Source organism: Hypomesus nipponensis, chromosome 3, assembly GCF_054491055.1.
Source record: "Hypomesus nipponensis isolate SF chromosome 3, ASM5449105v1, whole genome shotgun sequence".
Taxonomy (NCBI): domain Eukaryota; kingdom Metazoa; phylum Chordata; class Actinopteri; order Osmeriformes; family Osmeridae; genus Hypomesus; species Hypomesus nipponensis.
This window is the reverse complement of record NC_140363.1, coordinates 13921706-14063075: the sequence shown is the minus strand read 5'-3', so window position 1 is coordinate 14063075 and position 141370 is coordinate 13921706. Positions and strand designations below refer to the sequence as shown.

At 45.8% G+C, this 141370-nt stretch overlaps 9 protein-coding genes across 18 annotated transcripts; 3 read left to right on the top strand and 6 right to left on the bottom strand.

Annotated features, from left to right (window-relative positions):
• Nucleotides 1-790: 790 nt before the first annotated feature.
• Nucleotides 791-4432, bottom strand: dlk1 (delta like non-canonical Notch ligand 1). Its single transcript, XM_084683396.1, has 6 exons — nucleotides 4378-4432; nucleotides 4082-4145; nucleotides 3572-3702; nucleotides 2606-2747; nucleotides 1456-1679; nucleotides 791-1371 (listed from the first exon to the last, which is right to left on the bottom strand). Exons 1-6 carry the CDS (start codon nucleotides 4430-4432, stop codon nucleotides 791-793), a joined length of 1197 nt encoding a protein of 398 aa, XP_084539522.1.
• A 15957-nt stretch (nucleotides 4433-20389) lies between these two features.
• begain (brain-enriched guanylate kinase-associated) lies at nucleotides 20390-43264 on the top strand. Of its 2 annotated transcripts, XM_084683383.1 has the most exons (8): nucleotides 20390-22075; nucleotides 24621-24649; nucleotides 32754-32915; nucleotides 33440-33506; nucleotides 38625-38732; nucleotides 39993-40076; nucleotides 41535-41815; nucleotides 41998-43264. In XM_084683383.1, exons 1-8 carry the CDS (start codon nucleotides 20390-20392, stop codon nucleotides 43262-43264), a joined length of 3684 nt encoding a protein of 1227 aa, XP_084539509.1. The 2 variants fall into 2 exon arrangements, with proteins under 2 accessions (XP_084539509.1, XP_084539510.1); XM_084683384.1 differs by lacking the exons at nucleotides 20390-22075; nucleotides 24621-24649 and adding an exon at nucleotides 32038-32108.
• Nucleotides 43265-43856: 592 nt separating this feature from the next.
• On the bottom strand, nucleotides 43857-55481 carry wdr25 (WD repeat domain 25). Of its 3 annotated transcripts, none has more exons than XM_084677652.1 (8): nucleotides 55364-55481; nucleotides 54228-54951; nucleotides 53880-53994; nucleotides 50760-50907; nucleotides 47373-47503; nucleotides 47029-47199; nucleotides 46582-46722; nucleotides 43857-45711 (listed from the first exon to the last, which is right to left on the bottom strand). In XM_084677652.1, exons 2-8 carry the CDS (start codon nucleotides 54944-54946, stop codon nucleotides 45490-45492), a joined length of 1647 nt encoding a protein of 548 aa, XP_084533778.1. In that variant the 5' UTR covers nucleotides 54947-54951; nucleotides 55364-55481; the 3' UTR covers nucleotides 43857-45489. The 3 variants fall into 3 exon arrangements, with proteins under 3 accessions (XP_084533778.1, XP_084533772.1, XP_084533785.1); XM_084677646.1 differs by having other exon boundaries at nucleotides 55151-55465; XM_084677659.1 differs by lacking the exon at nucleotides 46582-46722 and having other exon boundaries at nucleotides 55151-55469.
• Nucleotides 55482-55526: 45 nt separating this feature from the next.
• wars1 (tryptophanyl-tRNA synthetase 1) lies at nucleotides 55527-60281 on the top strand. 2 transcript variants are annotated; one of them, XM_084677677.1, is made up of 12 exons: nucleotides 55585-55603; nucleotides 55691-55786; nucleotides 56082-56213; nucleotides 56358-56565; nucleotides 56654-56762; nucleotides 56909-57028; nucleotides 57199-57381; nucleotides 57607-57707; nucleotides 58071-58183; nucleotides 58473-58646; nucleotides 58829-58969; nucleotides 59696-60281. In XM_084677677.1, the coding sequence occupies exons 3-12, from the start codon at nucleotides 56100-56102 to the stop codon at nucleotides 59852-59854; spliced, it is 1422 nt and encodes a 473-aa protein (XP_084533803.1). In that variant the 5' UTR covers nucleotides 55585-55603; nucleotides 55691-55786; nucleotides 56082-56099; the 3' UTR covers nucleotides 59855-60281. The 2 variants fall into 2 exon arrangements, with proteins under 2 accessions (XP_084533796.1, XP_084533803.1); XM_084677670.1 differs by lacking the exon at nucleotides 55691-55786 and having other exon boundaries at nucleotides 55527-55603.
• slc25a47b (solute carrier family 25 member 47b) lies at nucleotides 60211-63021 on the bottom strand. The gene is made up of 6 exons (XM_084677687.1): nucleotides 62674-63021; nucleotides 62518-62561; nucleotides 62340-62411; nucleotides 62077-62259; nucleotides 61650-61911; nucleotides 60211-61533 (listed from the first exon to the last, which is right to left on the bottom strand). Exons 1-6 carry the CDS (start codon nucleotides 62708-62710, stop codon nucleotides 61289-61291), a joined length of 843 nt encoding a protein of 280 aa, XP_084533813.1. The 5' UTR covers nucleotides 62711-63021; the 3' UTR covers nucleotides 60211-61288.
• Nucleotides 63022-63700: 679 nt separating this feature from the next.
• Nucleotides 63701-70021, top strand: slc25a29l (solute carrier family 25 member 29-like). Of its 6 annotated transcripts, none has more exons than XM_084677603.1 (6): nucleotides 63701-64094; nucleotides 65396-65439; nucleotides 66288-66331; nucleotides 66602-66685; nucleotides 66882-66940; nucleotides 68030-70021. In XM_084677603.1, exon 6 carries the CDS (start codon nucleotides 68030-68032, stop codon nucleotides 68792-68794), a length of 765 nt encoding a protein of 254 aa, XP_084533729.1. In that variant the 5' UTR covers nucleotides 63701-64094; nucleotides 65396-65439; nucleotides 66288-66331; nucleotides 66602-66685; nucleotides 66882-66940; the 3' UTR covers nucleotides 68795-70021. The 6 variants fall into 6 exon arrangements, with proteins under 6 accessions (XP_084533729.1, XP_084533738.1, XP_084533710.1 ...); XM_084677612.1 differs by having other exon boundaries at nucleotides 66809-66940; XM_084677594.1 differs by lacking the exon at nucleotides 66882-66940 and having other exon boundaries at nucleotides 63703-64094.
• A 593-nt stretch (nucleotides 70022-70614) lies between these two features.
• Nucleotides 70615-80218, bottom strand: e2f2 (E2F transcription factor 2). The gene is made up of 7 exons (XM_084677574.1): nucleotides 79410-80218; nucleotides 74227-74326; nucleotides 73858-74077; nucleotides 73540-73701; nucleotides 73269-73383; nucleotides 72941-73148; nucleotides 70615-72773 (listed from the first exon to the last, which is right to left on the bottom strand). The coding sequence occupies exons 1-7, from the start codon at nucleotides 79671-79673 to the stop codon at nucleotides 72472-72474; spliced, it is 1371 nt and encodes a 456-aa protein (XP_084533700.1). The 5' UTR covers nucleotides 79674-80218; the 3' UTR covers nucleotides 70615-72471.
• A 3108-nt stretch (nucleotides 80219-83326) lies between these two features.
• id3 (inhibitor of DNA binding 3) lies at nucleotides 83327-85293 on the bottom strand. The gene is made up of 3 exons (XM_084677561.1): nucleotides 84869-85293; nucleotides 84537-84618; nucleotides 83327-84048 (listed from the first exon to the last, which is right to left on the bottom strand). Exons 1-2 carry the CDS (start codon nucleotides 85163-85165, stop codon nucleotides 84565-84567), a joined length of 351 nt encoding a protein of 116 aa, XP_084533687.1. The 5' UTR covers nucleotides 85166-85293; the 3' UTR covers nucleotides 83327-84048; nucleotides 84537-84564.
• Nucleotides 85294-105916: 20623 nt separating this feature from the next.
• msrab (methionine sulfoxide reductase Ab) lies at nucleotides 105917-130392 on the bottom strand. The gene is made up of 6 exons (XM_084677548.1): nucleotides 130218-130392; nucleotides 125876-125944; nucleotides 125577-125696; nucleotides 122642-122746; nucleotides 113296-113402; nucleotides 105917-107047 (listed from the first exon to the last, which is right to left on the bottom strand). The coding sequence occupies exons 1-6, from the start codon at nucleotides 130390-130392 to the stop codon at nucleotides 106871-106873; spliced, it is 753 nt and encodes a 250-aa protein (XP_084533674.1). The 3' UTR covers nucleotides 105917-106870.
• Between the last annotated feature and the right edge of the window lie 10978 nt (nucleotides 130393-141370).

Here is a 141370-nt window from a genome sequence, read left to right as displayed (position 1 = left end):
GCCACACACATCCCAGAGAGAAGTGTTTGACCTCAAACATCCCATAATATCGCATGTGTCCTCAAACACATCCCATACAGTGGGACCGTTCTCAAAAATACAACAAGTCAAGAGGACTGCAGGAATCAGATAAAACACGTCTCTAAAGGAGAAAATGACAGTTAAATTAGAATCTGAATTACATTCCCAAAAGGGTAAATTATGAATGAAATGCAAAAATACAGTACAAAGTACAGTTAAAGCTTCAGCCCCGAAGGCTAAAGGATATCAAAGACAAACGAAGAACAAGAATAGATTCAAGACAAAGAATGTAGCTGCACTAACAGTACATCACACCACCCAACAACACTAACATCGTAATTAAGTTAACATCTCAAATAAAACAATACTGTCATGACTGAATACAGGCTTGATGAAATCCTGAAGCTCCACGTGTTTTGACGTTCATATATTCACCTCCAGTTCACCTTCAGAACCAGACAGGACCCTCCAACCTTCCAAGGGAACATTCTAGAGTCTAGTTTCCACAAAGGGCACAGTCCACAAAAATGCAGTATATCAGAATTCCATACACACTGTTGTGGAGTTTGGTGAAGTATTTCTAAATATATCACTGTAGCCATTCACCCTTTTCGAACCGTATCATCACTGAATACGTTTTAGTCTTTACATTCAAACACAGAGTCACACAGTGCTACTGCACTATTTAATTAATTCCAGGGCCACAATCTTCTGTCATTCAAAACACATTCAGGAGAAAAAGTGAAAAGGGAACCAGAGGGTCCAGGAGTCAAATGGAAGTGTAGTGTCTTCCAAAGCTGGTGAGTTTGATCTTCTCTGGCAGGATGATGTTGACCGAGTGTCCGCCCTCATCCCCCTCCCTCCCCACCTCCCTCAGCAGCTGCTCCCTCTGGTGGTGCACCAGCTGGCTGTAGCGAGCGTTGGCCAGCCACGCCTCGCAGCGGCCAAAGAACACGATGCCCGTGGTCCCCAGGATGACCAGGCAGGTGAGGAGACCCAGCAGGCCGAAGCAGAGCAGTTGTCCCTGGTTCACCAGGCCCCCTGAGCCCTGCACCCTCTCCCTCAGGGTGATCTTCAGCAGGTCCCTCTCCGGGGGACGCAGTAGCTTGTGGAAAGCATGGGCAGGGAGAGAGTAGTGCTGTGGGGGAAGAGGGAGGCCCTGGCCGTGACCCTGGGAATCTAAGGCTTGTCCGCCTGGCCTCTTAGCTTTCTTGGCCTTGTGCTGGTGGGTACATGTGGCTCCTGAGAACCCCGGTAGACAAACACAGTGGATGGTTCCGTCTGTGAGAGGTACGCAGCTGGCACCGTGAGCACAAGGCTGGCTGGCACAGGCAGAGACAGCTTCTGTGGCGGATGAGGATGTGGAGGAGCGTGAAGAGGAGGAAGAGGGCGGCGAGGAAGAAGAGGAAGGAAAGGAGGGGGAGGCGTCTGTGGAATTGCAGGTTGGTCCAGTAAATCCAGCAGTGCAAAAGCATCTGAATGTTTGGTTGTGGTTGTCTGTTATGCAGCTCCCTCCGTGGAGACAAGGGCTGGACTGGCAGCTGTCAGTGACACCCATCTCACAGAAGTCTCCGGAGAACCCAGTGGTACAGAGACAGGAGGGGGTGGCTGCCCAGCCCTCTGAGTCCCTACAAGAGCCTCCGTTCTGACAAGGAGAACTAAAGGACAGGGAGAAGCAGAGAGGGGAGGAGAGAGGAAGGAGGAGAGGCAAAAGAAGGGATAAAAAAGGAGAGAGAGAGTGAGACAGAGAGAAAAAAAGAAGGGAGAAAGAAGAAAGGGCGAGGACTGCTGCCTGCAATGATTTGTGACGCAAGAGAACATTCACAGTAGACCTTCACTGGAAAGGCTTTCATTGTGATACTCTCATTTGCATGGATGGGATGAACTGTATTCATAAAATGCAATAGTAAAACCAGTGATTCAGTAATAATTTTACCATCACAGTACTCACCATGAGAGAATTATAATTATTCGTCTGATCAATCGCGTTGTTATTAGGTAGAGATAAGGTTGTGACTGAAAGCTTAGGAGAGAACAGCCAATCATTTATTCCAGGGATTTATTCTAGCACCTCTCCCTGCTATCTTTCTTATAAACATATCTGCAAATTCACACCACGTTTCTGGAAGCTCGTTCTAACGCTGATTAATAGAACTTACACCGAGCTCCATGCTCAACAGAGATGGTGATTAAAAATTCCCAGAGGTCCACGGGCAGCTATCGCCGATGCTATAACAATCTAATTACAGGATTTAAATAGAACTGAAACAAAGATAGCATATTGAGCCAGGTGACTCAGTGGCCAGTGACAGAAAATAATTGGATTTCAGGTGGGACTTTCAGAGTCAATACCCCAGTGAGCCTAACAAAGTTCAACACAGCCAGGCTCAAAGGGGTCTGGCAGGTTAAGCCAGCCTTTCACTCCCTGGTGAACCATCAGCACAGGTTTGAAGGACAGGAGAGAGATTCCTGCACGGCCTCAGCATGTCTGTAATCTTGGTAAATGAGGCTTGACTCCAGGAGACTCCAGCCTAAACCTAATAAGAAAATTCTAATGAAAACATCAAATACTATAGGTCCTTACCTGTCAGTCAGACACAGGCTCTTTCTCAAGTGACAGTTGTCCCCTGCGTAGCCTGGTGGACACGCACATAAGTAACCCCCTTCTCCTGTCTCTATGCAAGTGGAATTACCAGAGCAGGGCTGGGACAAACACAGGTTGGTGTCTGAAAAATGCCGGTGAGGTTTTTATGATTAGTACTGTACCCAGATATGGTGCATGCAAACACACCGCACGCATACATACACTCAGGCAGACCTAAAGACATGCACGCACACACTCAAATGCAGACACACAGCATTTTATCACCCTGTCCGAGGTTAAATAAACAAACCGTCTACCTTTCTATCATAGACTTGTATTCATCCTCACACTCAGCCTCCTCAATAATGGTACTTTAAAATGAAAGATACTGTAGTTTGACAGGCTGAGTTTCGGAGGGAAAAGCTTTATCTTTCCTCCTTCCAAGATCCTTCCCTGTCTCTCTAATTTTTTCACTTGGCTTGAGATATAAAAGTAATATATATGCAGCATTAAAGATCAAAAAGTATCTCTGTGAGTCTAGTAACTGTAGCCTGAGAAAATTCCCCGGGCCAGCAGACTAACATTTAGAGGACACATCTTAATCTGACATTACAAGCAACCGACACATGTATAAATATACATGTAGAGGAACATCATCTATATTTAAGTGTACATATATTTAAGCATAAATATACTCTGTATATAATATACTGTATGAGAGAAAGGCTTTCAGTGACAGCTACACACATGGCCCCACAAACAAATTGTGTCCATATATATAGCTACGGCATAAGTAGCACAAATATACTGTATATACTGCTTAAACAGTTCATGTGCAAATCCTTAATAGTGATTTAGGTCTTCAAATTATTTTTGTTTTCAGCAACCTCTCAGCTTGTAAGCATCCTCTCTCACACAACACAGCATTTCCCCTCAAGCCCTAGAGGTCATTCAGAAGGAACTTACTCTGGTCACACAGGCTTCCTACCCAGCCATCCTCACACACACACTGCCAGGCATGCTGGCAGGAGCCATGCAAGCAGCCGGGGAAGGGAACACACTGGTTGCAGATGGCACCTTGCCAGCCTGGATGGCACCTGAAAACAACACAAAGGAGCCATGGCTGATCTTGAGCTGGACCGCTCCGCTGGGAACCCATGGTACAGGTGTCAGGGCCTAGATTATCCTCGATTTTAAAATTAAGTTAGGATTTCAGACATAATCAATCGGTTGGGAAGCATGAGATTGAGAATGTGTGATGTCTATTCCTGTATCTCCAAACCTTGACAGAAGAGTGTTATTCAAATTACATAAATGTGACAATAAAATTAAATGAAAGGTTTCAGTATTTCATTGGATGGAAATATACCTTCAATGTTGAGTTACAAATTACAAACTAACCCAGCAGAGCGTTAAAAACTAGGCTAGGCACAGGATCAACTGTATGAACATCAAGATGAATGACAGTCTTTGTACCTGCATTCCCCTGGTTTTTCACAGTACCCGTTCTCTAGGTTGCACCCTGCACTGCATTCAAAACCTTTTAACATGACAGAAACAAAAAACGAACAAAAAAAGAAGGAACATCAACATTGTTTTTAAAATGTCAAATCCATTACTATGTGCTAATTAGCCAATATTAGCAGAAGCCTCAAGGGGATAATGTTTAAAATGTTAATGTTTAATTTTAGGCGAAATGTTCCAATAACTACATATTTCACTAATTATAAAGTCAACGAATACATACATCCCCCCGTTCCTTGTTAGCCTACCTTTGGCGATTCCAACAGTCACGCACAGAAATAAGCACCACGTCGACAGGCACATCCTAATTTCCAGATAAAACCGTATTTTCTGCAAAATGGTAAAAATTTGTGGAGTCGTTAGTCTATTTTTGTCAGCAATCAATGGATTATTTTATAGCTACTGCGCTCAGTGTGTCCGGTCCATAGTCTCGAAGAACAGGTTGACGTTTTTCAAAAGTTGATGCAGGTATACCCTACCATGTTTGCACTGCTGCAGGTACCATAATTATGCCTGGATTCAACATCGCACCTGAAACCAATGTCCGCTTCTATAAGAATGCGCTCTTCTGAGTCGTGCACTCATAAAGCATGTAGGCTAACCGTTACGCACAGCACAGACACAAAAGGAAAATTGGTATGGCAAAACTCCAGGTTTCCATGGATAAAGAAATAACTTTGGGAAAATAAACAATAATTAGCGCCTTACCTATGTTGCGTCGTTGTTTCGCTTTTCGCCGAGGTAGGTCATTCTGCGTTTGTGAAAGAATTTCCACGTGGTACCACAGAATTTATTGAACAAACACATTGGAAGCTTTTTCGGTGAGGAGATCATTTATTGTGTGTGTGTGAAGAGACTGCATCGTCGTGGTCCCCGTGCAACGCTCCTCCCACCTTATTTAGGGAGAGGAGCTGTCCAGCGGTCTGACCCCCTGAAACACAAGGAGAAAATAGCCGGGCACAACCATGCGCACCTCTTATGTAAAGGGAATGTTTCCCACAAGGAAAGGTCACTCTGGCTTACACATTCACTGGAATCATTCCTATACCCTGTGTTCATAATCATTGTATGTAATGCAATGCAGACAGAGCCCCAAAACATTGTCAATTCAGTCTAATTCATTTGTTTAATTATTTCAGTAACCTGTATTAAAAATATTGTTGATAAATTTGCATTTGATATATGCATATATATTTTCCTTTGTTATTCTACTTGTGTTTTCATCTGTTCCCTGCCAGCTACTGCAGTTTTATTTCCATGTCTGGCCAATGCTGTAGTGTGGCACTGTCTAACGGCCTAATTACACCTCTGTTTCCATTGGCAGACATTCCAGGACATAGGGAGAAGATTATCAAGGGACATCTTTAGCCTTTTTTTTTTTGCACAGAAAGCACATATGGTAAGCACAACTGGCTGGCCTGACTGGGGACTGTCACACAGCACAATAGCTCTGGCTCATCCATCCTGACTTTGGTGCTGAGGGTGTCCATACTGTAGTCAATCAGTCACCACACACATTCAATATATAAACCAGTATTGATATATACAGATTTCATTACTAGTCAGATGAATGTATGTACGCAAATCATGTTGGTATATTTCACAGACATCTGGCAATAACATATAGTTTATTACTACCTCTATGGTTCTATGGTCTCATGAGGGTTTAAATTATTTCTAAACTGATCTAAAACTGTCTAATATTCTGGATCCATATGTTCCTACGATTAATGACCAGGGAGCATCCAGCAATTACTGTCTGCCATGCTGCACACAAAACAATAAACGAACGAGCCACTGGTGGCACAATACACAGAGAGATAAGAGGAGAGGGCAGGAGAAGATGAGGGGAGGGCAGAAAGGGAGAGGACAGGGAGGGGGAAGAGAGGGGAGGGCAGAAAGGGAGAGCACAGGGAGGGGAGGGCAGAAAGGGAGAGGACAGGGAGGGGGAAGAGAGGGGAGGGCAGAAAGGGAGAGCACAGGGAGGGGAGGGCAGAAAGGGAGAGGACAGGGAGGGGAGGGCAGAAAGGGAGAGGACAGGGAGGGGGAAGAGAGGGGAGGGGAAGGGAGAAGATATGGAGGGGGAAGAGAGGGGAGGGGAAGGGAGAGGAAAGGGATGGGGAAGACAGGGGAGGGGAAGGGAGGGGAAATGAGAGGAGAGGGGACAAGGGGACCGAAGTAGAGGCGGGTGAAAATGAATTGGACAATCTCCTGATCTGGTCAGCCTTCTGAAGGGTCTAGGAATCCATGTAAGCATGCTGTAGTGAGCTTCCCATCACATCTGACTGAAGATAACTGCAACATCATTCTCCGTAATACATGTGTGGCCGGCAGTTCCACACCAACCAAGCTTAAGTTGTTAACATTAGACTGCTAGTAGCTCCTGTTCCTGTTGTTGGTGTATTGTGTGTGTGTGTGTGTGTGTGTGTGTGTGTAAACAGCATTACCTACTCAAAAGCTATAGGATGCCTCATCACCAGAACTTAGTTCCAAACCTCAATTTTCTAAGTGTACTGCTGGCTCCTTGTGTTGAGACCAATACTGTCAATGGGTAGTCCCTTTATTAAAGTGGGGGGGAACTTCTATTGATTTCTCCAGTGGTTTCTTACCTGAGCACTTTCATTCCCTGTCCTTGGGGGCCCTCTATGTAATGTAATGTTAAAGGGTCTTTCTTTTGATGAAAGAGAGGTTCTGCCTCTTCAAAGGGATTGATGGTAGAATTGTGACTGTGGATTGATGTACAGAGAGAGAGAGCGAGAGAGAGAGAAAGAAAAAGAGAGAGAGATACAAAGGATGGAGGAAAAGGAGAGAGTGAAGTGTGGGGACCGACCGAGACAAAGGTAGAGCGAGTGGGGGAGAGAGGATGGGAAAGAAAGAGGCAAGAGTTAGGCAGATAGAGAGACAGAGAGAGAGGTTAAGAAAATAAGAAAGAGAGAGTAATAGAGAAATGGAGAATGTGTGTTAGAGAAAAAAGTGAGAAAGATAGAGAAAGTGTTTGTAAGAAAGAACACGCAGGTGACAGTAAGATAGAGAATTCTCTCATGACAATATGACAGTTGAAGGTAAAATCCCCTCCCTAATTTATGACAATTATGGGTGCAGATCTCTAGAGCATCATATTATCTTATTTATATTCTTCGTAAGAGAGGTCAGATACAGGCCAGGCTGGTTCCCCGCCTGGGAGTGGAAAATGGAGCCAGGAGGAAGGCAGGAGACGGAAAATAAATTCATACAGACTGTAGATTCAATTTTATATTCATTCAGACTGAACTGTTCATCAGTGTAAATATTCACAAAGCTAAAGAACTTTATAATTTGTTCATTTCTCAGGGGAAGGTTACATCAGAATCAGGAATGAATTTAGACACAATTTGGTCAAATTGTAATTGAAATTGAAATTAATAAATAACAAAATAGTGGCAAATTATGGTGAGGAAAAAAAAAAACGCTTTGATTTTATTTGATCTCATGACTTGAACTTTCTACAAGACGTAGTGATATATCTGATGAATTCTTCAGAGAGTCATTTTACCATCTGTGTCTTAGCAGACATATGCCACTGCTGTAATGAACTGTTGAGCTGTTAAATTTAACAATGATTAAGTAGATAACGACCCCCCTGGGGTATGTTGGGTAAGACCTGATGTGTGTAACACACTTCATTACCCTGTGGATAACATGGTCCACATCCACCCCAAACCAGACACGACAAGCCTAACACCCTGTCGACTCATCACTAACTAAATCTACTGTTTATCTGGGGTCAAGCAGCAGTCCAAGGCAAACATCCACCCCAAGGACTGATAGTTACTGGCAGAAGATACCGTTTCCAATTCCAACCAATCTCTGATTACATCTCAGGCTCTCTGTCATAGCAGTTAAAGAGAAGGGTGTGGTTGAAATACTGAATATATGGAGTGAAACTGTTAATATTCCTATATCCCCAACTAGTTATGTGCTAAATAGAATGACAGAAAGCTGTATATAAGGTTATAACACTAATATACTGACTCATAGGCTCTCCACTGGGAGACCAGGGAGGAAGTGTTTACTTAATGACAGCCATAGGCTACTATCCACTCTCCTGACACACACAATCTCTCATCCATACAAATAAACTATTCATAAAGTGCCATGATCATTACATTGGCATCTCTGCTCTTTTTCATTGACTATTTTTCTCACTTTGGAAAATAAACAGATTAGAATAATCATGAACATGTTCCTACTGGAGCATCAGTTAGAGCAGAAAGTTCTCTTCACTGCTGCCTGCAATCTGACGTGCTCCAGTTTAAGGGTGACAAGCTCATTGGTTTAAAAGGGGGGAACAGGATTTTCAAAATAAAACGCCTACCAAGGGACTCAACACAACAGCAAAGTGTGAAGAGACAGAAAGTCAAACTTTCAGCCACACATTACTATATGGACCACCTCAGACAGAGCTTCGCTCCTCCACCCAGGGGCACACTTAAGGAGAAATCAGAGTGCTCTCACAGTCTCACAGCCGTGAGATTAAACCCAAACACATAGTGTTGGCTAAGAGCCGGCCCCCTTGGAGTCCAGTAAACAGCAGTGATAGGCATGTAGGCCACATCAAACCTCTGACAGTCTGGCCCATTCATCATTCTGTCTGTGAACGGGGAAAAAAATAATATTGCAAAAAGAATACAAAAGCTCCCTGAGGACTGTGGTGGAGCTGGAAGAGACATGAAAAAAAAACGAACATGTTCTTCTGTCCTGCCATAAGGGAGGCAGAGCAGAGCAGGAGGATCTGTCTCCTACTGACGGGGGGCGGAGGGTGTATTTTGTCTGTGTTTGCCAAGGGGCAGGTAGTCATGTAGCCCAGGGGTGTACAGTATGTTGCGCTGGCAAAGCTTCAGTCGTTTCCAGAGCTGCCTCTCAATCTGTTGTGAAACTGTCTGCTTTTTCCCAGGAAGTCTGCAGAGCAGGAGAGAAGGCAGGCCCTGCTCACCGTCTGTTCTACATAAGAGAATTAGAACACAGATCTATCTAGATCTATCTAGATCTTTTGACTTGTAGGTGATGTAACATTTTAGGTTTTGGAGGCAGTAAACCCCAAAAAGTATTATTAGAATAGATGATTTAAGTCTCTATGTATGTTTGCTTGCCAAATGTTGCTTCTTCAGTCTCTAGCCAAACTCTTCTCTCAAGGTTGTCCAGATGTCCTAATTTGCATCAATTCAGAGTTAACCCCACAGAATGGTGCACTGATGTCACATGACTGGGGTGTGAAGATGCAAACATAGCCTCTGAGCAGCGAGGCAGCACTACACCAGAGATCCCAGTTCAACATATCCTTTTAGCATCCATCTTATTTTAAGCTGTTCGTCTGACACAAAGAAGCGTGTCATTTAAATTCAGCCTTATACCCCTAATAGAAATGGATGGCATTCAAGGGCTCTCTAGAAAGGTTAAGTGAGCAAGCCAGTGGGATCCATCGATTGGTTGTCTGTCAGTAGGCAGCTATCCTCTCTGTTTCAAGGTTAAGTCAGCTCATTGACATGGGGAGTCTGATGGACAATCGCATCACTAAACCGAGGCTCAGCTTTGGCAGGGGAAGGAACATGTTTTGAATTAAGGCGGAGGTAACAACTCGGCCCATCCAAGACCTCTACCTTCCTCTCCCGACCGATCTAGTTAATTGCCTCTTGGGAGAGACAAATGTTTCCCTTGAGTAGTTTCATTCATCATTGGTGCAAGACGGACATTGACATTCAACGTTTTGAAGGAGCAGGGCCGCCTCCACATAGAATAGGATTTGTGGTTTTGTTCAATCAGATTTGATTCACTCTATTAGTTTTCCTTACTGGGCTGAAGTCGAAAAAGTCTCTATGGTTGTGGGAAAAATGAGCCCCAAACCTTTAATGGCACCCAACTGAAAATCCACCAGAAACTAAGGATAGTCCAGCATTATAAATGAAAGCCAATCAAAGCTGAGTATTGGTTTGATAATGTAATTTGCTTGGTGTGTTCTCTGGGCCTAGATCTCCAACCAATAAGACAGTTGGAAGTATCTCCCCTTGCACAGCACAAAGATATGTTTTAGCGCTTTGAGTGCAAGAAAGGTGCATTACAGATCAAACTTATTATTATTATTAATAATAATTCATCATCATATTAGATGCACAGAGACAAAGAGAGAATGAGAAACAACCTAAATAGCTACTTGCCGCGTTATGAAATTATAATATAACTCTGTGACTGTAGCAATTTGTTTTTAAGTTTTTCTCTAGTCATTCCTAATAAGCGTGTGTGTGCATATCTGTCTAATATGGTTCAAATTCATTGACCTCTTAACCAAAACTGCCACAAAGAGATTATAGTCTAAAATAAGAATCACCTGCTCAAGCTGCAGAAGTAAAATAACTGAAAATGCTCTGGGTATTTCTCCTTTTGAAAAGAAAAGGTATGAACCTGTTATTAGGATCAAAACAAAGAAAACATGTATGACAGGATAAAAGTTACAGAAGTTATGAAAGGAAAAATATGTACGAAAAACGTTTTGTCCCCAGTAAACATGTTGTGTTTGCTAATGAGGGCCTCTGAGAGTTGTTTAGAAACACAGACAGCTCAGTGCCAGTGGAATGTCAATTTCTAATTTAGTAGTGGCCCGCTACTTTCCAGCAAATTATGTTCCAGAGATTGTGTTCCAGCCAATCCGCCAGCCTTCAGCGAGGCAGGTTTTCCTCCTTGGCTTATTTTTGTGAAACCAACTGCCAATCAAACTCGAGCTTCAGGAGAGTATGGAAGTTCAGACAAGAATCAAGGGGTGCTGTTTCTCAAATTTGAATTCATTTTATAATGTCACCTCTTGCATCTTTAATTAACACTTCTGCTGGATGGTAATGAAATGATCTCAAGACAAAGATAGCTCTCCATAGACTTAATGTAGTGAGTTTACAGTGTACCTCCCAAAAACACACACAAACACACACAACACACACACTCACTTCCTGCTGAGGTTGTTGCTGAAGGGCACTCTCAAATCCAATAGAGATAGAGAGTTTACATACAACCTGCTGACAGGTGCTGGCACTAGAGTAAACAAGTATAAGAGCAGACACAAGTATTCACTAAACAAAACACCGCTCTCACTCTCGTCTGGAATCATCAGGGGTGTTTTGATTCACAAGCTGAATTTACAAACAAAATCACATTTAAAATGCATTTAAACAGGGACTCTCCTTCAAGGATGCTTGTAAATGAAAGATTAGGCTCAGTCTCTGTCTAGGAAACCAAATACATGCTTTGTTTAAATTATTGAGAGCCAATGAATTCAGAGTGTTGTAATGGTTAGTTCTATTGGACTCCTTTGCCTTAACAGTGATGTGACCATTTTGTCTGAGTCCTGTTGAATGTGAGTTCATGAAGATTGATGGTCCATCTGATTTTTAGTCCTGTGCATAGCACACATACCTTCACACACACACACACACCTGGAAATCACCATGGGGTTGGAGGGAAAGAAAGAGAGAGAGAGAAGCAAAGGCACCACATACAGAATAAATAAAAACACACCAAACATTTCAATTATTCGTCTTGCAGCCACGTCTCAATCTTAATTTTCAGGAGCATACCGTTTATGGAGTAGAAACAAATTAAATATCAATACAAAACCGCAACGACAAAACAGTCCATTTAGGATTATGAGATATAACGACTTGAGAAACTAAAACAACTCGAGCATGTTGGCTGTGTGTGCAGATTCCATCACATTTTTGGTCTCTGTTCTCTGTTTGTTATCTGACAATGGTAATGAGCATTTGGTGCAAAGAATGAGGTCATCAACAGAAACGACCTCTGAAATAAACATACCATATCAGAGGGGTTTTCATGTAATTGGACCTCAAACATAAGCATCCTACGGGGACAGTACGAAGGAAAGGTAAATGGCAGATAATATTCTCTCTATATGTCTACAGACTGAGTGTTACAGTAATCCGTTATTTCTTTGCCGTGAATGCCTCAAGGTTTGATGCTAAAGCTCAGCATCTTCCCAGTGAAAGAAGGATTTGCACCAAGTATATCTGGTTTGTTGCCCATTTAATGGAAAATGTGTGTGCTTTTTTCATGTGTGTGTGTGTGTGTGTGTGTGTGTGTGTATCAGTGTGTATTCCATGTCTAGACATTCATGTACCACATTAGGAGATAATGTATTATCAATTTAAGGAGATTTTTGTCTCAGCTTCATCATTCAAAGCTGTGCTGCACCTCTCTCTGAAACCATCTATTTCTGGCTTCCATACAGAGAGGGTGGGGACAGAGCTGTCTTCTATACATCTCTCCTCTGCCTTCCACTTCTGGGGGAAGGGGATGTACTGAGGGTCTTAGTGTGTGACTGTGTTCATTTGTGTGTGACTGTGTCTGTGTGTGTGTGTGTGTGACTGTGTTCATTTGTGTGTGACCGTGTGTGTGTGTGTGTGTGTGTGTGACTGTGTTCATTTGTGTGTGACTGTGTCTGTGTGTGAGCCTGAGGCTGACATGTTGTTCACTGTCACAGAAGCGCAGATGATCCTCCCATCATCCCATCATCTCATCAACTCTAAAAGCTGAAAAGGAAATCCAAGTAGTACAGAGTGTAGAGGCACAGTGTGACCCTCTCCATGTTTACCCCCCCCCCCCTCTCTCTCTCTCTCTCTCTCTCTCTCTCTCTCTCTCTCTCTCTCTCTCTCTCTCTCTCTCTCTCTCTCTCTCTGTTCCTCTCTTCCTCCTTTCCCTCCCTGTTTCTGTCTTTCTCTCTCCCAATCTCTCTCCCAACATTTCTCTCTGTCGCCTCTTTCTGTTACTCTCTGTTTCTATGTATATCCCTTTCTCTCTCTCTCCACCCTTCTCTCTGATTCTTTATATCTTTTTCTCTCTCTTTCCATCTTCCCTTCATGACAAAGATGCATTTTTTATCAGACTATCCATACATCTCTGAAGAAGTCAATAACAGAAAATCAAGGAAAAAAATAAAGAATTAGGGAAGAGAGAGTGAACAGGAGAGAGCGAGGTGATGGAGGGGAATGTAAATCACAGACACAGATTTGAGAAAGAGTGGTTCCATGGAAAGTTTTCTAGCAGCTTTTTGAATGTGTAACCTCAAACCCAATAAATGATCACTCCTCATAACTGTGGTTTGAGAATAGAATCTCTGAGTTTCTGTGGTCTGTATCATACAGCAACCTCTCCAACTACAGTCATCTGACAGCATTCCGTTCCAGTCCGTTAAGGCACCTAATTCACAGGACTCCTCCAGAATGTATAGCACATAATCTCTCATTTAGAATTTTTGGACACAAAAATTCTGATTCTAGAAGCAGACATCAATTCCAAATTAATGAGTGCTAAAGGACTAGACGTAGGACTACCATGCATCATGCATCAAGCATCCTTGGTTAATCCCTGACATGGCAAGATGGCCTTGCGATAGCGGAGGCACGAAATGTGATTAATAATTTTTGGTTTTTCATATTCATAATTATAAAACTTGATTGACACATAATGTAATTGCTGTAAGATGGCTGTAGGGAAGGCTTTCACATGGCTGTGGTGGACGGAACGTGCAAGGCCTCTTCATGATTCTAGTTATTTGTGATTCAGGTAATTGCGTAAACTGTCAATCTGGTGCCCTATTAGGAAAGGACATCTTGTCAAGCTAATGGTGTTAAAACCTACTTTTATGCTTCATCATCATCCTGTGTAAACCTAAAGAATCGAAAGCCTCTAAAACTTTCCCCCATGTTGCACCACTGGGCTTATCAGTGTAAGAAAAATTGCACAATATTATGTCATTATGCCATCATTCTGGGGGATGATTTTGTTGCAGTTCAATACTGTGTCATAAATTCCATTTAATTGTAAATATATTAATGACAGCCTATTGTACCCACCTTCAACCCCAGTTCCACCTTCCACCTCACCTTCCCTCAGGGTGAGAGACGCAGACGCCTTGGCACCTGCAAAGATCTCAAGGTAGCCATGACAACAGAGTTACCTGGTATCTCAGAGTTAGTCAGACCAAAAATAATCACCCACATCTCATACTGCACTGCTCTGTGGAACCAGAAATCCCAATCACACCCATCCTCATCCTCCAGCTGTCTACAGTCAGTCAGTGTAAAAAACAATCGCCCAGAGGAGTGTCGTGACCAGTGTGGGAGACTGGAAAACAAAGAGGTGGTTTCTTATTAGGCAGAGACACTGCGGAAAATGAAAAGCTTGATTATACTTCCTCTTCTCCACGCTGTAAATCCACCAGAATAATGCAGAGCGGCGTTCTGGTGTCATGGGTAATCTTCAGTCCAGAGTGTGCAATTACAAGAAATGTCAGGAAATACAAAAAAAGGATTATTGGAAAGTCACGCCTCCTCGCAGCATTAGCGATTTACATTATCAGCCCAACCTTCTGATGCGAGCTGTTCATTAGACAGCTAAACACTGGGAGCCAAGCAGGGCTCCGTAACACCTCTAGACTGAGGTCAGAAGGAGGATGGAATCTAGTAGAGCTGAAGTTAAATGCAGGCTAATGTCCTAGACGAGGCTGGGGGAGGGTGTGGAGAGGTTGGGGTGAGGGTGAAGGATGGGGTGGAAAGGTGAGGGGTGAGGCAGAGAGAGGCCTGGAGATGAGGGTGCAGGCTTCTGGAGGAGGCTGGGGTGGGCCTAAGGGATGAGACTAGCAGGAGATAAGAGGAGAAGTTGAGGTTTTAGCCAGTCTTAGCCAAACAGTAAAGAAGACAGTCTTTCCATTTCCTGTCAGTCCCTTGTGTTTGACCAACACTTGATGTTAGATATCAAGATATTGAGATAGAAAATGTTAGATATGTTAAACAGTTTTGTCCCCAAGAAGAAATCAGTTATTAACGACCGATAACAGATAAGAGTGTTGCTGCAGCTTTTACATGTAAGTAAACCTCTCTTTGTTGCAAACGTGTTTCCAAGCAACCTGCTCATCTCTCTTTCAGGTCGGCATTAGTAACAGGCTAGACTTGAACAAAGAAGTAGATCCTCTCATAACCATAACGGAGGGGAGAACATGTACAATAAAGTAATATAATAGACTTTTATCAGATCAGTTATAATTCACAGAAAGTAAGAATTGTGAATCAATAGTTTGTTGCCACTGTACATTGTACAATTTTCAGTGTACTTTCTTTTCACAAAGTGGATCATTTATCATTATTTTTTTCCTTTATAGTCAAATAATCTTTTAACATTATTTTCTAATAGTCAAATTCAATCACTGTCACAATCATTTAGCCCAGAGAAGTAGTACTGTGTGCAAACAACCACATCATCTGCTTCGATTTGACAATTTTGACAATCTATTTGGTTTATTTGGCTTCAGTCAAAAAGGATTCTAAGTGTCAACTCTAAGGAGGACATCTGTTGTAAAGAGAGAGAAAATGTGTCTTCATATCTATTGTGTGAATCCAAAGAGCAGACGCCTCCAAGGTAGTTTGAACAGCTGCCAAAGACCAGGCAGGGACATCTTTTTTCACTCCAAGCCTTCTGTCATTAACTGAATGTCTCCAAGCACCATGTTTCCATTTAAAAACTACAACGTTCTACCTGTCGGAGCCACTGCCGCCCTTTCAGCAAAATCCACCCATCCACTCAAGCGGTAAAAACATGGGTGGATAGGGTGGACTGAAAGGGGTGTGAATGGAGCACTCTGCATCTATTTTACTGTAGCAGACTGTATAATATCATGTGATTAATATTATCACCATCTGGTCCTGTTTGATGACCACAGTGGGTGCTTCCATTCATATTCAAACAGCGGATGAGTCAGATGACCCTTTGGCAAGCTGCCTGGCCTTCTAGGGCTTGAATGATGGTGCTCCCTGCACACACCATTTTATAGATGCTGTTAGGTTGCATTGTGCTTGCTTGATGTGAATCAGGTGTGACTACCTCCAGACCAACTAGCAGACGGACGTGGGCATAGTTGGATGCCACAAAACTCTAATGGTCTGGCACTCTTTCAGCAACAGCCCACAGAGGAAGAGTCAAACTGTTCCTGTGCCACCCACCACCCACCCACCCACCCACCCACCCACCACCCACCACCCACCCACCCACCCACACACCCACACATATCTGCACGCACGCTAGACTCTTGAATGAGCCATAAGTGTGTGTGCTTCATACTTCATGCCCTGTGTATCTACTGTCCTGTGTATTTATTATTTGCACTTATCTCACACTGTTGTGTATTTCTCTCTTACACAATGTAGTATTCGATATGTTCTGTGTTGCACCATGGCCCTGAAGAAACGCAGTTTCGTTCCAATGTATATGGCAAAATAGAGGAAAGACAATAAAATCTCACTTGACACTGGTGTGTGTGTGTGTGTGAGTTCAATAATTTAAAAAGTTGAGGAATTTAGTTTAATTAATTACTTTCATTTACAATCAATTTTTCACATAATCATATGTTATGAATAATTTATTGTTTCATTTAGACAAGCATGGCAATTAAAAACAGGGTGGCTTTTCTTACAATAACTTGAAACCCATGCACTGCAACACAGTGCAGTACAGAAAAATTAGTCAACTGGTTAAATTGCTTCTCTGTGTGTGAATGCTTGTATTGTAAAACACATCTATTACAACGATACAGGAACCTCAGATAAAGTCTGCAGTCTAATATTGTGTAGTTCACTACAATAGTTGTACTACTTCTGTAATACTTTTGCAGTACAGAAGCAAGAATCAACTGGTTAAGAATGAAAAAAACGCATTTGATAAATAAGTTATTTTCTGTGCCAAGCCGTACTTTGTGTGTGGGTTTCTGTCCGTTGGCCCAACAGTCAGTCATCCGGTTGGCCGTCCGGCTGGTCATGAGCAATAATTGTGCCCTCAGAGGCAACATGCCATCCTCATACATATGCAGACTCCCTGGTCTCCATAGCAACATGTGGTGGATTTACCCAGGTTTATGTGAGCAAACATGGGCAACGGCTCGAGTCTCAGTCCATCCTGTGGAACTTGAGTGGGGCTGCTTGGGCTAAGCCTGGCTGCGCACCAGGGTAGAGGTCAATTCAAGCTCTATAGCCTCACCAAGCTAAGTTGTCGATTCATGCAGTGATTTTTTCAAACAAGCCTGCTTCCACTGCATATTTGATGACTACATCTGTTTACTGTGTACTGGCACGCATACACACACGTGCGCACACACACACACACACACACACACACACATGCACACACAGACAGAATGCCTGCGTTGATGAAACATGTTGATTATCCTCTGTAAAGGAGCCATGTTGATCATGTAGATGGTTAATGAATACTATTCCCACCTCAGAGGTCCCTACGGGTATCCAACCGGGCACCCAACAGGGTAATTGCAGGGTATAAATAGACTACATGACACTGCGTCACAACACATCTTGTATAGGCGTTCCTCTGCGGGTGCGTGCGTGTGCATGCGTGTGCGCGTGCATGTGCATGCGTGTGCTTGTGTGTGTGTGCTTGTGTGTGTGTGCTTGTGTGCGTGTGCATGCCTGCGTGTGTGTGTGCTTGTGTGTGTGTGTGCTTGTGTGCGTGTGTGTGCATGCATGCGTGTGCGTGTGTGTGTGCATGCATGCATGTGTGTGTGTGTGTGAGTGGGTGGGTGAAATGCAGGGATCACACCACCTGCTAAGTGACAAGAAGGACACCCGGAGTGGGGATCTGCTTCCTTGTGTTGTTTGTGTCAGGATGGACTGCCAGTGAAACAGGCTGCAGGGACAAATGGCTCGGAGCTGGTAATGGATCTCATTAGGTTCACGGCTGTGCAGAGTGGGACCACTAGAGGTCCCTGTTGCATACATTAAAACATCTCATTTGGCGACTGTACAGTATATTATAAGCCTGGATGAGACGGAGCGAGAGAGAGAGAGAGAGAGAGAGAGAGAGAGAGAGAGAGAGAGAGAGAGAGAGAGAGAGAGAGAGAGAGTGAGAGAGAGAGAGAGAGTACTGTCACAAAGCAAGCAAAAGGATGCAACATTTCAGTTAGGAACGTATGAAGGGATTTAGATCTTTGTAACCACCTGTAATCCACAATTTTACTGACTCTACCTGCCTGTCATACTCCTACTATCATCTTCAACAGCAGGTCTCTCACATGCCTGGTGTTGGCTTGCATCACGATTCAGTACATGGTCTAAGAACTCCACTAATATGATCTGCTGTTCAGAATTCAGTAGCTTCTCTTCTTTCTTGAAATGAACATGATGCTGTTTCTTTGACCTATAAAGAGGCTGGACATGAAAGGGTACACAGTAGTTGGGTCATCATCACAGGGTTGGTAAAGACTATCTGACCTATCAGGTACTATATTTTAAACAACATTTTTCACTATATCTTTTCATTCTCTCTCCCTCTCTTTTCCTCTCTCCACTCCCCTCTCTTTCTCTCTCTCAGTTTGATCCAAAGCCTTCTCCATATCCTCCTGTTGCCATGGCGACATCAATGTTGACACCCAGGAATTGAGAACACGGCAGCGAGTCTCAACACTCGTTAATAACAGGCGAAAACAAAACAACACAAGTGGTTTGTTTAATGGAGAGCTGAGATTAGACTATTGTTTTGAGACTGATTGTGATAGATTTTGTATTCTTGAAGCTGTGTGCAGCCACAGTGGGGTACAGCAGGCTATATATTGTAGCAGTTGGTGGGCTGATAGTATTGTGTACATGTCTTGGTAATGAGTCAAGCAGCAATGCCTGCCTATACTAACGCATCACTGCTGTTGGTACTTTGTACTTGTCACTGGAACATTCCCAACAGGCACTAGTCTGTCTCGGGAACAGAAAAAAAAACAGCAGGGCAGGTCTGAGAGAGGAAAGGCTGAAGGGAAATGGGAGGTTTGGGGAGGTAGAGTAACTCAGGGAGGGACTCTGGGGCTGGAGGGAGGGGTGTTCAGGGAAGGAATAGGGAGCTGGACGGCTCTTGGGCGGGGGGGTGGGTGCAGGGGGGGACTGAGCAGGGGGAAGCTGGATAGTGGTGATGGGCAGGAGGTGTTTTGGATCAAACTGTCAGGTCATACTCCTGTCTGGATATGTTCATGTATATTCCCCTCATCCATGGATCTCTGTTCTGAGAGGCTGCAGGGAGTAGATATCCTGCAGACAGGAGCCCCTTGTGAAGGTGTGCAGTGCTGTGGAACACAGTGTGATGACCCCAGCTACTGTAGGATGAGACATAACCAGCTCAGCAGATATTTAGTAGCTCAGTCTGAACACCTGGATTCTAAACCTGAAGCTCAGTTTACAAGAAGTAGATTGGACAAAACTGAACATTTTGGGCTCTGGTCCAGCTTTCCCAACCTTAACTTGACCCTTGATTGTATCTAAAAAGGAGTCATGTGCCTGTTTGTCTGCTTCCAATAACCTGACTGAATCACAGAGCTTTTTTCTTCATCTCAACATGGTAACCCTTTTTTCCCACATCATATTGCTGGGTAAGCATCCCCTATCTGCCACAAAAGAGACTGGATTTCATCCTGTGTTTCAAAAGTATGTTTTTTGGGGGTGGGCTAAAGTTTGAATGTTAATGTTCCTTTTTTTGTGTCCAGCCACTCTAAGGCAGGAACTAACACATCAACATAGAGACATTGATTAATGGCACTCAGACTGATTCCTGTTGACCATTCTAGATTTCACGTGGTATCCATGATCAATCTCTCTCCACCGCAACGAACCGCTGACCTGGAAAACTGTTGAGCTCCACTGCATGGTAAACCCATATCAATACACGTATTAAAGACCAAAATAGCACGCAGAGCGTCCCACTTGATGATCTATAACATCCTTGTGCTGTATGACAGAATGGATCATGTTTGGAGAGTTAGTCGGTCCACGATGAAATGAGGTCTGGTTCACATCCACACACGACAGTCGGTCCCTCCAGCTTCTCCCTACCACTATGTTCGGAGGGGAGGGGGTAGGGGGGAGGGAGGGAGGGAGGGAGGGAGGGAGAGGGGAGGGGGGGTGTTAACTGTGTCAGGCAGATGTTGGTGGAGCAATGCATCGTGGGAGGCCAGTGGATGTGGGACACAGGGACGGATAGACAGATGCTCAGTGGGACAGAAAGCCGTTAGAAAATCGGTGACCCTCGGATCCCATGGTTCAGTTGTACGAGTCCCTGTCCGGCAGAGGGCTGATGACTCCCCAGACCAGGATGCAGAACGGCGCAGCAAAGCTGGGGAGGGGAGAAGGAGGCAGGGGGAAACGGGGTGGAGAAGGAGAAGAAGGAGGAAGAAGAGGTGTGATGACCAACGGAATGGTGTCCATTCCACGGAAACCCAGCAGGCCCAAGACCCCCTCAACCCGCCAGGAGAGGAATTCCTGCTCCTCCACTGTTTCCTGCCCCGTGTTCTCCGTCAGCTACAGCGACCAGGATGATGACCCACCACCCCGCTGTCCCTCCAGCCTCTCCTCCCCCACTCTCCAGGGCTCCCTTGCCAACTTCCACTCTCCAAAGGGCTCCATCCCCAGCCTCCAGGGATCAACAAACAGCCTCCACTCGTCCAACTCGAGCTCCAAGGGGTCCATATCGAGCCTCAACTCATCTGCATCCAGAACTAAAGTCTACCTTCCGAACTTCTTTGGCTCTCTCTCCAGCCTTCAAGGATCCTTACCCAGCCTAATGGGCTCGATCTCTGGATTGAAACATTCACTGGGCAACAGCGACAGAGACGGAATGAACCCCAGTCCCGTTCGTAACCTGCGCTCCCCCAGCCCCATCCTTCGTAGCACCAGCCCCGGCTTCCGCAGCCCCACCCCCAGCCCCAGCCTGCAGGGCTCCAGCTCCAGCCTGCGCAGTGGCAGCTCCAGTGAGGATGACAGTTGGGACACCAACAGCTGGAGCTCGGGTGCCACCTGCCTCCTGCGTTCCTCCATCAAGCAGCACAGCCAGGAGGTGTTCTTGGCCCGGGCCGGTTCTGGGCCTCGGCTCGATGACCTGACCTCCGCAAGTGACTCCGAGAACATCTACCAGAACCTGGATCTCTCCGCCCTGGGAGATGACCCCGACCCCTGGATTGACAGCCGTGATGAGGAAGTTCCAGAACGGCCCACTGTGAAAAAAGAGATCCCTCAGAAACCACCCAGATGGAACTCACCTCAGAGCCAACCGAACAGTCACAACCGAAAAGAGCCAGGACAGAAACATACAGCCCAGTCCAGCCACAACCGGAAGGAGTCCCCTCAAAACCAGACAGCACAGCCCAACCAGAGCAGCATATCGGCCCCTTCAGCCCAGCGGGTACAAAGGCTGGAGAACCGCCTCAAGTTCTCCCAGTTCCTGGATGAGGTGGCATGTAGTGTGTTGGGGACTGGAGGTGACCCACCCTTCAGTCCCCTCCCTCCCAAGGAGCCAGCAGGCCCACCAATCATACCTCCGCCTCCAGCCTCCTGGTGCGACACAGACATTGGAGGCTACTCTGCGCTCCAGACCATCAACGACCATGACCCTGAAGACTTCCACAAACGGAATTGGTGTTTTCCCAGCTGCAAGGTGCTGGTACCTGGGGAAGACCTAGGCAGGGTGCTGCTACATGGGAAAGGAGGCCTGAAGAAGCTGCTCATGTTTGGAGAAGACCCAAAGAGAGAGTTGCAACCTGGAAAAGGAGGATTGCGGAGGGTCAGGGAGGAGAACTTTTATTCTGAGCCATCAGGGAAGGCTTACCTGGAGACAGACATAGACATTCTGAGACGACAAGACGAACTTGAGGCTAACGGATCCCTGGAAAGAGAGGACAAAGGAAGAGATGCATTCTGGGACAGAGGGAATGAGAAGGAGAAAAGAGGAGGGCATGCAAGGCCTGAGCCTTTCAGCAGGAGCATGGAAGGGAGGTCCCCCAGGGACAGTCCCTGTCCTGTCTTCAGCTGGCCTGAGGGTTACCCCAGGGTACCATTCAGGTCCACCTCCCTGCCCAGACCTGTCGCCAATTCCGTGAGTAGATCATGTCATTTAGGCTAAGCTCATACCATAGTCTCTATACCCACTTAATCACACAGGATCACATGGTGATCTCCTCTAGACCATGACACTAAAGCCTACACACCCTATAGAGACTGAACCCAACAGAATGAGATCATGTGTCGGAAGACATTTTGACATGGATCCCTGTGGAAGAAGTAGGGTAAAAAATGCAAGTAAAGGAAAAAAAATTGTAGGAGAGAGCCTTATGTCTCTCTAAAGTTAGAGGAATATTATCTTTCCCACCATCATTAGGATTATGAACTATGTGTGTTACATGAACACATCAGACCCTTTTGCACCAGAGGCAGCAACTCTTATCTCCGATTCCTCTGTTATCTGAGCTGTACATTATTAGAAAATGGACTACGATTACAGAGAGGACCATTAATGATTTTTCTCTGTCATGTTGAAGACTTTGAAACACAGAATCGTGTGCTGACACACTTGTTGGAACCACACTGTAATTATTCCTCACTTATTGGAAACCATGTTCCAGCTTTGTTTTTGATCTATGGCTCGAAAGACTGTTGGACAGTTACAGGGTACAAAACCCCACTTGGGGAGGAACCTAGACTCTGGCTGTGTTTTAATGGTCTGCTCAGTGCCATATAATATTACTGAAGGGATTAGAATATGAATATAAGTTATTTGTTTTATGAGGGAAGTGATTTCTTGCTCTAAGCTGTGGTGAAAACTTACATGCAAGACATATCCTTTTCCCGCTAGGCAGTCCATAAACTAGTCACAGAAAAATATTGATCTGAGTTGGGAAATATTTATACTCTTATACCGCTTATGGGGCTGTTGAGAATTTTTTTCCCCAAGGGTTCTCAGATATTAACAAAAAAGAATTTCAAGGAATTAGATGGGCACACCTCAATTTCACAAGCAAAAGCTCATGTCGCAAAACTTGTCTGTCTTAATGTTTATAAACCAGCTTTGATCAGCATGGATAAATAACAACATTGATTGAAATACTGTAATATCTTCCATGAAGACCCACTGTAACACTATTTAAACATAATTTCCAAGTGAACCATTCCCAGCCTTACTGTCACACAGACTAGCTTCAACAGTGACTGTATTCTTCTATCTGTTGTCCTCTGTGTGGTGGACCTGGTGAACATATTAAACTGTGGCTGCCTGATTAGAATTCACTATGTGGCAGGCAGCTCCCTAGCAACTGTTCCGAGTGTGTGTGAGTGGGTGTTCACTGTAGGGAGGAGAGACAATCCTCACAGCCTCTCACAAAGTCCTACTGCAGCCTCAGGACCGGATGAGTGAACACACGCACATGCACACACATTCACACATACATGCACACACATGCACAGACACATACCTACCAATTATACACATGGAACACCGGGGTTTTACATTCCAAAATCATTCCAGTTGTAGAATGTCTACATTTCCACATCTCCATCCCTCCTGGCACATGACATGTTGATGGTTTGTGTATATAGTATATGTATGTATATATGTACACGAACTGTCTTTATATGTCTGTGTGTGTGTGTGTGTGTGTGTATGTGTGTGTGTAAGAGAGAGAGACAGAGACAGAACGAGAGAGACCGTTTAGCATGCTGTCTCATCCAGCAGTATGAGTCATCCTGTGTTATTCACACTTTTAATGATACGTAAACATATGCAAACACAGACATACACACACACACACACAGACACACAAGGATACAAAAACACACACACAAACACACACAAAACAGTTAAATGATAATGAGGAAGTGAACAAGATTGTTGTAATAGTAACTGAATAGTTTTTTGTTGCGTAACAGCTCTGCCCTCGCTCTTTCTAGAATCACATCCACTGGATGTATTGAGTAATTGGTTCTGCACCACGAGCGGCAGTCTTGAGTGTATGTGAGGATGTAAATCTCCCCCTTGTGATCCACGTTGTTCATAATGCATGGCCAGAAGATCACAACAGGCACTGACACTCACTCTCCTAATGCATATCCAGTTTAATATAAACATACACAATGGTTCCCTGGTGAGGCGTCAGGTGATCTGTGTGTGTGTGATATTCAACACATTTCATCACCTGTAAGTTGTCACTCCCTCCTGCTCTTGTCTCCGTCCCCCCCTGCCTTATTGCCTCAGCCTCAGTCTTTATGTCATCTTATTGTCCTCTCTCTCTCTCTCTCTCTCTCTCTCTCTCTCTCTCTCTCTCTCTCTCTCTCTCTCTCTCTGTCTCTCTCTCTCTGTCTAGTGTATCTCACGGGTGCACCGTTGGCCATGGGGCACTCACTTTTACATAATCAACAGTCCAGAGCATTTGTCCTTTTGTCCCTGTCACCTTTCCCTTCCTCACGTCTCAGTGTCTTGCTGATGTAGCCAGATGTATTGAGAATAAAGAATACATATATTGTATATACATATTAGTTACGTAACAACACTCAGAAGCAGGCCAAGGGACCAGGCTGGAGAGTCAATCCTCCCGTATGTCTATGTGCATCTCATCGCAACGTTTCATCAGTTTTCTCCTGTTCCTCAGGAACCAAATGGAGAGATGCCTGATGCAAGGTAGGACATTTTACTCGTTCCTGCCCAATCCCCCTCCCCCCCACCACCACCAGCAACCCTCTTCACTCTTTCTATCTCCCCTCCCTCTCCATCTCCCCTCCCTCTCCATCTCCCTCTCCCCCTGCCTCTCCCCCTCCCACTCCTTCCAGCTTCATTCAGCTCTCTGCTCCCTCCCCCCTTTCTCTAGTCATAACGCACGCTGCTCTCAGTCGACACACACACACACACATGCTGTCATCTTCTCCCTGAACATGAGACGCAAAGCATACAAACGGTAAGTATGGAATTTAAGAAAAGGAAGTGAATATATTTGTGAGAGTGTGTGTGGGTGGGTGGGTGGGTGTATCGCTGTGTTGTGAAGGTAAATACATTGCTGTCATTCCATTCAGATGTGTTGCAGAATGATCATAATTGTGTTGCAGAATGATCATAATTGCTCTCCTAGTTACGGTGTGCCGTGCCTTTGGTGTCTGTGTGGTGCTGACAGTGGGCTTCAGTGAGAGGGTAGCTCACACTACCAGGAGTTGCATTGAGCACAGTGTTGCTGAAGAACATGCCCGGGTAGAACGTGTCAGACTCGGAAGCAGAAGCTTCCATAGGATGAGAGTGCGGTTAAACGATTGATAGAGTTCAAGGTGTTTCTGTGTATGTGTGTTTGTGTGTGTGTGTGTGTGTGTGTGTGCCTTTGTCTTCAATAGTTGTCTCTAACAATAGCTTTCATTATGAAGCTAGCAGTGAGCTTATTTTCACTTCATAAGATAACATTGTTTTTGGTCGATTCCTTTCTGTTGCATCTTTAATCTTGTGAGAGAGGAAATATTAGCTATGATCGTCAGGCTCAGTACTAAAACACAGAGAGAGTCCGTGTGAATGTCTGTACTAAGAAACAAAGTTGTTCTCATCAGATGAAACTGGGCACACTTGTCTCAAAAATCCATAATTGTCGCACGTAAGCTGAGCCTGGACAGACAGCAGTGATTGACAGCAGCTGTGAAGAGAGTCAATTACTACCTGAGCTTTTTCAAGTCTCGCCTTCAAACAGCCTGATAATGTCCGAGTCAGCATAAACAGTCCATTACCTTTGGCAGTGTCAAGGGAGGTACACTTCACCTCCAGGTGCTGGCTTGTGGACATGAACCATGTTTGAGTTAAGGCTAGTTAACCCCTAGCTTTCCAAGGAGTAGCAGGGCACGTCCAGGCTATTGGAAATGTGTCGGCCCTTTTACAAGCCTTTTTAGTTTGTATCATGCCTTCAGCCAGCAGGGCTAGCCTAGCCTCAGTGCCTGGCATCCCCAGGGGCACCTGGAGCCCAAGATCTTCTCCCCTATCCCCTTTAGAGCCGAACCCCAACCCTTACCAGCACTGGTGCCCCGGCCGAGACTGTGTTGGCTCACCATGCTGCAGCCTACAGAATCAGCTATGGGAGCTCAAGCCTTCAGATAGTGAGTAACGTTTTAATAAAGAGCTGCGTTCACAAAACACGAAGAACATCATGGAGTTATTGTTCATCCTTTTGAGGTCTCATGTTTAGAGGAGATCTTTATACGTATGTCTGTGTATGTTTGTTTGTGTTGTAATGGTGTGTGTTTATGGGCTGGGAATTGAAGGACGCTGCCTAGACGTTTCTAGCCTTTTAGATCGGCAATGCAACACATTTATATACGGACTGAAAGCATTGCAGACAGACATGCACACAAACTGTAGATACACAAAAACACATACACTGTGGATACACAGACATGCACAAGCACATACGCTAGCTCCAACCATGACCTCTCTTCCAAACCAGGGCTTGTGTGGGAGTTGGATGAAGAATAGAAACGAGCTGGAAGGGAAAATGCTGAACCTCCTTAAAGGCAGAATCTGAATACAAATCCTCATTCGCACATTTAGCTGCTAGGTGGACATGCTTTTATTTCTGCTTAAAGCATTTAGCCATGTAAGACACTGAGCCATGGAAATAAATCTGTTGTAATTGTTTTACACTGTATAACTCAGTTTTGGAAGCCGCAGGAGATACGTATTGAGACTCACAGTCCTTACATGTGTTTACTTACCATAGTTATGTTATGAGTATAAATACTACATGGATTAATTTGCATGACTTAGTCTTTAAATCATTAAACTGTAATTTGCACAATGGAATTGGATCCAAACTCTACTCAACTGACATTCAATGTACTTTAAACAACAATTTTAAAAATCCTCTTTTTAGTTTTTTGACACAATCTGTCAGTTGATATATTGTTCCCAGCAATGTGAAAGCTTATTCTTTGTTCTGGCTTGTATTCTGGGGAGCACAGGTATGTCACGACTGGTGTTGTCTTGGCAACCTAAGCCTGGGTTGAATTGATTCTGAGTGAAAGCTGATTTCTCTAAGGTAGCACACAAAGACAGGCTACACCAAACCTTAGTATGAAATATGACATGAAGACATCATGTAAAAGTATGTACATGACTACTGTCTGTTGGCTATTGTCCTCTCTCTCTTTGTCTTTGTCTCTACTCTTGTATTCAGACATTTACAGAGGGAGTGTGGGTGTGAGTGGTTGGAACAGCTGGTACAATTGTCTCTTCAACTGATAAGGAGTTGATAGTCGTTTCTTCTTGAGATACATCATTGACTATGTCAAGGACTGCTCTTCCCTCATCAGCAGAATTATTCCACGATGGGTTATAGTGTCTACAAAGTGTTTCCTCAACACAGCAGAATAGACCCTAGCTCGCTGACTCACACACACTGTCTTTTATTTTTTTTTATTGGGTCACAGAACACCGGTGAAGTGAAGTTATTCCAACATGAAGAGGGTTTGGAGGGGTTTGCTGTTTATGTAAAAACAACCGATTAAAAAGGGAGGCATCACATATGCCATGAATTCAGATTCCATTCAGTACTACTGCCACACTGCTAGCCAAACTGGAACATGCTAGAATCTCCCATGGACACCACTGTCAGGGGAAGCATGTATGAGTCTTTGTCTTTTCACTTCTTGGTGAAAATACATGTTACATTGTCACATTTTTGCCATTTAGCAGATGCTTTTATTCAAAGCAACATAGAAAATGTACATGTATAAAAAATGGAAGGAAATGTCATGTAAATGTGAGGTAGTGTGGGGCTTATCATACATATATATATACATCAAGTGTCAGTTGATCCAGCACTTCCTATTGTTCAGCTGCACTACCTCCTTCTGTCCTACCTCCCACCTGCTTCTCTCGCTCATTGATAAGATGCTGAACTACACAGTGAGCTCCACGTTAGCAACTAGTCACATGGGGAAATCCTCCATCTTCTAATTTCCTGAACTTTCCCTTGCAGATAAGAAAGAGGAGGAGCAGAGGGAAGGGAAGGGAATAGGAGGGGAGAGGAAAGCTGCAGCAGAAAATCCTGGCATGTTCCGGTTGGCTCCATGAGCCACAGATGGGGGAATGTGTTAAGAGACAGAGGAGGATGTGACAGAGCTGGAACGACACTACCACTGCAACAGCCCAGTCTACCGGTCTCATCTGCTTAATGAGCTCAATCTCTCCTGTGGCACCTCGTGCTAACAAAACTCTAATCTTGTGTGTTTGTGAGGGATTTCACACGCCATTTAACAACATTTCAATCCTGATGACAGCCAGAGAATGTATCTCAGGGTAGCGGTTCTCTCTCCGGGCACCACAGTGTCGTTGTAGTGAAGCCACACATATCTATCATGGAGGAGTTCGATCCCTGTCTCCACCTAACACTGCATGACAAAGTGATTTCAAATTGGACTCTAAAAACCCAGCAAGGGCTGTTTTCCACCTCAGACTGGGATCTGACAGGGCCATATTAGCCACAGCCAGCTATGTAATTTTCCCTTCGCTTTAGAGCTCCACGGCTTCCAGTCATGCTCTCCCCGCCCTGTTCACTTTAGCACTCAATCTGTGTCTGGCTGTATGGAGCAGGTCCCCCTAGGCAGGAGTGTAATTCTGCAGTCCCATGACCCAAAGGCACACTGGTCCATGAGGTGTTGCAGAGCTGATGACCTCACTTCAAAGGCCAGAGACTGGAACAGTGCCAGCCTCTCTAGAGAGAGTGCCGCTTGCCACAGAGCATCAGCCATACTGTCACCGTGGAGATAGTGTCAGAGATGGAATTGGGCATGTACACCCACGCTCACACACACACACACACACACACACACACACACACACACACACACAGTAGCGTAGCCACGAGGGTGCCTGGGGGGGACCTAGGCTACCTCATTTACATGTGCAGCTCCCCCAGATTTCTGATTACTTACAATAAAAAAAAGTAAAGAATTTAAGATTATTTTTTTGTTGTTGTCATTTTAGAATAGTTGTTTTTTTTTGCTACTGCACACACGCACACACACACGTACACACACGTACACACACACACACAGACACACGTACACACACACACACACACACACACACAAAGACACACGTACACACACACTCAGACACACGTACACACACACACACACAGACACACACAGACACACGTACACACACACACGTACACACACACAGACACATGTACACACACACACACACACACACACACAGAGACACACGTACACACACACACAGACACATGTACACACACGCACACACACACACACAGACACACGCACACACACACACACACACAGACACACGCACACACACACACACACACAGACACACGTACACACACACACACACACACACAGACACACGTACACACACACACACACACACACAGACACACAGACACAGACACACGTACACACACACACACACACACACACAGACACACAGACACACGTTAGTAGGAGCTCTCTGAGGTGTCCTCTGATGTGTTCCCCTGCTGTGATATGATGGGAGTTGGATTTGCGACTCACCTGAAATACGACGTGTTGATTGAATTTCTTTTTCCTCCACACACACACACACATTCCGCCGCCTCCCACACACGCACACACACACATACACACACAGACAGACACATAGAAACATATTTCTGTAATATCAATATGACAGACAGCGTGATTTGGGGATATGGGAAGCTGACAGTGGAGAGGTTTTGGTGAGTCATATCACAGCAGGAGAAGACTTCACTCACTACAAGATAATTAATCCCAGGGAGCTCTCAGTGATACAGTACTACAGCCAAGTGGCATCAGATATTCAGTCTCAGGAAGCCATGAAGCCAGGTTTTAGATGTACAAGTTGACAAGTGACAGTTGACAGTTGACCGTTGTTGACAACGGGCAATGTGCAGATGAACTTTAATTTTCTTAAGGAATTGTCCAGTTTTCTGTTTATCGTCTTCAGTCTCACCGCCTTGTGTGTTTTTGAAAGTCAGAAAAGTTAGTGCAGAGACATTTTTTGAGCCGCACACGGCATGTTGGAAGTATGTGTTGTTTAGTTGTTCCTCTTGTGGCCAATCCCCACAGAGCTACATCTGTGCCTGTGGTAGAGACTTGGGTTTCCGCACAGTTGCATCAGAACTCTTTTTCATCTAGTTTTCTGGTTTTCACAGTGTCAATGTGAGTAATGAATACATTTCAGGTCATTAAACTTTAATTTTGTCATCAGGTGCTGTAGGGTGATAGATGAGCTATTTGTGTGGCTCTGTCTCATCCTTCTTGTGGCTAATTGGTACTGTATCACTTCCTGAAGCCATTAGTGGCCAAACCAGTCGATCCAAGATGGATGCCAGTTGTGGTGTTTTATTAAATATATCACTTAAACAGCTGTTTTCATATTTACTGAAAGAAACAACCGCTTTGGCTTGACATTGAAGCTTGTCTGCTTGTCTCTGGAGTAGGTCATACATATTTGATCAAAATAACTGCGAAAATATAGGTTTAACTTAACTGAGCTCAAATTGGAGATGGAAAGGTGATCTGAAATGAATAATGGTCAGGCAGCCTTGGTTGCGCTGTCTTAATGAAATGCATTTGTGACTCCATCGCATGCAGAAAGTGTAGCCGAAAATCAAGGACCAGAAGAGCATAGTTCTAACACTGTGACACAGTGGTCAGTGCCGAGGAACAGCCTGTAGTCATACCAGACACGCGCTACCTGTGGTGCAGAACCGGAGGAGGACTCCTCCTGCTTCACCACAGTTCTGTTGTCGGCTTTGTTTGGTTTGAGCTCTGTTCCTTCAGCCGTGCTGTCGTGACGAGCTCCCTGCGGGTCTCCAGAGGATGGGCGAGCAGGATAGCTTCTCCAGTGGCTCATTTGTTTACTGCCTCAACACCAGCACAGAAGGATTCAGTGGCTAGGCCTTCCACGTCTGTTTCCCTGCAGTCATTTGCAGAGAGGACTGACAGGGCTACAACACTGCACCAGAGATGCTTTTCATGTTGTTGTTGTTGGGAGTGTTGGGTATGAGTGTGTGAGTTTTGAGTTTGTGTGTATGTGTTTACTTGTGGGTCTGTTGAGGGTGTTTTGTGTTTGTGTGCATGTTCTTTACAATCAATTTCTTACGTCAGAGAATATGTCAACTTATCTCTCTCCATTGCCCTGTGACTTACAGATAAGGAGCAGCCATAGCCACCGTGTTTAAACACACACACACACATATACACAGGCTCTTTAAGCACCGATGACGAGAATGTTCCAAAGCTTTGTGAATATGTTCAGCATTGGGTTTTTTGTTGGGTTAGCAGGAGACTGCATTGGTAATAAGGTATTGTGTTGGAGATAATTGCAAGATGATTATCTTTAAACTGTGCAGTGAGGTTGTTTTCTAACAAAAATATGCTACAGTAATGTGAGGTGAGACATAAATGATCTGAGAATGTGTTCAGATTGAATTTGGCTGTAGCCTGCAGGTTATCCAGTGATCTTGATTAGAAGGAGGTCTGTAGCCTGATAGTTTCTAAAGCCAACATCGACCCACACACATTATATATTAGCTCAGTGTTTCAACAACAAAAAAACGGAATGAACAAGCATAATTATTGTCCAGCAGCAGTGGTGCTGCATTGGCTAGGGATATTTGGTTTGCCTGGTTATAGGATCTTCAGACGATACCTTATGTTCCTGGATGCTTTATACTGTGTCTATTGCCTGTACTGCACCATCCATATGCCCATCAAGAACCAGACCATCTCTGAATGCTCCCTAACGACCAAGAGACGGCACCATCTCACAGCCAGACAGCATCCTGTTCCTGTGAGAGACACCAGAAGTGAATGTGCTGTTAAACTTGTGATTCTCTGCTCTGTTGGCAGGGTGATCCCAGATAGCCTCATCCTTCCTGCCACACGATGCAACCCCCATAAAGCCCTGCCAGGCTTGCTTTATGGTTAGACTTCAGACTTGGCCGCAACCTATCAACCTATCCCATCTAGCAGCAGTGATACTCACATGAAGGCCAAGGCAGAGAATAAAATATGAAAAAGATATATATCGGTAAAACAGCTCTCAAAGCCCAGAGAAATGGTTGCAAACACCCGAAAAGAAGGTAAGAAAAATTGGTGTGGACTTTTCATTGCCACCGACCATCTTTGTGATGATTATTTCCCACCAAAATACCTCTTCAGCCTTTTGAGGTCAAAGATTCTCATTATTACATTTCAAAGCAATGCTTCTGCAGTATATCACTGTCTTGGTGAACATGCCCACTCACTCACTGGTCATTTTTCATCTTAAACCCTTCTTATGACCACTGGACATGTCACATGTATTCATAGTGGAAACCCAGCTCTTGTAATAAGTTGGATTCCTGAAGCCTCTGGTTTTGGCTCTCTTGGCTATGTACAATGTGGGTGGGGAGGGAGACACTGAAATACACACACACACACACACACACACAAAGACACCCACAAATACACACACTCATAAACTCTTCTCCCATCCATCTCTCCACCTATCTCTCCCTTTCCACTCAATCCATTATTCTCTTGCTGTCTGCCTCCTATGTTAATGTTGATGGTGTGTTAGAATGACATGGACAATTTAAATGTAATTGTAAGTATTTAATGCACATTTACATAGATTTAAATACAGAAATCTTAATTTGTAAGCTTAAATCCCACCACAGACTACTCAATAGTCTGAGTAAGTAAATGTCTAACCAGTTTCCCTACTTCCTGCTTGTCTGTTGTAGTTCCTTTCATGACCACAAGGAGGACCTACGCAAGCGTCTGTCCTACACCACCCACAAGCTAGAGATGGTGGAGTCAGAGTTCGACTCCACCCGCCAGTACCTGGAGACAGAGCTTCGTCGAGCTCAGGAGGAGCTGGACAAGTTTACAGACAAACTGCGCAGGTGAGACGCCCACACGAACCGAACCATGACCGTCGCCGTGACCATATCCTCAACCACAAACCTTTTCCCTGCTCTCAACTCCCGAGTCACTTACCCTCACCATATTTCTAGATGTCAAAACACTATACTAAGCAACATGGGTCTGGAACTCCAGTCTCTAAGTGATGAGTCAAGCAGGAATCTTTTGGCCATTTGGAAACAGTCCTATGTGTTTTCTTAAATAAAAGAACATGCATTCACACCCACTGTGATCAGTTTATAGTTTTAATTTCTTACATACTCCACTTAGAAGGCATTTAAGCATTTCCATCTAAGCATTCTAATAGTATCTCTGTTTACCAGAACTGCTTTCAGTGATCTTCAAATCTGGATCATTGCCTGAGACTGTTAAATACTCTTAGAGAGAACCTCTGAATGAAGTAGTTCTCTGTGTTTGGCAGCTTATACATACTGATCCTACCGAGGCTTATAGAGGATTGAGCCTGATCCATCTCCACGATAATGCTGTTCTTTCTGTCCTGTAGAATCCAGAGCAGTTATGCAGCCCTGCAGAGGATCAACCAGGATCTGGAGGACAAGATGCACAGGACGGTAAGACTCCAGAACACTCACAGAAATTCTACAGCTCCGAGTGGTGGCTCTGTGGTGCAACATAAAGCCAGATGAAAGAGGAGTGTAGCTTTGTCCCACAGATAGCATCCTGTTTACCTTTTCCCCTAACAACTCCATTAGATCAGACCCAGCAGGGCGAATAAACAAGTAGATAGCTCAATGGTTATTGTCTTCCTCAGGTCCCCCAGCATGCCTCTGTGGCATTTACTTCTGGGGCTTTTTATCTACTTTAGATTATATGAATAAAAAAGGCCATGAAATCAAATATTTATGTGGTTGTAGACTTATAGGGTCCTGCCGACCTGTTGGCAAGGTTTACCAGCCGTGCACAGCTTGGTAGTTCAGTGGCTGTTCAGTGGCACACATGCACACACACACACAGCAAGCCATTGATTAGATGTTGGATTGAAGCTGAGACCCTTGATTCTTGCTGAAGCAGACATGACTGGAGACAAACTGGAGACAGAAGAAAACTATGAGTTGAGTGGCAAAGGAAGACATTTGAGAGAAGAGAGATGGAAGGTGGGAGAGGAAGAGGAGACAGAAGGAGAGTGACAGGTTATCACTTGATAACAAAGCATAATCACCCGAGAAATGAATGCATCGATCCATCCATAGTATCCATCTCACTCCATCCTTTCAGCCATTCTATCACTCTGTCTCCATTTTCATCTTTCTATTTTTCAACCCCTTCATCTCCCCACGGAGTCTGTGGTCTGCGGCCGGAGATGAGAACTCAGGGCTGATCGATCGCCTCGCCGCCATCACGACGAGAGCCACTCTCACAGCAATTACATGATCAGAGACGGTGCGCAATCAATGTTCAGAGTGATTGGTTCGCCACCAAACCTTGTTAGAAAACTATTACAGTCTGCCTTTTACCTTACAGCAAGCATCCCCACACTGAGTGTGCTGCAAAGGCAGGTCCATTTTCAGGCCCAATCTGGATTATCATAGATTATATCCTCGTTTTTAGATGAAGCCATGGATCACTGAACAGTACTATACTGTATATGAAAGGAAGTTGTCCGTCACCAATCCTCTGGTGATTGATTAGGATCGAAAGGTGGCCTTCCATCACACCACAGTGGAACACCGCATCTCACCAAAGGTGCTAAATTACATGTAACGGTGCAGTAGTTGTACTGGTGTAGAAGCAATTGAAACCTGTAAATCTGTGTAGTACAAATCCTACTCCATGGGGAGAAGTATGGTTACTATGACTACAGTTATCTGTGTGACACATGGTGTGTCTGATGTCTTCATAAGAAGGCAGACAGGTCCTGGAAAGAACAGCTAAATCCATGAAACAGTCCACATGATCCACTTGAGGTATCATCAAAACAGCAGCTGGTCGGCACATTAATGGAATCCAAACCCTTAGTGGTTTTGGTATCCCTCAATAATCCTTGTTGTATCGTCACACTGAGAAAAAGACTAAGGGGCCTAATACATTATTATTGATCAGTTTTCTACCCCTCAGGCTCACTATCTGTCTCTCTGTCTCTCCCTCAATCCCCTTCTCTTTCTCTCTCTGTTTTTCTTTCTTTCTCTACCTCCCTCTCTCTTTGTCTTTCTCCCTCTCCTGTCTTTCTCTCTCTCTCACCATGTGTCTCACACACACATCACATATATCCCCGTTTTACAAACAGATTTTTGCACAAGATTAGATTTTTAACAGGAATATAGTGAAGAAGGATCTTGGTATGTGGCCCATGGTGTAGCTCACTATTTCTTTGATGTCATACAATAATATGTGAACAACAAAGGTCCTTAATAGGATTTGTTATTTGCAAACAGTTTACATCAAACCAAACACACATTTAAAGGTTCTAAAGAAACACAACCATGTGTGATGAAGGTCACGAAAAATGAGATTTTTCTTTAGAGCGGGCAAAAAAAAACAAGCAAAAAGCATCTTGATATACTCGATGGAATCTGTCAGGATGGGGTCAGAATGCAGATGGCGGAGACAAGAACCAATCAGAATAGGGTTTAAAATGCAGTTAGTTGAGACATGAACCAATCAGCATAGGGTTTTAAATGTAGTGGACTGATACGAAAAACACCAGTAGAGTGTTTCAAAAGCAGCCCACAGGCTCAATACATCAGGTTTGCACATGATTTTTTTAAGTATTATCTTTATGCAGTAGATTAAGGGAGATTTGCATCAAAAAGTAACGTAAAAGGCAGATCAGAATCCCAGCTAGCTGTGATTAATGGCACCTTAGAACCACCAAGTGTGGGCAGGTTTCTTTTGGAATTTCATGAAGCATTTTGTAGAATTTTGAAACTAATGCTTTAAAACTTTGTCAGGTGGTTATTTCTTAAGAGGGATAGGTTTTTTTCTTGTAAGGTTACACATTCTAACCTTTTCTCTTTCTGTCGGATGACTGCATAATGGGGATTGTTCCACTTCCCTCTCCCTATTCCACACTTCAGTAATTATGTCTCAAGGGAGCTGAGCTCCGTTTGTTGCCCAGAGAAGACTGCATCTCGACTGAAACACGCTAACTAAATGGCAGGGGTGGTGTGTGTGTGTGTGTGCGTGTGCATGTGTGTGCTTGTTTGTGCAGGGTTAGGTAACTAACTTTAAGGCATACAGTATTCTCCTGCTCACTCAGACCCAACTAATTCCTCTCCCATCACACCTTCACCCAAACACTCACTTCAAAAGATCAGTAGTGAATGTGAGAGTAGCTTTACAAGCCTCCTTTCTCCCCTCCCTCTAACCCATTACATATCTACATTTTGCACTCAGGAGTTCAGGATAAAAGCCTCATTTGAGGTGTTGTCAGAAAAACACCTCCGCCTTATCACTCGGGTGTAATTAGATGGTGCAGTGGTGGAGGTGAAAGCGAGAAAAAGTGTCTAATTGGCTTCTGTGACTGACAAAGACAACATGTGTCAGTGATGTCAGACACTGCAGTCCTCTGTGTTGTGATCAAGGAGATCAATGGTTTTCCTGTAATGTCCCGACAGACCTGGTTCCACCCTGAAAAGATTACTGTAGATCAAGGCCGTAATCATAATGCATATTGGGGAGGGACACATACCCCCCAATATACAAATCTGGTCAAAATGTCCCCCCCAATTAATTTATAAATATAAATGTGCTACGCTACGACAGACAACCACGCACGCTGTCTGAAATGATCATAACAAAATGAATTTGCCCCCCCCCAATGTTGACTCTATGGCTTCGGCCTTGCTGTAGATCACCTTAGGAAGCGCCAAGCTGCACCACAGGGAGAGTCACAGGAGACAGAGGACTGAGCAGGAGACAGAGCTGTTAAAGAGTTAGTGAGCGGAGCGATGAGTCACTGCCTCTCCTCTCAGTGATTATAGTCTGGTTATCTCGAGATAGAATAAAATCCCACTCATATGGTAATCCCTTCCTCCAATTTCTGCATGGCCTATGTGGACTGTTTCCTAAACTGATTTTTGGCCAGGATTGTGTGTGTGTTTTGAGTGTTTGTGTGTGGAGGAGGGAGGTGTGTGTGTCTGTGTGTCTGTGTGTGTTTTGTTGACTATAAAAATGCTAGCATTAAGTTGATGTGAGAGAGTGTGATAAAAGTGATGGTTTGGCTCTGTAGCCAGTAGGGTTCACTCCCCTCAGCAGTGTCTGGCAGGAAGACAGACAGCACTGTTCCAACTCAAGCCAATTCATGGTTGGAAAATCCCTGATAGAAATAAGGCTAAACCTGACTTGAGGTTTGGGAGTAGAGAATAGGGAGTAAGCAGTAGGAGGTAGGGAGTAGTAAGTAGGAGCTAGAGAGTAGGGAGTAAGGAGTAGGCAGTAAGGAGCAGGGAGTAGGGGGTAGGGAGTAACAGCTATGGAGGATGAGCTAAGGGATAAGGAGGTGGTTAGGAGGGAGTAGAAACTAATGAGTAACAGCTAGGGAGTTGGAGCCACAGGGTAGAAGCAAGGGGGTGGGAGGTAGGAGTTAAAGAGTACGGAGTACTGTCCTGGACTGCCATAAACCTTTACTGATGGTTCCCTGTTGCAGATACTTTTGATTCTAGGATTAAGCTTCAGCTGCTGCAGGGTAAGCAGCCCCTCAGCCTGCTACTGTACGTAGGAGGGGGAAGAGAAATATGACTTCAACATGTACTCTAGAGGGAGCGAGGGAGAGGAGAAACAGAGAGAGAGAGAGAGGGAGAGAGAGAGAGAGAGAGAGAGAGAGAGAGGGGGGGGGGGGAATGCCAGAGCTACTTGCTATTACTAAATAATGAGTGACTGAAAGAATGGATCCATGATATCAATGCTGAGCTATTGCTCCAAGTTAAGTAATTGCTGCCTATTAGATTGGTCGGTCTCTGCCCCCGTATTTCAAAACAACAACAGCCCTCGAGAAATTGAAAATTGGAGAGGTGGAGAAGTCAATGATGCATTATTTGTGTTTGACTGAGAGTTGACAATTAGAAGGAGAGAAAAAAGGAGGGAGAAGAGGAGAGGGAGATTTTTTTAAAGAGACAGCATTTCAAATACAAACAATTTTGTCAAGCACAAACGGCCATCCCTTCAGCACTCAACAAGGATTTTCACTTTCTCCCTCTCTTCTAGAGTAATTGATTTGATGTGGGCTCTGGCAAGTGTAATCTACTTTTAATTAAGACCTGCGTCTGGCACAATCTTGTGACTATTACTGACTGTCTGCTGTCTTCCTCTCTTTCCCTCCCTCTTTCCCTCCCTCCCTCTTTCCCTCCCTCCCTCCCTCCCTCTTTCCCTCCCTCTTTCCCACCCTCTTTCCCTCCCTCTTTCCCTCCCTCCCTCCCTCCCTCCCTCTTTCCCTCCCTCTTTCCCTCCCTCCCTCCCCTCCCTCTTTCCCTCCCTCTTTCCCTCCCTCTTTCCCTCCCTCCTTCCCTCCCTCTTTCCCTCCCTCTTTCCCTCCCTCTTTCCCTCCCTCCCTCTTTCCCTCCCTCCCTCTTTCCCTCCCTCCCTCCCTATCCCTCCCTCCCTCCCTATCCCTCCCTCCCTATCCCTCCCTCCCTTTACTATCATCTCCTTTGCTCCTTTCCTTCCCTAATCCTCTTCCTCTCACACTTCCCTCTGTTTATCACCTCACCTTTTCTCTCACTCTCCCTGTCTCCTAGACCCAGCACCATGATGATGAGAAGCGAGCTCTGAGCAGAGAGATCATTGTTCTCAACAACCACCTCATGGAGGCCAAGCTCACCATAGAGAAGCTTCGAGATGACAACGTGAGTCCAAAGAAAAACACCACAGAAAGAAATGAGCCAGCCTTCCCTCCTGACTTTTCAGTTGAACAACTAGCAGAGCTGTATTTTCAGTAAATGCATGGAGAGCTACATTCAGAAACATCCATGTTTGTTGTTTGTTTATATATTCTTTGGTTTGTTTGAAGTTTCATCCACCACGTATAATCAACCTAGTTTGAAGAGACAGGTGGTATCTCGATTTCTCTTGTTCTCTTACATTCTCTATCTCTCCCCTCAAAACACGGTTGACATGAAGAGAGACATCAATGATAAACTGCAGTTCTACACAGTCTAGGGCTGCAATTGTCCTCAGTTGAAAAAGTAGCACTTTGAAAAGAAGTCACTGCTAACTGGTGAGGGGGTTGAACCCATCAAAGACTAAGCTTTGATGTTCATGTGAAGGCTGTCAGGTTTGCAGTGTTACCCAGGAGCAGAGGGAGCTGGAGAAGGACAGACAGATGTGAGAAAGAGAGAGAAATAGAGAGAGAGGCAGAGAGGAAGGTGGGGGGTGTCAGAGAAGAGAGCGAGGGACAAAAGAATAAAGAAAGAGTGGTCTTATTAGAGGAGGAGGGTGGATACAAGAAGAGAGGCCATTTCAGAGCCTGCTAATAAAATTAGCAGAGACTGAGTCAGGGAAGCTGAACAGGGTATTACAAGCAAGAAAGTTCCTCTGACTTTTTAATACAATTCTGGCCTTACTAGTGGCCCCAAGGGTCCGATTGGTAAAAACGAAACAAATGGTGTTCTAACTCATGGATTGTCCTCAGGATTGATGTTTTTTTGGTTCTCATTGACTTGTCCTTAACTGGCCTCCCTTTTTAGGACTGAAACTGACACCCATTAGAAATGCCAGGAGTGGGGCTGCTAATGAAAAAAACAGCTTGCGGACACATTCATCTATTTGATGCATTTTGTGGGGGCTTAATTTGTTCTTTTGCATGAGGTGATTTCTAATAGCCGACAGACTGTGATAAACACTTAATGAAGGTTGAAGTGTTGTTACGTAGAGGCCCATTCTAACAATAGAACTCTACTCAACACCCTTGGTTCCATGTTCGCAGTGATTCATTTTCCAATGAAGAGGTATAACAGTTTAATATTTCTTATGTAGGGTTACAATACTGTTCATATCTGAAATCCTCATTTGACATGTATTAGGTTTCAAATGACATAAGCAGTATTAGTCATGACATCTCTTAGAACTTTGATGTTGTGTAATTCCATCTATATCTTACCCACCAGGACCTGTACAGGAAGGATTGTAATCTGGCTGCTCAACTGTTGCAGTGCTCCAAGTCACACTACAGGGCTCACAAGCTGTCTGAGGTGAGTCTCATTCTCCTTTCCACTTCCTTCCTCCTCCCTTTCCGCCCTCCTCGGTTATCCCTCCCTCCTGACCCTCCTCCCTTCTCTCTCATGACGGGATTCAACAGCCCCCTCTCCTCTTTCCTCCCTTCATCTCTCCTCACCCCTCCCTCATCTCCTCCGTCCTCGCTTCGTCTCCCCGAGCTCTCCCTTCTCTCCCCTCTGCTCCCATCTCACAGTGTTGTGCTCACCAGCTGTCAGAGATGAGTCCTCCTCCAAACCCTCCCTCTTCCATCCTCCTCTTTCACCACCCTGATTCCAAGGCTGCATCGTATTCATGCACTTCTGCCATTTTAGATGAATTTATCCAAAGAGGCCCAATCCATTCATGTCGAGTGAAGTTAAATAATACAACCTAGAATGAGATCTTTCATGTAATTTCTGTTGAATTCCTATCTGATAAACAATAAATGGCATTGACCCCCGACCCTCCCAAACACAAACTGATGATTGTGCAAAAAAGCCCGCTGTGCGAGTTTCTCCACACTAATGTAAATCTGCAAATTATGAGCTCAGGAATCAATGCGTGCTGAGTTTGCTCAGTAAAGCAGGGGAGATGTTGTGTGTTGAGTCACGTGTTCGCCCTGAAGTCTCACCTACTTTCCCCCTCAGTCGTCTCTGGGGGAGGCAGCAGGCTTCTATAAATAGCTTTGGCTTCAAACGGGGCGCTCGCTTCATGCTCAGCATCTCTTTCCTAACAAAGCCAACTCGGTAGTTTATCTTTTTATTTTCCCAGCTGGAGACCTAGAGCACTAGTCTAATTTGAATCCAAGCTGCTCCCCATAGAGTTTTACTGTGTTTGATGGTAATGAGGAGAGAGAGAAACGATAAAGAGAATGAGATAAATAAAGGAGAAGGGAGGGAAGATGGCAAGAAAGAAAGGAATAAAGAAAGAAGAAGGAAAGGAAGAAGCAATGATGGAAAGAGGCGAACCCCTATGAATAACCCTGTTGTTCCTGACCCCTGTGTGGAGCGAGGAGACCAGTCTATGATTGCAGGTCTTCCTGAGGCTGACCAGCCAGTGAGTCATGATCACATAGGGGATTGAGAAGCAGTTTTTGAAAAGATAAACTCTTCAAAGGGAGGGAGAGAGAATTATGAGGAAGAGAGAGAGAGAGAAATGAATAGTAAAAGCCGGTGTTCATTCACAATGTGCTGTAACAAAGATGGTACATTTTGCACTTTCTGGACTCTATATATAGGTAAGGGAATACATAAGCTGTCAGCAGTTTTTCATAAATACTACCTTCTGTTCGAAAATTGCTTACAGTATCACCTTTGTTTATAATAGTGGTATATCATATCACGCCCCCCCCCCAAAAAAACAAACATTCATTTTGGTCCTGATCCTTTATTATTTCTGCCTGACATCTTCTCACCTTCTCTCCTCCGCTCCTCTACCCAACGCCTCCCCTGCAGCTGCCTGTTGACTTCCAGGAGAGGGTGAGCACTCACATAGAGAAGCACGGGTGCAGTGGTGGGGTCACTATGGCCATGTGCCACTCCCCTTACTCTGATGCCGTTCCCACGGCGATCATTGCCAAGGTTCTGGAAAAGCCTGAGCCAGGCAGCTGCCCAGTTACGCGCTCGCCAAGCCCCACCCCCCAGGACGGCAACTTCCTGTCTAACAACATGGGGACAGGAAGCACAGATCATCTTAACCGTCGCACGGCCTACAAGACGTCTGACCTGTACAGCAGGTTGGCCTGACTAGTTGCATTCCATGCCCATGCTTCTGTGTGTATGCTACTTTGGTTAAAATCTGCAAAATGAATAAAATGTCCAATGCAACAGCGTCTAAATGAAAAAAAATGGGTATTTGTACAAATCTGTTGATTCTACCTCTCTTCCGATTCCCTGTCTTCTTCTTTTCCTTCTGCAGCGACACTGCTCTATACTGCCCTGAGCGCTGGCAGGAGCGCAGGCAAAGCGTTGATGTCCATGGTGGCCTCCACCTCCAAGCCCAGATCTCCACCGACAGCAACCCAGAAGAGGAGGCCTTCATGTCAGGCAGCTTCTTGCAGGGCCGCCCCCCCTCCTTCCAGGCCTCCAGCTCCTACTCTAGCTTCAGTGTGGCTTCGGACGAGAAGGGGGAAGCTCAAGACCCTGGCAGCACGCTCTCCTCCTCCCACCAGGGCCTTTACATAGACTGGCGTGATGACTACGAACACAAGAGCACGTCCTCCTACGACAAGGACACCATGTCCTGCTATGACAAAGACAGCTTCCCCAAGTCGCTCAGCTTCCAGAACGTGGCTCCGCCCCGGAGCCCCCAGACAGGCGCCGGAGGCCGCATCATCGCCTCGCCGGCATACACCAGGACAGCTTCCTGTTACAGCGAGCCTTACCACCCCTCTCCCTCTCCCTCCCCTCGCCTGGCCTCCTCCCACAGCATGGGCACCACCTCCGACCTGGCTTCGGCGCTGGCCCAGACTCCGCCCGGGGACGTGGAGGTCTCCGAGGAGGACCTGAGCACGCGCTGGAGGCAGCTGAGCGTCGATGAACTCAGCAGCTTCTCGTTCCGTGACTTGGGTGGCCGCGTGTCGCCCTACAGTTTCTCAGAGAGGCACTTTGCCCTGGGCCCGGCCAAGGCCAAACACGGGCCTCTCTATAGCAGCTTCCAGGAGGGGGACCATGTCTTCCACAGCTTTGCTGGTCCCCCCTCCCCGAGTCCCAGCCCAAGTCCAAGCCCCAGTCCCAAACTTGGTCCTGGCCATCGTAAGCAGGAGAAAGGGATCCTGTACAGGGCCAAGCAAGATAGCCAAGACTCTGAGTGCAGCCTATTCCTCTCAGTGAGCTCCAAGGAGAAGGAAAGCGTGTCAGGGACTGTGAAAAAGGACTACGTCGACGTCAGCCCCAACAGCTCAGCAGAGTCCTTACAGCCAGGGTCACTGGAGGCCACCAAAATACAGCACTACCAGAGAGAGAGGCCCAGCTCCAGTTCCAGCACCAGGCCCAGGCCCAGCCTCAGGCCTAGCTCAAGCCCCAGGCCCAGCTCCAGTCATGGGCCCCGGCCTCGACCCAGCTCCAGCCTGGGCCCTGCACTTCCTGAGAAGACTTCGCCACGATACCAAAAATTTGGCAGCACAGGACTGACGAGGAAGGATAGTCTGACCAAGGCGCAGCTCTACGGAACCCTGCTGAACTGAGTACAAGCTTGTGTTTTCATGCATGGTAGTATTTGACTGTACGTCCCTAATGTTTCAAGTTGGGATGGGGTGTAAGTAAAAACGTTTTATATGTAATCTGCCCACAGCACGTATCCCGCAGTCTCAATTCAACACGACTGTTTTGATTTCCAGACGTTATAAAAGTAGCGTCTCATCTGCGCCACTGTATCCAGCTTAATGGTGTGGGATCTCATTACAAGACCTTCATGGTGGTATCTCCCTCCCAGAACCACTGGAGCGTGACTAACGGAGGGTAAACCAGCAGCAGGCGGTACATTATACCGCTGGCTCCAAGCAGCAAACAGCCATGCCAGTCTCACCCTCATCTGTTCACTGACAAAATGCATGTGGAGAGTGTCAACAAGTATGAATAAGCATTTATATTTCTTGTTCTGGAAGAGAAACGGGATATTATTTTAAGAATCCCAAAATACAACATATGTCCAACTAGCCACAGAGTTTAATACCGTGCAGATGTTTTTTTTTATGTACATTTGAGGCAGCTTTCACATGGACTGTTAGAAAATCTGTTGATTATGATGGAGACAACAAGTGCACATTTGAGACAAAGGACGTGCATATTTGATAGTTTATTAGCTTACTTTACACCATACAGTTTTGCCCTGTCCAGCATCTCTATCTGATTACAACAGCTCCATTAGTCCTCTAGATTGACACAGGTAGAGCATGAACTGAAAGTTAGTGATAAAATTAAATCCCATGAAACTAGTATTATATTCTGCCTTAATCTTGTTCAGTAGCTGGGTGTATTATATTGTATGTATGTAAATGTGTTTTTACTGTTTAACACACAAACCAGACATGACCACCAGACAGGTTTTTGAGGCGAGCTCACCTTGCTTTAGGCAAGATAAAAGCACTTGTTGCGACTACCTTTAGGCTCACCTGATATAGCTCCAGTTGCCACATTTTAATTTGCAGCACAGTTGCAACAATCAATACAATTACAGCCTAGCAACAGCCTTGCTATAACCCAGCTAGGTGAACAGTTTGGTGCTGTTTGCCACCAGCGGCGTGCCCAGTATGTCTTTAGTGGTTAGCCTGTAAGCTTGTAACTGCACAGAGGGGAGTGGTGAAAGGCCACAAGAGTCCCCATCAACAGAGTATTTTTGTTGTGGATGTAAAAAATGAAAAAATATATAAACATATAATCATAACTATGGATATTTTCACCTTTGGTTCTGTTAATGGTATATGTTTGAACCCTTAAGAGATGTTGTCCAGTTCTGTTCTACCTCAACACTCTGAACAAGGAGCAGCAGGTCACGTGTCTGTCTGGCTGCCTGTCTGATGCATGTTTCTATATTTTTGCTGTATGTTTATTTACCTAATAAAGAGGAGAAACAAACAGCGACTTCCTGGTTTCTATGGCCAATAGGCCAACGCCAGCATGATCAGCGCTGTTCTCGATCTTTACATTTTGTCCAATGAATCATCGCAACTGAAATCGAATAAGATGTCATATGAATTCAAAAGAAAAAAGATCAATAATATTGATTCAAAGGCACAATATGCAGTCTCTCTCCCAGTCGTTCTGGATGTGACACTCTGATGCACGCAGCTCAGGTTTAACAAAGACTGGCCTTAAAATAATCACAAAAATACTTCTACAAAAAAAACATCAAGTATGTCTCTCTGTCCTTGGAAATGTTTAATTCATACTTTCATAGTTTGACAGAAGGCATGCGCAATAGGGCTGACATTCTTTTGAAGAACTACTAAGCCTGTTTGTGGTGATGTAGAAATGCGATAGGAGCCTAGCTGTCGTGGTAACAGAATATATTACGTTTTTGGAGCACAGAGGACGCAATGCATGTACAGTCTGCAAACGAGAGGGCAAACTATCTTTATTAAATAAACATAAGCAAATTATCACCAGTCTTTTCATGTTAAGACGATTAGCTGCACGTCCTGATGAACTAAACAGACAGCCGATATCTAATAGAGTGAAGTTAGAAGCTGGCTCGTTGCAGAATCTGTGGGGGAGTTAAGATCTATTATAAAACGAGGTCAGTTTGCAAGCCTTTGATATGTAAATGGAGGGGTTGAGATTTCTTTACCCTTGTTATTCTCACTATAAGAGGGCTGATAAACTTTATATTTTCACCATTCATTCATTTAGATGTAGCCATTAAAACAAAAGGAACCATTATGGGCTTCAAAGCAGACAGTGTCCTTAGTGGTCAGTTCCACACCCTGACCTGGCCCCCCCAGTCACAGGTGGCCGCCACAGCAGGCAGTGTGGGGTGGAGGGACACGGCCACGCAGGGATGCTCGTGGCCCTGGAGAACGTGCAGAGTCCGGGAGCTCTGGAAGTCGTAGAGGTGGACGGAGCCCGTTGAGCTTCCTGTGGCCAGTGTAGTTCCGTCCTGAGAGAAGTCACACCGCACTGCGTACCCTTCCACCTGGGGTACCGACAACAGGAAAACACTCTTGAGTGGCAACATTATTATCTATAATTACAGCGCTACTACCCTAGTTTGGAAGACCATCACAGCACTGTATTATTATAAAGCCACCATTAAGTCTTACAGGTACTCACCTACTCCACTATCTGAGTACCAGGAAACACACAACCTCAATGATGTCAGCAGAACACCAGTATGTCACAGCATGTGTGTTGTGTATGGATCAGTGGGAGTTGTTTATGGATTCATGTGGTTTGCTTGCTAAGTGTGTTGCTATGGATCAGTGTGTGTTTCTATGTGTGTTGCTATGGATCAGTGCGTGTTTCTATGTGTGTTGCTATGGATCAGTGTGTGTTGCTCTGTGTGTTGCTATGGATGTGTGTGTGCAGCTATCGATCAGAGGATGTTGCGTATCGCTCCCATGCCCCCCAGGGCCCCCGTGCCCCACTGCCCCCAAGACCCCTGTGCCCTGCAGGTCACCATGCGGCCCTGCCCCCAGAGGCCCTATGCCCTGCAGGTCACCATGCGGCCCTGCCCCCAGAGGCCCTATGCCCTGCAGGTCACCATGCGGCCCTGCCCCCAGAGGCCCTATGCCCTGCAGGTCACCATGCGGCCCTGCCCCCAGAGGCCCTATGCCCTGCAGGTCACCATGCGGCCCTGCCCCCAGAGGCCCTATGCCCTTCAGGTCACCATGCGGCCCTGCCCCCAGAGGCCCTATGCCCTGCAGGTCACCATGCGGCCCTGCCCCCAGAGGCCCTATGCCCTGCAGGTCACCATGCGGCCCTGCCCCCAGAGGCCCTATGCCCTGCAGGTCACCATGCGGCCCTGCCCCCAGAGGCCCTATGCCCTGCAGGTCACCAGGCTGACCTTGTGGCCTTCATAGCGCCTCCTCTTGTTCATCCTGTAGGGGCGCAGCCCGGAGAACAGGGCCATGTAGTTCCCGTTGGTCTGTGCCACAAAGCCCTCCTCCAAGGGGTGCAAAGCCAGGCTGGGACACGTGTACCTCTCCTGGCCACACAGACAGACCACAGACAGACCACAGACAGACCACAGACAGACCACAGACGAAGGGAGAACGGACAGAACGAGAGCGTGAAAGGATGGATAGATGTATAGGATGAGTGGGTTCATGATGTACAGATGGACTGCTATATGGATAAATCAATGGGCAGGATGAATGGATGCATCAAGGTTTCAAGACGTTTGATCTGTGTGTGTGTCAATGATACTGGGGAACTATTCAAACACAGAGGGGCCTTTGAGTCTAGGTAGTTGCTGCTGTGTGGAGGAACACAGAGGAACATCATGTCCTACATGGAAGATCTGGTTGGAGAGCCTGGCGGTGGTGCGGTAGTCCCAGGCCATGAGGGTGAGCTCTGCAGAGTCTCGGCTGACACAGTCAGAGCTGCTGATGAACTCTCTTCCTCCAGACAGGAAGAGGACGTCCAGGGTCTGTTGCACTCCAGCACGGAACACACTCTCCACCTGAGGCACACAAACCATGGATGAATGAATGGATGCACGGATGAAAGGATGCATGAATGGGTGAATCAGTGAATGGATGGTAAACATTGTCTTCCAGCGGTTCCGGCATCATCACAGTGTGTCTACAAATACTTTTGCATTTTCATAGGCAAGATTTAGTCCGTGTTCCAGACCTTGCCGGAGCGCGAGTCCCAGGCCTTGACGTCTGGGCTGTATCCTCCACACAGAAACACTTCCGGGTCACTGGGTTGGATAGCCAAACACATCACGCGGAACTGGGTCCCAACCTTCACAATCTGCTGACCTGACGAGTCACACACCCACCCACAGCACCACGCACATAGACACACACGTACACAAACACTGCCTGATCATTATGAAGATTATTCATTCGACAGACCATCTTTTACCAAACCCACTTTAAGTTCTTCATCATGGACAGTATTGTATCTGACAACCATTTGACACACAGGCATTTCAAACGTATCAATTATCCCCAACTTCACATGCATTTAAGTGTGAAACTCCTCCTTTGATTAGTTCTCTGCTATGCTGGGCACAAATATGAAGACTAGAAGACGTGCTTGTGAAATCAGCCAGCAAAACCCAGTTTGAGAGACTGGGTTACAGAGAGACTGGGATACAGAGAGACTCTGGGATACAGAGAGACTGGGATACAGAGAGACTGGGATACAGAGACTGGGATACAGAGAGACTGGGATACAGAGAGACTGGGATACAGAGAGACTGGGATACAGAGAGACTGGGACAAACAAGATGTGTTCTCCCAGATACACAGTTGGCTGAAAACATTGATTTTGTTCATTACAGGAAAGCTCTCCACGGATTGGAATCCATTAGAATAGATTTACGGGCATTGGATTACATTTCATAAATATTGTGGTGTAGCCTATATCATACTGACCTGATGAATAATCTCATTTGAACGCAAATTGACTCATGTGACATGAATGATGCTCTTTAAGGCCACAGGTTTCAGGCCAGAGTCAGCATAGCTATTGAAATTCATGAAACACATACAAAGACATTCCAGTCTTTCATTTCATAAATGTAAACATTGCAGAAGAAAGAAGCGCAAGCTTGCAATCCCCAATACTTAGTTGGAGGAAGAGGGCATGCATTTGTGGTTGGGTTTCAATGACATGCCAAAATAATTATTTGGAAATAGCATAAATGTATTATGCCATATGGAAAACCCAATCAGGCTAATGTATTGGCACAAAGAGGCTGAAGCATTCAAAACTAGAAAGCCAATTACCTTTATCTACAAACCAGAGAAAATAAGGCTGAGGATCTCTGGTATTTTTTGAAGTATGCTCCAAACCATGTAAATTACATGATTCCTCTCCAATCTCCAATAACTGAAAACATTTCTCTGATAAAGACTTCCAGACTGACAAAGGGGAGGTGATTTAGGAAGAAAGGAGAAACGATTTTAGCCAACGGCTGTCTGCAGGCTTGCTCTCATTCAATTAATGTTCGTGTTAAGCTTCAAAACAAAACAAAAACACAGAGAAGCTTAAATATAATTAAGCGTGAAAGGGTGTGACAACAAAACAAAAGTTCCACTGGAAAGAACTGATCAGTGGAACCTTTCACTGGGAACCAATCGAGAACAACACCAGCAGATCCGTCAGAGGCTAGGCATATGAGTGCTCAGAACCTAGTTGCATTCATTAATCTAACAACCAACAAAGACTCCATGGAACAGCGTCAAAGTGACCTGAACAAAACGATGTGATTAAAGTTCACATTATCATACAAGGGAGGCCTGCCCAAAGTAGAGTAAGACAGAAAGGAAAAGTGGCATGAATTACAAGTGCGGAGAGGGACGGACTCTAACACCAGCCTCCGGGGCTGCTGCTGTTGATGACAACCAAGTTTTATGGGATGTTTCCTCTGGTCTGGCACGGGCCCACTTCTTTAATTGGGCTCCCATAGCACCAGTGGGAGAGTTTGGGACTAATCTGTCATCAGACGCCACCACAGCTAATGTTTGGGGGATGAGAACTCGCAGCCCCTTGCATAATAAATAAGGCCCTTCACGTTTTAATTAAGGAAACGTTAATTGGCTTAGCTGAGAGGGGAAATGAGGAGGATCGCAATCTCCCAAGCCTTGAAAGGCTGACAACATTAAAGGCTTTTGTAATCTGATCCCTGCTCCTCCTCTTCCTCCCCCTCTTCCTCCACCTCGTACTTCAGCAGGCAAGTCTCCTTTCCGCCTGCCAGAAGTCATTTCTGGTTCTACCTGTGGTTCTCTGCCAGTGAGCCATCCAGGAACTGACTCAGACAGCAGGGCAGCAGCTGTCACTGCTCACCAATGCCCTTCAGAGGAAATTAATTTACCTCAGTCTCTTCCAACTCCACTTTCTATCACACACACATGCATACACCAAGTTTCTCTCTCTCTCTTTCTCACTCTCCTTGACTCCTTCCACGTCTTCTTCTTTATCAGGACCCTAATCTCTCTCCGCCTTCATTTCTCAACTTTTCCTGATTGCTTTCTACAAAGCTGTGCCAGTTTGTTTATGGCCCAGAGAACTGCCGGCAGGACCCCTGTCAACGAAACAAGAAACTGAGCTACAGCACATAAAGGACCCCCAAGAAGACACTCTTACTACACCATGCATACAGATGGCAGTGGGAGTCCTGTAGTTATACACAAGCAAAAAATACTCCCAACTTTGATCTAGCCTCATCTCTGGCGTAGCCTCTCGCTTCAATCCCCCAGGTCTCAATCCCCCGTGCCCTGGCCTCTAGAGTCTAGCTCCCAGCCTCAAGCTCGGTTAATAACATTTATATTAATGTGTGACGGTCAACCTAGCTACTGCCTCAGAAGATATCATAATTATCTCTGCCTGTTTGGTGCTGGTATATGTGCATCACTGAGTGTCATGAGTCTGTGTCAGTGTGTGAGTGTGTGTGTGTTTTGGAATGTTTGTGTGGTCAACATCAGGCCCCAGAGTAAAGCATACACACTCAATAGCATCAGCTGAAGATAAGGTCAGACTGCTGATAGACAGGGGCGGGTAGCTGGCACAATTACATGTTTGGGCAGAGCGTCAGCTCTGTGTGGGGGCATGCTAGTGTGGCATGCTGGCATGGCCTGTGGCGATATGTCTTTTATTGAGCTGCTCCCTTGGCTGTCGGTGTATGTAATGGGCAGGCCAAGCTATTATCCATGGGCTGTATTGGCAGAATTGACAGCCCCATGGAGGGGGAAGTGCACAACTGCAGATCAGAGTCATTGGGCTTCAGTGACCAAAGAGACTGCCACAGGGAGATTCCAATCGGTTAGGATCTGGGAGCCTGATGCTAGGAAACAGCAGGGATATTCGGCTAATGTAGAGTAATTATTAAGCTCTCCAAATGAAAAAAAAAAAAAAATGAAAGTACATTGTAATTAAATATTTAAAGAAATATATGGTAGCATTTGAGCTCCCCTTTTGGGATGAAAGTATTTTCATGAGGCCTCAATATCACGTCTCAAATCAAGATCATAATGAATTCACTGATTGGTTCACAGGGGCACAGCTGACCTGTCTCCACATCCGTCACCATGGCGGTGCTGTCGAAGGAGCCAGTGAGAATTCGGCGCCCACAGGGTGACCAATGGGCAGCTCTCACTGCCCCAGTGTGGGAGGCATAAACCATTAGGCACCGCCCACTCTCTGCTCCATCCCAGACCTGCAATACATGATCACAATCGCCTACATTAAATACTAACACATTACATTTCACATACTAATAGAGTACAGGAATACTAGTCATTACATTCATATGGAATTATTCATTAGCATTCAACTTAATTAATTAAATTATATATTAAAGTATAAGTCAAGAGTAAAACATAAAAGAAGGGGTTATCATGAGTGATAACTGGCCAAACGTCACACAGGGACAGGCTGAGATAGTAACTGGTTTGGTTGTCAGCAAAATAAAAATCAATTTAGAATACAAACAATCATAAACTGTCTCTGTATAGCACTCTCTCTGCGTTCATCCATCCTCTCTCCTTCCAACAACAGTATCAAACGGATTAACAGCATTCCATTCTAACCAAATGCGCCGCATCACTGAGCACTGGCAAATTGCCTTAATGTATTTTGAAATAAGGGTTATTTTAAGGCTTGAATGCAAAGCAGCTCTCTTCCAACTCATTTAAAGGCTAATTACCTTTGTTTGTCTATAAATCAATTTGTAGCAAGAAGAAACAGGGTAATGATTTTGTCATAAGAGAGGCAGATCAGTCACTGGCAGCATCCTGATGGAAGTGTGACAGAGCTGTCTAACACTTCACTAGCTTGATGAGTCTTTTAAAACCAAACTGGGTCAATCGCTTTTTGCAAATACCTGAGGTGCGATTGACTGACCTAAAGATGCCCCATGCTAAGAAATGTATGGATCAGTCCTAGAAGTGCAAGCTCAGTTGAATTCAGAACACCAATTGATTAATTACAAGAAATTTATCTATAGAGCTGATCTATTCTCAGCCATGAGATGAGCTGCAGAAACAAACATGACTGCAATTGAGGTGGATAACAATGTGCTCTCTGAACCCTGGAGTTAGCTGTCAGCCGCTGCAAACTTCTGAACTAACCAGGTACCGGGGGCCCAATAAGGGTCTGTGGGAGACTTGTTGGATGTTAGGAAGAGAGCCTCGGCCCTCAGGAGTGCGAGGCTCAGATGGAGTGGGTGGTCTGGTTCTGGTAAGGAGGCTCGGATAACGATGAGAATGTTATCAGGTCATCATCTGAGGACCCACAGAGAAGCTTTGAAAAATTCTCTCTGCCTGTGTTTCATTATTGAAACCTTCTGCTGCACACAGACACATCTTAAAACAGCATGGGGAAGTATGACAGCTTCAACACTTCAGGCTTTGGGACTGACAGAACCATCCAGGAACTGGGTCTTTACCAAACAGAATTACTGAGGAGCTTGAAGCCTTAGGGCAGGGCTTGAAATCGATGACATTTACGATTTTCATTAGATGAGTCCAACTAGGCAGAAAGTATATGGAACTTACAAATACGAGTGTGATTATACGTACATACAGACATAGGGAAACACTGCCCTCTTGAGGAAATATGAACACTTACAGATCATTCATATTTGTCCTGAATCTATCCACTTTTTTTTTTTTTGCTCAAGCACAACCAGACAAAAAACAATATTTTCCTACAGGTCCCACAAAGCACAAGCATGAATCCTTCAGGAGCACAGTAATTATCTACGCTAGGAAATTGAACACTTACTCTTAACTTTTTCATTATCCATTTCACCGGTCACTGAACAGACAGGCTGAGTGCATTCTCTCTGATGACTCACTGTAATCAGCATTCTAATGTGCTTTTCCCCCCTCAGTAATTAAAACAAAAACGCTGAAGTAAACTGCTTTTTTAACAACCGCGGTAACCATAGCAATGGGAGCAATCAAACAAACTGGCTTTTAACTTTTTGTGGACAGTCAGACGCTCAGACTAAACGAAGTAGACAGTATGTGGTGGGGAATTTAACCTCTCATGTTACGGCACATTGTCACTCAGTGTTCCACATTGCAGTGTACAAAATCATAAAGAATGGAATCCAAAGTAAATTCCTCAAACCCATTAGCCTCCTGAGCCGCCTGATAATATGAATGATTGAACCAGGGAAATAATCATAGTGTCAGTCAATGAGCTGGCAAAGAGGCACGCTCCTCTCACCAAGCCTCGTGGGCCCCTCAACCATCTGCTCTGGGCTGCAACTCCTGGAACCAGAGGAGGCAGGCATACCAGCACACCGGGGCTCCTTCATGAATATGCAAATCCCCTCATGCATATTTAAATTGTTAATTATACCTCGAGACCCATTGGGTTGCTAGCTAATGCTCTGCAATACGCCACAAGAGAAAGGCAATTTCCTCTCAGGATGGAAATATTTAGTCATCTGCACCTGGATCACTTGACCTTTTCTTCAGCAACGGATGGATGGCTTTTTTCACTTGGTGGTGAGAGAAGGGGGTGGAGGAGTAAAGATGGAGTGGGAAACAGAAGGAGAGAGGGGGAGAGGAGAAGAAAACCAGAGAAGTAGAGGACAGGAAAGCCCTGGGGTCCTGACACACATTCAGCTGACAATGACAGAGGTGTTTCCAAAGGTAGCCGGTTAGAGGATATACCGTGCTTCACTGCCAGAGATGAACTCTCCATCTCTCCCTCTGTGATGTGCACCTGTCTGAGAAACCGTCTACATAGTACATCAGATAGCCCCAGAGTGAAAACCCACTTGGCTAACATGTTTCACACATTCGCACCTTCACTACGAGTGAATTACTGTCACACTCACACATACACGCACATGAGTCAGACCCAGGCCTCGATGCCATTGGCCTACAACGTATCCCGCATGGAGTTGTACATGATGCAATGCTGTATCTCATGTAATGATTAAGTATGGGGTCAGATGGCTGAGCGGTTAGGGAATAGGGCTATTAATCCGAAGGTTGCCGGTTTGATTCCTGGATGTGACTAATTATATTGTATCCTTAGGCAAGGCACTTCACCCCACTTGCTTCGGGGGAATGTCCCTGTACTCACTGTAAAATTGTCTGCTAAATAAGTATTTCCTGTCGCATGTAGCCATTTACAGCCAGTCGTTACAGCTTCCCACTGTGACATTACCTTGACAGTCTTGTCCATGGAGGCAGACAGCAGCAGGTGGCTGATGTGAGGGACAGGGCACCACTGGACTGTGTTCACAGGGCCCAGGTGGGCTTGCATGCTCAGCTGCACACTCCTGCAGGGACAGATGGAGACAAGAAATCTCAAGTAATGGAGCAATACATAGCTGTAATTCTATAAGGTTTCTAATGCCCACGTGTACTCTAAGATTGATTGTTTTTGGATTCATCTCATGCTGTGATACAATCTGTCACATCATTCAAAATAAAAAACTTTGTCCGGCAATTCTGGTTTTGGGAGCATCTGGGAGCGAGTACATTTGACTTCATAACACCATCTACCTCTTACCTTGGGACTTGAGCCTTGCCAGGCCTGTGGCCCAGATATGGTCGCACCACTTCAGACACCTCAGAGAGCTGCCTGGACGCTGGGGCCTGGATTCTAGAGGCTGGGGTCTGATCCTCCCTGGGTAGTTTGGAGCTTGGTGTGTGATCCTCTGGGACCTTATCCAGGTAACTGCCTGGTCCATCTCGGTCCCCTGGAGTGGCCTGCCTTTGTCTCTTGGAAATATAGGGTCTTATCCCAGCTGTGGGCTGGTGCTGTTTCTTTATAGTGGCTACGCCCATAGGCCTCTGGGAGGGTGGAGGAAGGAGAGAGATGTAGGGAAGTGGGACAGTGCAGCTGTTAGCGGTTCCAGAGGATACAGATGAAGGAGCAGGTCTGGGAGGATTCTGGGAGTCTCCCCTCCTTTTTTCCTGTTCCTCATGGGTATGGATCCTCTGAGGTGAAAGTAAACGTGGTTTGGTGCTGCAGTCTACAGTTTCAGAGGAGCCCAGTGCAGTCTCTTTCCACTGGTTTGACAGTGTGCCATCACTACAATGTTGGGTGCTTGGCTGTGGGTGAGGTACTAGGCCATAGTGAGAGCCTACTACTTCCAGATCTCTCTGGGATGGTCTTTGGACATTAGCACACTTGGTAGCTAGTGGAGGTACCCTCTTCTCATCCTTTACCGAGTCATCCTCCGGATCAGAATCCTCATAGGTCACCAGTGAGGCCACGTTGTGCATTTTTCCTGTATGAGGCCAATAAAGACAGGAAATATACAGTCACTTTTAAACATTTTCAGGAACAGTTCAGTAATATTATTCCTGCTCACCCCTCTCTGTACTCTGATTTAGACCATGCTATCATGATACCAATGTCAGCTGTAAACATTAGAGTGTCATCTGCCGAATATTTTGAGTATTGCACACATCGTCAAAAATACCCACCTTCATATAGCTAGCTCAAATTGCGGTAACTTGCAACCCCAATATACTGAAGTTCCAAACACATTTGAGAGGTGGATGCGAAGATAACATTTATATTACACTAATCCATGGCCTACTTTCAAAGCCCAAATACATTTAAGATGAGGTAGTCGCAAGCGGACGTGTCTAGCCATAGCTAAACCATGAGCTAGCTAGACAATGCAAAACCCTTACAAAATAAAAGTCCTTTCTACATTTTCTCGATTGTGTGATATCTTTTTGCGCTAGAGCTAAATTCTACAGACTCGGGATCTAGTCATCTCTTCCGCCAAAACTCCTGCACTGGCAGTCCGGAACGCATCACAGTCAAAACACAGCGCTTGTTTTGATGGGACTCATTTTAGCCGAACACCTGTTCTGCTGAGCTGATGCAAGTTGAATGAGGAATCAACCTGCTGTCAAAAGAATTTAACGGTGAGGTTTAAATGACAAGCTGTTTAGTTAAATTAATAATGTCCGGTGAATTATGTCTCTCCAAACTGGTTTATTTTGGTCAATCAGATGCCCAAAAGCCAGTGAATAGGACATGTTATCGCCACCATGCTCACATATTGCTCGTCAGATGAGTGACTGATAGCGTCGGTCCACAAGAGTACAGTGAGTGATTTATTTAGCCTAGCTATCATTTTGTTTGGTAAGATGCTTTATAAGCTATTGTTTATGCAATCTACCTCTGCAAGACAAACACTAGATGTAAGGTGTCGATGGACATGCAGTATGCACTGTTAGTCGTCTGGATGAGGCAACTTAAGAATGTAACAGGCCAACACGTTACCTTCCAATACACCCAAATGACTGGGTGGGGGGGAATGGACATGCTATGCACATAGTTAATACATACGTCCACTATATGGCTTGTTAGCACACTGATGTGACTTGTGCTGTGCTCCAGGCATTGTCCAGACAGAAAATGACGGAGTGTCAGGGAGATGGCGCAGGGGGGATCACCCCAATGGAGCTCTACCAGAAACTGTCGGAACAAGGGGACAATGTCCGAGCTCTGAAATCAGATAAAGCTCCTAAAGTAAGATTTTAATCCTGTGACCTGCTGTACCCTTTGTCCAGTGGTGCCCTGTATGTCTGAACAGTGAGTCGTCGTCGGTAACGTCCCATTTCGGGTGGTTACGACTCATAGATGTGTTCCTCATGGTGCGTTGTGAACCCCCAGGCTGACATTGATGCTGCTGTGCAGCTGCTACTGCAGCAAAAGCTGGACTACAAACTGCTGACAGGCAATGACTACAAACAGGGCAGCCCCCCCACTGAGGCCTCGGTCACCCAGGACAACGGGGCCCAGGAGGACGGGGAGGACCAAGTGGACCCCTGGAATGTCACTACCAGCAACGCCAAGGGAGTGGACTACGACAAGCTCATAGGTCAGCCCTGACCCTAAACATGATATGGGGTTTGTGTGAGACTATGTGTGGTAGTCATACAAATGTATGTCGTTTTGTGTCTTTCCAGTGCGGTTCGGCAGCAGTAAGGTTGACCAGGAGCTGGTGGACAGGATTGAGAAAGTCTCGGGACAGAGAGCTCACCGCTTCCTACGCAGAGGCATCTTTTTCTCACACAGGTCAGTTGTCAGCTGTCTACCTATCACAGGGTTCTTCCTCGGATGGGATAGTGAGTCTGTGAACGTGTGAGCGTGAGTACCATTCTGTATTTGATGTTATCACATATGGGGTCATCTGAGGATCGGTGTGTTTGTTTTCACTGTAGAGACATGCACCAGGTGCTGGACGCTTATGAGAAGCAGAAGTCTTTCTACCTGTACACAGGAAGAGGCCCCTCCTCAGAGGCCTTGCACATGGGGCACCTCATCCCCTTCATCTTCACCAAGTGAGCCCACGAACCCGTACAACCTACAACATAACAATGGATCAGCACAACTATACAGCATGCAACTCCAACAAATTGAAAACACACACGTTCGACCCAGTCTTGTAAGTCGAGCTCAGGGTTTAGCTGTAAACGAAGGTACCTGACCATCCCTCTCCCCTGACCCCCAGGTGGCTGCAGGATGTGTTTGACATCCCCCTGGTGATCCAGTTGACGGATGATGAGAAGTACCTGTGGAAGGACTTATCTCTGGAGGACTGCCACCGCTACGCAGTGGAGAACGCCAAGGACATCATCGCCTGCGGCTTCGACGTCAACAAAACATTCATATTCTCCGACCTTGACTACATGGGGTGAGAGGCCTACCCTGCAGGACAACGGCAACAGATATTACTCTTACCCACACTTAACAATATCTCCTGACAAAGCATGTTTCAAAGCCATACTTTCTTTAGTTGTATCCCCTTCACCGACATGCCTTCCAACTAGTTGTCAAAACCTTCAGAACTTGGCTTGATCCCAGACAATGTGTGTCCACACGAGGGTGCTGTTGTCATCTGACACTGGGATTTCCACAGGGCATCTCCAGACTTCTACAGAAACGTGGTCAAGATCCAAAAACACGTCACGTTTAACCAGGTCAAAGGGATTTTCGGTTTTACAGACAGCGATTGCATCGGTGAGTCAGGCAGCCATAGAGAATGATAAACCCAAATGTTTCTCAAATTCCAAGCTGGTGAACTCGTAAATGGCAAGTTTGTGAAAGATTATGGGAGTCTCAACTATTTCACTGTTAAGAAGATGTTTGGGTATGATGAGACCACAGCATGACCCTGTCCACTGCTGCTGGTGAGCTCAGTGTGAAGGGTGCGGTCGGTCCAACTGTCCAAAGTCCAACAGCTGGAATTAAGCAGAATCATTAAAAACACTAATATAGTCTCAAAACGTAACTTATCATTGTAAAACTGTTGCTTCCATCTCTTGGTCTTTTGTCCTCTTTCTTTCTCTCATTCTCTCAACATATCTCTTTTCCCTCACCTAGGAAAGATTAGCTTCCCTGCCATCCAGGCTGCTCCATCCTTCAGCAACTCTTTCCCTCAGATCTTCAAAGGCAGGAAAGACATCCAGTGCCTCATCCCTTGTGCTATTGATCAGGTTAGACTTTCACACAGCGAATGATGATGCATGTCGTTTCAACCACATCCAGAACCAGCAGCTCACTATTCCCTTCTGATTCTGTGGTCTTCATGTTCCATCCAGACTGAGGCTTCATATCTTGGTTTTAAATGACAGCATGGCACCGCTCTGCGGTTCCATCGTTCCCTTCTCATTGCTCCTTTCCTCTCCCCTCTCCCTACTCCCTACTACACACCAACACCCTGCTTTTCTCTTCCACCTTGACTAAGATTGACTGGATCCTCCCCTCTGGCTCTTTCTACCCCAGGACCCCTACTTCAGGATGACCCGTGACGTGGCTCCCAGGATCGGCTACCCCAAGCCGGCGCTGCTCCACTCCACCTTCTTCCCCGCGCTTCAGGGAGCTCAGACCAAGATGTCGGCCAGCGACGCCAACTCCTCCATCTTCCTCACAGACACGCCCAAGCAGATCAAGAACAAGGTGACGGAACTAGACTCTTCCTCCACTAAGAGCGTCGGCTTTCTTTTTCACATTTGTGAAAAAGCCTATACTTCTTGACCTATACTTCTTCAACAACACCTGGCTGCATCTCCTCACAAAAGTGCTGATTACTATCAACACCGACATGTTGACACTTCACACTAACTGTGTCCGGTCTCCAGGTGAACAAGCATGCTTTCTCGGGGGGACGGGACACAGTGGAGGACCACAGGAAGTTTGGAGGGAACCCGGACGTAGATGTGTCCTTCATGTACCTCACCTTCTTCCTGGAGGACGACGAACAGCTGGAGAAGATCCGACAGGTAGGGAGGGGGAAGAGGGGAAATGAAGACGGGATGCAGGCTGTCCCGAAGAAAATGTATTAGTTAAGGTGGTAGGGTGGGGTTTGCCGTCAGACCGGGGGGTGGAGGAGGAATGTTTTGTGCGATAGACAAATGCGTTCTACAGAGAAGGGAGACTGGCGTTTTGGAATCTAAGGGACAAAACAGGACAGAGTAACTGCGGATATTGATATGAATAAAAAACTATGTAGTTAGTGTGTTGCTTAGGCAGCCGCCTTATCTGAAAAGTGCTGCAGGAAACCCTGGGAAGTTTGGAGAGACGAGTAAAAAGAGGAGTGAGGTGAGGGCATAGGACGCTGTTAGGAAGTAAAGTTTTGCAGAGACAACTAAGTGGATAGCCGTCAGAGAACATTGTGTTCTGTATTTAGTCTGTAGCCTGACTAATAACAGTGATTGTGTTTTATATTCAGATATAGATTGAACGGCCTTCAACAGTATATATCTCGTGTGTCAAACACAGGACAATATCCCTTTGTTCCAGATAAGAATTTACCGCTCCCAAGAACAATGTTAGTCACCTCCAGGATTAATCAGTGTTTGGTGTATTCTGTACTGAGCACACACTCGTGAATTTCTTTTGTTCTCTTCCTTTTGTCTCCTTTACCATTATCATCGTTTTACTTTCACTCTATCCCCTCTTGCGCTATCTGTCTCTCCCACTACTTCTTTTTTTCACCTTCCTTCCAGGACTATACCAGTGGAGCTTTGCTAACTGGGGAGTTGAAGAAGATTCTGATTGAGACATTACAGCCAATGATTACTGCTCACCAGGAGAGGCGTAAACAGGTCACAGAGGAGACAGTGAAGAAGTTCATGACACCCAGACCTCTAAACTTCCAATATTAACCTCTGGCTATCCTGTTAATCACCTGCTAAATGCCTGTGCTTTAGAAGAAGCTAAGTGAATCTGTGTAAAGGGTCTGTTTTACCTCAAACGGTCACTTCCTGTTTGGCCAGGAAGTCTGAAAGGACTGATCCCAACACTGAATGAAGCTGCATGTCCAACTTGGCTTGCGTTTACATCACATGCTGACCACAACAGGGACAGGATGATGCCAGATAATGGCTGATGTGTTGCTGTATACAGATTGTCCACTTGCAGCTCATTGTCACTGCAGTGTCTGGAATGGAAACATTTCAGCTCAACAAAGCATGGGCAGAAAAACACAACACCATTGTGAATAAAACAATAATGTCTGGTCTTGTGATTGCAGTTTTTTATCAAATAATTAAACAGTTTATATTAATAAAATATTCTTCGTTTCACTATAAACACTTTTTATATTTGTCAGTCACACAACAAATTACACAGCAATCTGATTAGGTGTCCTTTGGTATGAAGGAACACTTGCATACCAAGAAATATGTTTCACGTCAAGGTGAACACTGACAGTTTGATCCCAGTTTAAAGTTCACACCACTATACAATATTAGTGGATACATTGTAGAATACTAGATATAAATGTATTGAACGGTACATAGTACAGTACATCAGTTAAATACAGGGATTCAGCCCTGGTTTAACAGGTATGCCATAAGGCAGTTCTACAGTAATACTGTAGTTGCCATCTTTCATATGAGGTAAATGTTTGACTTGATACTGTTTGATTCCAGTTACAGCAATTATGTACCAGACCAAGACTGACGTCAGTATATTAGTAATGCTAAATACTATTTCCCAACCCTTCCCTGGAACGGGAGTGTTATGAGACATAACTCTCAAATTCAGATTCTCTAAATGAAAAACTTCCATTCTGCATTATACAATTCACTGATCTGACATGAACAGCTTGGTAATAGCTATGTAGAGAAGCATACATGTTTTTATCAAGCCAGTCCTGTTGGGTCCAATATGTCTTTAAAGAGTAAGGAATGGGTGTTGCATTTCCAGCAAAAGCACCTTCTTAGACCAGTTAAATGACAACGGAATGCCATCAGTAGAAACAGTACCTATCCCCCTGAAATTAAATCCAATGTGCAAATAGTTTACCAAATTGTTAGACAGGCCATATGTTTTTTAGTTCCTTCACATCACGGTCACTTTGTGCAAGAGCAATTTGGCACCAACAGTGTTGATAAACAGTACATAGCAGCAACAGAGAGAACAGGGGCATTGCTCTCGCTCATCACTCTGATCAAGAATTGTTGCTGTCAGCAGAGACAGCACCAAACACATTTAAAACTAATTCACAGCCCCCCTTTCCCCTTAACTTAAAAAAGGGAAGAACCTCCTCTCAATCACTGTTCAATTAAGATAAGGTCTCTGAACTTCATGACGGCCTAAGGTGCGGTGCGCAGCAGTCGGATGACCACTTCGTACATGGCGAAGACGGACATGTTGACGGGGAAAGCTCGTATGCAGTTAAGGGTGCGGACGCTGTGGGAGATGCAGTGAAAGAAGCCCCTGTACCTCCGCTCACCCATCCCGTCCATCTGCAGACGGGCCTTGATCAAGTCCATGGGGGTGCCGATGCACCAACCACACATGCCTGACAGCCCGCCTGCCAGCAACACCACCCCCCACTCTGGAGAGAAAGGACAGAGCATCACAAGCTCAGTACACACACTGGGTGTTCAGAGAAGATGTATTCCCTACAAAGGCCACCAGGTCAAAATGTAATTGATTCTGTTGTTTGTTTACCTGGCCGGCTGGTGCCAGGAGGTGAAAGTTGTTCACAGATGAGGTTGTAAGTGAGGAAGTAGGTGGCAAAGGAGGGACCATCCCTCAGGGCCAGGGCCTGGGCCCCCTTATACAGCCCCAGGACCCCCTCCTCTCTGACGATGGTCAGCAGACAGTGCACTGGTCCACGGTACTTAGGCTTCTGGGCATCTGAGCCCTGGTAGGGAACCATCTGACATTGGAGACGCACCTTCACGATATCAGCTGGAGACATCACCGACACCTGGGGGAGATAGGGGGAGAGGATGGGAGAAAGGGAGAGGCAGAGCGAGGAAAGGAAGAACTAAGTATATTTGATTTTTGATTTGTTAACTAAAGACTATCACCGTCAGCCTCACCCCTCTCTCTCTCACACACACACACACCCTACTCATGAAGCTTAGCTTACCTGGGCAACCCCCCCAGCCATTCCTGACAGGAAGATGTCCAGCTTGGCATTAGGAGCGTCTGGCCTGGAGTTGCGAAGCTGACGGAGACACTGGAGAACGTTCCTGTAGGTACCAAACACCACAGAGGAGCTGATGGACACCGTGGTGACCGGCATGGACATGCCCTTGTAGAAGCCATTTACCTGGAGAAGTAGAGCACATTCCATCTCTGAAGATACCCAACTCTAAATGTGAGAATCTATATGGTGAATAAGGAACTCACCCCTTCTGTCTTGGATGTAGTACGGATGCAGTGCCAGATTCCCGTGAACTTCCTTTGCGTTTGTATCCTCACCTGTAATGATTTGATAAGACCAAGACAATTTACATTAAATCACTGACACAACGGACAATGGAAACAGCTAACAAGCTACACTTCTGGCATCAACGCAATTCCATACCTTCACTGTGTCCAGAGGATACCCAACAGCAACTCCAAACGCTCCTATCGACAAAAAAGGTTTCCTATTAGACTATTCGGCGAATCCCTATATTCTTATACAGACGATATAATCATCAATATCTAAATTGATCGACCATGTATGACTATTCATTACCTCCGACGGACCCAGCGACGAAATCGGCTAAATGCATCCTTTTTCTTCGAGCATCCGCAGTCTACAGTACTGTACCCGGTACTTTAGCTAGCTAGCTAAGATAGATTTACGTTCCCGATCTCTAACAGATCTTTAAATTTCGAAGTCATATGATTAATTTTTCATCACCTAAGGTTATTCAATATCATTATCCTAATATGCATTGTAAAACTGGTAGACACAGTTAATGACCGTGAATGACCTCAATTCATGCTAGCATGCTATACTTGCTATCGGCACCGGGTACACACGTCAAAACGTCAAAAGAGCAACGAATTGTGTCACAGTAATCCATGACTCGTGGTGCAACAACTGCCACAGCAATCATAGATAATGCTGTATGGGTCAATGACCCAATCACTGACCTAAATAGTTAAAATAATTAAAAATGATCATGGCAATATGGTATATATGTATTCAATTTACCTTCCTTTTAGCAATGTTATTGCTTCCAACATCCTTGCAGGGTAGGCTATATACAGGGTAAAAAACGAGAAAGGTCCCATCTGGTGTCTCATTAGTTAGTATTATTATTATCATTATTATTATTAGGTTAGTTTCACCACACTTTAGTGTGCGTGTGTGTGAGAGGGGGGGGGGGGGGGGGGGGGGAGAGAGAGAGAGACAGTATGCTTATGGGGAGGACAGGTCCATCCATAAAGTGCTGGACTCACACCAACTCCTTGTTTTAAACCCACAATTTTGACCAGAAGGGCGATCGTCTATGGCCATCGCACTAAATGTTCCAAATTAAATTAGTCCACACGTCCTTGCAGGTGATGGGACCTTAGCCCCAATCAGTTAATGTGACGATACTCGGTTATGGTCAGACAGGTATAAGAACAAAGAATATCTGATATAAAATTAGCAGCGGTTTGTAAACAAAAATATGCAATCGAGCTTTTTTTTTTTTTGCAGCGCTCCACGCTCAACTAGACTGCAAACCAATAAATGAAGGGGTGTACAGAGAGGCAGAGGGGGTGTTGTCTTGCTCACTGCGATCCGATTGGACAAAGTCTTTCTCCAAATAGGGCAAACTGTATCCCTCCCACTTGTTTGAACTCAGAAATAGAAAGAGCTGGATAGATCAACTGGTGGTGTGGCTATCTACTTTCTTGAAGAGAGGAGACTCACTTCATTAACTTAGTACACATACCATATTCTTTAGCAGCTAACACAGACGGTGTTGGCTGGGCTTTATCTCAAGCCAGGCACAGTTCTAAATAGGTGGCTAGCTAAACTGTTAATTAAACGTACTGTAGGTAGATTACAAAGATTTCTCACCTGCTAAGATTGCCGATAGAATTGATATCCTATCCCTAATTTTGCATTAAAGAGCATTAAGGTAATGGCAATGGACTTCGCTGCGGGGTGCATAGGAGGTAAGTAACTGAAGTTAGCCAAAGTTTTGAATCTATTTATTTTCAATCAATAGTTCTCCAATTAATAACATTTTGAACATCTACAGCTAGCTACTGCTTACTTGGGAGCCAGTTTGGCAACATTTCCTACGTGGCTGCTGATGTCCTGCTAGCAGTGTGAGCCCGCCTCGCAGTCGCATTGAAAGACAATGATTTGCATACAGTATTAGCAAGCTAGCTAATGCAAGTATTGCGTAGTTAACTATCAAGTAATAAATGTCCAAGGTTAGTTTATTAAAACTTACTGATTTTAATTTTCTGATTGTCACCCATGCAATATGGTGGCAAAACTAACGAGAAAACACAGTTGCATAGGAAAAGTGATGACCCAGAAGAGCATGCATGGTACTTAGCTAGCAAGCTACCGATATTCTCAGGCCGGGTTCTAGTGTCTCTTCAGACATGCATAATTTCCTGACGATTTGCCCTTAAACCGGTCAAATGCGCCACTTAAAAAATGTCGGTGTTATCTTAAGCAAGTCAAACAACCAACCTGTCTGCATTCCTCAGAACTTGCTTGCACACATTTGCTTGTCATATTGAGCTTGTTAGTTCTTGAAAACCTCATTCCAATACCTTTTTTTTTGCCTTGAATCGGTAGAAGGGAAAGGTGGAATACAATCTTAAACATGTAGGACAACTTGTGTCTTTTCATAGATCTTCATACGGTTTTGTCCACCTGAAAGTGCATACTGTTTAGTGTGACCAGAAGTGATATCCGTGATGAAATTTTGATTAATTAACACTATAGAACAGTTAAAGTAAACTTTGGTTTTGTGTCGTTACATAAAAAAAAAATACTCATCTTTGTTTTGTTTTAGCTGTGTAAATGGCAAGGTTGATATATTTTGTGTCTCTAGCATCAAGTGCAGTATTAGGGTATTTTGTGATCGAATATTTATTCCTAGAAGCTTCGAGTCTCACGGACACGGAGTATGTTTTCATCGGTCCATCAATGACAGTCGAACTGCGTGCTTGTTTATCTACATGCATATCTGACTGCCTGGTCAGTAGAATGTGAAAATGCTCTGGATAAGAGCGTCTGCTAAATGACTAAATGTAAATGATGCACTTGTACATTCAACTTGCTCTCACCAGTCATAATTCAGACAGGGCTGCATTATGTAGTTAACCCAATAGACTCATTGGCCACAGAGATTTGTCATTTTTCAAACCAATGGACAAAATATGTGCATGGTTCCTTTCCAACCCCCCACAAAAAAACATACATTTTAGGTAGCATTTTGTCTTGTATTTTTCAGGTGCTGCTGGTGTTCTGGTCGGACATCCCTTTGATACAGTCAAGGTGAGTTTTTGTTGTTGTGTGATGCAGTAAAGGTTGGATTCTGTTACAGATACTTTCAAGATGGGATTCTGATATTGTGACATTCAGAATGAGCTCCATAGTGTGACATTCCATTTGTTTTTTCATTTATTTCTGTTGTTTCAATGCTGGGCCTACACAGGTACATGTAATCCATTGTCCTGACTCCTATCATCCCCCAGGCCAGATTAGCCTAGTCTGTGGGATTCATTAATGTTTAGCCAGTCGGTGATTCCAACGTGTATGCAGGGTCATCCCTCTTACAAGTGACCCAGATGTACCCGGTAGACCTATAATGCTAACCAGTGCAACCACAGAACACTTTTGCTGCCCCTAAACATAGGAAATGCCAGATACTTTAGAAAAAAACTGCTGTAAAACTAGGGCAGTTTAAAGACCAAAGCTAGTGGTTGATGGTTTTGCTAAGTATATATGTGCTGGGAGCCAGTTTAGAATGAAAAGTAGGAATGTTCAGTCGCATTCTTAACTTTCAATTATTTAATGTAATGTGTTCACCTGCTGTTTACTTAATGTGTAATTAAGTCATAGCACAATATTAACAGTATTTAGTATGTTTTGCATCAATGTTTTATCAGTTTAGACCATTAATATGTCTGTCTGGAAGACACACACTGAAACATCCACCTGGACTCAGACAATCATATCAGACAGTTAGTGGTTATAAGATGGTCAGATAGTAGGTCCATGTGGGATGGTGCAGAGGTGAGGGTGGGGTGAGACAGGGGATGAGGTAGGCCAGGGGCTGGGGGTGAGGTAGGCCAGGGGCTCTGGGTGGGCTGTCTAACAGCACAAGTGTCACTTTGTTGTAGATGAGGGTGAGGGATTAACAACCTCTCCACGGAAGTGGGACCTAGTAAGTATATTCATACTGTCTCTCCCCTGTGTCCTGTTTTGTGAAATACAGAGAAACAGAAATCCAAGCACGGCAGAATATTGTGCAATTCTATTGAACTTTCTATTCTGTTGAACCCATGTTGCACCCCTAACACCTTTCCTCTCTCTCTGTGTGTCGAATTATATGTACTTGGATAGTTGTTTTGTGTACCTAATGTTACCTGTTGCTGTTACTTTGCATATCTATTAGTTGGCATACATGTCATCAGTTGCTTCCTCTCGTGCTCAGGTCAGACTTCAAGTTCAGAATGTGGACAAGCCTTTGTACCGTGGAACCTACCACTGCTTCCAGTCCATCATACGTCAGGAGTCTGTGAGTAGTCGCCATCTTGACCGTCAGCATCAGCAAGTCTGTAGCCTAGCAACAAATTTAACATATCAATATTCTACTGCTATTTATATATATATACATTTATTTAATAAATGTTCTTGTTAGACGCCATTGTACGGCAGCCACGAGGAGGGTTGGCCGGCCATGTGCTCTAAGCAGTGCCAAAACTCTGCCGTAGGTGGAGCCGGTGTCTAGTTTCCCCCTTGGTTCCTGGCCCTCGCGTGAACCAGCCAGTTGGTCAGTCAAGGCTCATTCAAATTCTCACATTTGAATAATTTCTCCTTCCAAGTACAAAGCTCCCTCTCTCATTAGCTCTCTTCTCATTAGCTAACTCTGTGTGTCCTCAAAGGAAGTCAGTAATAAAGAAGCTGCTGGGAAGGGGGGGGGGGAGACTGGAAATTGTGGTGGCACGACACATCAAAGCTGGGGGTCGGTGAGGACACTGCAGGCCTGAGCTATATTAAGATTAATATACTGTGCCATTTTGAGCTGCAAGTTTATGGTCTCAGTAGCTTGCTAGCTAAATTACTTGCGGTCCCAGAATACGTGTGCTGTAGAATCAGCATTATCTACTGTATCTGAAACAGTCCTGTGTCCAGTTTTAGTGCTGTCTTGGGCTAAAAACTGTGAGCTTAGTGTTTAAATAGATGAGTAAGAAACTATTCTCAACTGTAGATGAATGAACATATCTATTTTATTAAATGTTTGTGTGTAGTTGGTGTCAGATGGCTGAGCGGTTAGGTAATCAGGCTATAAATCAGAAGGTTCGTGCAAAAATGACGTGCAAAAATGACGTGTCCTTGGGCAAGGCATTTCACTTTACTTGCCTCGGGGGGAATGTCCCTGTACTTACTGTAAGTTGCTCTGGATAAGAGCGTCTGCTAAATGACTAAATGTAAATGTATTCCAACCAGGCGAGTAAAGCCTTATCCCTAAAGCTTCCATTGTGAGAATCATGTTTACTCAAGTCAGCATCTGTTGAAATGAGAAAGATTGTGCCTGTGTAATGATCAGTAGAGCCCTTCCTGTGCCAACATGCTCAGGGTCATTTAACTTGATCTCCCTTCCAAGCTACTCTACCAATTATTTCTCTCCTATCTACTCTCCCCTCCCTCCCTCCACTCTCCTGTGTCTTTTCCGTCTGTTGTTTCATCCGTCTACAAAGGGATTCTGTCTTTCTCTTCTCCATGAAATATAAACCCTGTTCACAGAAACTTAAAACATAGCATTTTGCTCTTACAAAAATATATGTAGAAGCAAAAATGTTTATTGTTCCCTTTTTACTGTAATAATTGTGAGGCTAACTTGTCGCTTGTTTTTCCTCAGATGCTGGGTCTCTACAAGGGCATTGGTTCACCAATGATGGGCTTGACCTTCATCAATGCCATTGTGTTCGGTGTCCAGGGCAACGCCATGCGCAAACTGGCCAAAGACACACCCCTCAATCAGTTCCTGGCAGGCGCGTCAGCCGGCACCATCCAGTGTGTGATCTGCTGCCCCATGGAGCTGGCAAAGACTCGCATGCAGTTGCAGGGCACAGGAGAGAAGAAGGCTTCAAGGAAGTTGTACAAGAACTCTCTGGACTGCCTGGTTAGAATATACAGAAAGGAAGGCATCAAGGGCATCAACCGAGGCATGACAACCACGCTAATGCGAGAAATGCCTGGGTTTGGTGTCTACTTCCTTGCCTATGACACGCTGACGCGTTCGCTTGGTTGCGAACCAGACGACCCCTACATGATCCTCAAACTGCTGTTCGCGGGCGGGATGTCCGGCATCGCTTCCTGGCTCTCCACCTATCCCGTGGATGTGATCAAGTCCCGCCTCCAGGCTGACGGGGTGGGCGGGGTGAACCAGTACAATGGCATTGCGGACTGCGTGCGTCAGAGCATGAAGAAGGAGGGCTGGAAAGTGTTCACACGTGGCCTCACCTCCACCCTGCTCCGAGCCTTTCCCGTGAACGCCACCACCTTTGCCACTGTGACTCTATTCCTGATGTACATGCGAGACGGAGAGGACAGGGGCCTGCAGGATTGCGAGCCCCCTGTCACCCACGCACTGCAGTCCCAAGCCCAGACCTCCAGCATATAACCTGTAGGTCGTGGTGGTGGAAGAGCCCTCTGCTGGGCTGGGGTGGTTGAACACCAGCGACGAGATGAAGAGTTAGGTGGAGCTTAATGCTGATCTAGGATTAGTGTTTTCAGTTCTGCCTCCTATGGTTCATGGTATGGGACAGTAGCTGGTCCCCGACTGACGTCCCATGATCTGCTTGTGCTCAGAGCCTCTCGCTGTCTGTGTAGCTTCACCACTGGGTTGAAACTTTAAAACATAGGCACATTTTTTTTTTTTTTTACAAAACAAGTCTATATCTTTACATGGAGACTATGCTTGTAAATACAATGCATCCCACTTATGTCTGACCTTTGTCTTACCTTACCTTTTGTACAGGGCAGCCTTTTTATTCAATTGTTGTTTTGGTTAATTTGGAAATGTACTGTTGCAATTTCACAGAAAGACAGAAAGAAAAGGTTACTGAGAACACACCCATGAGCATGTCCATGCATGTCGTGGATTTAGTCACGACTTTGCACCTCATGACAGGATTTTTTGTTCCAGAAGCCTCGACTACTCCGTCCTATGGTAAAGTATGTATCTCACCTGAGATCAACTTGACTTACTAGTAAACTAAACATCTTCATAAACCCCTAGCTTTTAAAATGAAACTGTGAAACCATTGTTTTTTGACAGTATCGGGGCAGTGTTGGTACCAGACTGTTGGCTGGTAAAGCTGTAGCTTACTACACTGGATATTTATGTTCTGAAGTCATGTGAACAGGGCTGACACACTTTTAAGAGTGAGAAGTTACAAAGGGTTGAAATTGTTACACTTAGGACAACTAAGTGTATTCCTATTGGCTAGAAGGTTGTACCTCTCAGCTTGAATCCAGTAGCAATGTCTGTTAGGCGCAGAATCAAGCCACTAAGATGTGGTCTACCCCGTTAGTGAATGTGGTTGTGGAATTAATGGCACAATAACTGGACTGTTTGCACAGATACGTCATACAGACGTATAATGTGAACTTGGATCGTGTCTGTCTTTCCTTCTCTCTTTGTTACAGTTTGATAGCCACTACATCAAGTTATGGCCTTGTGGGTTGGGCATTCAGTTGTATCCCAACCAATCCCATGGGATGGAATAATGGTCCAATTAGAAATGTTTTACACTCAAGGGCTAATGTATATCTCAGACTGGCAAAGATTTTAATATTCTATGTAATGTATGTGAACCGATAGTAAAATTAAACCAAGTCTGATCAGTCTGTTTCTCCTGATTATTAGCTTGTATACAAGATGTTGCTACACGGCTTTGAGTGAATCCAATTGAACCATTTACAACAAACGCACAACCACACTTTGTAACTTTGTCTCTTCTAGAGAACAAAAATAGATGATGAAACTAACCCTACCTGGGCACTGCTCTTTCATAGCTAAGATGCCTGTACTGCAGATGGGTCCCTGGCCTGTGGTGTTCTATATGTTCTACAACAGAGATCAACTCCTTTGTTCCATACTGACCTTTGACCTTCTGACCAAGTCAACCTCACATGCTCTTTGTCAGGAGGTTTCCAGGGACAACCAGCACACACAGTGACACTCGAGCTATTAAGTGTTTTTGTCTACCAGTGTGTTAATGTACCAATTTCACTGGATAGAAAGGTCATCAGTATTACCTTGTTTACTGTAGCCGTATTGTTCAAACATGCTTGAATACAAACTGCAAAAGTCTATGAATTCTCATCAGAATTCTGAGATATTCTGTCAGGGCAGCTGCTGAGATTAACATCAGACATTTTGGTCTGCTGTCACAGATGGGTGACTACACATGATGTCATGAACAAGGAGTGCAGAATGCCACATGTACACCATGGCTTTAATTATTTATTCAATTTAAACAGACCACACAATATTACAAAATATTAAGTGCTCATGTCACAGATGCAATTGTTTTGTTTCTATACCGAGGTCCTCATCAACTTTTCAATTCTATTCAGGAAAAAAAGTATAAATACAAAATAATTCTGTACAGGTACAAAAAAATAATGCTTATTGGAAAAAAATACATTTTCTTAATTCAGAATTTCTAATCTAAACCTTATATCACTCATCTATTTTCAAATATTACACACGCGCACACACACAATTTCAAGTTTTGTTAGGACAGGACATTTTGACCTCACCCACATCACAGGGTAAAGGCAGAAACAGACTGGCAAGGAGCTCAACTGTAATCCCATCTCTGAAACGTCTAGAATACAGTTCTATAGTTATGTCTCAAAAAAAGGGCTCACAGCTTTTGAGACACTGAGGGTGATTCTTCTGCCCTTTGTTAACCTAGTTTAATCTACCACACATATTGGGGAAAGTGTTCATTAGAAAAGAAAAAAAAGTTCTCCATGTGGATGCATGCGGAGGGTTCAAATCGAACAATTCATCAATTTCAACTGCAGAGGGAGACAAAACGACTCCAAATTGACTCCCGGAAACAACACATTTGAGCCAGGTGTTTGCATATTACTGTTTTACACTTACGGAATGATTTCCTTTGAAATATATAGCAATTTAATACTCAAGTTATTCAACGCAACAAAAAAAAAAAGGTATACAAATTCACATTGATAGACAGAGAGAAGTTTCCCCAAAAAAAGAAACTAAGCTGCCAAATTTTATGTCCCTGGTTAGCAAAGGATCAAAGACTAGGTAGATATGGTGACTTCACATAACTTTGATTGATGGATCCATACAAGGTCATGATCTGTGACGTTACCCACCCACATGTTGATAATATAGCAACAGTAAAACCCTGCCTGGTCAGCTGTGAACCTTTGTGTTTCACCTGAACAACCACATCATGTCTGAGAGGAGGACGTTATCCATACAACCAGCTATGAAATACTTTACAATACCTTAGATTCAGTGGGAAAATACACCACATACACCACAGACCTATGGAGAAACTGCAGCCAGCCACGACCCTCTACACTCTATGACAGAGTAGGAGAAGTATCAACAATATGGTGGAAATTCCACCTATCAGAGAAGAGGTTGTTGAGGCATTGCCCTATTCCGTCAGATGTTACTAAGTGTTGAGGACTGAAGGGCTGGAGGAGTTGTTCCTGAACAGGTTCAATGTGATCCCTGGTATCTTACACCTGGGTGGTAACATACATCCCAAGCATGGATACCACCCTGTGAAGCCACTGAGTTAAAGCTGACATGATACATTGCCAAAGAGGCTGATGGTCAAACAGTGGAGAAAACATGTTGACTTTGGAAAATAAAAGAGCATAAGAATTCCTGAGATTTGAGGTTTTCAATGTAAACACCCAATTCCTCCCACATGCCCCAGCTATATTATTTGATATGCATAAAAGATGGCTGCTATGTCTGATCAGTTAGCACACTAGACCGTAACAAGCCATCTGTTCTTTACAAACGAGTCACATTAACAGCTTTGAAGACTGGACAGTGCATGCAACCCTCCCCTCCCCCTGAACCCCAAATATATACATTTTGCATGAAGAATTTAGAGGCAACGCCTCACTGACACCAAATAGACATGGCTAAAGCAAAGCATGGCTTCATAGTGTAAAGTCTACATAGCTCATCCCTCCCCCGTTCCTTCTGTCGCATCCTCCCCTTCTTCATCAATCCCACCCTACCAGATGCATTCCCACGAATCCCTCTCCATCGCGCTCCCTCATTCTATCTCAGCTACGAAGTAAATCCCCCAGGTCATAGGTATCGAAGAAGTCAGACACGCCCTCTCCGTCCTCCAGGCCCCAGAGGTAGTCGTCTTGGTCGAGGGGTGGGGAGAAGCTGACGAATGGGGCGTTGGGGTCGGGGGTGTAAGAGGGGCCGGGGAGCTGGTCCTCTGTGATCTGCAGCAGGCTGGGGGGCAGACCCAGGAGGCCCTCCACGTCCAGCAGAGAGCTGCTCCCACTGGGGGGCGGGAGGGCACCGCTGCCCGGGGTGCTGGGGGGGGGCAGGGGACGAGGTCCGGTGAGGGCAGCTGTGGAGAGGAAAAGAGAGGAGTGGGGAGAAGAGAAAAGGAGACGAGAGGATTACTCCCATACTACTCGAGAACAGTTAAGACGTGTCTAAAGAACAAATACTATAAACTTTAATAATAAGGCCTACCCAACACTGTCCCTCACTACAGCCCCCAAAAAAGCTTACCTTCCATAGGCTCCTCTTTGACAGTGTAGCTGGATGCTGCCGTGGTGGGGGTGGCAGGGGTTCCCAGAGGTTGAGGGTGGGGGCTAGGGTAGTCCTTCCTGGGGGTGGAAGTGCTCTTGACGGGACTAGCATCCTCCAGACCCTCCTCAGGACAGAGGTACACCTCAATAGGCCCGTTCTTACTCTTCAGGTAGATCTGCAGAGAGCCCTGGAGGAGGATAGGGAGGAAGGGTTTAGGATTAGTATAAACATCTCCACCCAGTTTCCCAGACATGGATTAAACCTAGTCCTAGACAACAACAAAAATTCTATGGAGATCTTCACTCACCCCCGGAGATTCAGGAACTTCCAACTTGGTTTCAGAGGGGGCCTTGACAGCAATGACCGTCTGGTCCTGCAGACTGCTAATGGAACGAATGTCCTGATAGGTCACATAACCTAATGTGGGGCAGAGTCAAGGAATGTAGACCAACCGGAACAGCCGACACATGTCCAGGTGAACACGATGAACACACGCAAACATACAGACTCAGACAGACAGACATGCATAAAGAACATACATGGGGATGTGGAAGCAGTTTTTCGGACTGAAAGGATATCTCTGGTTGTCTTTGTGCTCTGTGAGCTGTTTGAGTTGGGAGCTGCTAGACTGGATCAGATCATCCAGAGCGTGCTCCGCTCTGTCCAGGTCCGCCAGCTCTCTCTTCAGCGACCGTGCCTTCTCCCCTCCGCCTGCGGACCCCTCAAACACACCACCCACCCTGGGCGAAACGCACACACCCTCAGTCAGATAGGTCCACCTCTGTATCATAACCAAAGAAAGGTCTCAAAAATGTAAAACTCCTAGAAAGTCACTAGAAAGGTCTCCGCCAGGGCATGGGGTGTCTATGGTAGGTTTTCCTGTCTGGTCTACTTACATCCACTGAATGTTGTTCTTGGACTTCTTGCGGATAAGCTGGACTCCTTCTAGAACGTTGGTGATGTCATAGATGCGTCGCTTCTGGACCTCCAGCACCTCGGTAGCCCAGTTCAGATCCAAGACCCCATCTGGCGACTCGCTGAGCAGGCCCACAAACTTCTTAGTCAGCAGACCCAGGGAGGTGTCGTAGCGCGTGCGCTCACCTGGAGACTTAGGGGCTGTGGGGAAGTGACACAAGAAGAGGATTTGTGGTTGAGCGGGGGACTGGAGTTAGGAGATGAAGACGTGGCAGGGTGAGAAATCAGAAGTGGAGGCACAGACAGGCAGACAGGCAGACAGGCAGACAGGCAGACAGGCAGACACTCACTGCGGGGGCTTGGGATCCTGGCGGCAGCGCTGCTCTTGCCCTTTGGTGTCCTAAAGTCTGGCAGGTACAGAGGATCCTCTAGGTCCAGCTTTCTCTTGGCCTGCAGGGGGCGACAAATATGAAGGGCTTTTATGAGAGCCTCTTGGTGTAGCGCTCAATACATTTTACCTCCCTGGAACTTTGACAAGGTAAAATACTTGTTTGTCTTGTAAATTCCTTTGAATTGAACTGACTACAGATTACCACGCCCAACAAAGAGTTAGGCTGACACTGGTTCAGGGAACATGGTATAACCTTAGCATTTGATGGCTTTAACTGGCTTTGACTAAAGTGAAAACAATACAATGTACTTTCTTGGACTTGAGAGAGTTTTGAATAAGAGTGTAAGCTGTTGGAAAGGAGCTGAGTTCTATGGCATAATATCCCAGCTATAGCCTGTAGAAACTGGCTCTTGTGTGTCTGAATACTTAACAAGCCCTTTTGACCTTTAACATGGCCCCATAGAGCTATAGATCATGTGTGTGGTAGAGGAGGCCTATAGAGTGAGCCCAGCCCATCCACAGCACTCTCACATCTGTGCTAAGGAGAGAAAGGGGATTCGTAGGGACTGTTGAAAAGTACCGGGTTGTAAATGTAGCAGAGGTCTTCAAGAACTAGAACAAAGCACCCTCACACATTCTCAAGTACTTCAAGAGGGGGCTGGGGCGGTGGGCTAGTGTGTGTGCATGTGTATGGGACCACCTCCCGACCCTCGCCTGCCAAACGCCAGGATATCCCTGGACTCACTCAACAACTCCCCTCTTCCCCTCGGCCTGCATTTCTCCCCCTTCCCCAACCTCCCTCCTTTCTCTCGTTCTCTCCTTTCTTCTCTCTGTCTTTCAAGAACACACAGGCAGGCTGCCACATTCCTGTCTCACACACTGCTGCCACGAGACGGCTTCAATCCATTGGTCACCTGCCTATAATCCTTAATACATCATACGTACGCGCACACACACTTACCCACGCGTTAACTTGTACGACACATGATCGACATATTCTCAGATCAGAGCCATCACACCAAGTCACAGACACACAGACACACACACACACACCTGAAGCTCTACCTCTGCCTTCACACGGTTGAGTGATCTTACAAGGTGTAGGATTTCATCCAGACGGTGCCGGCTAATTAGCACTTGATGGTAAGATGTGGTGAGTGTGTGTGTGTGGGGGGGGGCACAGTTCCCTTCACACCTTCCTCTCCGTCCCTCTCTCCATCCTTACTTCACCACTCTCCTCTACTTCTGAGTTAGTGACACGGAAACCTTTTACCATAACCCCCCCATGTGACCCACAAACACCATTCTAGTACCCCCTAGACCCCCCTTTCCCTCAGCACACACACACATGCCCAATCAGACTATAGTCTGCTTCAGCATGATGACTAGGGTTATTCAGCACATGCTGCGAATGCATAGCTACGGGCAACACATGTCTTAACCCAGAAGATTAATCCTGTCAATGAGGTCCTATCTGTCTATCCCTTACACTAACGACTATTATGAACGCTGGAATAAATTCTAGGCATGGCTCAATAAGGACAGAACGACAGAACCACACTGAACAAAGAAATGTCGTTTCTTTCAGTTGTAGATTTGTGCTTCAGCAAATCTGAGAGTAAGGAAAATGGTATGAGTGTGAAAAGGAGAGTGGAAAAAAAAAGGGGGAGGGGGGGAGACCATTGTCCCAGTGTCCTCTGTGACAAGTCCACCTGTTAGGAACGACATCTGGGACATAGCAGCAGGTGGTGTGTGTGTGTATGTCTGTGTGCCTGTGTGTTTGTGTGTGTGTGTGTGTGTGTTGAAAGTAGAGACGTGCCAATGCTTCCACTGCTCGCACATTCCACTTTCACTTCAACTTTAACAAGTTCAGTAGAGACTACGTCTACTGAGCACAGGCTAGCAATGAGAGCTACAGGAAATAGGTGTCCTGTATGGTACTTTACATACACACTCTACAGTTGACGTGTAATGACCCGTTCACTTGGAAACCTGTTCAACCACAGTTGAGGAGACACAAAACCTCGGTCTGTGGTCAGGCAGGAGTAAATCAGCTACTCTGCCCTGGGGAAGAAGGAGGGGACGGAATGAACAAGAAAATTGTCACCACTCCTTTCAGACTTCTCTGGGGGGATCAGAATCTTTTGTCGTCCAATCACAACTCGCTGAATTAGCTGGAGTGTCAAATACAGAAAGCACAGAAGGTGGAGGTTTATTTTCGCTTTCAACAATTTTCTTGATGCAGTTTGTCTCCATCCTATTGACCAGAACTCCTATCACCTGTATTTGGGACCAATACAGACAGTTCAGAATAGTTGTATTTATTACTTGTGTTGGTTGCTGACTGAAGCAGAAAGAGACTTACTTCCTGCACCAGTGGCTGTCGTTGTGCCCTGCAGCTGTTGGTGAGAAAACTGCAGGGAGGCCTCACTGTCTGAATGAGAGCTCCCAGGCTGTGTCAACACTGTGCAAACACAGCCTCAGAGAAAAGACATGTCCTGTCTGTCCCACAGTAAGCCAACCATGCTGAGAAAACAGATTCAACTGCTGAATACTGAACACACACACACACACACACAACTGTATGTACAAACTCCTTGATCAGAGAAACAAACCTAACTACTGCTATTTACAGAATATGACCATATGTCTGAAACTAATTCTGAGCCCTTCCTCTCTACCTCAAAGCACACATAAATGAGTTAGTGTTGCACCATACAGACAATATGGTGTCACCCAGGGCAAACCCAGACACACGTGAGTCCAGCTATGTCAGTCAGTGTCTCCACCATTCTTTATATCTCTCTCTCCCTCCCACGCTTTCTCCCCATTCCTCTAGTCTCTCTGTACCTGCTTTGGAATATTTCACTGTCTATATTTCACAGGAATTGAACATGTCCCAGTCAGATGAGATGTGTGTGAGCAGGCTCATCCACATGAATCTCACTCATCAAACCCTAATGCCTAGAAAAAACAGAACCATGTTAGCATTGTTATCCTGGGAGTGTCCTTATGCCTCTCCAGTACAACCTATTTCAGAGTTGACCTTTCAAACATACACAATGTTAGGGTGCCAAAGGAAGAGAAGGAGGTGGTGAGAAGGAGCTGGTCAGTTTGGGCTGGTTGTTTGAGGAGCTGGAGAGTAGGGAAGAGGACTTTGAAATGCTAATAATCAGGAGTTGGAAGCATTTTTGAGGGCCTTGGACAAAGGGGGAAATGCAGGAAGATGGAGCACCAAGATAAGCAGATCCTACAAACAAGTCTACTAAGTGGGCAATCTCACACCCTAACACCCCATGCAAATCCCCAATGGAAGTCTCTGGTAGGTGTCTGGGGGCTGGGGATAGGACCAGGTCAGTCAGGCCTAGTGTTGGCAACTTGGTGTGACATGGTTCTAGTGGTAGCTGCCTTTTACAGAAACACTCTGATCAACATGGACTTTCACCCATACAGGAAACACAAACGGCTGCAGAGTCATACTCAACAACCCCAACCAATTTTCACTCCTGCCACAATCACATATTAGCATGGAAACAGGCAATCATCTCTATGTCTCAGGATAAGCTGACTAAGGTATGACTGACACTCTGCCTGCTTCAGTCACTGAGTCACTCAGAGGGACTGAAACGAGGAAGACATCCCTGTTTACTGATGAATGTTCCACTTTGGTTATTTTCACAACGATTCTCTCTCTCTCTGACACATACGTCTCTCTTCTATTTTTTCTTTCTGTGGTTTTCCAAGGAAGTGCCAGAATAGGCCTTCCGGTGGCCTTGGGAAATTGGTTTCTTACCAACCTGTTGTAATCATGATGTTGTTTAATGATTGTAGTTAAGAAATGACAGGAGTCAGGCATCCAGCCTGGCATGGCCCTCTTATCTAAGTAATAGCTGATAAGAACAGGGTCAAACATTCAGTTTCATTTACTTCTTGAGTAGGTAAAATATAATGAAAATGGCATTAGTGTCCTATCAGTATGGTTCAAATGGGTCTTACTGATACAGACTGTTGAATGAGAGCCTCCTTCTTGTAGACATATATTCACACACACAAACTATCAGTCTGAAAACACACTGGGTGTGTATGTTATTATCTTCTGATGTCCATGGGGTACTGTATTTCTGCATCATCTTCCTAACCCACCCTCCTGACACATGCATAGCTGGTCTGAGAAGATTGTGTGGGCTGAAACAAGATGGCCGCTCCTGGGCCATGGCTTAAATCTGAAATGTCACGTGACAAATAGATCACAAGTGGCTTATTTTGTTATACCTCACAACTCCTGAAACATTAGACTGTAGTAACCAGGCGAGTATGGGACGCAGAGATTTAAAATACACACAGCACAACATAACACACAGCAGGGTTTACATCCCAGGGTCAACAAGTTACACAGATGCAGGTCAACACAGCAGTTGTCCAGCGGTGACACTAACGAGACACAAACAGATTGACGGCCTTTACATTACCTAACAGGTGCTGACTGGATAGGCTAGGTGTGGTTATTGTTCAACAGCTGAAGGACACTCCCTGAACTACTGCAAAATGCTTTTTGTGAGAAATAACGTACCAGTTACTCTTCTCTTTTTCTCTCGAGATATGACATATCTCCTTCTCAGCTCAAAAAGTTCAAACTTAAACCCTATAATGGTGCTAGTGGTGGTGGGACGCATAAGCCAAGGGAATTGTTTCATGCACTATCCCAGCCCACGACTGCTCTACCCCCCCCCCCCACACACACACACTCACACACACACACACACACACCCCCACTGAGAGCAACTCATCCTTCCATTCTTTCTGGGGGGGAGGGGGGGTCAGCTACAGCTGCGATGCGGCAGCGGGAGGAGAAATGTCAGGGAGACAGTAAAACTAGTTTCTCGCTCGTTTGCAGCGCAAAAAAAAGATGACTATCCCATTCATTCACGTGAACGCACACTGACTACTCTATATTGTATCTAAGAGTACGTCAGGCGACTACAACATCTAAAATGCATGCATACCAATGGAAATGAGGAATAAAGTCTGCCCACACTGTAGTTGCTTGCTAGTTAGCTAGAACACAATACATTAGCATCACTGTATGCTATACAGTTACATATTACTGTGGCCGGCACATCTTTTGTTTAACAGGGTCTTTACCGGGAGTCGACCGGAGGATGCTCTGATGGGTTTGGCCTCAGGTCCGTGGGGGGTTGCATAAAGGCAATTCGCCCTTTGTTCCGCTGCTGTGGTGTTGCATATCTGAGTGAAGTACCCTGTCGGTACCGAACTCATCGGTGGACTCGAGAGTCCAGTGTTGAAGAAGTCTGTCTTTACTCCCGAAAGAACTTTCTTTTGCGAGCAGGACAGTCCCGTTGCCCCCCTACCTGATGCAGGAGAAATGCCTTTGGGCATCCGGATCATTTTGATTCACTAAAATGAAGAGATCGTTGCAATTAAACTGCTGGGTTTGTTCTAGTTGCACACCGAGGAGTATGACTGGACTCAATGAGTTACTAGCTCACGAGCTGTAGGCTATTTCCTATGGCAAAGGATAGCCTACTTTGTTTTCTCAAACTAAACAGCAATTTCATAAAGCAGCTATTTCGTTTATATTATCCGTGCAAAATGCATACGTATAATATGCTTTACAGTTATCTTTCGCACAGTAAAAAATATGATGATGCAAGAATCCAATTCAGCTGCTTGTAAAAGGAAACCGATATTATCCTTTGTCCAAAGAAGTACAGAGGTATATTGCTTTAAGCTGAATTCTCAAATAAATAAACAGTCCAACATATAAAAAGTCTCAAATCAGCAGATGTAAAAGTTTTCTTCTTGAGTTGCAGGATCTTCCACAGTTATTACGAGTATTCTTCGTTTACGGAAACAGAGACTGTAGCCGTTGTCTGTCCAGCTACAAGGGTTGGCTTGTCACTCAAAGAGAACGGGAGCTTACAAGAATTACTTTTTACCGCCAAACTTGGTCCCGCGAAATTTAGATCTCCCGCGGTTAGAACTCGATCCTGGTTGGCCAGCGGCACGTTCGGATTGTCCTTCTCCGCATAATATTTGCATAGAACAGTTGGATCTGGGCGTGCCAAACCTTAAAGAAGCAGCAGTATAATTTGTGTAGTATTTTTTAGAACAATGACAAATTTGGAAACATGTCGCTTATCCAATATTATCACATATATTATCATTCAAAAAAAACCCTCCAACGTTACTTTTTCACTCATATTTTTACAATAGTTTAAAGACAAAGGACACACGTAACTAAACAATAATTAAATTATTTACTTTGTTGAGTCTGCTTTAAAGTAATCCTTTAAACGAGCTTCTTACCCAAACTACAAGTGAGACGTCTGTAATTTGTTGAATTATGTGGCACAAATGTGATAATATGAATAAACGTGTAGAGCAAACCAGGAGCGAATCTAGGTTCCCACTTTTGGAGGGGCTAAGCCCCTATATAAAACCTATTATTTTTCCTGTGACCCAGCAAAACTAGGGAGGACTGGGGACATCTTCCCCCAGATTTATGTTATTTTAAATATGCTTTTAAATAGTTTCCTCTAGTGGTTATAGGAAGAGTTTTTTTTTGTGTGTGTGTGTGTGGGGGGGGGGGGGGGGGGGGGGGGAGCTAGTGATAGGGCTAGATACGCCCATGGAGCAAACATATACACATTGATCGATCATCATGATTCAATGAGGTGCCCCCACCCCCATGCCAGACCCTCAAGAGAAATATGACACACATAGCCTTGCGCTGTTTGTACACAGTACCTGCGAGGCCCATGGCGTCAATTACAACCCCACTCTAGCGGATAGACCCTGGGAAAATCTCATACAAGTCAGATGAGGTGAGGACTGTTGTGGACACCCACCTTAAGAAAGAACGATGTGGCATGTCGGTGTGCTTGCATACTGTGCTAATTACAGCTCAATAGCACCCTTTAGGCCCTGGACGGACCGAGGGGTAACCCCAGAAAGGGTTGGAGGCAGTTTAGTCCCCATCAGCTAAACCACCAGATTTAAAGTAGAAACAGTGAGGCACTTCCCACATGTGAGTAATGTGTATTGTAATGAGAGTTCCGTACATTTATTACAGATTAATATCTCTCATGTCTGCGTTTTATTTGTAAGGTTATTTTGTGGAGGTTATTAAATTAGACGTATCCATAACATTTTCCAAAGAAGTACAATTTTTCATTAGGCCAGTAGTGCTCAGAGGCATTGTTCGATACGTGTTCAAGTATCTCCATCTTGTGGTGCAAAGTGGAATTTGATCTATACCACAATTGGCAACCCAGAGAACTGTGGTTGAGAACAAAACTGAGAGAGAGAGAGAGAGAGAGAGAGAGAGAGAGAGAGAGAGAGAGAGAGAGAGAGAGAGAGAGAGAGAGAGAGAGAGAGAGAGAGAGAGAGAGAGAGAGAGAGAGAGAGAGAGAGAGAGAGAGAGAGAGACAGAATATCAGGATCTCTGTAACACAAGTTTGAATAATTCAGACACAATACAGATCCAGTGAATGTCCCTCTTGACAAATAGAGACAATTGCAACTAAAGGGGCACTTCAGCTGTCATTTATCATAGTTTTTCACAGTTGAATAGTCCTTGTACTTTCAATCATGTACGCCATGAGATATAACTCATCTTTTCCTTTCAGACAGCTAATTCTAAACTAGACTGCCAACCAAAACATAGAGGTAATCAACACTAACGTTCGAGGTCTCTGCTTGCATTGTGTAATTCTCTCTTGATGTGAACAGTACATTAATTAAACCACTAGATGGGGTAAGTGTGCTCCTGTCTCTTGCCGCAGGCCTGCAATTCCAAATGTAACCACCAACTGTCATCTGTTTTCGAATGAGTCCTACCAGTATGACAATACAGACTTGGATGTCTGCAGTTCCCAGTTAAGCCTACGGAGGCTTTCAGGGATTACCAGTAGCAACGGTAAAGTCAGTAGGAATCCGTTGCTCATATATTAGCCATCCACTCATGACGTTACTGTTTCATGTTCGAAATGTTAAAAGTGAGATGTTTTGGACATAGACCTGTGCTCAGCATAAATTCTACATTGGTGGAATTGCTAAAACATCCCCCACCCACCATTTAGACATGAAACAACCCAGAGCTTCTACATTGATGTCCCCATTTCTTCAACCCTGATCTGTGCTGGGTATGCCCCAGAGTCAGTGAGTCATTCACTTGCAGCACTGGTGAGCAAAGGCAACTATGACTCCCAATTTTTACAAAAAGTCATGAGACCAAAAAGCCACAAAGCCCTGATAATAATGTCATGTAATATCCCTTTGGGTGCCTCATTACATGTGGGTGAAGGCCCTGATGCAGCAGCCTGGGTTCAATTCCAATTTCTGCATGTCTTTCCCTCTCTCTCTCCCTCCATTAAGGCTCTTATAACCCCTACTGTTTCTATACGTGAAAAATAACCTAACATTTTTCACTCACATGCGCACACAACACTGGGAACACACATGCACTTGCAAAAGTATCATCCAATGAAATGCGTCCTAATATTCCCATCATGTTGTCCGTCCTCCAAAGGCAGCAGTCAGCTACTTCAACGATGTAGACCAAGGGCTCACCTCATGCCTGGCCAGAGACACGGGCAGGAACGCGATCTGTTCTGCATGTTTTCATTGGGGTTCTTTGTGAAAGAAACACTCCAAAACATGTGAACTCCACACAGAAAGGCCCAGAAGATACTTAAAGTACTCACTTATCCCATGTGTCCAATTGAAGTATCACCCTACAAGTGCTCCTGAAGGAACCTTGTGAACACTTCACATCAGGGCACCCATGTGTATGTCTGGTTAATCTAAGGGTTGTGCAGGCATTCTGGCTTCTGCTTATGGAAAAATGTATACACATACAGGAAACTCCCTTCATTTTGATTTTCTAACCTCAAAATTCAACTGAAGACATCCTGGGTGCTAGGTGGTAACCAGAGAAGCACATCACCACTTTTGGTCTCTTTAGGAAAGTATGACAATGATCAATTGGTTATTAATAGTGCAAAAGGTTGAAGAGAAAATAGATCATTTGAGAGACATTTGAACATTTCTTCATTTTATTACACAAGAACATACAGAAAAACGTACTTTTATAAAAAGTTTATAAAACTCAACATTGTCTGTAGAAATGCATAATCCCTACAAACACTTTACAATCAACTCTATTATAGAGTTCTGATTAAGACCCAAGCCCCCATCCCACTTGAACCACCCCACCAATTCCACATTCGAACCCAACAACCTCACACCTCACACACTACGTACATGATCACTTCTAACATTCTCCACATCTTGGGTAAAACAAAGGAAAGACAAGAAGGAGATTTAAGTGACATGGTGTAAGACTGTTCAGGAAAGAAAGGGGTTGAGGTGTAACAAAATCATTTTAGTCCAGAGACTTTGGGTATGGAATGTAACAAGGTGGAACAAAAAAAATCTACAATGATTGAAATTCAAATACACTCATGGGGATTGACAGATAAAGGGGGATGAATGCAGATTGAGAAAGAGAGAGTGGTGCTGTAGCTTTGAGAATGTCTCTTCAGTTCCTTTTCAGCTTTGGTGTTGTGGACACGTCTGGTTGCCACCAACTGATATTGTACAGAGAGAACAGGAGGTTGATCTTGCGTCGAGAAAACAGTCCGCTTTCTTTTCTCTCTCTCTTTATCCCCCCTCTCTCCACTCCAAATACCTATCCCACCCTTTCTGCCCCTCTTGTCCTCTTGCCTGGAGTGAAGTGGAGACATGCGTTTCCCTGCACCTGCATGGAGAGAAAGGAAGAAAAGTTAAGTCAGATCTTGCTCTCTCTCTCTCACGCTCCCTCCCTTGCTCCCTCCCTCCCTGCAGAGGGAGAGCAGACAGACTGGCGCCGAGCGTGGAACTTTCATTAACCCCAGGCAGATAGCGATGAATCCGCTACACATTCACTGGGCTGCCTAATTGGCAACCATGGTGAGTTGGTGGGGAGGAGGGGGGTCAAGGGAAAAGAGCAGGGGACACTACTCTCTCTGCATATCAATGCCCATACAGCTACTAACTAGAAAAGTGTTGCGTTCATTTATTTAGACTGTATTCCACCTCTCTGATTCAACACTTGCATCCCACCCAGTTTACACAGCAGTTGAACAAGACAGCTTTAGCACAATACAAATGTATACTATATAGGCTAATGTATACTCTATGATATAATAGGTATAATGAAAACAACAATAAGGCATTAGGCACAAGAGACGTTAGATTAATACACACCATGTGTGGAAGTTCTGCTTCTACTCCTTTAGTGACACAACCGACCATCGTCTTTGGAGAAATTGCATGCAAGGTCTGCCGCCTGGATGTGAAGAAATGGGAACATTATAAGTCACTGTGCCACTTCTCTGCCGTGTGCAAGGGTTGAGTAACATGTTGCAGCAGTTGTCATTGTCATTACACAATGTATGATACAAAACTGTGGTGAAAACTTGATTTTTTAAAATTTTCTGTCCACTGCTATAGCAAGACAATGACAACTATTAACATTACAGGGATAAATTCGAACAAAGAGAGGGAGAGAGAGAGAGAGAGAGACCTTTAGTACGCACCTTTAGTGACAGGACCATTTCAGGTGTGGCTGTCGTTTCGTCCTCAAGCGCAATCTGCAGGTCAAAAATGTAATCGATAACGTGCTGCAGAATCTCCACTTGGCTGACGGACTTGTTCTGCGGTATGCTCGGAACCAGCTCTTTCAGTTTAGAGTAACAGTCGTTCATGTCGCACAGCGCACCCACGGGTTCTTCCAGAGATGGCTTATTCCGGGCGATGACGAGGCTTTGCTCCGAGATACAGCACACGGCTTCGTAACAGCTTCTCACCGACCGTACTGGACTGATAGCCTTCATGATGCGTGTGTGAGTTTGGGTCTTCAGCTTGAAATCGGGTGTTTGATCGCTATGGATTCAGATACGTTCAATCCTTGCTCTCTCAACAGTCGACAGCGAAAGTACCCTTGGAACGCAGCGAGTATGGTCTTTATACAGCTGAAAACAAGGTACCGCCCGCTCTCTCAAATAAATGAACTCCGGTGTTCTGATTGGTCGTCATGGAGGCCCTGAAGAGTTTCTGGCATCGTATTGGCTGTGCGTAGTATAATCTTCAGGGGGAGGCTGGAGGAATGAGGAAGTAAAGTTTGGGATCCTCTTGAAGCCTTTAGGATGCACATAGGGATTGTCAAGCAATTAGACGCCTAATTGCCGTACTACATCCATCTGCATTACAAAAGACATGCCTGTGAGTGAATGAAGTGTAGCTCACATAGGCCTATCCCTGATTTAACTTGTTGTTTAAGCAACAAGCTCAATGCCATACTAATGAAGACAAGACAAATCTAGATGTCCAGGATCATTTTCATTTGATAAAATTGAAGCCACCAGTGGCCGAATTTGACCAAAACAATTTGTTCTCTAATGACTTGGAGACTTCCTGTCGTCAGTTTAAAATTGATTTAAATACAGAAGGAGTGTAGCCTATTTATTAAAGTTTTTTGCACATGATTTTAAGATACAAATGTAGACAGGGGTCATATACAGGGTTTACACACGGGATGGACTATGTTCCTATAGGCAGGTTGATGCAGGGACATTGGTAATGTTAGACTGTAAATAAGATTGTTTTATTTAGGCCTAGGTTATATTATCTATTTTTATTTGTTTGAGCGGCTTTAAGATTATGTCCCGAGACAATCGATGTCTGCTCATCTGTTATGATTTCTGATGAGTGCAGTAGACTGTAGTTGGTTATACATTGATTCATTTAGCATTTATAGACCGTGTTCAGCGAATACTATCTGAGCAAGTCAACAATGAACCTCAAAGAAAGTTTAATAAAAACCTACATGTGTTATATTAGTTGAGAACATTTCCATTTATTGGTTTAAAATTCACACCAAACCCTACAATTAATAATGAGCACTTATAAGTTTGTTCTCTTTCTTTTTAACCCTACATTTTTATAATACATCAAAGCACGTCTCCTCTGTTCCTATTTGGTCTTATTTTCCCTTTTCTCACAATCCTGTTTTGTGGAGGAATGCACCCTCGCGCCAGCTGTGTGTCCTATTCCACCCCAGCTGTGTTGATCTAACGCGCCAGTCCCAGACATGCTGGCGCCAGGCTCCCGACGTCATCCATTCACCCGCTCGCTCCAACGCGCCCCTCTGGCAGACGGCCCGCCCTGACCAGAACCTCGTCGCGCACTGGGTCTGCCACTCAGCGCTCTGAGCCCGCCTCCTTTCCTCTGCTCTGTTGCTGCTTGCATTGCGGATAGGAGACTTTTTTTAGTAGAGCTAACCTTAACCTCCTTAGTACAAATTCATTGCATGTTATTTTGTATATTACAGATTTCAAAAAACATATTAGCTCTCAAGACATGGAACAGACGATTAGATTTCTGGTTCAGATCTATGCCACACTGATAAGAAATAGAGCATATATTTGTCTCCAAATGTTAAAATCAAAAAAACAATGAAAGATAGAAAAGACATATCCTTTTTAATTGATTCGACTGTGGGAACTTTAATAATTGCTCAGTTTTATAGAAACGTTTTCTGCATTAATCCCAACTGCAGCTGTCCCAAATGCAGCGGTCGCACAGATGTTCATGTCAGCGTGAGGAGGTTACTACCCACTGCCTTCCGCTTGGCAACGTCCTCCCACCTACTGACCTCTGTATTTGACAAAAAGTCACTCAGCGACCCCACTCAAGAGCAACCCCACTCAGGCTGTATCGTGAGACCGGGAGTTTTGGTCCATTTCTATTTTAGAAACATATTTTGTAAACGCAACTGGCTGTCCAAACAAGACTTTGGCCTCAAATATCTTTTTAAATATGTCGAGGAGATGGGGGTGAACAAATATTGTCCTATAATCTCTGGTCTGGTGGGAAAAAAATTACTATTTCCATTTGCTAAGTGGACAAACTCGGGCTGATAATTCATATGGACCTATTAGCTTGCACATAAATATGGCAGGTTATAGTCTATATATATCTATCTATCTATATACCTATATATACATATATATATATATATATATATATATATATATATATATATATATATATATATATATATCGGTTATATACTTGCCCATGTGACTAACAACAATATTCAGCATTATAATCGTCAGACTCATTACCATTTCTTATAATGATCATATTTTTTCTATTATTCTATAATGTCCCTATGTATAGTGGCCGGCAAGTACATTCTTTGGGCACCGCTGTTTTATTGGCGGATTCCAGAGCTCTGAATCTGTGTGACACGCTGGTACGTCTGGGCAGGGATCAGGTGCCCTCGCACCGCGCTGTCGGAAAGGCCCCGACACAATCGAGGCTCTCTTTCAATGGATGGGAGAATTTCGAGCCTGGCGTCAGTGAGTCTGCCTCGCTCCGCATCCCCGCCCTCTCCTCTCCCCCAGTTCCCCGTGCAGCTGGACGCAGACAATCAAACTATCAACAATCGCCATGCATAATTAGCAGCGCCGACCCTCCCCCCCTGCTTGCCTCCCCCTTAACCCTTGTCGCCTCCCACTCGTCTTTTACCCAAAGAGAACCTTTCAAGGCGCTGTCTCCTAATCCGCCGTCAACAAAGCGTCTCTATTTCTCCACTGCTGACAACAGAGAGGAGGGAGAGAAAAAGAGTCCAGGGTCAACTTAGAGAGAGAGAGAGAGAGAGGGGGGGGGGGGGGGAGAGAGGGCCACACCAACATATTGTTATTTGGAAAGGCATGCATTGTATACAGAAGGGTGTCTTTTTCTCACACAACTATCACAGGGTAATTTAGTGACAAGAAACAGAGTGAAACTCAATTCCTCTTATCCGTTGTGTCATCCGGACGCCCTGTCCTCCCTCTCTTACTCCCCTATTTCATTCTGTCCTTTCTCTCAGATCCTTCAGATGTGTTCAGCCTTGAAAGGTCCAGAGATTCCAATGCTCTGTTTTTGAAAGGTCTTAAATTGGAAAGATATTCCTTTACAATGTCAAAAGAAAATTAATTTACAGAAATGTTTAGGCTATCATTGTATGATCTGTCACCTGTCATATTATGGACTATGATTATTGTTTGTAAAATTTCACACAATTAGAATATTGTTTGGAAAGACAGTACTGTTGGTTCTGTCATTGGTTCACCTTTATACAGTATAGAAGACAGTTCTTGGTCTGTTACCATAGTAAATGCATCCATATCATGCTAAAGGGCCGGACAATATGTTTTGCGTTCTCTGGACTTCTTTCTTCAAATGCCTGTACGGACATGGGAAAAGAGACATTTGTGCAAGCTGTACCTTTGGCATGAATATATTGCAGAATGAGTTGAAACTCAGAATTAATCCTGTTAAATGCTTTAATATCAAAATCTTTAGAATTAAAGGCAGTTTTCTTTAAGATGCAAATGTTTTTAATTGACCTTGTTAGCTACAAATCTGACTCCAATACAATTCTCTTTTGAAATATGTGTTCCCTGTGCTGAGTTCTTCATGTTGTCTCCTGTGTTATCTGTCTATAACTATGTTTTTTATTATTATGCTGCTGCATTGTCTTGACAAGATCAGTTTTGAAAATACTCTCAATAAATATAACTTTGACCATAATCCATATAACAAAATCCATTTTCCAACACTTACATTGTATTTTTGGTTTGAAAAGAAGGTTTTGATACAATAACTATTCCTAAGTGTGCTTCTTCAACTTCTTGTCCCTTTTATTCAAAATCAAGACCTCCGTCAGGTTTTCAAAAGTTAGCTTGTCTTCTTGATTCTAAGCGTGGGAATATTATCACCCTGATCCTGTTGTCAGATGGAGCTGTATACCATACCACTGACAACACTGGGAAAATGGAGGCAAGGCGACAGAGGTCTGAGAAACCAGTAACAGAAGGCCAAACTTACATGGCCCTGACCTAGGGAGTGATCTAAAAACAAGGGTCTTGTTCCTGCTGGCAGTGTGACCAGTGTGCCATGTCTCCAGTGCTTCATCACCTGAGTCAGGTTAAGGACATACTGTTTGCACACATTCTTTTTTTTGTCTGTGCCTCACAGAAACATTCAGACCTTAGCCTGACACTGAGCTCCATGTCCCATCCTAGGGCTGGAGCCTGAGCATCTCAGAAAGACATAACAACTCTCCAGGGTCAGACAAGACAAGGCAAGGTTAAAAAAGGGGGAAACTCAGCCTGGAGAATACATCTGGAGTATTTGAATATCGGATTTACATGAATGGGATCACCAGAAGGCTTGCAACCCTCTCCTCCCCTTGAAACTACAAATAGACCACAACGTCTTTAGACTGCAGAGAGATGTGTTGTGTGGAGACCACTCTGGAGACTAGACCTGCTCCTGTTGGTTGACTGGCAGACAGACTGATTGACTGACAGGGAGGCAGGCAGGCAGATACACATGTAGACGAACAGACAGAATGACATAAACAGAGGGAACCCAAGGTTCCTGTCCTACTAAGGTATTCAAATGGGAAGACAGAGAAGAGAGAAGAGTGATAAAAAAGAGTGGAAGAAAGGGAGGGAAAGGCCCCTGCTGTTGCCAGGGGTTCAGCTGGTCAGGCCTCTGAGAGATACAAAGAGGGAGGCCAGGAGGTCTCTGGTGGGTATCTCTGCACCTGTGTGGTGTGCGTGTTGGGTGTGTGTGTGTGTTGTGTTTCTGGGTCAAGAGGGTTCTTGAGAAATAAGGAGGGCCACAGCGGTTACTCTCACCCTCCCTCCTTTCCTACCCCCATCCCACTACACTCTTTGCCCTCTTCAGCCCCACATGTTCACACACACACACACACCTCATCATTCCCATCTCATACTTGTCCCTGCTAATGAAGTGATCTGGGATTCTGAGGCGACGCACAGCTGATCTCTCCCATCCTCTCTCCACCTCCCTCACCCCCCACCCTAAACCACAACTACTCACCCTTCACCAATCTGGGTCACTGATCCCCGCCATCTCCCTGTCACCCGCCTCCGCCCCCCACCCAGACCCTTCCAGACGGTCACAGGCTGGGAGCAGAAGGGTCTGGGATTGGAGTGACCTGATTAAGTGGTCTTGCAAGAACTAGTGAGCCAGTGAGCTAATCAAACAGAAGCCACACCCTGTCTGCCTGCCGGCTTGCCTGGGTATATTAGATTACGGGCCTAGTGAATGGCATTCACGCCAGTATGCATGGAACCAAGGATGGACAGAAGTCTACACGGTAGAGTTCTGTAAAGAGAAATCAGAGAACTATGACCCTAGAAAATGTAAATTGTTTGTGGATGATAACAACGATGATTAAATCCCCAAATGGTGACAGTGAGGATGGTATGAGATCACATTTAGACGTAGAACCAGAACAGTAAATTGTTTTTGATTCTCCCCTGATACCAGTCATGACTCATTGTAAGTAGTTAAACATTGCTTGGAAATGTGTGTGTGTGCGCACGTGTGTGGACTAAGTGAGTGTGTGTGTGAGTATGTGTGCGTGTGTGTATGAGTGGGCCTGGCCCTGCCTGATCTGTGTATTGTACTCAGTTCACTTCCTGCTAGGGCTAACATTCTCTGACCACTCTGTAATTTGCTCAAAATATCCCTTCACCAGTAACTTAGAAGTCTCCATGTGTACGGGGGTCAATGGCACTCAAGATTCCTAAAAATGTTCCTTCCTTCTCTCCTTCTCAAGGCCAAAATAGGGATGAACCACAGAACGAGGTTCTCACAAGGCTCGCTCAGGGCTCACACACACAAGCTGTCACTAGAAATGGCAGGGGGAAATTCTCTGGTACGAACGACCATGTAGTACATTATAGCTCCTTCATTTCAGACTGTAATCAAGAATATTATGTAGTCACGAAGACAAACAGTTGTGACCATTTATTACATTTGATACAACTAAGCATTGAACTGTGCAATGCATTCTCGTGGAATATGACGTAATAAAAGTAGTAAAAGTAGAGGCAAAATGTTGATCTCTTGGTGTCCTCCAGTTGAGAGAGTAGAGGAGATAAGTGTCTGTCTCTTGCTGCTGACCTTTACATACAGAGCCCAGATAAAGACAAGCTTCAAACACACTGATAAGCTTCGACAAGAAGGACAAGATTCCAGCCTCCTTTGAAAGAAAGGACAACAGCGATAGGGCCGTAAGACCACAAACTGAGGAACAGATAGTGGTACATTATGACCCCACTGTGTTGGATTCAAATAATGCTGTGTGTGTACGTTAGCAGGTGTGTGGCATGTCAGTGTTATTGGGTGTGTCGTCACAACATGGATCTAATCTCAGTTCATTTGGTTCAACGGTCTTCGCAACAGTCTTTGCTGACAGTAAAATATTGACACAAAACATGTTATATCAGCCTGATATGAAAATGCACATCATCTTGCTTTGTTTGTGTGTGTGCTTATCTGGAGGTCTGGAGGTCTGTATAGCTCTAAGTGTGTGTTTCTATATAGGTGTGTGTGTATTTAGGTGTGTGTTTGTATGTATGTTTGTATGTGCTTGTGTGTGTGTTTATTCCCCTCTCAACAGCACTCTAATGGTTGTTAAATAAACCCAGTGGTGGTCACCTGTGTCAACGAGGTGACTGAAGGAGTTAATCATTGTCTTCCAGACGTCTGGACTACTTTAGACAGGGATAGTGATGGACAGAGAGAGAGAGAGAGAGAGAGAGAGAGAGAGAGAGAGAGAGAGGGAGAGAGAGAGAGACAAAGACAAACAGACAGAGAGAGTTGGTGGGTAGGTTTATAACTACGACTCAACCACACCCAGTCAATTAAGACTAAGTGGAATAGGAAGTTACATGGTTTTAAATCCTCACCATTTTTCTTGCTGTTATCTTTTCATATAAACTGACCTTGGTTGTTCTGAAAAGAAACGGAGACCCAATCAAATGGAAACCTTTATAACAAATGTATCTCAGTACACAGGCTGTCATCATAACATAGCTGGATGTAATCCCTGGTCAGAAAGCAGGATTATTCACCCTCCTCAGAGAACAACAACACTCAGTGTTGCGCTAACCTCCTGGTGACATTACCACCACATCTGGAAAACGTTAGACATCACCTGGATCCACCGTTTACGCAGTAATCTGAGTAGAGGTCTTACAGATGCTCTACGGAAGGGGCTGGTGAATGCACCCCACTTCGCCTTGCAGGGGAGGGTGGGGGGAGGGGGTTAATACAATCGCACTGTTCAGGATGGAACCATGGAGCCCGGCGTGCGCTCAGCAGGGGACCCCTTTTCACGTTGCGCACAATGATAACCCAGCCTGGGAGAGAGATGCAAGCCAATAGAGAAAAGGAGAGACAGAAAGAGAGAATGTGTGCCTTGAGTTTGCCTTCTCCACATACACACGCTCACACACACAGCAGTTCTGTGCAGCATGGTGGAGATGGGTCTGTGTCTCCTTTTGTCATCAGCCACCAGGCGGAGAGGACAATAATACCACGCGGCACGCCTGCCTGCCTGCCTGCCTGCACAGCTGGCATATTTTTGAGCTGCTATTTCCCGTAAAAATTGTGACACAGGAATAATGATGTCTTTGATTGGCCCCTAGTAAACGGGAGTAACTTCCTGTTCTTTTGTATTGGTTCCATTGTGAGGCAAGAGGGCGGGGGGAGGGCGGGGGGGGGGGGGTGGCAGGGGGGTCAGGGAGGGGGAGACAGGGGTTTGAGGGAAACAGCTGCTAGAGATGCCACAGTCAAGAACATCCCTGTTCCTCCCCCACTCCCTCCCTCCCCTGTTCTCCCTTCCCTGTGCGGCACAGGCTATATCCTGGACTGCAACTGAAAGGTGGGCTGGGTAACATTTGTGCAGAACTTTCCTATGCAGTCTATTTCAGTGCTTTTGGGGTTACTTATGACAACATAAGCGAGGCAAGCAAAGCTCCAGCCTACATATTTCACTGTTCACTAGACCGAACCTCCATTATCTTCCATACGTATTTACACAGTGAACAAACCTTGCATCATTCATTTCCCTCTTGTCATTTGACTTTGATTTGACTGAGCGTGGCCGATACGTGATCTAGGTGGATCCACTCCCGTTGTCAGAGATGATGATACTCTCTTCGATCAGATTACAGAGGTGACCTTCCCGTCGGAAGCCACAGATACGGAGGCTCCGACATGATCAATCAGGATCGCTGTGGTCAACTCGTGGTCAACTGGAGGTCAGGGTGTCCTGACTCGCTGACCACTCCGTCAGCAACCCGAGCAGAGACATCACCACAGAGAGAGCGAAGGTAGGAGGCTTCTCACAGTGCATACTTACATACATACTTATTCATGGTGAGTGTCCAAACCCAGGCTTCTGTTGTAGATCAGTAGTTAAGTCATAGGTGAGCGGGCCATAGTCTGGAAGAAAGACATACAATGCCCATGAGGGAGAGTGGCAGAATGACTTTAGTATAGCCTCCTCTCCTCTGTCAAAGTGTCTTCAAGCAGCTTGACTTGCCAATCATCACACCACACACAGTTCTGTGACCAGGTGATCTGCAGTTGACCAATTGAAAAGCCATGCATACCAACAAAGCAAAAGTTATGTTTCTGTTTCCCTCTGATGTGGAGGATAGTGGAGCAACTGAAGAAGCAGTTTGACAATTTCCTTTTTTGTCTTTCGTGTCAAGCTGTTATGGACAAAGACTTCAGGAAGTTGAGGATACAAAGCAGATATTTTTCAAGAAATGTTGGAGAGTCTAAAGGTTTGACTGAAGTTTAGCAATCTGCTATTAGCCTGTTCCAGTTAGCCTAGCCCAGTTCCTTATCTCTGAGAGAGAATGCGTCTGTCTGAGAGAGAAGGTCTCTGTGACAGTCTAAACCCTGGCAGATGTATTTAATGTCTATGTATAGCCTTTACAAACACTATTATTTTAAGAGGACACCTCTATCTCTCTTTCTCATGAGGCAAACACACACCTGCATTCACGCACGCAAACACACATGCATCCACGCAAATAAGTATGCACACATGCCCATGCACCACACACACACACAAACACACACACAGTTGTTGTATCTGAGTACATTTTCCATTAGCATTTGCAAAGATCACAGGTTATGCAGCTTCCTGCCACAGCCAGTTTTCTACCACAGCAGCAAACCAGTAGGCCTGTGTGCCTCTGCACACACACCTACACACACACACATACACACATACACACATTCTGGGCCTTTTTCTTTTCATATCAACTCTTGAATTTTATTAGAAAAGGATGTGGAAAGAGAAGAGATTCAGACCCCCTAAGCAGAATGATCCACAGTGTGTGTGTGTATGTCTGTGTGTGTGTGTGTGTGCGAGTATGTGTTTAATGAGGATGAGAAATGAAAGCCTGGGTGTTTTCTTGTCTCGGTCTGTCTGGTAGTGGTGGGTCCAGCTTTCTTCTCCCGGACTTTCCCCCTTTCCTGACATTTCCCTTTGCGTGGGGCTTCTTTCTCTGGACCACCACCACCTTCTCCCCCTGGCCTGTCCGCGCTCTCACCTCCCATTCTCCTCTTCCTCTGCCTTTTCATGGTTGTCCCCCACGCCCCCACCTCCACCTTCCTCCCCCTCTCCTCAGTGCCAGTCTCAGAGGAGAGCTGATGTGAGCTCCAGATGTTGATGCAGACAGACTGGAGACACAGAGGGCAGAGGGCTCCCTCTCCTCTCCCACTACCTCCCCCTCTTCTCTCCTCCTACTCTCTCCTGCCGCCACCCGCCCCTCCCCCTCCCCCCACACACACAATCCTTCCCCCTCCTCTCTCCCCTTAGCCCCTTTGTCCCCCTCAGCCTCACCCCAAGTGACAACAACAACAGAGAATGAGGGAGAGAGAGAGAGAGAGAGAGAGAGAGAGAGAGAGAGAGAGAGAGAGAGAGAGAGAGAGAGAGAGAGAGAGAGAGAGAGAGAGAGAGAGAGAGAGAGAGAGAGAGAGAGAGAAAGAGAGTGAGTGAGTGAGTGAGTAAGAGAGAGAGAGAGAGAGAGAGAGAGAGAGAGAGAGAGAGAGTGAGTGAGAGAGAGAGAGAGAGAGAGAGAGAGAGAGAGAGAGAGAGAGAGAGAGAGAGAGAGAGAGAGAGAGAGAGAGAGAGAATGATACTGAAACATGGGAGGTGGCCTTGAGTTATGTTTTGTTCTATTGTTCCAAGGGATCTTTAGAATGTCGTAAAAACGTCCGGCAATTGCATTTGCTAGGGGGGTCAGATGGCTAAGCGGTTAGGGAATCGGGCTATTAATCAGAAGGTTGCTGGTTCGATTTCCGGCCGTGCCAAATGACATTGTGCACTTGGGCAAGGCATTTCACTCTACTTGCCTCGGGGGGAATGTCCCTGTACTTACTATTTGTCGCTCTGGATAAGAGCGTCTGCTAAATAACTAAATGTAAATTTGCACTTGCAGAGATCGATAGTCAAGGTCTCTTTTGTCATGTCAGAGCCAATACTAAGCCAACAAAGCAGAAGGTTGCATGCCAACAGTAACATGCTGTAATGAGTTTATCTGGATTGTGTGTTCAACGCTAATGTTAATTGAAGAGAGAATTGGGACAGAAGTAGAGAAAGAAACAGAGAGAGACTTGATTGAGGCACAGACAGACTGGCGACTTCAGACGACCTCACAGCAGGTCAAAATGTGTTGTTGTTGTGACTAGTCTCTTTCACAAACACAAACCTGTCTTAACCACATGACCCCTGTCCACAAACACCGAAGCACATGCATACACACACACACAGGAGAATGTTCACACACATTGACACACACACACACACTCAGACACACACATTGAGCAACACGTTAACCCTCTTACATAGAAACCAGCAGTGCTGACTCTTTTACACCATGGCCTGATGGGCATGGTCAAAGGTCGTTCAGTGTTATTGATACAATCTCTCTATCTGAGCGCTCATCTATCACTGTGTATTCTGTGGTGAACACTCACCTCGTCCCCCTTTCTCACCACCCTCCCCACTCTTTTCATACCTTCACCCTCATCTTACCTCATCTGCATCCTCCCTCAACAAAAGTTAGATGTCCTGCCCCCAACCTCCCCCTCCCCCCTCGGCCCTTGTTTCCTTCTAAGGGAGCAACGATCAATGGAGTGAGCCAGAATTGACAGGGATATAGTGAAACGGGGCATAGCTGGAGTTTAGGGGGACTGTGTGTGTGTGTATGGTAGACGGGTTGCAGTAAAGGCTTCAGCGTAACATTAGACCTCATGCTGAGCTAATTGAACTGAGAGTCGCTAACGCGTGTCTCTGACCAGTGAGCCGTCTGATTGGCTTAGACCTACAGTTGAACAGATAAGGAAGAGGGGACTGAACTCTGGAAGATTTATGTGTGTGTGTTTGTGTGTGAAGTGGTCACTCAAGCTAGGTAATCAGAACACCACCCACAACAATCATCAACAACAACAGCCTAGCAGTTTGTGGACCTGATTGGTAAAAGCAATGAGGACGTAGATAAGAAAGGAATCAGTGCGAGTTCTCCTGAATCTTGACTGAGAAAACACCTCACAGCTGTAAAACGTCCAAGGTGTTGTAACCTAATCAACGGGAACGATCAATAGAAATACACACTTTTCAATGTGCAGATTCACATCCATAATGGAGGCATTTGAAACAGTCAAATTAAATGTTCAGAACTGTCTTTTTTTTTTTTTTACATTTAAAGTTCCAATTGTCCAACTGATCCAAATTGTCATAGTTAAGGATCTCACGTTCTCCAACAAAACAGACTTTGTGCTTTAAGTTGTCCTTGTGAAGAACTATCAGATAAAAACCCTTCAATTGAGCCAGCTAGGAGCTATGTGTGTGCTTAAAAGATTCCATGATGGTTCTTCCAAGGGCTTCTAACTCTGGGAAGCACTCTTGTTTGTCATCTTTGTTCCAAGGCCTTCCCTTGTTGTCTCCAGTATATTTAGTGCCACAACCACAACTGCCCATGATGTGATTAGCTTATAGCAATTGTACACAGTGGCATTATAGGTCTGGTGAAAGGGACAGTGCTCTGTTTGTTGGGTTAGCAGCCGCAACCATAATAATTGTAATGACTATAGCCAACAGCGTAGAGCCGACTGGTCAGATGACATTTAAAAAACATTAATGGCTAATGTGTGTTCTAAATAGCAGGTGAAAATTATTATTTGGGAGTGTGTGTATGCATGTGGATGCTTAATGTAATAGTCAAGTCACCTCTTAAAGTCATAAAGTATATAAAGTATCCCCCTGTAATAAACCAACCCAGACCCAGAGAGGAGTGGAGAAAAGAAGAAAGGAGAAGAAAGGAAAGGAGAGGATGGGAGAGAAGAAAAAGCCAAATATCCCAGTGATAAACTGAGGCATGGCAACGCATGTGATTTGGATTCTTGTTTCCTGGTTTAGAAGTTCTTCCTGGTAAGCATGTTCTCAGGAGGAGTGGGGTCATAGCTTATCCAGGGGGAAGGTTAAACCAGTTGTGTCCAAGTGTAATCAGTATGAATGGGATCTGAACCAATGAATTGTCGACTCTCAGACTGGCTGCTTTGATGTTGACCCCATGCAGCCGACCATCATCAAATGTCCTGCTCACGGACCCTCCCATCCTCTGCATGTCCAGGTGTGGTGTGGTGTTGTATGGGCCGGTGTTGGTGTGTCTTTACAAACATCCAAATCTTGTTTTGTCCCTTACTCTTCTGTTTCCTCTTCTTTTTACACATCCTCCATCTCCTCTTATTTCTCTCCTCATCCTACCCTTCTTCCTTCCACCTCCTCCTCTCTGTTCTGTCATCCATCTCTCTGACCTAACCTCTGACCTAGTCATGTGACCTCTTCCCTGTTGACCGCTCTCCGCTCGCCCAGCTGTGAAACAAGCCTCTGGTCTACTAGACACACACACACACACGCACACTCACTCACACACACACACACAAACACACACACAGCTGCCAATGTAAGTGCAGTGGTTGTGGGTCTTGCCCTCAGCTCTCCCTGTTTTACCAGAATCCTTGCTCCCTCTGCAGAGAACGCTCTGGAACTGCATCCCAAAAAACCTTCGGTAGTCTTTAAATACACCTTTATAACTCAATGTACGTCTGTCCCAGATTAACCCTTGAGGGAACCTTTCACATCAACCTGCAGTGTCACAAAAGGTTAAACAAACTTCCTTGCTGCTCCCAAAGTTTCTTCAATCTTTTCTCTATGCATCTTCCTGGGAGTATTCCCTTGTCTTCCTTGAGGGCTTAAGTTGTTTAGAGATGCCAATCTATGGGCATTGGTGAAGCTCTCTGTAACACTGACTTATCCAAATCAATTTGCATCCACGGTTTTACCTTCAGACCCGATCAAGGTTTTCAGAGACATGACATGACTGGGTGAGAAGCTGAAGAGGAAGCAACCTCCGTACAGACATCTCAGTCCAAGATGTTTTATTGACATGAATCAATGTCATATTAAGAATGGAAAAAAGCACAAAAAAAGTAAATCAAAGTATATCCCCAGGTTCACCAGACCTTGACAGATCACAAAATGTATATGGACTCATGTATTTTACTCTGAAGAAATATACCTTAAATTGGTATCCCTGATAATGCAGAATGATTTGTCTCATTTGAGTTATTTCATTAGACTCAGGGAAACATTGTAAATATGTGTTCATAACTGTTGGTCATATCAGTCATGTTTCAACACAGGAAATTGATAAAGTTCTCTAGAATAGGGAACCTGGGTGTTACGACACCCTCCTTCTAGAACGGTGAGCGGGCTACTGTTCTCAACGGTTCTTCAATCGTGTTCAAGGAAAGCGCGCCATGTTTTCAAATGTTCCTCTTATTGCATTGCTTACTAAAAGTTTGGTTTGAGTTATAAAGTTTGTTTTTACTTCAAATAAAACCATTCCTACTCAAGACTAACCCGAAATTATGTAATCAAACACTTTGTCTGTGCTTTAAAAATAGCGTTGTCATGATATTCTGATATTCTATGCATGAAACCCTAACCCTTGTCTATTTGTATTGTTTTTGATGACATTTAAATGGGGAAAAAAACGGTGTTGTCGTTTTTTGGTTTGCCGTGTTCATTTCATCAAACGTGAACATATGTAAAGACACACAGATAAACATAGCAACATAACAGAACCAACTTTTCAGTACATGTTTGAAGCACACACATGTTACAGTGATTACTGTGTGATCTCTGTCTTTCTCTGTGTCTGAGCTCACAGGGCCCCCGAGCAGAACACAGGGCCTCATTCGTCCCCTCCCATCCCTCTCTCTTTCTCTTTTTCTCTCCCTCTATCTCTCTCTTGCTCCCCCCTGCTAGGATCCCCACAGCTGCGCGGACCAGGTGCGTTCCGCCCCGACACACACACACACGCGCACGCACACACACACACGTACACACACACTCACACACATGCACGCACACAAACACAGACACACACACACTTCCACCCGCCAACGGACACAGCAGGAAATGCCTAATACCAGTTTTAGAATGATGCCACTGTGCCAGCATGACAGGGAGGATGCAGGGGCCGCCACTCTCCTGAGAGAGAGGGAGAGAGGGGGAGAGAGGGGGGGAGAGGGAGGGAGACAGAGAGAGGGGGGAGAGAGAGAGGGGGGGGAGAGAGGGGGGAGAGGGAGGGAGGGAAGGAGACAGAGAGAGGGGGGAGAGAGAGGGAGGGAAGGAGACAGAGAGAGGGGGGAGAGAGGGAGGGAGGGAGAGAGAGAGGGGGAGAGAGTGGGAAGGAGGGAGACAGAGAGAGGGGGGAGAGAGGGAGGGAGGGAGAGAGAGAGGGGGGAGAGAGAGAGGAAGAGACAGAGAGAGGGGGGGAGAGAGGGAGGGAGGGAGGGAGAGAGAGAGGGGGAGAGAGTGGGAAGGAGGGAGACAGAGAGAGGGGGGAGAGGGAGGGAGACAGAGAGAGGGGGGAGAGAGAGGGAGGGAAGGAGACAGAGAGAGGGGGGAGAGAGAGGGAGGGAAGGAGACAGAGAGAGGGGGGAGAGAGAGGGAGGGAAGGAGACAGAGAGAGGGGGAGAGAGGGAGGGAGGGAGGGAGAGAGAGAGGGGGGAGAGAGGGAGGGAAGGAGACAGAGAGAAGGGGGGAGAGAGGGAGGGAGGGAGAGAGAGAGGGGGGAGAGAGAGGAAGAGACAGAGAGAGGGGGGAGAGAGGGAGGGAGGGAGAGAGACAGAGAGAGGGGGGAGAGAGAGAGGGAGGGAGGGAGACAGAGAGAGGGGGGAGAGAGAGAGGGAGGGAGACAGAAAGAGGGGGAGAGAGAGAGGGAGAGAGACAGAGAGGGGGAGGGGGGGTGTTGAAGGAGAGAAAGAAGGAGACAGGCTGAAAACATCTGTGAGTGACAGGGACCGAGACACAGACAGAGAAAGACACAGGGACAGAGAGGAAGAGAGAAACAGACACAAAGAGAGAAAGAAAGAGAGAGAGAGAGAGAGAGACGATAACCACAGAGAAACAAGCAGTGACCAAGACGTGGCCTGAATCACAGGTGGCCTTAGATAACACCCAGTCAGCCATCCATCCCTCTGCCACTCTCTCATCCTCTCTCCCTCCAACCTTCCAGCCCTCCCACCTCTACCCCTTCATCCCTACCCTTTCCATCTCTCGATTCCTCCATCCCCAACTTTCACCTGTCTGTCAATGCCTAACATTGCCCGTCTGTTACCATAGAGTGTGTGTCTGTGTGCTTGCCTCTGTGTGTGGGTGGGAGCACATGTGTTTTAACCCCAAAAAAGTACCATAGTTATTTTGGTCTGCGGCTCACCACAACTCACACTCTCCCTCTGTTCTCTCACGGCCCCTGGAGAGACGCAGAGACACAGTTAGAAACACACATGTTTTATTAGGCTCAATACAACTCACATCTTTAGTATATCAACCATCTCATGAGTGCAGATGGAGGACTGAGACCACATACTGTTAGACAGAGCGAGATTGTTTTCTGGATGGTCAGGCTGGACCTTTGAGGCCTGTGTGTGCACGTGTGTGTGTGTGTGTGCACGTGAGAAACAGTCGGTGCCACCTGAATGGAAAGTGAGATGGGCCACGGTTAGACAAGAGAGCAAACGGGATGTGACACGTCATTAGCAGACTAGTCGTTGATGGTGTACGCATGCATGCGTGTCTATGTGTGCGCTTTACGTGTGCGTGGTTTCATTGTGATGGAAACTCGTTGCATGCGACCACAACAAACACATCAGGGTGCCCTGAGCGTTATTAAGCCACACAGCTTCCAGCTCTCACTGCACAACACCACAGAGCTGCAGCAGGAAGAGAGGTGTTGATGGTCCTGCTTCTGTTGAGTGTGTGTGTGTGTCTTGTGTGCGTAAACACTAGTATGTATGTATGTATGTATGTGAGTGTGAGTGTGTGTGTGTGTGTGTGTGTGTGTGTGTATGTCCTGTGAGTGTTCTGTGCGAGCGTGTTGTATGCAGTGTGTGCAGTCACACATTCACCTCAACCTTTTTCCAGCTCGCTAAACCAGTTTCCAGTAGCGGATGAGTTTTGAGGCCACTTCTGTGGAACGACACAGAGGGCCTCTCCACCGGTCCTGTCTGACTAGAGGTTACCACATCAGCAGCTCTGTCACTATCAAATAAATACAAGTTTGTGACAACATAGGGTTGTTTGTCTTGAAGGGATGAGAATACAAAGGAAATACAGACACGTGGGCATGCAGGCACACACACACACACACACACACATACACATACACACACACACATACACTCCAACAGGAAGAGAGTGGGTGTTTGGGAGCAGCTGCATGGAGAAGCGTCAAACATGGTTTCCTCTTGATGCAGCCGGCTCTGGCTCTCCTCTTCTATCTCTTTCTCTCCTTTCTACCTCTGTCTCCCTCTTTTCCTGCCTTCACCCTCTCTTTCTGTCTGCTGCTGCTCTCTAGCTTTTTCTCTGACAGTGACAAACACACCAGGATGCCATCCTCTGTATCTTCAGCTCTATCAGTCAGCTAAACCCGACCCTGCGATTCTAACTGAACCATCAGATTTAAATCTGCAGACTTAGCAGACCCGTGTGTGACAGACATACAGAAAAACTGGGCTGACGAACACACACACACACACACAGAAGTGCAGAGACAGCATGTGTGTGAACTCTCTGTCTTCTGAAGGGTGACATGTACTGCAAAGTACTCTGGAAGACAAGGTGTTAAAATGTGTGTGTATTGTAATTCATTTAGCAATCAGAGAATATCTGTTAGGTTCGTTCACTGTTTGCACTTAGGTTTTGTCCTAATTAAAATTAGAATTACAAGAGAGAGACAGGACCACATGGACAGAAGTATCATTTGACATCAAAGACTTCTTATTGTGCTGATCAAAATGAAATCCTTTGCCTCAGAATTACTTCTTGTTAAAAAAGTACATACTGGTCAGCAGGAAAATGGGCTGTTGAATGTAGGAGGATATTGAGGCATACACACACAGCGTGTGCGTGTGCACACACACACACACACACACACGGCAGGAACCAGGCTGTGGAGGATCTCAGACAGGGCCTATTGTCCACAGATGGCTCTTTAATGACAGCACAGCTGGGCACAAAGACCACACCGCCACTACGCCTCTGCACCGGACTGTTCACTCACTCACTCACTCACACTCACACACACACACACGCACACTCATACACACACACACACACGCACGCACACACTCCCTAGGCTTTGACATACACTCACAGCTTTTATGTACTAAGAAGCACACATATACACACATTCCATAGGCCTTGACAAAAAGTCACACACACACACACAGCCTACATGTCCTAACAAAAACACACACACACACAGCCTACATGTCCTAACAAAGACACACACACATGGATACAGTGAGACTGAGGCACGCTCACACACACACACATGAGCATGGAGACAGACTTTAACGTACCTGGAAAGAGAAAGACAGATATACATCACCATTTGGAAATTCATATCTAACTTGTGATCTATTTCTTCATCTTGAAAATGTTTCCAAACCATACTAGTCTAACCCACATCAAATCTTAACCAGGGATGCCAGATATGAACCCCCTTACAAAAAGCTTTGTTTAGGATTCCCCCATGGTAATGTTGGGGTGAACCTGGCAACCCGGGAGCATAGAGGTGTATTAGTCATCGTAGGAAAGAGTTGAAAAACAGGCAGAGAGGTACATGTTGTTTACCAGAGGTGAACACACACACACACTTCCCGCCCTCGCCCCCGTCCCAACCGCTACCGCCGTCCTGCACAGCAGCCTAATGCAGAGAAGAGCACCCACGCAACTGTTAAAACACACACACACAGACAAACCTTGTGCACCCTAATACGGCGGAGAGCGCCCACGCATCCTGCTGTGTCGTACAGCCTGTAATGTACAGAACACCTCTGAACACCACGCTCCTCAGCCCAGCTCTCATCCTCACCACACACGAACCCTCACCTCAGCTGTTCTAGAACGTTCTATTGTTTTCATAAACAACTGATTCTCACACCTGCAGCTTTGGTGACGTCATCAACACTTGTTTGGAGTTCTGGAATTCAAAAAAGAAAGTGACCGATGTTCAAAAATATGTCAACAACCTTTTCTGGCTCTTAAAATAAATATATATATATATATATATATATATGGGTCAGGGTGCCATGTATAGATGTGAAAATGTGTGTGTAGTCATGTGTGCCCGCACCCTTTTATTTGCTTGTGTTTTCCTGGATCTATACGTGTGTGGGTGTGTGTGTGAGAATGTGTGGGTGTGATTGTGTGTACGCGATCGAGATGCCAGATGTGTTTGCATCCCTCCCATCCCCAGGCACTGGGTCCTAATCGGGGCATCAGACCACAGCTCTAGGCCAGAGCACAGCGGACCCTCTGTCCTGCCCAGAGAAGTGCAGCCTTGTCTGGGGAAGAGCATCTGCAGCCCGGGGCCAGGAGCACCGGCAGCCTGGGTCCCCCTCTCTGGACCAGCTGACCTCTGCACCCTGGGACGTACTTCAGAGAAAGACGACAGAAAAAGAGAGATCATCCAGCGCTGATCCCTTGTCGTCCCTCTTTTCGCAACATCCGTTCTATGCCATCATCCACCCTTCATCCTCTCATCCTTCTCCTCTCTCTGACCACAGTCACTCCATACTTACACTTCTCTCCCCTCCGTCCACTTCAACACGCATAGCACAGCCTCGACCCCCTCCTCCTCCTCCTCCTCCCCCCACCACCCACTCCTTCCCTCGATGCCCCCCCACCCCCACTCCAGTCCTCGGGGTGCAGTGTGACCCTGCACGTGTTGTGGGCCTGGCAGTCTGGCTCAAGGCCCACTCGTCCCTGCCTCTCTGCCTCTGACAGCAGCCTGCACCTGGGAGCCTGTCACCCCGCACACCGCCCAGCCCAGACACCCCCCACACAGGAAACCCAGAAATAACTGCTGAGTGAGAGAGAGAGAGAGAGAGAGAGAGAGAGAGAGAGAGAGAGAGAGAGAGAGAGAGAGAGAGAGAGAGAGAGAGAGAGAGAGAGGGGATGGGAGAGAAAGAGATAGAGACAGAATGACACTTGCACCTGGACAATTTCACACTGTCCGGTCTGGCCCTGCGACACTAGCATACTGAAACACATAACAGACTATCAGTAGATTTTTATTTATTTCAATTTCAGTTTCTGTTGTTTCCACATATTCAAAAGTCATCAAAAATACCAAAATGGCTGTTCACAGTTGTCTGCTAATGTTTGTGAGTGCATCTGTTGATTGTCTGACTGTAACTACATTTTCAACTGGGAACGGTCTAATCTGGTTTCAGAAGATGAGGCAGCCTATCACGGAAACTCTGTTTAAAATGAGGCAGGATATCACAGGATCTTCTGTAACATTAAACTCCCACATCAACACCAAGATAAGGCTATTAATGTCTATCAAATGTAATCTCTCTCTGTTATTTCAACTCTACTGCTACAGCACACAGTGAACCAAAACAGCTTGCTATCCCGACCAGGTCTCACAGCATGATACAGTCAGGTGTTACACAAACACACACACACACACACACACACACACGTACACACAGGGCTGCATGCAGACACATGCAAAAATATCTGCCCCAATACTAAAATAGGCCCTGAGAGCATGCACCTGCACCCCATAGTCCACACCTACACACAGGTGTCAGGAAATGACACACACACCCAGACAAAGAAAGAGATAGAGAGAAAATGAGGGCGAAGTGAAATCAGACTACTGTGGTTGCCCAAAACTCTTTTTTTCTTCTTTTCTTTTTTTTGTTGATTTCTCCGAGTTTAACCATGATTGTGTGTGTGGTTGAGGGAATGTGTGTCTGTATGAGTGGGTTTACCATACTGTCTATCTGAGTGTTTGTGAATGCACTGTAAGCCAGGCTGAGAAACAGGTGTGCCTTCATCTAAGGGTAAATAATCACTGTGAGAGCATAAACAGAGTGAACATAGCCCCATGCAGGATCCTGTATGTTCATCTGCATGTTTAATCATCTGTGTGTTGTGAGTACATAGAGTGGAGGTACCTGAAACAAACTCTGAGTCACATCCTGTAAGTCTGTAACTTAACTACAGGTGACACAGGGACCTGCCCTTAGATGACTCAAACACACACTCTCTATGTATATTTCTCTCTTTGTAAAATGACTGACCAATGACTAATGGAAATAGACAAGTGTATTTTTTATTCCAGTATCTGTGAAAAACGAATTAAAGAGATATGAAGATTTATATACAAATTGACAGTGACTTCTGTGTGTGTTGTGGGGCAGGTAGCTGCTTGTACCCGCTGGTTCTCTCAATCATCATTGTATAGGCTGGATATCACGTTTATGTGCAGTGACTGCTATGCGCACTAGGTGGAAAGTAAGAAAGTAAGACTATTTATATAGCACTTTTCATACAAGAATTGCAGATCAGTGCTTTACATAAAATCAACAAAAACAATAATACAAGTGTTGATCTAACTAGCCGCACTCCATCTGCGGTCTCTCGAATCCGTCTTAGATCCGAGCTGCCACTGGCAGTTTCTAATAGGAAAGGTTAAAGTGCAAGACAAACCAGCACGAGCAAAAGGAACAATCCAAGGAATCTGACATAATGCATCTCATTAATTGACTCTTCTGAAACAAGAAATCTGAGAAAAACCGAACTGAGATCACTTGTGGCATTTGTGATCCCAGTAGTGAGAGGAATGGTCTTGCCAAATCCTGGTTCAATTTCAGAAACAACTTTCGAAACTACTAATATTTGATACATGATGGATCAGAATACAAAATGGATCAGGAGTCAATTACAGAGATAAACTATATTGATTAGGAAACACAACGTTGTTTTAAAACATATGTAGAATGTATTATCTGTGTGTGTGCATTTTGAGTTACTCATGTTATTTGGTGCATACTGACATCTTCTGGCTATTTGACAACACTGCAGTCTGGAATGCAAAAGTGTCAATCAGAATTTTGTAGACTAGAACTAAAAACCAATACCTGAGTCGTTAATGCTCAAGTAAATATAAAAAAAACGATCTGGTTTGGCCATCATCAAAGTCAAGCTTAGCAAACTCCACTCTGTGCTCCCTTAATGACCTCCACCTCCTCCTCTTCTCCTGCCCAGGTCACAGCTCGTCCTTGTCACCAGCTCCTATGGGGCAGGAGACCCCAGTGCCCTTGAGGCCACAGTAGCCCTTGGGCACCTTCTTCAGGTACTGCTGGTGGTAGTCCTCTGCGTAGAAGAACTTCTGGTCCTGCAGGATCTCCGTGGTGATGGTCCCATGCCCCTTCTCACTCAACACCTACCACAAACAAAGAGCCCGTCTTTGATACATATGGACATACTTTACATTCGACTCCTTTAGTAGATTCTTGTATCCATCCTGTCGGACAAATAGTATATGTAGAAAGTAAAGCAAAAGATCAATGGTCAAGTGACAGTTTGAACAGTCTTTCAGTGGTCTGAGTCAAGCAACAGTCTGCATGTACCAGCCAAGTCTCAGTCAAAGTGACCACATCTCATCCGCTCTCCTTACAACTCTGCCTGTGAGGAGCAGGCACAGAGGAGAGCCAGTAAGATGGATGTCATGTGACAGTGCCAGTCTATGACAGCTGGGATGTACTGCAACACTGGCTCCTGGTAGTGAAACTACAGGAGTATGACCATGAAAAGATGGCCGTAAAAGTCCCTTCCACTCACCTAGCAACACAAAACAGGGAACTTGGGGAGTAAGTTCCTGTGTGCTACATCCCTGTGCTCACTGACTGAAAGTAAGTAGGTTGCCTAATGGGTATTGTCTGATGTATCTATTGTTGATACCTCGAGTTCATGAAAACAATAAGTAGGGAAGAGGGATTTCTTTGGGGACTAGATCCATGTGAATGACAGATGAAAGCACACACGCAGTGTTTGTGTTTGGCGGTATGTTTGCGTCTGACGTCCATCTGTCAGGGGCGTGAGTACCTCTGAAGGACCGATCATGAAAGAGCATCACTGGGCCGGGTCTTTGAGGTGTCCTCAAGCACCGCTACAGAGAGGAGAGGCCTCAGGAGAGACACTTCAATCAGGCAGACAGCTCCCCTACTGGGAGGAGTGGGACTCGCCCCTCAACGCACAACTACAAGGCCTCAGCACTACACACAGCTCATCCTGAAGCCTTTAAAGATCAACACCCCAGAGGACAGCCCAGAGTAGAACCGAAAGGTCTGCTTGTTTGTTATTTGCTGGATTTCTTCCATGAAATCTCAGAGGAGAATGTGGATACACAAGATGTACAGCAAATAGATAAGAGCAATATTAATTCATGACGAGTCATTTGAGCCATGTAGTCTGGACTGGTGCCTCGTCGAGGCTTAAACAAGCAGTCCCTGATCCTCCTGTGTAGTGCTGTGCTGCCTATTGTGAGGGAGAACAATGACCACGTGATGCAGTACTCATCCTTGGCCACAGGGTGGCAGTGTAGTATTTGTAGTGCTGTCAAGGCTGAACTGATGCAGCGGACGTGGAGCATCAGAAACAGACCTGGGCAGCAATGGTCCTCCTCCCTCCATCACAGAAGTCTTCCCTCCATCAGCCCTTACTGCAATGATCAACAACTAAGGAAACATATAAGGCCATATTTGGAGAGCTCAATGGATAAAACGTTAAATTAAAAGGGAATTCATTGTTACCAGAGATTTATAGATCTAAAACTGGGCATACAGCCAATTGTGATATAGCAAATGCAAAGTTTGGTAGAAATACTGCATTGTGGATGGGTCTCCTAAACACCCATAACAAACATTCAATGGATCAAATCTAGGTAGACTTCCTCCTGGTCTGTGTCCATGGCCAATGAGCATCCTGTGCCCTCTGCGAGCAGTGTTGTGGTGATGGTGGTATCATGGCCTAATTAGCCAGTGGTTGGAGAGAGAGAAGGCTGGAGGGTAGCAGAGGGTGAAGGGAACACAGTGTCCGATTTGTTGTCTGGTACAGCGAGAGTATAGTCCACCACCAAGCTTACTGCAGTCACAACACGGTGGGCAGTCAGGCAAGCGGCTAGGCGGGCAGCCATTTTAAATCCATAAATCAGAATGCATGTCGTCTCGCTGAGTGTGACCCTGTGTGGCTCCGCTCTGCTCACCGCGGTTGAAGAGAGGGAAGGATGTAGTAAAGAAAGAGAAATAAAAAGTGATAGAGGAAGTTTCTGCTGGACAAAAAGAGGACAAAACAAAATGAAAGAGAGACAGAGAAAGAGAGACTGCGTAGTTGTGATGGTCAGATGGAGATGTGTGGAGAAAAAGAGTGCAGGAGACAAAGAGATGGTTGTAGGGAGCAAAGATAGCATCTTGGGTGAGATGCTATGGTTAGCATTAGCCTCAGTAGTGGTAGGAAGGAAGGAGAGTGTCCCGGGTGAGATGCTACGGTTAGCGTTAGCCTCAGTAATGGTAGGAAGGAAGTAGAGGGTCTTGGGTGAGTCAGCTCTTTACGCCTGTCAGATAAAGTCCCCTGTCACACATGTGCATGGCTCAACAACTCCCTTTCCATTTCTCTCTTTCTCACCTCTCAGTTTCTCTCGCTCCACATCTTTCCCATCAGCTATTTCTCAATTTTCTTGCCTTTTAATCTCTCCCTCCCTCTCTCTTCCTCCACCGACCCCCTTTTTTCTTGATCATCCCATTCTTTCTTTCTTCCCCCCCCCCCCCCTCCTGCTTGTGACTACGGCTCGTTGCTCTCCCTCTCTGCAACCAAGCGAGATAACCTCACCGTTTCCACAAACGCTCGAGCCTGGATGCAGATATGACGTGACACACTGAGAGGACGGGAAGAAAAGAAAAAAGACCCATCCTCCACCGTGTCTCTCCATCCATCCTCTACGGACGGCCTCTACACCCGAGAGAAAGCGAGTGAGAGAAAGCGAGGGCGGGGGGTTAAGGCAGGGAGACAGATAGCGAAGAGAGGAAGAGAGAGGAAGAGAAATAGAGGGTGGGAGACCAGTGACACTGACTGACTCATTTGAAGGACATTAGAGAATCCCTCCACAGTCATTTATATAATCATCACCACCACCATCATCATTAGCATACAAAACACTACATCCCAGTCCTCTACGGCCATCAGTGGAATATGTAAAGAAATACCACCGTTTAACATGAAACATAACAGAAACATAAAACATCTGTTACAGTCAGGGTAGTGAAGAAATGTAGGTTCCATAAAGAAATAAAGGAGGGTGTGAAATAAAGATTTAAAGATGAGAGGAAAGAAAGAGAAGAGAAAAAGAGAGGGAGATGTGTGCAAGGTAGCGAGGCACGGGATCCGGATGTCAGGCCAGGATTTAGAAGCTCAACACACCAAGAACGAAGGAAAAGTAACAACAAAATTGACCGAAACATGCCATGAACTGCACAATGTGTGTGTGTGTGTGTGTGTACGTGCATCTGTGCACGCAGGAGGAAAAGTGTGTCTCTGCTCACTCATCCGTCTCAGAGCGGGTCAGGCAGCCATTTTAGGTTGTCTCTAACCGGCAGCGAGTGCTCCTACATTTTGTGCAGTAGCATCATCATCAGCTGCAGGGATGGGACCAGCTCCAGTTAGGTCGTAGCTTTGCTGTACCCACTAATCTCATATGTAGGGCTAAGTCGACGCTGCATAGCGGTAAACCCAACCACTGTATATTGTTTGGAGTGTGCTTCAAACAAGATAAAATAGAGAATAGATTTGGGAAGGATTTTCCGATGTGTTTCACTGTGACTTTGTATGAAAAAAATAAAAATTAAATGTTAAATACATATGACTGTGTTCGGTGTATCTGAGTTCTAGGTGGAGGCGATGGAGAGAAAGAAGCTACATGGAGCGAGGGAGAGAGAAAAGAAGACAGAGAGGGGGAGGTTAATTGTGTGCGATGGAGGCAGAATGAGAGGAAAAAGAGATGGAAGAAGTAGGTAAACGACATGTTAATACCATCCCCAGGAGAATGGAGAGATAGTCAGCCCTTTAAGAACCCTGGGGTTTTCCCCAAGACTTTTAGCTCCCACTAACCCCCCTCTTCTTCCCCTCTCCACCTCGCAATCCTTCCTCCCCCCACGGCTCATTAAGTTGGGATGTCTTATCAGAGGGCACACTTGCTCCACCAAGGCCCTACACAAACACACACACATGCACACACAAACACACACTCTCTCTCTGGTCGGATTGATAAAAAACATTGTTTTACACGCACAGAACAACCCCACCTCCTCCATCACTCCCTCATTCTACCCTGTCCTAACCCACCCCCCACCAAGCTTTCTCCTCCTAATCAACCCTTTCCATCCCTCCATCCCTCCTCTCCTCCCTTCTTCCCCCAAGCTCGAGGGACAAACTGCAGCGAAGAGTAATGCAGTGAGAGACAGGAAGAGGCAGAGAGAAAAAGTAAGGAGAGACAGAGAGAAAGAGAGAGAGAGAGAGAGAGAGAGAGAGAGAGAGAGAGAAAGGGGAGAGAAAAAAGGGAGAGAGGAAAGAGAGAGGAGACAGATAGGAGAAAAAGAAAAAAGGGAGAGGAGAAAGGAGAGACAGAGAGGAGAGAAAAAAAGGAAGAGGGAGAGAGCGCGCTGCGCTCCTCTGCTCCGCTGCCACAGCCGCTCTGCTACAGAAGCCTTTGATGTTCCACAAATTTCAAATTTCATTAAAGAGAACCCCCCTCGCGTCTCCTCCTCGTCCTCCCCCTCTCCTCCCCTCCCCCTCTCCTCCCCCTCGTCCTCCCCCTCTCCTTCCATCCCTTCTCAGCTCTCGCGCTTAAACAAGCTTTTCTGCCTCGCTTCTTTTTGCCCCAATGCTGAAGTTGAGAAACTGAAAGCCCTGCAGAAGACCGTCTTTGTATAGCTTAATTATTCATTGGGTTGTGTGTGTGTGTGTGTGTATGGCAGGTTGGAGTACGTTAGAATCTGGGTCTTCAGATGCCCATCGAATCATCTGAATAGCCTACACCCACTCTCTCTTTGCTACTGACAAGAAGCCAAACACATCCCTCTATGGACAAGCCAGGCCTTTGGAGGGCACGCATACACACACACATATGCACACACACACACGTACAAATACTCAGACACATACACACACAGATGCATGCGCGGTACTCATAATGAGGTGCAAAGTCATATATTATTACATCTCTAGCAATTCTTATGCAACAGACTCCACTCATCAGATATAAGACCTGGCAACACAAGCATGCTCACACTCTGTCACACACCAACTTGCTCTTTAAGCCGCTCTAAGCATCCACTGCTAGGTGCATCCACAAAGACAGCTTTACAGAGGAGCCATTTTGGCTCAGTGTGTGTGTTATCAGCCGCACTGTGGAGCCATACGTTCCAGTTGCCATCTGTAGAAACAAGTGCCAGGGGACAGGTTGACAGTTAGGGTGTGTCAGCAGGACTGGTGTCCCTCCCGTCAGAGTGGAGTCAGATCAGTCAGTCCCTGACAGGGAGGTGACCGTGTGACAGCCGCTGGTGACGCAGTGGCATTATGACACTGAACCCCACAGGGACCGTGGCACGTGTGGGGGCAGAAGGTCCTTCCCCCGGGCCCCCGGGGGCCTCTGGGGGGCCCGGGCTAGGTACTCTGTAGGGGGTCACGGCACGTGTGTGTATGGAGGGGGTTTTAGGGGGCGCAGGTCACCAAGGGGGCGGGGTCTGTGGCCGTTGACAACCCATCAGTCTTGGCCCTCTGGTCTGATTGCGTCCCGTCCCCTCCCAACCTCCCTCCTAACCTCCTCTTCCTGGACCCAGCTGCCATCCCCCCTGACCTCTGACCCCTGCCCAAGGCCAAGTCTGGGGGCAGGGGGGAGGGAGTCGTCACGGCAAACTGACAGTCCCCTGGTCCATGACCGGTGACCCCAGGAGTCGTCAGTAACCATGGCAATCCCGTTTCCTATGAATCCCATTTAGGGAGGGATGAAAAGAAGGAGGAAGGGATGGAGGGATGGGTGGAGGAGTGAAGGGATGGACAGAGGGACACATGTGCGAGCAGGAGAGATGTGGAGATGGATTACTGACCCTCCTCGTCTCTGGGGATGGAGGGGATGCTGGGTGTCACTTATGGATGGATGAGGGATGAGGGGTGAGGAGGGTGAGGGAGGTTAGGGGTGAGTGGCTTGGCTTGACTAGCTGATGTGCTAGGCTAGAGGTGAACACCCCTGAAAGCAGAGGCACACCTCTGGTCTTGTCATTCAAATAGGAGAAACAGACAAGAGCAACGACTGACAGCCCTGTGCATCTGTGTGTGTGCTTGTGTGATTAGGTATCAGTGCCTTCAGGTAGAACTCTGCAGTCCTCAGAGACGTGTGTGTGTGTGTAGTATGTGTGTGTGATATGTGGTGTGTGTGTGTGGTATGTGGTGTATGTGCGTGATGTGTGTGTGCGTGGGTGTAAGTAGTGTGTGTGGCGTGTCTATTTGTGTGGTGGTGGGTAATGTGTGGACGTGTGCTGTGTATGTGGTGTGTGTGTGTGTGTGTGTCTGCAAGCGGTGTGTCTATACGTGAGGGGTGTGGAGCGTGTGTGTGTGTGTGTGTGTGCACACTGGGTGTACCTTTTGGTAGGTATCTCTGGTCTTTAGAGCCAGCTCCTGCTGAGAGGGACTGGAGGTGTAGATGGCTGAACGGTACTGAGTCCCTCTGTCATTCTGTTGTCCCATTCCTGCACGCACACACACACACACACACACACAAACACACACACACACACAGACAGACACACAAAGACAGACACAGACAGACATGCACACACACAGATACATAGACACAAACAGGCAGACCTCGTCAGACATGAGCACAAATGTACATATGGAGACAAATAACATATTGTGGTACTGTATGTTACAGGTCAGACATGTCGGTGTCATTGTGTACTTCCCTCGTGGGTGTCTTGTTTCCCATACTCATAACCATACTGTCATCATTTTCATCAGCTTTGCATCAGCCAGCCAGCGAGGAGGCTGTGTGTTCTGTGGTAAGCGGCCACATGGCTCAGGTCTATTTTCTGCTTTTCAAATGTCATTCTGAGGTAAGCATGAGCACCAGCTCCTCCATGATTGTCTGTCCATTTTTCCTCTCATTCCTCCCTCTTTCGCTCTCATCACCCACCCCCTAAATGTCTTTCTTTCTTTCAATTTTTGATTTTTTTTGTCCTTCTATTCAACCTTTTATCACCTTCTCCCTCCTTCTATTCAATATATCTTTCTCATTCTTTTCTCTTTGTCCCTCCTTCCAAATATCTCATTCAACTCCTCAACCTTGCTCTCCATCTCCACCTCCACAGTCATTACGGTACACGCTCTACCTCTTTTTCTTTTTGCCTTTACATCATTTCCCCCTTCCTTCCTTCCATCCTTCCTTCCTTCCTTCCTTCCTTCCTTCCTTCCTTCCTTCCTTCCTTCCTTCCTTCCTTCCTTCCTTCCTTCCTTCCTTCCTTCCTTCCTTCCTTCCTCCCTCCCTTCCTTCCTTCTCTCATTCTCTGTTCTCCTCCACATCCCTCCATTTCTGCAGTGCTGGATGGCAGCCATCTCCCCCAGCTCTCCTCTCCCTAACCAGGCTCATGGCTGCCCCTCCATCAAAGGGCACAATCCCACTCTCCCATTGGCTGCCTGATGCTGCTCTGGCTCATCACTCTACCCCCGTGACCTTATTGTATGACCCTGAGGTCCTAACTGGCCTCTACGCTAGCAACCGCTAGTGCCTCACCACCAGAGTAGGACGGAACACTGGAACATTCTAGAAGCGGTGAGACGTCACTGAATACAAAGAGAGAGAAGAGGCTTTGAAGCATATTGAAATAATGAAACTATAGAGAGGATTATTAGTCATCCAAAAGGGACTCAGTCTCTTTCAAATAGCAGGACATTTCTAACTTCTCAAAACAACCTGCAAGGGCCCCTAAAATAAGAAGAAACAAACATAGTGAAAATTCACCTCTTTTTTTTCTCTCCTCTCTTCATTTTTAAGGACCCCTGTTTTTTCCCTCCATCCATCAAAGGGCTGAGAAATTATTAATGAGACCCTCCCCATTCCTCATGCATAATTCATGCTGCCTTGCCTCTGAAAGCAGAGGGGCTGATGGGGGGTGAGGGGAGGGTGGGGAGGTGGGGGGGGTGGGAGGGAGGGGGTGAGGGGAGGGGCAGGGGTCTCAGAAACACGCCACCCTTTTGAGAAGGTTCTTGACCTACGCCCACAAAGCCCAAACCTAACAAGACCCCCCCACACCCCTCACCCCCTCACCCCTCTCCACACCCCTTACCTCCACACACCCCTCACCCCTCCCCACACCCCTCACCTCCACACACCCCTCGCCTCCCCACACCCCTCACCTCACCACACCCCTCACCTCCACACACCCCTCGCCTCCCCACACCCCTCACCTCACCACACCCCTCACCTCCACACACCCCTCACCTCCCCACACCCCTCCACACACCCCTCACCTCCACACACCCCTCACCTCCACACTAAATGTTAAAGTAGCTCTCTTTTGCCCAAAAATGAAAACCCTTTTATAAGGCAGCAAGAAAGGCAGGTTGGGGGTAGCAGAGAGGAGGTGTTCAGGGAGATGGATGGAGCTACTCTCCTCAACACACACACACACACACACACACACACACACACACACACACACACACAAACTCACCAAGAACACATCACTGCTGGGGCTACAATCCCCCTCTGAGATTTTGCAGCAACACAGTTCTCTGCAAAGTCTCTTTCACGCATAGACAGACAGACAGACAGACAGACAGACACACACACACACACACACACACACACACACACACACACACACACACACACACACACACACACTGACAGCCATAGCTTCATACTGCAGGCTTTCTTACAGCCTAAAAGCCACCTTTCTCCTGTCAACTGCCTCTCCAGTCTCTTTTCTTTGCTTTTCTTTTTCTCCGTTCCCCCAATCCTTTTGCCACTGATGGTGGATAGGACGCCTGTGTTGGGTGCATATTGTGTGTGTGTGCATGTGCAATAAGTATAGAAGTGGGAGTGTGTGTGCATGTACTTACTTATGCGTATGAGTGTACGTGTGTGTGTGTGTGTGTGCACATGCGTGTGTGTATGTGGGTGTGTGAGGAGGGAGTAAAGGGGGAGGCCCAGCATTATGCACAGATTTGTGTGTTTTTCAGTTGCCGGCAAAAAAGGGTCTGAAACGGTAAGAAGGTAATCAGATTAAAAGGGCTGCCGGCTGCTATGAAAAGACCGGGATGGCAAACGAGGGAGGGAGGTAGAGAGGGAGGGAGAGAGAGAAGGGTAGAAGAAGTGGGGGTTGAAATGATGATGCACCATTCATTTAGGAGAGCATGGCGACACATTCTCTGTGCCATGACAACGATTATAGTCCATCACAAAACAGAGGAGGGGGAAGGCGGAGAAACAGACGCACTCTTCTGTACAGTAGGTGTTAAGAGTGTTAACCTGCCCCCCTACCCCCTCCACCCCTCCCCTTTCTGCTGAACCTACAGCCTGTCTGACCCTGGAGAGCTAAGTCTCCTCTGGCATCTTCACAACATCCTTCATCTCAAACACACACACACACACACACAGGCCTTTATCCTGTTAACTGCTGTAAGTGCTGAGATTAGCCTGTCATCTCCAGCTTCGGTGTCACCACCGGCCCACAAGAGAATCCTCTCTGATGCTCTGGATCTCTGAACCTCTGTCACTTGAGCCTCTATCACCAGCCTCTATCACCAGCCTCTATCACCAGCCTCTATCACCAGCCTCTATCACCAGCCTCTATCACCAGCCTCTCTCAGCAGCCTCTCTCAGCAGCCTCTATTACTAGAGCCTCTATCACCAGCCTCTATCACCAGCCTCCCTCAACAACCTCTATCACCAGCCTCTATCACCAGCCTCTATCACCAGCCTCTATCACCAGCCTCTATCACCAGCCTCCCTCAACAACCTCTATCACCAGCCTCTATCACCAGCCTCTATCACCAGCCTCCCTCAACAACCTCTATCACTAGAGACTCTATCACCAGCCTCTATCACCAGCCTCTATCACCAGCCTCTATTACTAGAGCCTCTATCACCAGCCTCTATCACCAGCCTCTATCACCAGCCTCCCTCAACAGCCTCTATCACTATAGCCTCTATCACCGGCTCTCTCAACAGCCTCTATCACTATAGCCTCTCTCACCTGAACTTGTATCACCTGAGCCGCAGGACTGAAACGGGATAGAGAGGGTCCCTTCTATTGTCTCTGCTGTGCATGGCGACCCCCGTCGTTTACAGATAAAGTGTTTAAATATGTGTGTGTGGGTGAGAACTGTAGTGATTCCCTGTTGCTAGGATAGCACCAAGGGTGATACTGTGGCCTGTGCACTAGAGCACTTTGCGCTACTTCTATGTGTGTGTGTCCACTGCTGTGTGTGTGTGTGTGTGCAACTGCTGTGTTTGAGCATGTGTGAGCTACTCTTGTGTGCCCCTCTGTGCTACTGCTCAGTGTGTGTGCTGGGTGTGTGTGTTCTACTGCTATGTGCGTGCCAGCAGAGATAGCTGCTATTTTTGCCCTTCTTATGTAAGCTGCTGCTGACGCGAAGAAGTGTAGGAGCAGGGGTGGTAGAGAGAGCACCTCCCAGCACACACACACACACAAACGTTAAGGGTTTAGTAGCCTAGCCCTGCAGCTAAGCATAGTAAAGTGGTAGAGGGGTTTAGTTTTGGCAGCAGAGCAGTGTGTGACATGTGTGTGTGTGTGTGTGTTAGGGTATGCTGTGAGCATCGTAGGTACTGACAGGAGAAGATGCTCTTCTGATTCCGTCACTGCATGTTTGGGGCTACCCTAAAACACTAACTGAGAGTGTGTGTGTGTGTGTGTGTGTGTGTGTGTGTGTGTGAGGGGTGTTCTGAAAGAAAGTCTTATCGAGACGCCCCTTCTTCTGTTTTGGTTTAGTAATTTCCTTAACCTTTATCATCTCTACTTGTTAACAGTAGTTAGTGTCTTGACTTGGATTGCTGTGTTGAGTCTTGAGGGGAGTTTTAATAGGCCCAGCCTCCAGCCTAATACAGGACTGGGAGGTGTCACACTCTACTGGGTCCACACATATACCTCCAGACTCCAGACAAGCACCCCTTCCCCTCCTCCAGCCAGATGACTAATTACAGACCAACCAAATGAGGCCCTGACCCCCCCCCATCCCACCCGCTCTGAGCAAGGTATATGTGTGGTTGGGGGTGGACTTGGGATGTGTGTGTGTGAGTGTGTGTGTGTGTGGCGAGACAGAGCGTCTGGTTGTGTCTGTCTCATTGTCTCTTCAGAAGGTAATTAGTATGCTCCTCACTGTGACTGGGAACCCTGGCTAATCAGCACACTGGGCCTCTACCTGCCTACACACATTGCCTCTCCCCTTCTCTCCTTCAGAAAGGTAAAACACACACACAGAAAATACACCATGGACACAGAAAGCACACATTCGTAACTGCAATATTTTGCATAAACACTCCTATCTTTCGCCGCTACTAAACCGCTGACACACACTTCAGACATTTATACACACACTCACTCACTCACTCACTAATAACACACACACACACACACAACACAAACACACATTCACTCTTCCCTCAACCACCCACTCGCCACGCAATCTCCATAAATTAGACCTGTCAGTGGTGGAGCTGTAATGAAGTGACACAAGATAATGAGCGGGCCTTTTTCAGCCAACCAGAAGGAGGGGGTTGGGGGGCAGGGTGAGGGGTCAAGGTCAACCCTCTTGGGGGTCTCTGCAGATACGAGGGGCTCCCCTAAAATGAATGTGGTGACATTGGGGATGCAACTCCCCCAGAGGGGGTTTGGGGTGTCTTTTCCAGCTGGAGGGAACATGTGCATGTGTGTATGTGCGGTGTGTGTATGTGTGGTGTGTGTGTTTGGTCATATAAATAAATATGACAAGGTTATATACATATATATATGTGTATATAACCCTGTGTGGTGTATATATATATATATATATATATATATATATATATATCATATATATGTTTATGAACAATATTTAAAAACAGATGATGGAAGAAAGGTACTTGATCAAATGGGTCAGATTCCATTCATACCACTTAAGATACACGGCCCTCCCAATGGCCTTTAGAGACATAAGACTGCTTTATCTGGCTGTGGCAAAGATAGCTCCCATATAGTAGACAAAGCAGCAACCATAAGTGGAAAAAGTTCAATCATCCTTTTCAAGTGTACCACAATTTTACAGGCAAAGTAAAGGGTTAATACAGACATGACAAGAGGCTGGCTCTTGAGTCAGCCCGGTGCTTGCATTAACAATTATCTCTCGTCTGTTGTGATCAGCAGTCTTGATTTGGCTGTCAACACCTAGCACGCTCCCATGGAAGGACGACAGCGTCGGCCATGTTGTGTGTGCACGCGCCGGCGTGCGCTCGTGCCGTCTGCTCACTGACGCAGCATCAGCCGCATGTGACATACATACTGCATGGCCTCAAAGAAGGGAAGGGAGGAGGTAGAGCGAAAAAAGGGAGGGAGGGAAGGAGGGAGGAAAGAGAGAGAGAGAAGGAGGAACAAAGAGGGGGGGGAACCCAGGTTGTTGGGATGAAGGTGGAGAGGGAGAGGATGGAGGAAGATGGGGAGGAGAAGGAGGGGGATGGGGAGGAGCGGGGAGGGATGGAGAGAGAGAGTGACTAAGAGATAAAAGAAGAGTGCGTGTTCGCGCGTGTGTGTACGCGTGTGTGAGGATGAGCGAGCGGCCTGGGGGAATGGTAGACTCACAGCGCTGTTCTGCGGATGTACTGACGGGATGGAGGGATGAGGGGAGGGGGAAGGAGAGGAGGAGGGGTGGAGGGGTAAGGAAGGGGGAGATAAGATGCTCTTATCCTCCAGACAGGCTGAAAGCCCCAGGATCCTGAGGGAACAGGGGGTTAGGTCCCACTTTAACGAGGAAGTAACGAACATCCCAACAGCCAAGGCAGGCATGTCCGTGCACCGCAAGCATGTGTGTGTGCATCCCATTGTGTGTATGCATCACATGTACGTGTTTGATGAGTGTCTGTCCGTGTAAAGCATGTGTGTGTGTGTGTGTGTGTGTGTGTGTGTGTGTGTGTGCGCGGTAAAAAGACATATGCTGTGTATGTGCAGTGTGTGTTCACCCATTGGGAGTGGTGTTGATGTGCATATTTTGCACAATGACAAAACATAGCTGCACAATTCTAGTGAGGCATTTTGAATGTTTATTGAAAGGAGAGATTATCCTGGCAACTTCTTGTCTCACAACTTTTGGACCGATTAAATGTTTTCAAAATAGCCTACTTGTTGTGAATTTTGTTCACAAAGATTGTTTTATCCTGAAAAGATGCACTTCATTTAGATGCAAAGTTTTCAGCTTCCTATGGCAATATGTAGGAGGAAACATTCCAAGTGTGAATTTAAAACAGCAGTTTCTGTTGTTGACTGGTGCAGCTGCCACATTATGGCCTTGATCATCACACTGTGTGTAGTTGTATGTATGTATGTGTGTGTGTGTGTGTGTGTATGTATATATTTACTGTAGGAGTTGCAGTGTTATAAAGACAGAACAAACTTGTAATTCGTGTACAGGGTTGTTCTTTCTACAACCTAGCGGGGAAAACCAGCAGACAGAGTCTGTTTCTGAATATGGAAAGAGGGCACAAAGAAGAGGCTGCTGGGAGTTTCTGATTGGCTGTTAATGTTGCTATCCAAGACGTGATTGGAAGAGCAGACGTAGCTCGACATCACGTTGTTGGGACTGAAACCCTTTTGAACTGAGGCAAAGCAGAAAGGCAGAGTTCTCAACACATACACACACACACACACACACACACTGACATGAACCACGTGATTATATGTGTGTGTGTGCATGGGTGTGTGCATGCGTGTGTGTGTGTGTGTGCGTGCGTGTGTGTGTGTGTGCATTCATGTGTGAGTGAGCCCGAATCAGTGCAGCCAGTGATATCAGAGGGAATATTCCTTAATGTCTTCCCTTCTCTTCAAACACAACCTCCTAGGTGGACAGAATAAATTGCAGCTTAAGCACGCGCCGAGGAAGAGCCTGAGGCCCACGTCCACCTCTCTACGCCACATTTGTCAAATCAGAGCGATTCTGCACGTGAACCCACACGGGGGGCGGGGAGGGGGCTGGGGCTTGGGGGGCGGGGAGGGGGCTGGGGCTTGGGGGGCGGGGAGGGGGCTGGGGCTGGGGGGGCGGGGAGGGGAGGGGGCGGAGGGGGCGGAGGGGGGTTCAGAACGGAGTCACGTGAGCGAGTTGTCTTTTCTACACTCGGTGAGGGAACAGTTTGGGAAAACATGGTTCACGGTACAAAATATTATAGGAAACACGGTTCCACTAGGAACCCCAAAAACTATACTCCAAAGGTTTTCGAGCTGATGTTCCCTACATGTTCCGTATAGGTAAGGGGTCTACTGTACCTACAGGGCATGCACAACACCCAGAATTCTACAGCATGAGTCTACGCACAAAAAACTCCAGTAATAACTGTCATTAACAATTCATGACAACCAGTGTCCATGGATCAGTCCCAACTGAGAGGAAACATAAATGCAAATGTATTGATCAGTGTATTGATCCGTAGCTGCCTCGGGTGTGGGTGACAGTGACAAGGAAAAAAGGGAACTATGAGTCTGGCTACAAACGTGTTCTCTCGAAAGGAAACCCTGACGAAAAGCAGCTCTTTGCAGACATAATTGTTCAACAGAACTTGAGTGTTCAGCACCTTTCAGTCTGTAGGGTTTGGAGCCCTGCCAGTCTGTACCTGGTTGTGTGTAGGTGTGTAGGTGTGTAGGTGTGTAGGTGTGTAGGTGTGTAGGTGTGTAGGTGTGTAGGTGTGTTTTCATTCACTGGTGTGGGAGGAGATGACGATGGCCACAAAGCGCCATGAGCAGCTAACATCAGCGTTAACTGACTTGGTTAGAGGCGGGAGGTCGGTCCTTATCAATCTTTGATTCAGCTCTCCTTCTGTCTCACTCTCTTTCTCTACACCCTTTTTCTCTCGCTCTTTCCCTCCAACTTCCTCCCCATCTCTCTCCACCACTTTTTCTTTCACTCCAGCTCTCTCTCTCTCTCTTCTCTCTCTCTCTCTCTCTCTCTCTCTCTCTCTCTCTCTCTCTCTCTCTCTCTCTCTCTCTCTCTCCCCCCCTCCAAACCCCTCACTTCTGGGTGACTGAGCAGAGTGCCTCCTTCTCTCGGCCTCATGATGAATTAATGCTCTTACATCACCCCTCCACTCCTCCCCAGAGCCGTAGAAAACAGAGGTGGAGAGAACCAGGGAGAGGAGAGGAGAAGAGGGAGGAGGCTGGAGGAGAAAAACCAAGAGCAAAGCGAATGGTTATTCATGACTGTGGCCATTGTTTTTTTTTTAAGTATTAATCTATCTCTTCTTCTTCCTAGGAGGAATAAAAGTAAGACTAAAGCACCAAGCCTCTAGGTGTAAAGACATGTTCCAACTCTAGAACTGCAAAAGGAACATACTCAGGTTCTAGAACTACAACTACTCTAGTTCACCAGAAAACAGTATGTTTGTGTACCTGTAGTCGTTTCCAGGCAGCTTGAATTTGGGCCCACACCCTGCTAGTCTACCTTATCATGGATGGTTGGATAGCAGACACATTAACACATTCTGGCATTGGCTAGGACAAACTCCCTTGGGATAGAACACATACACACATGGATAAAACACAGACACAGACACACAGACACAGTCATCTGAGCATCTTCCTTCTGCTCTAATACACCTAGTGCCCCTTGGGAAGGGTCTTGTCTGGGGGCAACTGCGTGTGTGTGTCCCTGCGCAAGTGTGTGCATGCTTGTGTGTGCTTGTGCGTGTGACCACGTGCGTGGACAGGTGTGTGTGAGAGAGCGGTGCTACCTTGCGTGGGGTCATGGCTCTCCCAGAACAGCTTGAGTAACTCCTTCAGAGGGATGTGGTCAGGGTTGAAGACCACCCGGACCACTTCGGTGTGGCCCGTCAGACCTGCAGTAACACACACACACACACACACAACACACGTGCTGAGAACAGCAGCAAGCCACATCTTTCATCCCAACAAAGCATTGTACAGTACTATCAGTCACAGTGGGCTCGAACACTGGAATCTCCACGGACTGCTGTTTATTTAATCTGTGTACTGGAAACAGGTATTTGGTTTGAAAGAACGAGTTTAACTTCCATCTCTCGCCCTCTCTCCCTCTCTGCTATGATCTCAGCATGATCTATAGATGGGTTTGGATTTGTGAGATTAGTGCATGACTAGCTGGTATTTGGACATGAGCCCATACAGATTTGTAGAGAGCTGTGTGAATTTGTGCTGGGTTCCAGAGAAAAGGAGGAACAAGGAAAGAGAGGTAGAAAATAAAAAGAGTGAGAGAGAGAGAGAGAGAGAGAGAGAGAGAGAGAGAGAGAGAGAGAGAGAGAGAGAGAGAGAGAGAGAGAGAGAGAGAGAGAAAAATTGCCTCAGAGATGTGTATGACTTGAGGCAGCGTGGGAGCATTGCAACTGTTTCTATCAGGAAGTAGCCAAAAGCACACAGGCACGGTTGGGGGCAGCCCTTGCCTGCCTGCAGCTGCCAGGACCCCCAAGCTTCAACATGCTGCCTGGAGGCATCCTGAGAGAGAGGCCTGCTCAGGGTCAGATGCTAACTGCGCACACACACACACGCAGACAGACACTCGTGCAGAAAGCAAGCTAGAAAGCAACGGCACATAAACATGCACGTGCAGGCACTAATAAGAAAATTAATTTGTATTTATAGTAACGTGTGTAAACACGTTCACACACACACTTAACAGGACACAAGCACAAAGACACACATATACACATATATGCACAGAGGACACACACACACACACACAGGAGGTAACAGTTAGGATTAGAGCTGACAGTCAGTCCTGTCCTGTCTCAGTCTTCAGTCCCTCGTCTCTCTTCCTTCCTCTCTCTCTGTAGTTTTCTCTCTTACCCACCGTCTAATACAAGTCTTCCTTACCCTACCCTCTTTTTTTGCCTTCATTCAACACAAGCCTGATTCTACTGGACTTTCAGGACACATTTGACGACAACTGAACTCTGAATGTCTTTCTAGATGTCTCTCTCTCCTGTGTAGCTATTTACTCGGAAACTTCAACTTACTTCATCCTAATATCCCCCCTCTTTCTCTGGACTGTCTCTATCTATTTCTGCATCTCCCTCTCTGTCCATCTCCCCTGTCCGTCTGTCTTTCTGTCGTCTCCTGACAGCTTCTCAGTCTCCAGAGTACCGTTCCGCTCTGTCACGAGCCACCAATGAAGCGATGCCTGTACTCCGACAGACCCCTTTCTCCCTCTTTTCCACTCTCTGAGGTCCCCAGTTTGTTTCTGACAGTGAGAGAAGGAGAGAGAAAGAAACAGAGAGAGAGCGAGAGAAAGAGAGAGAGAGAGAGAGAGAGAGAGAGAGAGAGAGAGAGAGAGAGAGAGAGAGAGAGAGAGAGAGAGAGAGAGAGAGAGAGAGAGAGAGAGAGAAAAGAAAGAAAGAAAGAAAGAAAGAAAGAAAGAAAGAAAGAAAGAAAAAGTGGAATTGACAGAGAAAGAGAGAGGGAGAAAAGAAAAGTTAGAGAGAGGAAAAGAAAGAAAGAGAGAGAGAGAAAGAGAGATTGGCTCGGGGGTATTCCACTCAGAAGGTCTGCCAGCCAAGCCAGAAGTGGCCAGCCCTGGTTCTCCATCCCTTCGTTCTCCATTGCTCCGCGCTCCTGCCTGCACTCCAATGCCCCAAGCAGTGGAGATGTCTAAAGCTAGCAGCTAGCACTCCCAGAGCGACTCGGGACGGGGAGGAAGACATAGAGGGAAATAGGGATGGAGGGGTGACTGTAGAATGGGAGCCAGGGTCTTTAGAGGAGTTTAAAACTGGGCTTGGCGCCAGCTTTGGCTACTATCTTCATCACTAACAGGCGCCCTGCTCTCACTCCATATCCTGGAGACAATATGGCGTGAGACACAGAGAGAGAGGGAGAGAGATAGGAGGATATGGACAGGAATCCCAGTAAGAGATGACGTGGAAGAGGGGTGGGTGACACTGGGTGTCGGGAGAAAAAGAACCGGGACGATCCCATTTCAAATGTAAAGTCTTAGGAGCGTGAGAGCGAGAAAGAGACCTACAGAATAAAGGAGAGAAAGAGAGAGAGAGAGAGAGAGAGAGAGAGAGAGAGAGAGAAAGAGAGAGAGAGAGAGCAGGGAAGGGCTAGGGTGGTGCTGAACAGCAGTGGAATCTCTGTAGTCAAAAATGCCGCATTGAGAGAGAGAGGAAAATAGGGGATAGAGGGAGAGAGGGCGAGAGAGGGAGAGAGGAAGAGAAAGAGAGAGAGAGAGAAAGGAAGAGAGGGAGAGAAAGAGGGGGAAAGAGCCCAATCCCTACAAGTAGGTCACTGGGAGGAGGGGAGGGGGGCTGCAGCCGGAGAGAGGAGCATGCTGGGAAACTGACTGCAGATGAAGAGGAGGCTGCTGGGACAACCAAAGAGTTTTAGAATGCTTCCTCTCTTCTTTCCCTCTCTCCTTCTCGCTCTCCTCCTGTCTCACACTCTTCAAGGCAAAAAGCTCTAGCCATGACACACTCTTCATCCACCTTGCACTCGCAAGCGTCTCGGTCTTGGACCTTCTTAAAGTGGGGTTAGCGTTATGGAATTGTGTTAGTGGTGTGGCTAGTGTAGGCCTTGCATTCAAGGTAAAACAGCACAGACACACAGGCTTAGTTTGCAGAACATTGTGTGCCCGGCCAAAAGTTGAATGTTTAGGTTTTGTGTGTTGCAACATCCTAAGGAGGCAGTGGTGTAGAGTACCTGAGCAAACCTCCTCATAGTTGGGGTTGGGCGTGACTCCCCCGGCATAGCCCACCTGGGTGGAGAACACACCTGACTTCAGCCAGAAACGCCTCTCAGCTCCCCAGAAACAACCCATACCTGGAACAGAGAGAAACACACACACACTTCACCAAGCAACCACACATACTTTAGGATCTTGGAGGATGTGATGGAGGTGTGGGTGAAGACTTATTGATGGGGGGGGGGGGGGGGGACGAGGACGGAGACGGATGTTGTGGAGAAGGTGGAGGTGGTGGTGGAGATGTTGGAGGTCTCACCGAAAAGGACAGTCTCCATGCCCTCAGGGAAGGGCTCCACGGTGGGGTTGCCATTGACTGCATGCTTCTCTAGTTGGGGTGAGAGAGAGAGAGAGAGAGAGAGAGAGAGAGAGAGAGAGAGACACAGAGAGAGAGAGAGACACAGAGAGAGAGAGAGAGAGAGAGAGAGAGAGAGAGAGAGAGAGAGAGAGAGAGAGAGAGAGAGAGACAGGCAGGCAGGCAGAGAGAGAGAGAGAGAGAGAGAGAGGAAAGAAAGAAAGAAAGAAAGAAAGAAAGAAAGAAAGAAAAAGTGGGATTGACAGAGAACAATCCTTATATCAGAATCAGAATGAGTTATATAAGGCATATATAACCTACTGCTCTGCTGTAATTTCCCCTGTAATTTCAGCATGGCTTTAAACTAAACATAGGCCTATATATCTATAAAGGCTTAAATCAAGGCCTGCTAGGTACAAATGCATGCTTTAGAGAGGGGTTAAACGATACTTGGGAGCACCTTTCTGTGCGTGTTACTACCACCTCTCCATGCACCTTTCCATGCCCCCCCCAGCCATACAGTGAACCCAAAGTAATTGTGCCGTTGTGAATCCTAATAACCATGGCCTGGAGAGGAGGACAGTAGAGGGCAGTGTTCAAGGAGGGGTCCTACCCATCTCATCCCTCACTCCCTCCTCCTTTCTCCAGGTAAGTGACTGATACCATGCTAGATTAGCATGGCTTGGCCTAGCCCAGCCCGGCTCAGCCTGGCTCTGCACTGGTTGGCTGCTAAGCAGGATCAACATGGTTGGGTCTACACTGGAAGACACTTAGAAGATTAAATGGTTTTGACCCCCATTTCTAACTCTTTAATGCCTCCACATAAAAACACATGCACACCCTTCCAACCATCTCAAAGCAAAAGAAAGACACAAAGAAAGAAAGACAGAAAGAAAGACAGACAGACAGAAAGAAAGAAGCTGGTTTGACGGATCCAGGGTTGGCATCAGCAGTGCAACATTAGAAAAGGCAAAGGACAAGCCTAGTAAAGGGAGGCTGTAAGGGCTGCTTGGTGGCGTTGATGTGGCAATGCCAACTGTGCCGTGTGGTATTAGAGCGCTAAAATGGAAAGACAAACCCACACACAGATGTGAGGGCAGGATTAAGGGCTAAGAAGACTGAGGTGACTTAGTGTGTAAATCTCTACTCAGCAAGGCTGGTTTGGACTGCACAGACTAATGTTAGTCAATGGACACATGGGCCACATGAGTGCAGGGGCCTGCCCCCCCACAGAGGCCTACAGACTATGCGCATGCACACACGTACACACGCACACAATGTGGTAATTCACCTAATCTGGTCAGTGTGAACTTAGATGCTATGTGACACTGTCCTGAATAATGTCAGGGTCCAATGGACTCACGTCCTACTGTTGCCCTATCAGTACTAACTGTTGTGTAGGTAAGACCGTTATGAAAAATGCGCTAAATGGGAAAAATGCGGCCATCTTGACGTGTAGCAGAGCAGGGAGCCATGTTCGGATGTGTGGTGTATGTCTAACCCTGAAGGAGGGATGAAAAAGAGAAGGAAGGATGGACAGAGGGAGGGGAAGAGTGGGAGGTAAAGGATGTGTGGACGCTGCCAAAGTGATGAAACCAGAAAATAGCCGGTGAGGATCAACAGATGACTGTAGCAGAGGGACGGAGAGATTCTCTTGGCGTTGGGCGCGGCGTGCCTCCGGGCAGCAGATGAACACATGAGCGCTGGGTCGGTCCAAAACAGAAGCGAAAAAAACAAACACGGGGGGGGGGGGGGGGGGGGAATAATAAGAGGAGAGAGAATGGAGGCAAGAACACGCCAACACAGAGACTTCATGCCAGAATCTACCTTTTGCTCTCCTTCCATCTCCTCATCCCCTTCTCATTTTGAGCTCACTCTTATCCTGCCATCTTGCAACCCCCCTTCCACCATTCTCACAACACACACACTTCTCCAATGGAGTCCTGGCAGAAGTCCAGACGGTGCCAGGCTACTTCCTTTCACTGCGCCCGCCCGCCCCCCCCCCCCACCCCCCACTTCCCCCACCCACCCCAGCCGTCCCACACAGCACCCAGACTCCTCTGGCAGAAACACAGCCCACCTCTCTACCAGCACAGAGGATAAAGAACTAGCTGAATACGCCAGCTAAGGACACAGACAGGAGGGAAAACGAAAAAATACACATGCAGGGAGGGCCGGTGTCTGAATGAGCGTACAATAGAGGCGGCATAATACCGCAGGAGAAGAATACGTGTGAAAAGGATTTTTTCTACTTGGATAAAACATGGCCGGTTGTTTTCGCTCTTTTGTTGTTTGGTTATTGAGGGGACGGAAGAAGCGTGTTCGCCGGGGCAAAACTGTCAGGACTAAAGCGGAATTCAAACATTGTTTGTTGCCCTTACAACCTGTGGTGGACTGGTCGCTATGCCCATGCCAGCACCTACAACGAGTGGCGACCACATTCCACCAAACCCGCAGTCACCGCCTGTCTTTTGTCCACCAACCACCTGGTCCAGTTGTGCTTCGGACCGGCATTTTCTTTTGTTCCCTCTCGGAGTGGCTTGCCACTACTTTCCTTCATCTCGTGCCCATAAAGCGGAGTTCTGGTTCAGGGATGCCAGGGACGCCGGGGCTGAAGACGAGAAGTCGTATTCCCCAGCACTGTTCACTTTGTCCCCAAGTGACATAGTGATAGTCACTCTTCTTCTTTCCCACCCCCCTCTCTCTCTCTGTCCCCACAGGCTGGCACACTATCCGGCACGAGGAGAAGGAGGAAGCTGTGGCTTTAAACTGGTGCCAACTCCACTACAGCACAGCTATGGGAGGATGGGAGTGAGGGTGGGGTGGGACAAAACCTGTTCTATTTAAGCATAGAAGACAGAGGATGGTCCAATAATCTCTTCTGAATCACCCAACTGAAATATAAGAGTCTCTGTGTGGCTTACACAGCTCACCACAAATATATATAGTCAGCGAGAGAGAAGGAAGGTGACCACAGTCAGGGTCAGTTCAACCGCTTCCCGGCCTGTCCCTGCATTGTCTCACAGAGACAGACAGAAGACCAAGAACTGTAGGTAGAACATTCATATCCCCTCATACAAATGGGTTTCCAGGCAACCAGATCCAGTTGCTATGGCGAGGACTACCACCCTTAGCCTGGTACAAGATCCTGAGCTTCACATTCTGTACAACTCCTCTGATCTAGTAGAATACTGGCATCAGTAGAATACTGATTTCCCTCATACCACACTACCGGTGGCCATAACATAAAGCTGGTTAACCCAGAAGAATACTTCCTGTGTGGTACCTTACTATACACAGGTATACAAAGTAGAAATACTGGTATTCCTAGTAGATAGTGGTATACTTAGTACCACACTACTAGGACAAGATGGGACAGAGATTGTAGCCCATACAGTGATCTACTCTTACACTCATCCACACTGTCATCGACAATGTTTTTTGTTTACATTTCTGATTCAACACTGCCAACAAAATGCATGTGTTCAAGAAGTCGGCAGCCAGGACCAAGCTTCCCCCCCCCGCCCCCTCCCTTGTCTCCCAAATCCCCCCCCTCCCACCCCACCCCCCGTGGTGTGAGAGGGGAGGAACAGATTTCCGCCATGCTGCGTCTCCGGGCTGCTCTGACAGACGGCCCGGGACTTTACGACGGGGCGGAGCTTTCATGCGCATAATGCACATATGGACGCCTGGACGTTATGGGGTGATACACGGAGGTCCCAGAATGCATTGAGGGGCTCAAGGCAAGGAGGTTGGCTGAGGTGGTAAACTAGACTGGAGTCCACCTCCAAATGTAGCCTGTCTGCCCTGCTTACATATGTGACTGTCAGAAATAGCATCACCGGGATAGCCTACAGTTAAATGGATAGGTAGGCCTATTAGGAGTGCAGATTCTCATGCTTCTAAACTCACTGTCTCACATTGTAATATAAGTCATCATTGAAAAGCATTGTGAGAGTATAAACATTTCAGTTCAAACCATAAAACATCACAAAACATAACTTCTGTTTAGCCTAATCCATTGGGGTGTATCACAAGAGTAGCGTATGTGTCAGTAACAGTGTGATTAAACATGCTGATCCATATGACAGACCTGTGATCAACTGAACAGGGTTCAAGTGATTTACGAGTAAACGGGCTGTATGCCTTGGTTTAGTTTTGCTCAGGACCACCCCTTATTGGACAAGAAAATAACCCGCCGTTTATGCAAATAAGGTGAACAATGACAAATATGGGGGTGGAATTCATGTTCCCGGTTGTGGCAGGAGAATGTTTTTTGTTGCCAGTGAAGACGTGTGTGATTTACCTGCCACGACCATTTTTTCCTCTCTTCCCTTAAGAGCCCGGTCTTTCGTGGGTAACTGTGTCTTATCTGCCATTTCTGCGACAGCGAATAACACGGAGAAAAGAAAGCACCAGACGATTTGTTTATGTGCTTGAGAGAATAACAGTGAAAATGGCTGCCCATGAACACACTTCATTCCTACTGAGCCGCGTCGTTCACGTTGCAAGGGAGGGAGGAGTGAGGTGACAGCGAGCGAATCGCCATGGATATGAATATTCATCGTGCGTGTGGGACGTCGTGCGCTGAATATTAAATAGTCAGGGGTTAATATGACTTTGGCACAAAAGCCTACAGTGCGGTGTGTGCGGGAAAGAAATTAAATTTAAATAAATATCCACACTAAGCACGCCGTTCAGCATGCAAATGTGCTTCTAACGCCATCCTCCATCTCTCATTCCGTTTCAGGGAGGTGCTCCTGATAATGCTGATAGTCTTAGAGGATAGTTTTTTGTGTGTGTGGTAATTTCAAATCAAGTAATTAATGTGTTTTGTGTGTGAGGTTAATCTTAAGAATCATTTCGGCAATTTACTAAACAAAATTGCACAAATATTGACATGGGTGGAATGATTGCAAATGAGCAGCTGCTTAACATCTGCAAAATATAAGCTAGGAAATGGAAGGCTCTAATGGAGGCTTTTAGAAAATGTGCCTTTGAACGTAAGGAACCTGAAGCATTGTTTGTGTCCATATTTGTGGCAATGTTCATTTTCTGTGAGGTTCTCTTGTAAGGTTTTTGCAGCAGGGAGTAAGGGTTGTGAGGATTGAGAGGGTGAGCTACCTGCTCAAAAGTGCTAAACCAAGCATTCCATAGTGGATCCACACCAACCCAAATGATGACTAAGAGGATGCCAATTGATCTTTACCTCTCTCACCTCTTGCTTTTATTCCACAACCCACTCTTCCACTTCCCCTCTCTCACCTTACTCACTAACTCACAGTCTCTCTCTCTCGATCTCTCTCTATGTCACTCACTCCCTCTGTGTCTTTGTCTGCCGTGGTGGAAATGAGGCTCAATCACCTGCGAAGGAGCTGAGGGGGGGGCTTGGGGGACTTTGCCATGCAAATGTGAGGTGATTACCAAGACAGTGGAAGCAGACGAGAAAGAGCAGGGGAATGGAGAGAAAATACAGGAAGAGAGGGGGAAGATCGAGGTGGATGAGAGAAGAGAGAGATGAAGAGGTCTGTGAAGTTCACAGGCCTGTTGATGCTGGATGATCAGGGCACTCCGGAGAGAGGAGTGGAAAGGGTTGCGGAGAAAGGAAGGAGGGATGTGCTGTAGGAAGAGAAGCACAGACGTGTTCATTTCCTGTGCGTCTCCTCTTTGTCTCCTTCCATCATAAATGACCACTCTAAGGAGGATTTTCGTGAACGTGTCTGACAGTGAAGTGTAACCAAGTCTCTGGTTAACCGTGAGAAACCAATCTATAGAGAATAAACTACCACACATACTACCACAGCATCTTGGTGGAGGGGTGGCAGGCTGGCAGCTGTTGGGTGGAGAGGGAGTGAGAAAGAGAAAGTGAGGGGGGTGCAGATGTGAGTGGGTACCAGAGAGATTATGAACTGACCTGGAATTAACAATCCCAGTTGTTTTACAATGGAACTCTAGATAAATGAATCCTCCCAATGTGAGTGTGGGCTTGTGTGCCAGTAGGCTGTGTTTGTGTGTGTTTTTGTGTGTGTGCTTGTGTGAGGGGCCATGTGGTTCTGTTTAGAGTAGGTTGCATAAAATCTCGGCCCATTTCAAAAACCAGGTTAACTAGATGAATGAAGTCATTAGGAGGTCCTCTGGCACCATTACCAGTGTTCTGTTTGAACTAAATGAACGAGAGTTATCATTTAGAAATGGGAGAAAAACTGGAAACTCATATTCCTAATCTTACTAATTTAATGTGCTGACACTTTAGATTTACTTGGAACTTGACAAATTCAGCAAATTGAATTAGCAACAGAGAGCAAGAAAAAGAAAGATAGAGAGACTTAGAACGTCTGGGTCCTAATTGTTAGCATTTAAATAGTTTTGGATTGAATGCCTATGCATCCTAGGCCTGGTCTGTTTGCTGTAACAAATGCAGTAAGCCACAATAATGTCTGCTCGCTGGCAACACTTCTCAGTTTGCAACTTGAATCTACACCCGCCTCTGATTAACAATTTAACAAATAAACTGTTTGGCGTTCTGGTGTAATAGTTGCTTTGCACGTCTCACTCTAGTTGCTAGGAACGTAATTAGAATGATAAATCACACCGCCTCGCCATTTCTAAAGGGCCCGCGTCTCACCAGGCAGGTGGGATTGTGGGAAGGCGCGAAACAAACAAAGGGACTGATTACGCCGTCGTGGCAATGGGTGGTAAAACCATCATAGTTCTGTCTGAGGAAAGATATCACTAAGGTGTCTATAGGAAGTGATTGGCCCAAATGTCTTCATAAAGGGGCATGATTGGCCAGACTTATTCTATAAAGGGATGTGATTAGTGTTACTGTCTTTATGTGGACGTGGTTGTCCAAATCTGACAAGACTCATTTAGATTCATATACTATATACACAAATCTGACATTTTTTTCTTTCTTCATTAGGTGACTTGCTTGCCAAACTCAATTAGCCTCAGATGACCTTCATATTCAAATTGACCCCTGACAAACTCCATGGCTGTTGTTTGATGAAGTGAGAGAGAGAGGGAGACATAGAGAGAGAGAGATATGGAGAGAGTGTGGTGCAGGATAGAGGATTATGTGAATGATCCAATAGTCAAAGTGTTGTATATTTAGGTGCTTCTGGTGGTCATGTGTGTCACTCCCATTCAGTGACTTACTCTAAAGCATTAACCACATGCAGTCACACCATACAATACAGGCCACTCATGGTGCAAGCCAAGTCAACTTAAGTCACTGTGACATCCCTCTCCTTCTCTTCTCCTTCTCCCTCTCTCTCTCTCTCTCTCTCTCTCTCTCTCTCTCTCTCTCTCTCTCTCTCTCTCTCTCTCTCTCTCTCTCTCTCTCTCTCTATGTCGTTGTCGTTGGTGCCTGAGATAACTCTGCAGGCCCAAGTGCATCTACAAAGAGGAAGATGAAATCCAGTTCTACACCGTAACCCCACCCCCACCCAAGCTGCCCCTCCCTAACCCCAACCGGCCGGCTGCCCCAACCCTACCCGGCAACCCGTGCTAAGAGTGGCTGGGCTAAGCCACTCTTGCCCTACATACAGCAGGCAGGCAGATTACACCCTGCACATAATCCCACACACACAGGCATGTGCCACTGTCACCACCCGGCCATCCCTCCATTTCTCCGTCCCTCTATCCAACTCCCTCCAGTACTCCACTCTTCCACCCCCACCCACCCACCCATTACATTTAATTCATTCATCAGTTTCCTCAATCTCTCCATCCTTTCACCCGTCTAACCAACATATAGCCTGACCAGAGCCTGTGTTCATGTCCTTCCTCATTCATCTCTCAATTTCTTCCCTAGCAACACTCTCCATCGCCCCCTCCCCCCTCCCTAGTTTTAACCCTCTCATGACCACCTGGTCCTGCTGCCTTCCTATAGACCAGCCACCTCACCTAAACCCTGAATGGAACACCAGACCTGGGATTAGGGTTAATCTGGACCTTGTGTCATCCCATATCCCTCCATTCCTCCCTTCCTTCTTTACACATCCCTCCTCCTCTTTGGAAAAGAGGCTTTGGGTGAAATCCTTTTTGCAGAACTCCTCTGTCGGACTGTTGTTTCCACCAACTTTTCCTCTAGACTCGTTAAAGCCTCAACCAATCAAGAGCCCACAAACCTGAACCCATTAAAAACTGTGTTCTATAATGTATTCCCCATGCTTTCTTCCTTGTCAGTATTCATTGCATATATTGAATGCTTCAATTTGAGCACAAGCAATAATCATTTGGCTTGACCAGATTTAGCACAAACTGAAATACCATGTAGCGTGATTGACACAGAACAGAGTGAGTGTATGCAAGTACAAGGGTTTGTGTGTGTGTGTGTGTGTTTACATTCATGCCAGTGTGTAATAGAATGCTTCTAAATGTGTTGCCCTGTTCATAAGAACAACACATATGGGAGTTGAATGAAGATTTTTAAAATCCTCCCTCACAACCATTCCCAGTCGACCAACCCCCAGTACACCAATTCATCCATGCTGCTCTCTCGGTGCTGGCGCCCTGGGGAGACACCGAAGCTGGCTAGGCCTGCCTGTGCAGGAGGGGGGGGGGGGAACAAGGATGTGAAGAACACAAAGAAACGCACAACCTTTTTATTTTTCTCTCAGCAAATGAATGGCAAATTCACCCTACAGCGGAGAACTCCCCTTTGAGCTGAAAGCCAGGGAGAACCATTCTAGTTAGGAAAGAGAGAGAAAGAGGCAGAGCGAACAGAAATAAAAGATATAGGCCAATGTTTAAGTGTTCTTTTCTTTGGGGCATATAGAGACCCCCTAGAGCATGCAACCCTTCTACACCAGTTTGGAAATTATGCTGGAATTTGCACGAAGGTGGAGTTGATGTTATAGCGTCAGTGACTAAAGCACAGCACAAAGGCTAATTATGACATACGGAGAAAAGATTTGGTTCATATCAAAGACCTTCCAGATTAACCAGAAGTGTTTCTATTAGATAAGCCTCAAAGGACCACAATAACTCTCATTGGCTGTCCCTTGTACATGAAGATAATGTAAATTGTTGTATAGCAACATGGTTTGTAATCACACACTCATATGGAGTCAGTCCTGAAGAGCAAGCCCAACCCCAGCCCTTGGACACCTGAGATGGTAACCCAGGGTTTGGTCCCTCATTATTGTAGAACCCATTAAGCCTTATGTTATCTTCAGGTCATTCTGACTCATCAGTCATTGTGACCCACTGTTGTATTGCAACTTTACAGCATACAAAAAACAAAGTGAAGCATTTTCTTTTAACTGTTGGGCGGTCTCAGACCCCCCATATTGCGAAGGTTGAAAGAAAATAATTTTAATTTGTTTTTGTATCGGGTAAAATTGGGTAAACACAACAATGGTTCGTTATGAACCTTTGGGTCATGTGACCCGAAGGCAGCACAAGGGTTAAACGTTGTCTGTGGTGTGGAGGAGACATGATGGAGGGAGTGCTGGGAAAGCTCCTCTGTATAGGGAGCACATGTAAGGGCTCCCATAACTATGCACAGCCAGGCAAAGGGGAAGAGGCAAGGTGAGATAGGGAAAGAAAGAGAATACCAGAGGTAGAGAAATAGAGAGAAAAACATACAAATTGTGGTAAATGGACAAAAAGGATACATTCGTCCCTTTGTCTTGTATTTATTTCAATCCATCAGGGTCAGAATAGTCCTCAGTGTCGTCTTTCACCCCCGTACATGAGGAACAGGATACGGTGGAGTGAGCCAATGTCTTTTAAAAAATCTTAATAAACGGTCATAAAAATATGGTATTGCGATGCCAACTGCTTCAAACCCATCTCAATAAGTGTGTCCCATTGACAAGGCTGGGCTTATTATTGAGAATTACAAGTCTTCTTTCTGCTCAACTAGGCTGCAAAATTGATTTACCTTCCCCCCCCCCCATCTCTGACATTCACAATGACATATTGTTATTATTAGAAGCAGGGATATTATTAAATGTGTTAATCAGAAAGTACATCATCCATGAACCATGTATTTTAATTACAAGTCTAACAGCACAAGAGCAAATTATAAGCCATAAAAAATAACATATTGCCCCACATTTAAGATCAAGTTGTAACTGCAAAAATGTATAAAAGTGAAAGTATACAGTATCGTATTAGGATTTCCTTGTGGAATAATTTCAAATAATCATGTAAATTTAAATGTATATCCCACGCACACCTTATTATATTTGATGATACCCTGCAGTGGAACTCTCCTTTTCAGACAATGATATCAGAGGATGAGAAAATGCTGCAAAATAAGAAGTAGGTCACAGAGCGGTTTATTTGAGAAAAAAGAGAGAGGAGAGGAGGGAGAGAGGAGAGGAGGAGAGGAAAGGATGGGGGTGGGGAATTGGGTCATTGCGTTCATGCAGAGGCAGCAGCAGCTAAGTTTGGGGAGCTCTGATGTGATGAACGCTGAGCTGTTGGACCCATCACTGTGTACTGTATCTGTGTCTGTGCACAATGTACATATTACACATCAGCACACATGCACACTCACCCCTCAGTAGTCTCACTGCTCACGGTAATGAAATTGAAACGGATATTCCGGTCATTGGACCACATCAGTGGCTAGGCCATCGATCAGATCTCAATGAACTGCTGTCCACACAATACACACACACACACACACATATATACACACAGTGAAATTTGCTCAGTAAATACTCCTGACTTAAAGCACAAAGGAATAACTTGGTTTACAATTGAGTTATTTTGATACTTTACCTAAAAACCCAACAATTTCAACAAGCACTATTCTATTGTAAGACATGCTACTTTTAATTGGTGAAGGTGTCTGTGTATGGAACAATATCATATTTTGTATAATTATATATATATATAATATATATCTATGTGTGTGTGTTTTGGGTATTTGTGTGTGTGCAAACAGACTTGACTTTGAGTAGGCGGTGCACACGAGTGTTGGTCCTCCAGCAGTCACACCGCCTCATGCTGCCCTCAGCCATTTTGCCGAACTGCTCTGTAGTGTCAGCCAGAGAAAGACATGGCTGCTATACACCATCACCTTCCCTCATGTCCCTTCCTTATACACACACACACACACACACATGCCCGTGCTTCCTTTATATGCACATGGATAAAAAATGGACATCCAAATACACACAGACACAAACGTGTGCATGCACATCCATCGCACACACACCCTCGGATATGTCTTACAATACACGTCTATCTAACATCCTAGTTGAATACTGTGGATGTTTTGGAGAATAACGCAAAGCCATGTCCTTTTTATTCTGCAGTTAGCCGCTGCAGCTAGCAGTGTGAGCTCAGCTAGGAGGGTTGCGGAGTCTGTCTGTTCCTGCGTTCAGACTCAGACGTGTCGATAAAGATATATTGTATTTATAATGCCTCAGGCTCAGAATCCTATGGTCTACAATCAGCTGCAAACAGAACACCCAATTACATAATTCAGAAGGTCTATCAACGAAAATATACCGTCTGTGACTGTAAATGGATGGGGTCATGCTAGAAAACTGAAGTGAATTCCACACTATCTGTATTCAAGTATGGATTTTGAGAAATTGTGTTTTGGTTTTTACATAAAATTATTGAAGTACATTAAGTATTGAAACCAATATTCAAACCACCATATTTGTCCTTGATGTAGGGTGATCCTTCTGAAATATTTTTATACAATTGCGGTTTTGTTTTGCATATGTTCACTGAAATATAATTTTTAAATAGTTAAAATTATATATCACATTTTAAATACTGAGAAATTACTATTAAAGAAAATATGTTAAAGAATTTAACAATAAGAGGAGAATGGACTACATGAAGATTATTATTTTTTACTTCATGGTGTTTTGATTGGCGCTCATATCCATCCACACAGCCACCAGTCAGAGAGAATATGCCTCAAGATCAGTCCTTTCCTGTGCTCCGTGATCTATCTGTCAATCTATCTGTCTGTTCTGTTACAGAAGCATAGCAAGAATGAAATGAGAATGTGAGTAATGCCACATTAACACATGAGAGAAGATCCACGGCACTAGTCATTTCTAATGAGACCATAATCCTGCTTCAAATGCTGCCTATGTGCTAATCTCCCCATCAGATTACCAGGACGTGAACCAACCAATCCGGCCGGCCTGTGTGCATGCCTGTGTGTGTGTGTGTGTGTGTGTGTGCATGTGAGTGTGTCTCTGTGTGAGCACTATCTAAAATGGAGGATGGGATAGCAGATGCAGCATCAATATAGAAATCCTAAATCTGTCCCCCCGCCCCTCCCGTGCATGGACAGAAACATACACATAAACGCACACAGGATCTGTACAGGCACATGCATACACAGGCATGTGATATTTCATACAAAAGGATACAGCTTTCCTACCATGAAATGATGTTGCCAGAACTGAAAGAATAAACATGTTTGGTTTCCCTTTTCAATAACCTGCAAGAGGGATGACAAAACCCCACTGTTTTACACACATCGAAACGACCGCATTGTCTTGGTCACACTATTCACAGATTCAAAACTCATCTACATTGTCCACGGTGTAAATACAAACATAGTATTTCCGTGTGTTTCCACTCTGACAATAATTCATTATTATTCATGTGAGCAGAGCTCAACTTCTGTCCTTTAAGTCCCAGATATGGCACGTCTGTGTTTTAGCTCTAAAATCCTAGCACTGTCTTTTGCCTGCGAGGCCCCTCCAAATGTCTCTTTGATTTCACAAGATCATTCTCCATACAATGCTGGGGTGTATATGAGTGTGTGTGGGGATGTGTGGTGTTTGAGGGTGTGTGTATGCGTGTGTCATAGTGTGTGCGCGTGATATGCTGTGTGTTCAAGTGTGTGTGCTTGTGTGTCTCCTATGGATGTAACCCCTGGTGACAGCCGAAGGGAACACAGTCAGGCTCTATATGACATTCAGCTTCTCAGAAAATAACATTGAATCAGATGGCCTGGGCTGAGGAGGTAGACAGTTGCTGTGGCTCCTGAAGGAAACTGCACCACAGATGACATTAACTTCTTCTGCATCCAAATGATATCATTATGCACAACAAGACAGGGATTTTTCATGCAAATTACTAAGGTTCTGTGTTCAGCCATAACAGATTTGGCATGACAGACCCAACCACCATCAACCCAACCACACATCATGGGCTACCACCAATCACTCAGATAAAGTAAGGTTATTAACTACTTGAATTAGGATCTAATTATATTTTCCCCAAATTCCCTTAAATTAATAAAGATATTAATTGATTTTGTGCAAATCATCAACATTAATATTTTTTGTGTTTTGCCAACAATTTTCGTATTTTATTTCAGTGCCTGTCCAACAAAAAATGAAAGAAGCCGCTGTCTCTCTCTTGGCATAGAGTATGAATCTTCATGCTTGTAGAAGCCTATGGCTGTGGCTAACAGCTCTTCAATTATACATCCCTAAAATATATGCTATACTCTTGATAAAAAACTATAGGGACGGAAAAATTACAGCCCAATTCCACCACCCTTGTGCAGTCAAAAAGGGGTCAGTTAATATTTACAGAGATTTTAACAAAATCTAAAACAACACCAAGGTTTAAGGATAGGAGCACAGATATCCGGATAAAGTGGAGGCTAAATTAAAGCGTTTGTGTGCTGCGGAGCGGGATATGGCAGCAGGCCGTTTCCCGAGATCCGCTGATTGCCTTGGATGATGGAGCAGGGAGGGGTCAGGGGTCAGGGGTCAGGTCCTGCATTGTGAAATGACCCTTCCACTGTGGGGCTCCGACATATTTACATACATTTATCAGAAACCTCCTCTTCGGCAACGTCGCATGATAGGCTTCCCCCTGCAAGCGTGTGTGTGTGTGTGTGCGTGCAAGCATGCATGTTTGCGTATGTGTGTTCATGCATGGATGCATGGATGTGCGTGTGTGTGTGTGTGTGCAGGACAGAGAGGGTCTCCCCTCCCCCCACCCCTTTTGCCTGTGTAATCCCTGCCAGCTGGCCCTGCTAGCTAATCCCTCACACAGATCAGCTGGGCCTCACATCCAGGACGGGACAGGGACAGGGGCAGATAGGGGCGGGACGCTGTGTGCGAGTGTGTGTGTGTGTGTGTATGCATGTGTGTGTGTGTGTGAGAGAGGTGGGGGTGGTGTCGACCAGAGAGCATAAATTGAAGCCTGTGCCTTAGTTTCGCGCAGTGTGTCTGTGTGTGAGCGTGTTGCCTGTTCCTTCGTCCTCCCTCTCCCTGGATCCTCACATATATATACCTCTTGGCTTATATATGTACATTTACATTTTTTTCCGCTTGAATTTGAGCAGATATTAACGGATTTTTGGGGGGGTGGTGGGATTTGGGTCGAAATCTGGTGATTTTGGGGGGTAACGACTGACACCCATTCAGCCGTCTCCCTGCTCTCCTCTCTCCCTTGTCCTCTCTGACTGCATGCGTGCGTGGTACCTGCCTGCCTCCCAAACCCTCAGCATCCCTCCGCACCCCTCTCCCCTCTCTGTCCCCTGCATCCCTGCTCTCCCCCCCAGAGGAACACCAGAGGAAGGACAAGAAAACAACAACAACTACAACAAGAAGACAGAGGATACAGGGGAAATACTCATCCATTTGTTCTTCTTTCTATAGGATCTTCTCTTACCTCAGCAGTATTCCTTCCTGTTCTAGTATTCTAGAAGCGATGGGAACCAATCACAGTGGTCCAGATTTAAAAGGAGAGGAATGTATATAACCTTTGAACGGATTATTAGGCATATTTATACAGGCGCTGATTTTATGCTTATTTTGGTATATATATATTTTGACTCATTTACCTACTCATTTGTTTACTTATTGTTAGAATGTATGTACGTCATTTCACACGTGGACAGAGCCTTTAAATCGATCTGTTTCTCTGATTGTACATGGCTTTAAGACCTATAGATACGTGCTTGCGCAGAAACAGAGCAACGAGAGTGAGAGAGAGAGAGAGAGAGAGGGAGCAAGAGAGCGCAAGGGAGGGAGAGGATAGAGGGAAAGAGGGATGGAGAGGAAGAGATAGCGACACAGCTGTAATGGAAAAAAAAAAGCTGTGTCCTGGCTAAATGTATAGAAACACTACAACATGGACGACACTGAAGAGGTCCCAGTGGAAGGAGACAGCTGTGCATCTCTTTCAGAGATCATGTCCACCTTCTTTGTTTTGCTACGAGGGAGGAGGTCTGCAGGAATGATATAGCAAGCAGGTGCCAGTGCTGCTCTCTTTATGGTGCAACAAAGGTAGCTTTCTCACTCACTCACTATGTCTCTCGCTCTCTCTCTCTTTATGTTGCTGGTGCTTTTTTAGGATGGGTTGTTGCATGTGTAAATGTGATTGGCTGACCAATGTGAATGTTTACGTTACAGTGACTGGTATGTGTTGCTCTCTTGTCTTGTTCTGTGTGTTGCTGTAAAGGCTTGTGCACACACATGCACGCGCTCACACAACACA

Excerpts from the sequence above, each read along its gene's own strand:
- slc25a47b (XM_084677687.1), bottom strand. The coding sequence starts at position 62,710 with ATGCATTTAGCCGATTTCGTCGCTGGGTCCGTCGGAG. Across the intron at positions 62,562-62,673 it reads CGTCGCTGGGTCCGTCGGAG|GAGCGTTTGGAGTTGCTGTT; the intron begins GTAATGAATAGT and ends TTTTGTCGATAG. Across the intron at positions 62,412-62,517 it reads ATCCTCTGGACACAGTGAAG|GTGAGGATACAAACGCAAAG; the intron begins GTATGGAATTGC and ends AAATCATTACAG.
- wars1 (XM_084677670.1), top strand. The coding sequence starts at position 56,100 with ATGACGGAGTGTCAGGGAGATGGCGCAGGGGGGATCACCCCAATGGAG. Across the intron at positions 56,763-56,908 it reads GGCATCTTTTTCTCACACAG|AGACATGCACCAGGTGCTGG; the intron begins GTCAGTTGTCAG and ends TTTTCACTGTAG. Across the intron at positions 58,184-58,472 it reads TCCCTTGTGCTATTGATCAG|GACCCCTACTTCAGGATGAC; the intron begins GTTAGACTTTCA and ends TTTCTACCCCAG.
- wdr25 (XM_084677652.1), bottom strand. The coding sequence starts at position 54,946 with ATGCACAACGTGGCCTCACTGGTGACCTATGAGGATTCTGATCCGGAG. Across the intron at positions 50,908-53,879 it reads CCATGGACAAGACTGTCAAG|GTCTGGGATGGAGCAGAGAG; the intron begins GTAATGTCACAG and ends CATGTATTGCAG. Across the intron at positions 47,200-47,372 it reads GGGACTCGCGCTCCGGCAAG|GTGGAGAGTGTGTTCCGTGC; the intron begins GTCTGGAACACG and ends TGTGTGCCTCAG.
- e2f2 (XM_084677574.1), bottom strand. The coding sequence starts at position 79,673 with ATGATCCGGATGCCCAAAGGCATTTCTCCTGCATCAGGTAGGGGGGCA. Across the intron at positions 73,702-73,857 it reads AAGAACAACATTCAGTGGAT|GGTGGGTGGTGTGTTTGAGG; the intron begins GTAAGTAGACCA and ends CGTTTCGCCCAG. Across the intron at positions 73,384-73,539 it reads GAGCACAAAGACAACCAGAG|ATTAGGTTATGTGACCTATC; the intron begins ATATCCTTTCAG and ends ACTCTGCCCCAC.
- dlk1 (XM_084683396.1), bottom strand. The coding sequence starts at position 4,432 with ATGTGCCTGTCGACGTGGTGCTTATTTCTGTGCGTGACTGTTGGAATC. Across the intron at positions 2,748-3,571 it reads AGGAAGCCTGTGTGACCAGA|ACACCAACCTGTGTTTGTCC; the intron begins GTAAGTTCCTTC and ends GGCATTTTTCAG. Across the intron at positions 1,372-1,455 it reads TACTGGACCAACCTGCAATT|CCACAGAAGCTGTCTCTGCC; the intron begins CCACAGACGCCT and ends CATCCTCATCCG.
- id3 (XM_084677561.1), bottom strand. The coding sequence starts at position 85,165 with ATGAAGGCTATCAGTCCAGTACGGTCGGTGAGAAGCTGTTACGAAGCC. Across the intron at positions 84,619-84,868 it reads AAATGGTCCTGTCACTAAAG|GCGGCAGACCTTGCATGCAA; the intron begins GTGCGTACTAAA and ends CTTCACATCCAG.
- slc25a29l (XM_084677584.1), top strand. The coding sequence starts at position 64,061 with ATGGCAATGGACTTCGCTGCGGGGTGCATAGGAG. Across the intron at positions 64,095-65,395 it reads CGCTGCGGGGTGCATAGGAG|GTGCTGCTGGTGTTCTGGTC; the intron begins GTAAGTAACTGA and ends TGTATTTTTCAG. Across the intron at positions 65,440-66,601 it reads ATCCCTTTGATACAGTCAAG|GTCAGACTTCAAGTTCAGAA; the intron begins GTGAGTTTTTGT and ends TCTCGTGCTCAG.
- begain (XM_084683383.1), top strand. The coding sequence starts at position 20,390 with ATGACCAACGGAATGGTGTCCATTCCACGGAAACCCAGCAGGCCCAAG. Across the intron at positions 32,916-33,439 it reads TTTACAGACAAACTGCGCAG|AATCCAGAGCAGTTATGCAG; the intron begins GTGAGACGCCCA and ends TCTGTCCTGTAG. Across the intron at positions 41,816-41,997 it reads ACGTCTGACCTGTACAGCAG|CGACACTGCTCTATACTGCC; the intron begins GTTGGCCTGACT and ends TTCCTTCTGCAG.
- msrab (XM_084677548.1), bottom strand. The coding sequence starts at position 130,392 with ATGAAGTGTGTTCATGGGCAGCCATTTTCACTGTTATTCTCTCAAGCA. Across the intron at positions 125,945-130,217 it reads GGAAAAAATGGTCGTGGCAG|AGAAGCATGCAGTCAATGGC; the intron begins GTAAATCACACA and ends CACCCCAACTAG. Across the intron at positions 125,697-125,875 it reads CATGGAGACTGTCCTTTTCG|GTATGGGTTGTTTCTGGGGA; the intron begins GTGAGACCTCCA and ends TCTCTGTTCCAG.